The following is a 144179-nucleotide window of genomic DNA, read 5'->3' as shown; positions in this document are numbered from 1 at the left end:
GCCATTGTGGAGGATTATCTGATCGTTGTGTTTCGTGCCTGCTTTACTGACTTTGACCTTTTGTGTGCTGATTTTTCCCCGCTTTGAAACTAAACCAGAGCAAAGTGTGTTTCACTTTGTGAAAGAAGAAGGACTGTGAATTGCCTCACAGCTGCAAGCTAAGTATCACAGAACTGATAAGGGACTTGTACAAATTACCAGTTTGTTTGGAGACGAGTGCTCTTGGCTATACCAAAAGAGGGCTTAGTTTATTTGAATTTTCATTATAAAGAACATTGTTTTGAATTTTCAAACGTGTGTGTGTGTCTGAAATTTGTACCTGTGAATTTTCGGGAGGAGTCTACCAGAGAGCCCGACAGAACAGTAGGTAGGTAGGTAGGTAGGTAAGTAGGTAGGTAGGTAGGCAGGCAGGCAGGCAGGCAGGCAGGCAGGCAGACAGACAGACAGACAGACAGATAAATAGATATGGATGGATAGACAGATAGAGATAGGTAGATAGATAAGCAGGAAGGCGAGCAGACAAACAGACATATGGATAGCCTCACCCAGAATTTTAGGATTGAATGGATAGGTGGTAAAAATGCCAAATCTGGTCTGAACCTCTGGATGACAAACCATAAAAATGAATGAATTTTGGGGGGCTTCCCTTCGCTCCCTCCCCTTTCCAAGTTCCCCGCTCATTTCTGAGTTCCCGTTTTCCCCGTGGAGATATTTGCTTTTAATTAAGGGACACGGCGTGAATTTCTTTCCCAGGAACTCAATCTGGAGCCCAGGTGAAAAGGCTTTATAAACCAGAGTTCTGAAGGGAAGATCCTGGCTTGTGATAACATTGATTTGCTCGGTAATGATTTATAGCCCGGTAATCAGAGACGAGGAGGTCATTTCTTTCTTCTTATGTCCGTGGTCACAAGGCTGAGCAAAACCACTCTGTTCCCATCAGAGCGGGCTTTATTAATTGACCTGACTCGAGTAGTTTCTTTGGCCAAGTGGGATTAGACACACAAGGCATCGGTCTCCGGGACAGAAGGCAGCCTGTTCCCCAACCTATTTAATCTGATTATTATATGTGCCCCTTCTCTGGCTTCCCATAAACTCTGTCCAGTTTACCGAACAGTAAACTCACCAAACTCAAATTAGGTTCCCAGTGAGCTCATCCATAGGTACAAAAAAGGATGAAAAAAAGGATGTACAATTGGGTCAAAAATTACTTAACCAATGTCTCACTTAGCACCAAAAATGTTGGGCTAAATTAAGAACTATCCATATGTTTGTCTGTCTGTCCATCTGTCCATCCATATCTACCTACCTATCTACCTATCTATCTATCTATCCATCTCCACCCACCCACCCACCCACCACCCACCTACCTATCATCCATCCATCTCTCTGTCTCTGTCTCTCTCTCTCTCTCTCTATCTATCCATCCATCTCCCTACCTACCTATCTCTGTCTGACTGTCCATCTGTCCGTCTGTCTGTCTGTCCATCTGTCCATCCGTCCATCCATCCATATCTACCTACCTAACTATCTACCTATCTCTATCTGTCTGTCCGTCTGTCCATCTGTCTCTGTCCGTCCATTCATTCATATCTACCTACCTACCTATCTACCTACCTATCTTTCTTTATCTGTTTGTCTGTTATCTGTCCATCCATCCGTCTGTCTGTCCGTCCATACACTCATACCTACCTACCTACCTACCTACTTACCTATCTCTCTATCTGTCCATCTGTCCGTCTGTCCATCCATCCATCCATATCTACCTACCTATCTCTATCTGTCTGTCTGCCTGCCTGCCTGCCTGTCTGTCTTTCTTTCTTTCATTTTTCCCTCCCTATCTAATCTTATCTCCTCCCCCCCAATAGAATCTTTCTTTCTTTCTTTCTTTCTTTTTCTTTCTTTCTTTCATCTCTCTTTCTCTCTCTCTCTCTCCCCCTACATCTATCTCAATCTATGTCTCTTTTCACCTCTCTGCCTGTCTCTCTCTCTTTCATTTTTCCCTCCCTATCTAATCTTATCTCCTCCCCCCCCCCCCAATAGAATCTTGAAAATTATGTGTAAACAGTGGCAATTACATATCAGTATGAGAAATTTTATTCAAAGCCGATTAGGGAAATGAAACCCAGTTTGCCTAAAAACAAAGACTTTAGAAAATATAATTAATTAGAGGATGACGTTTATGAGAGGCTGCCAATGACACCAGTAACAATATTCTTATTTTTTTTTCTTAAAATCCATTAAAAAATGCCCTGCACCCCCGGGTGCAGAGAGTAAATCTGCCATTTGATTAGTGCCTCCAGCTACGGAGATGCGGAATGCCTTCCTGAAAGTGGCCCCAGATAGCCTCGGCCTCGTTCCTGGCAAAGCATCAAAGGAAGGCGATCCTGCTTCAAAGGAAATGACCTTGAGCTCCGTCCTTTGAAAGTATGCAGGTCATCAGCTCTTAGGGGGAGCCAGTGTGGCTTGGGATCCTTAGCCTCGTTTCTGGAAGAAGAGGGTGTGGGAAAGGAAAGGGAAAATAGAAGAAGGAGTGAGGAAGAAGGGAGGGAGACAAGGGAAGGGAAGGAGGGAGAGAGGCTAGAAGGAAGGAGAGAGGAAGGATAGAGGGAAGGAAGGAGAGAGGAAGGAAGGAAGGAAGGAGAAGGGAGGGCGGGAGAAATGCAGAGAGGGAGAAAGGAAAGAAGAAGAGGAAGGAGAAACAGAAATAGGGAGGAGAAGGGAGAAAGGAGGGAGCCAAAGGAAGGGAAGGAGGGAGAGAGGCTAGAAGGAAGGAGAGAGGGAGAGAGGAAGGAAGGAAGGAAGGAGAAGGGAGGGCGGGAGAAATGCAGAGAGGGAGGAAGGAAAGAAGAAGAGGAAGGAGAAAAGGAAATAGGGAGGAGAAGGGAGAAGGGAGGGAGCCAAGGGAAGGGAAGGAGGGAGAGAGGCTAGAAGGAAGGAGAGAGGGAGAGAGGGAAGGGAGAGGAAGGAAGGAAGGAAGGAAGGAGGGAGGAAGGAAGGAAGGAGAAGGGAGGACGGGAGAAATGCAGAGAGGGAGGAAGGAAAGAAGAAGAAGAGGGAAGGAGGGAGGAGAAAAGGAAATAGGGAGGAGGAGAAGGAAGAAGGGAGGGAGGGTGGAAGGGGGAAGGGAGGGGGAATGAAGGAGGAAAGAGAGGCAGGAAAGGAGAGAGGTGAAGAAAAGAAAGAAGAAGGAAAGGAAAGGAGGGGAGGGGGAAGGGAGCGAAGGGAGCGAAGGAAAGGGAAGGAAGGAAGGGGAGGGGAAAGGTAGGGAGGAAAGGAAAGGATGGGGGAGGGAAAGGAAAGGAGAGAGGAGAGGAGAGCACAGGAGGGGCAGGGAAAAGAAGGGAGAAAAGGAAAGGAGGGGAGGGGAAGAGAAAGGAAGGGAGGAAAGGAAAGGATGGGGGAGGGAAAGGAGAGGAGGGGAGGAGAGGAGAGGGGAAGGGAAGGGAAGGGAAAGGAAAGATGGATTGAAAGGAAAGGAAAGTAGAAGCAGTGTGGATTTCCCCCCCTTCCTTCATCCCCCCCCCCCAAGAGAAAGAGGGGAGGGCATTTTTCTGTTCTATTTGGGACTGGCATTTGAGGACTTCAAGAGAAGGATTAGCAGGGAACCATAGCAGGCCCAACCTCTATCTAGAGATAAAACGTTCTCTCTGCATCTAATTTTAAACAGCCTTTTTACCCAACCCTCAGAATGAAGAGGATTATATTTGGGGTGGGGAGGGGTGGAAGGGAAGGAGAGACGGAGGGGATGCCAGGCAACCCTCGGTCAGAAATGCCCGAGCAACGGGTTGGACTAGAAGACCTCCAAGGTCCCTTCCAATTCAATTATTCTAAACTGCATCTCTCCAGAAGTTGTGGGTGCTCCAACACCAGATGTTTTCAAGTAGAAATTAGACAACCATTTGTCTGAAAGGCTATAGGGCCGTGATGGCACGTGGACCCATATCTGGGGGTAGGTAAAGCTCAGCTCCAGCACACATATACGTGCCAGCCAGCTGATTTTCGGGCCTTCTGGGCCCACTGGGAGTTGGGAAACAAGCTATTTCCAGGTCTCCAGAGAGAGTGGAGAAGGCCCGTTTTTGGCTCTCCGCAAGCTCCAGAGCCTTTCCAGGGGCCTGGGGAGGGTGAAAATGGCCTCCCCTATCCGGAGACACTCCGGGGTCTGGAAACGTTCCATTTGCCAACTTCTGGTTGGACCGGAAGTCCCATTTGTTTGCTCTCCCCAGGCTTCAGAGCCTTTCTAGGAGCCTGGGGAGGGCATAAATGGCCCTTGCTCCCCCCCCAGAGGACCTCCGGAGGCCAGAAATGGCCTGTTTCCCAAGTTGAAATTTTAGCGGAAATTTTGAGTAGTTCAGAGAGCCAGTAGAAATTTTGAGTAGTTTGGAGAGCCGAAAGTGGAAATTTTGAGTAGTTTGGAGAGCCGAAAGTGGAAATTTTGAGTAGTTCAGAGAGCCAGTAGAAATTTTGAGTAGTTTGGAGAGCCGAAAGTGGAAATTTTGAGTAGTTTGGAGAGCCGAAAGTGGAAATTTTGAGTAGTTTGGAGAGCCGAAAGTATATATTTTGAGTAGTTTGGAGAGCCGAAAGTGGAAATTTTGAGTAGTTTGGAGAGCCGAAAGTGGAAATTTTGAGTAGTTTGGAGAGCCGAAAGTGGAAATTTTGAGTAGTTTGGAGAGCCGAAAGTGGAAATTTTGAGTAGTTTGGAGAGCCGAAAGTGGAAATTTTGAGTAGTTTGGAGAGCTGAAAGTGGAAATTTTGAGTAGTTTGGACAGTTGATAATGGAAATTTTGAGTAGTTTGGAGAGCCAATAGTAGAATTTTGAGTAGTTCAGAGAGCCAATAATGGAAATTTTGAGTAATTTGGAGAGCTTGTAGAGGAAATTTTGAGTAATTCAGAGAGCTGGCAGCAGAAATTTTGAATAGTTCGGAGAACTGGCAAATACCATCTCTAGATGGCCCCAGAGTGGGAATTGAGATTTTTGCAATATCCTTCTCCCTCCAGGAGGGGAGAAGGAATGGGGATTTTGCAGTATCCTTCCCCTGCCATACCCACCAAGCCATGCCCACAAAATCAGTAGTAAAAGAATAGTATGGTATGGTATGGTATGGTATGGTATGGTATGGTATGGTATGGTATCGTATCGTATCGTATGGTATGGTATCGTATGGAATCGAATCGAATCGAATGGAATTGAATCGAATCGAATCGAATCGAATGGAATAGAATTTATTTATTTATTTATTTATTTATTTATTTATTACTTAGATTTGTATGCCGCCCCTCTCCGAAGAATGGAATCGAATCGAATGGAATCGAATCAAATTGAATTGAATCGAATCGAATCGAATGGAATCGAATTGAATCGAATTGAATGGAATAGAATCAAATGGAATCGAATCGAATCGAATGGAATCGAATGGAATCAAATTGAATGGAATAGAATCAAATGCAATGGAATGGAATGGAATCGAATGGAATCGAATGGAATCGAATGGAATAGAATGGAATAGAATAGAATAGAATAGAATGGAATGGAATGGAATAGAATCAAATGGAATGGAATGGAATCGAATGGAATCGAATGGAATCGAATGGAATCGAATGGAATAGAATAGAATAGAATGGAATTGATTTTTTTATTGTCCAAGTGTGATTGGACACACAAGGAATATGTCTTGGTGCAGATGCTCTCAGCGTACATAAAAGAAAAATACACATTTGTCAAGAATCATGTGGTACAACACTTAATGATTGTCACAGGGGTCAAATAAGCAATGAAGAAACAATCAATATTAATAAAAATCTTAGGATACAATCAACAAGTTACAGCCATACAGTCCTAAGTGGGAGGAAATGGGTGAAAGGAATGATGAGAAAAACTAATAGAAATAGAAGTGCAGATTTAGTAGAAAGTCTGACAGTGTTGAGGGAAATATTTGTTTAGCAGAGTGATGGCGTTCGGGAAAAACTGTTCTTGCGTCTAGTTGTCTTGGTGTGCAGTGCTCTGTAGTGATGTTTTGATGGTAGGAGTTGAAACAGTTTGTGTCCAGGATGCGAGGGGTCAGTCAATATTTTCCCCACCCAAATTATTTGGGTTTCATCACCACTGGTTGGAAGTCAATACTCGATAAATCATTGTAAGACAAGAATTACTTGCAAAGTATATCATCCCTTGCCACCACTGTATTCAGGGTGAAAATATGTATACAACAGCCATGTGGAACTGGGACAGTAGGGCAAAATTCGACTCTTCATTTCACTCCAGGGGAAGGAATTTGATAGGGTTAGGGGTATCTTGTCTACCGGGTTTTCAAAATTCAAATTCCATTAAGAATCTAGGAGAAGCGTACAGGGAGATAAATAAGTTCAACAGGGCCCTGTAGTAGGATCCTCGGTGAAATTCTCTCACCTTCCAACTCCCAAAAGGTCAGATTAGAGAAACCTAACTAACAGGCCCTTTTCACCTTAAAAAAAAAAATGCCGTCCTATTTAGAGAACACTCTGGGAGTTTTTAGATCCACTTGGAAACCTCTTCATCCAACGGGTTTTTTGCCACCTTGCCGATAAACCTAGATTTGTAAAGGTGTTTGGACAGTAGGTGATAGAAAAAGGAGGTCAAAGTTACTTTTCACTCCTCTAGCAGATGATAACATGGAAAAATGAAAATTTCTAAATCCTTCTGATGTGCTGCGTCAAAGAGCCACCAGAGGGCAACAAAATGTAAGCATTTGGTATCTCTAGGGTGCCCCCTAATGGTGCTGTGGAATTTTGCAATTGAGTTATTTTAGTTCTTTCAGGATTCATGTCTTTTGCCTGGTTTGAAAAATGTCCCCTTTGTCATCAACTCGATTGAATAGATTGACAATGAAAATTAAAGACAAGAAGGGCTCGGAATTTTATAAAATTTGGGTGAAATTTTATGAATGGTTATGAACGCTCCAAACTTGACTGTAAAAAATATGATTTCAACAATTGAGTTATCGAAGCGTGGAACTCATTGCCGGACTCAATTGTGTCAACCCCTAACCCCCAACATTTCTCCCTTAGACTCTCCACAATTGATCTCTCCAGGTTCCTAAGAGGCCAGTAAGGGGCGTACATAAGTGCACTGGTGTGCCTTTCGTCCCCTGTCCAGTTGTCTTTCCTTTCTCTCACTTATCATATATATTTTCTTTCTTTTATATATCCTCTCCTCTAAGTTCACTTTACCCCTATATATATCACTACATGTCTATTTTTCTTCCTATGTATTTGTGTATTGGATAAATAAATAAATAAATAAATAAATAAATAAATAATTTTTTGACTAAAGGAGAATGGGTATGGTGCCACTAAATTGATTGACGTTTGCTCTCTGGAGTAGGGTGATAAGCCCAAGTTTCATCTCCTGTCACTACACAGTTGAGAAAAATATCGCCTTCAATCTCAAAATGGTCAAGAAATTCTTGGACGGCAATGACTCTGTCGATGTTGTGCGCTTCAGTCAACATCTTGGGTCCCTATCGCAGCAGCATTCATGCCCTTAGTATTCATGTAGCACATTACAGCGCGCACTTCGCCCTTGGAGGGAAACGGAATGAGGACGCTCATCTGTAACCTTCACCACAACGCCAGTCGATGATCTACTGACCACTGGCACTGCCCGTTCTCTTCCACTGGCTTCCCGGTACACGATATTATTATTATTATTATTATTATTATTATTATTATTATTATTATTATTTATTAGATTTGTATGCCGCCCCTCTCCGCAGACTCAGGGCAGCTCATAGCAATGATAAAAACAATATACAGTAATAAATCTAATATTAAAGTTTAAAATAACAATTTTACATTAAAAACCCTAAAAACCCCAGTATATAAAAAAGCATACACACAAACATATCATACATACAGCTAAATAGGCAAGGGGGGATGTCTCAGTTCCCCCATGCCTGACGGCAGAGGTGGGTTTTAAGAAGTTTACAAAAGGCAAGGAGGGTGGGGGCAGTCCTGATCTCCGGGGGGAGCTGGTTCCAGAGGGTCGGGGCCGCCACAGAGAAGGCTCTTCCCCTGGGTCCCGCCAGACGACATTGTTTAGTCAACAGGACCCAGAGAAGGCCAACTCTGTGGAACCTAACCGGCCGCTGGGTTTCGTGCGGAAGAAGGAAATGTTGTAGTAATACCAACATTTCCTGTGAGAGCTACGTGCCTTGTAACCTTATTTTCCAGCTAACCCTCATAGAAACTAACATTTGGAATGTAATTTAGGTTACTGTATTATTGCTTTTAAGAGATAATATATACACATTGGTCTCTATTGAAGGTATACACAGTGCTCAAAAAAATTAAAGGGAACACTCAAAGAACACATCCTAGATCTGAATGAATGAAATATTCTCATTGAATACTTTGTTCTGTACAAAGTTGAATGTGCTGACAACATGTGAAATTGACTGTCAATCAGTGTTGCTTCCTAAGTGGACAGTTTGATTTCACAGAAGTTTGATTTACTTGGAGTTATATTGTGTTGTTTAAGTGTTCCCTTTATTTTTTTTGAGCAGTATAGAATATAGAATTCCTTATTGGCCCAGTGTGATTGAACACACAAGGAATTTGTCTTACATTTGTCTTTTATGCTCTCAGTGTACATAAAAGAAAAGATATAGATCTGTCGTCAGGCGTGGGGAAATTGATTCTCCTGGGCCGTTTCCGTTTTATGTATGGTTTGTATGAGATGTATGAGGGTTTTAAATTGTTTTAATAATTGGATTTGTACTGTTTTGTTGTTGTGAGCCGCTCCGAGTCTGCGGAGAGGGGCGGCATACAAATCTAATAAATAATAATAATATTTGTCAAGAATCATGAGGTAAAAAAAACACTTAATGATTGACATAGGGGTCAAATAAGCAATCAGGGAACAATCAATATTAAATAAAAACCTTTAAGGATATAAGCAACCAATTACAATTATACAGTCATAAGTGGGAGGAGATGGGTGATAGGAATGATGAGGGGGAAATCCTAGTAGTAATAGTATTTATTTGCTTGTTTGTTTGTTTGTTTGTTTAGTTAGTTAGTTAGTTAGTTAGTTAGTTAGTTAGTTAGTTAGTTAGTTAGTTAGTTAGTTAGTCCAATATACAATGAGGGTGTTAGTGGGCATATATCTATATACACATAGTAAAATACATGATGAAGGTTATAGAGGAGATACTCATAGTAAAATATATCTAAGAAAGAATAGAAAAGAAGATATAGTAATAGAACATATCAATGAAAGAATAGAAGAAGAGATATAGGAATGGAAGAAAGGTATAGGAGATATAGGAGAGCAATAGGACAGGGGACGGAAGGCACTCTAGTGCACTTGTACTCGCCCCTAACTGACCTCTTAGGAATCTGGACAGGTCAACTGTGAATAATCCAAGGGTAAAGTGTTGGGGGTTTGGGGATCACACTATGGAGTCCAGTAATAAGTTCCACGCTTCGACAACTGAAGTCATATTTTTTACAGTCAAGTTTGGAGCGGTTAATATTAAGTTTAAATCTGTTGTGTGCTCTTGTGTTGTTGTGGTTGAATTTGAAGTAGTCGCCGACAGGCAGGACGTTGCAGCATATGATCTTGTGGGCAATACTTAGATCTTGTTTAAGGCGTCTTAGTTCTAAGCTTTCTAGACCCAGGGTTGAAAGTCTAGTCTCATAGGGAATTCTGTTTTGAGTGGAGGAGTGAAGGGCTCTTCTGGTGAAGTATCTTTGGACATTTTCAAGGGTGTTGATGTCTGAGATGCGATATGGGTTCCAAACAGATGAGCTGTATTCGAGGATGGGTCTGGCAAACGTTTTGTAGTGCAGACTTAGTAAATATGTGACGTTATGTATGTTTTTAATGAGGAGAATTTTTTTTTAAAAAAATATCGGTTTTAATTTAAAATTTATAAATCAATCCAGGGCAAAATTGTTTGGCCCTGGCTCTCCAAAGCGAAGGAGGGTGGTGGTGCCATCTTAATGCTTCCCAGAACACGTGAAGGCTGTGAGGTTTTCCACATTTCTCCGGAAGCGAATTGAAAACAAATGTTTCACGGCCGAATTTCATCTCCCGTGACTCAAATTACCAGTTTTAGCAAATGTTTTTCTGCAACATTAATTGCATATTTCCAACTCCCCCCCCCCTCCCACTCGCTCCCGGCGCAACGGTTCTGCTCCATTTCGTTCTTTTTCGATGAGTGCGGATGAGATTCTTTGTCCGATTAAAGACTCGTTCAGTCGTCTCCTCCGTTGCTTCTAAATGTCTGTTTTTGTTCCGTCCGCTGGTGGAGGGAGCTTGTGATTATTGAGGCGCTCTCATTCCCCTCCACCCTTTTTTTCCATTCGTTTTGCTGAAATGGTGTAATAAAGTGTTTCCCAACCTTGGCAACTTGAAGATATTTGGACTTCAACTCCCAGAATTCCCCAGCCAGCGAATGTTGGCTGGGGAATTCTGGGAGTTTATTTTTTTTTTTTTAATTAGATTTGTATGCCGCCCCTTTCCGTAGACTCGGGGCGGCTCACAACACAATAAAACAGTTCATGACAAATCTAACAATTTACAATTTAAAATATTTAAAAAAAACATTATTTAAGCAAACATACATACAAGCATACCATACATAAATTGAATTGAATAGGCCCGGGGGATATATCTCAGTTCCCCCATGCCTGACGACAAAGGTGGGTTTTAAGGAGTTTACGAAAGGCAAGGAGGGTAGGGGCAGTTCTAATCTCTGGGGGGAGCTGGTTCCAGAGAGTCGGGGCTGCCACAGAGAAGGCGGGACCCGGAGAAGGCCCACTCTGTGGGACCTAATTGGTCGCTGGGATTCGTCCCGCAGAAGGCGGTCTCGGAGATATTCTGGTCAGATGCCATGAAGGGCTTTAAAGGTCATAACCAACACTTTGAATTGTGACCGGAAATTGATCAGCAACCAATGCAGACTGCAGAGTGTTGGAGTGATATGGGCATACCTGGGGAAGCCCATGACTGCTCTCGCAGCTGCATTCTGCACGATCTGAAGTTTCCGAACACTTTTCAAAGGTAGCCCCATGTAGAGAGTTGAAGTCCAGATATCTTCAAGTGGCCAAGGTTGGGAAACACTGGTGTAATAGAGACCCAGTTTGGGCCTCGCTACCGTGTTTCCCCGAAAATAAGACGTACCCCAAAAGTAAGGCATGTCAGAGGTTTTGCAGAATTTGCTAATATAAGGCAAAACATGCAGTGTTCCCTCGATTTTCGCGGGGGTTGCATTCCGAGACCGCGAAATAGAGATGCTTCCTTTCTTCCTCCCCCCCTCCCTCCTCCATTCCTGGTTTTACTTAACCCCAAAACTGAGCTGCTGGTGGCTCACAGGACCTCTGCCGCCGCAGATCTTGCCACCGTGTCTTCTGTTGGCCGCCGCGGGGGCAGGAGGTGCAATATGGGCAGCGGCGGCCAAGGCTCAGCCCCCTCGCCAGACCCGTCTTTTTTCGGCACCGGCGTCACTTGGGGAGGAGCCCTCGGTGGCCATGGGCGTGCCTCCGGATCTGGAGGCAGAAGACAGCCCGACAGATGGGCGGCTACCCGCCTGCAGCAGCAAAGGGGGCCGACGGTTTGGGCTGGTCAGCGTCGGGAGCTGCTCCTCCGCTTTCGGGATACCACCGCTGATTTCACTCAGCTGTTTGGCGGCCCACATGTCTTCTGTCGGTCGCGGCGGCACAGCGGTGGCCGACAGAAGACATGTGGGCCGCCAAACAGCTGAGGGGCCCGGCAGCGGCAAAATCGGTGGCAGCAAAATTGGCGGCAGAGGAGGCAGTAAGGCTCTTCAAGTGGAGCATACCAATGCTCCAAGAATTAAAGGGGAAGGATCGGAATATAAGGCACCCCCCGAAAATAAGACGTAGCACAACTTTTGGAGCAAAAATTAATGTAAGACAGTGTCTTATTTTCGGGGAAACACGGTAGGAATTAAGGCATCAAGGCCAGAAAGTGGGAGATTGCAGGTTCAAGTCATGAAAATCAGCTGGGTGACTTTTGGGCCAATCACCAGGAGATGGTGAGTTCTTTCTTTATTATTTTCATTACTTTCTTTATTTGCTTCACATTATAGGTGTTGTTTAAAGAAATACAGTAGTACCTCTAGATACGAGCTGCTCCACATGTGAGTATTCCAAGATACGAGCCACGAGGGGAGAGAAATTTCTTTTCGAGATCCGAGCTCAAATTCGTGATACGAGCCGAGCGTCCACTAGGTGGCACAGGAATCCTTGCTTCTGGTTATCTCGGAGGGGAAAAACAAAGTCTAAAGCCATTTGTTCCAGATACGAGTTGTTCGACATACGAGCTCCCTTCTGGAACGAATTAAACTCGTATCTAGAGGTACTACTGTATAACTGTTTTTCTTTGACTTTTTGATATCCTTCAAACTATGTAAAATGTATGATTTTTCTTTTTTTATTGTGTATCCTCACTCCCTTTCTTTTCCCCTTCCCTCCTTTTTTTCTTTAATGTTCAATAAACTATTTTTATACAGTGATCCTTCTATTATCGCGAGGGTTCCGTTCCAAGACCCCTCGCGATAATCGATTTTTCGGGATGTAGTGGTGCGGAAGTAAAAACACCATCTGCACATGCACGCCCCTTTTTCCATGGCCGCGCATGCGCAGATGGTGTTTTTACTTCTGCACCTGGGAAGACCCAGCAGCTGAGGAGCCGCCTGCCTGCCCGCTTGTCTGCCGCTTTTCCGCTTGTCCGCCGCTTGTCCACTTGTCCGTCCGCCGCTTTTCTTGTCCGCCCGCCGCTTGTCCGCCGCTTGTCCGTCCGCCGCTTGTCCGCCGCTCTGGGAGTTGAAGACCCAGGGAAGGTTCCTTCGGCCGCCCAGCAGCTGATCTGCTCGGCAGCGCAGTAGCAGCGAGGAGCCAAAGATGGGGTTTCTCCGTTGCCCACGCAAAGGGGAAACCCCATCTTCGGCTCCTCGCTGCTACTGCGCTGCCGAGCAGATCAGCTGCTGGGCGGCCGAAGGAACCTTCCCTGGGTGCCGCCCGCCGCTCGAGAGCAAGAGGGGGAGAGATAGAGAAAGAGAGAGAAGGAAAGAAAGAGATGAGAGAGGGAGGAAGAGAGTGTGAGAGAGGAAGAAGCAAGATAGAGAAAGAGAGAGAGAAAGAAAGATGAGAAAGGAAGGGAGTGACGTCATCGGGTGAAAAAATCGCGATATAGCGTTTCGCAAAGATCGAGATCGCGAAACTCGAGGGATCACTGTATATAAAAAATATTGACTGACCCCTCACATCCTGGACACAAACTGTTTCAACACCTACCCTCAAAACGTCACCACAGAGCACCGCACACCAAGACAACTGGACACAAGAACAGTTTTTCCCTGCACGCCCTCACTCTGCTAAACAAATAATTCCCTCAACACTCAAACTGGCTGCTAAGTCTGCACTACTATTACTACCAGTTTTTACCCTCATCATTCCTATCACCTATTTCCTTCCACATAGAACTGTATGACTGTAACTTGTTGCTTGTATCCTTAAGATTTTTATTAATATTGATTGTTTCCTCGTTATTTGACCCCTATGACCATCATTAAGTGTCATACCTCAGGATTCTTGACAAATGTCTGTTTTCTTTTATGCACGCAGAGAGCATCTGCACCAAAGACAAATTCCTTGTGTGTCCAATCACACTTGGCCAATAAAGAATAAAGAATTCTATTCTATTCTATTCTCTACTCCTCTCTTCTCTACTATGCTCTACTCTGTACTCTCTTCTCTTCTCTACCCTACACTCTACTCTCTTCTTTTCTCTCTTCTTTTCTCTTCTTTTCTCTTCTCTACTCTAGACTCTACTCTATATACACTCTACTCTACTCTCTTCTCTTCTCTCTACTGTACTCTACACTCTACTCTATTCTCTACTCTATTCTCTACTATGCTCTACTCTACTCTCTACTCTCTACTCTATTCTCCTCTCTTCTCTACTCTACACTCTACTTTTTTCTTTTCTTTTCTCTACTCTACACTCTACTCTCTTCCCTTCTCTCTTCTTTTCTCTTCTCTACTCTACTCTAGACTCTACTCTATATACACTCTACTCTACTCTCTTCTCTTCTCTCTACTGTACTCTACACTCTACTCTACTCTATTCTCTACTCTCTTCTCTACTATGCTCTGCTCTACTCTCTACTCTCTACTTTCTTCTCCTCTCTTCTCTTCTCTACACTCTACTTTTTTCTTTTCTTTTCTCTACTCTACACTCTACTATCTTCCCTTCTCTCTTCTTTTCTCTTCTCTTCTTTATTCTAAACTCTACTCTCTATATACACTCTCTTCTTTCTTCTCTACTCTACACTCTACTCTCTTCTCTTCTCTCTACTGTACTCTACACTCTATTCTATTATCTACTCTCTTCTCTACTATGCTCTACTCTACTCTCTACTCTCTTCCCCTCTCTTCTCTACACTATTTTTTTCTTTTCTCTACTCTACACTCTACTCTCTTCTCTTCTCTCTTCTTTTCTGTTCTCTATTTTAAACTCTACTCTATATACACTCTACTCTACTCTCTTCTCTCTTCTCTTCTCTACTCTACACTCTACTCTCTTCTCTCTACTGTACTCTACACTCTATTCTATTCTCTACTCTACTCTCTTTTCTACTCTCTACTTTTTTCTTTTCTTTACTCTATACTCTACTCTCTTCCCTTCTCTCTTCTTTTCTCTTCTCTACTCTATTCTAAACTCTACTCTATATACACTCTACTCTACTCTCTTCTCTTCTCTACTCTACACTCTACTATCTTCTCTCTACTGTACTCTACACTCTATTCTATTCTCTACTCTCTTCTCTTCTCCAATATGCTCTACTCTCTTCCCTTCTCTCTTCTTTTCTCTTCTCTTCTTTACTCTATTCTAAACTCTACTCTATATACACTCTACTCTCTTCTTTCTTCTCTACTCTACTCTACTCTCTTCTCTCTACTGTACTCTACACTCTATTCTATTCTCTACTCTCTTCTACTATGCTCTACTCTACTCTCTACTCTCTTCCCCTCTCTTCTCTACACTTTTTTTTCTCTACTCTACACTCTACTCTCTTCCCTTCTCTCTTCTTTTCTCTTCTCTACTCTACTCTAGACTCTACTCTATATACACTCTACTCTACTCTCTTCTCTTCTCTCTACTGTACTCTACACTCTACTCTACTCTATTCTCTACTCTCTTCTCTACTATGCTCTACTCTACTCTCTACTCTCTTTTCCTCTCTTCTCTTCTCTACACTCTACTTTTTTCTTTTCTTTTCTCTACTCTACACTCTACTCTCTTCCCTTCTCTCTTCTTTTCTCTTCTCTTCTTTATTCTAAACTCTACTCTATATACACTCTACTCTCTTCTTTCTTCTCTACTCTACACTCTACTCTCTTCTCTTCTCTCTACTGTACTCTACACTCTATTCTATTATCTACTCTCTTCTCTACTATGCTCTACTCTACTCTCTACTCTCTTCCCCTCTCTTCTCTACACTATTTTTTTCTTTTCTCTACTCTACACTCTACTCTCTTCTCTTCTCTCTTCTTTTCTCTTCTCTATTTTAAACTCTACTCTATATACACTCTACTCTACTCTCTTCTCTCTTCTCTTCTCTACACTCTACTCTCTTCTCTCTACTGTACTCTACACTCTATTCTATTCTCTACTCTCTTATCTACTATGCTCTACTCTACTCTCTCTTCCCCTCTCTTCTCTTCTCTACACTCTACTTTTTTCTTTTCTCTACTCTACACTTTACTCTCTTCTCTTCTCTTCTCTTTTCTCTTCTCTTCTCTATTCTAAACTCTACTCTATATACACTCTCCTCTACTCTCTTCTCTTCTCTCTACTGTACTCTATTCTATTCTCTACTCTCTTCTCTACTATGCTCTACTCTACTCTCTACTCCTCTCTTCTCTTCTCTTCTCTACACTCTACTTTTTTCTTTTCTTTACTCTATACTCTACTCTCTTCCCTTCTCTCTTCTTTTCTCTTCTCTACTCTATTCTAAACTCTACTCTATATACACTGCACTCTACTCTACTCTCTTCTCTCTTCTCTTCTCTACTCTACACTCTACTATCTTCTCTCTACTGTACTCTACACTCTATTCTATTCTATTCTCTACTCTCTTCTCTTCTCCAATATGCTCTACTCTCTTCCCTTCTCTCTTCTTTTCTTTTCTCTTCTCTTCTTTACTCTATTCTAAACTCTACTCTATATAAACTCTACTATCTTCTTTCTTCTCTACTCTACTCTACACTCTACTCTACTCTCTTCTCTCTACTGTACTCTACACTCTATTCTATTCTCTACTCTCTTCTCTACTATGCTCTACTCTACTCTCTACTCTCTTCCCCTCTCTTCTCTACACTTTTTTTTCTCTACTCTACACTCTACTCTCTTCCCTTCTCTCTTCTTTTCTCTTCTCTACTCTACTCTAGACTCTACTCTATATACACTCTACTCTACTCTCTTCTCTTCTCTCTACTGTACTCTACACTCTACTCTACTCTATTCTCTACTCTCTTCTCTACTATGCTCTACTCTACTCTCTACTCTCTTCTCCTCTCTTCTCTTCTCTACACTCTACTTTTTTCTTTTCTTTTCTCTACTCTACACTCTACTCTCTTCCCTTCTCTCTTCTTTTCTCTTCTCTTCTTTATTCTAAACTCTACTCTATATACACTCTACTCTCTTCTTTCTTCTCTACTCTACACTCTACTCTCTTCTCTTCTCTCTACTGTACTCTACACTCTATTCTATTATCTACTCTCTTCTCTACTATGCTCTACTCTACTCTCTACTCTCTTCCCCTCTCTTCTCTACACTATTTTTTTCTTTTCTCTACTCTACACTCTACTCTCTTCTCTTCTCTCTTCTTTTCTCTTCTCTATTTTAAACTCTACTCTATATACACTCTACTCTACTCTCTTCTCTCTTCTCTTCTCTACACTCTACTCTCTTCTCTCTACTGTACTCTACACTCTATTCTATTCTCTACGCTCTTATCTACTATGCTCTACTCTACTCTCTCTTCCCCTCTCTTCTCTTCTCTACACTCTACTTTTTTCTTTTCTCTACTCTACACTTTACTCTCTTCTCTTTTCTCTTCTCTTCTCTATTCTAAACTCTACTCTATATACACTCTCCTCTACTCTCTTCTCTTCTCTCTACTGTACTCTATTCTATTCTCTACTCTCTTCTCTACTATGCTCTACTCTACTCTCTACTCCTCTCTTCTCTTCTCTTCTCTACACTCTACTTTTTTCTTTTCTTTACTCTATACTCTACTCTCTTCCCTTCTCTCTTCTTTTTTCTTCTCTACTCTATTCTAAACTCTACTCTATATACACTGTAGTCTACTCTACTCTCTTCTCTCTTCTCTTCTCTTCTCTACTCTACACTCTACTATCTTCTCTCTACTGTACTCTACACTCTATTCTATTCTATTCTCTACTCTCTTCTCTTCTCCAATATGCTCTACTCTCTTCCCTTCTCTCTTCTTTTCTCTTCTCTTCTTTACTCTATTCTAAACTCTACTCTATATACACTCTACTCTCTTCTTTCTTCTCTACTCTACTCTACACTCTACTCTACTCTCTACTCTCTACTGTACTCTACACTCTATTCTATTCTCTACTCTCTTCTCTACTATGCTCTACTCTACTCTCTACTCTCTTCCCCTCTCTTCTCTACACTATTTTTTTCTTTTCTTTTCTCTACTCTACACTCTACTCTCTTCTCTTCTCTCTTCTTTTCTCTTCTCTATTTTAAACTCTACTCTATATACACTCTACTCTACTCTCTTCTCTCTACTGTACTCTACACTATTCTATTCTCTACTCCTCTCTCCTCTACTATGCTCTACTCTACACTACTTTTTTCTTTTCTCTACTCTACACTCTACTCTTCTCTTCTCTACTCTCTACTCTACTCTCGTCTTTCTACTGTACTCTACACTCTCCTCTCCTCTTCTATTTTATTCTATTCTATTTGAAATTTTGAGCTCAATTGCAGTCATAAGTTGAGGACTACCTGTATAGGATCTCCTGCTTGAGCAGGGAAGTTGGACTAGAAGCCCTCCAAGGTCCCTTCCGAGTCTGATTTTCTGCACTTCAACTTATTCCAACTCTCATCAAGGCAAAATACGCAAACACCCCCCCTCCCCCCCCCCCCCCACGTCCATTGTACGTACTTCTACCAGCCCCATTTCACTTGGCTCCCTACCAGGTCGAACGGCAAGACGCTCCTCCGAGGACCAGCGGACCAAATCCAAGCCGCTCCACGCTGAAGGGGAAAGCAACTACAAATCCATTCCACAACAACGCTGATTTGGCACATGGGCCGATTCTTGTCAGAATCCATGCGCGCTTGGAAGGCCCAGGGCCAGAGGGGTGAGTCCCGCTTCATTGACAAAGCACCGCCTGCCCAAAGAGGCATGCCTTTGCAATCCATTTACTCCGGGTTGGAATGTTAAGGCGGAGAAAAAGCCAAAGCACGGGTGAAAGGAGTTGGGGCCGAGAGACCTGGGATGTGGGGTGCACACACAACACAGCCTCTTCTGGAAGGCTGCGCCTCTCTCTCTTCACAAGTGTTGTGGTTAGCTCTGGCCCAGCTCCTGCCCCAAGGACTGTGGATGTGGGGGAGACACCCACATGCTGCAAGCCTGTTTTGCCCCCGGTGGAATCTGCTGATGAAGGCTCCTCTGACCAAGAAGACATGAGTGACAGGGAGGAGGAGAGTGGGCCAGACAGTTCAGAAGGAGATCAATTATCTGGCTCCTCCTTGGATTCGGAACAAGAGTTCATGATACAGCCACGCATGCAGAGAGCGATGCATAGGCAGCAACAACTGAGAGATTATTATCAAAGAAAATGAGGCCACCTGTGGTTGGATGGGGCTGTGGTCATTAGTGAGGCTGCTATAAAGAGCAGCCTGTGGGTTTGGCCATTGTGGAGGATTATCTGATCGTTGTGTTTCGTGCCTGCCTTGCTGACTTCAACCTTGGTGTGCTGATTTTTCCCCGCTTTGAAACTAAACCAGAGCCAAGTGTGTTTCACTTTGTGAAAGAAGAAGGACTGTGAATTGCCTCACAGCTGCAAGCTAAGTGTCACAGAACTGATAAGGGACTTGTACAAATTACCAGTTTGTTTGGAGACGAGGGCTCTTTGCTATACCAAAAAAAGGCTTAGTTTAAGTGAATTTTCAGTATAAAGAACATTGTTTTGGATTTTCAAACGTGTGTGTGTCTGAAATTTGTACCTGTGCATTTTTGGGAGGATTCTACCAGGTAATCTGGTCCAATGCCATGTAGGGCTTTAAAGGTCATGACCAACACTTTGAATTGTGACCAGTAGTTCTCGAACTCACAAGGGAATTCAAGATTTCTAGGGCGGAGTGAGATGGTGGTTAAGTGAGCTTTGCCCAGTTTTTCTTACCACGGTTGTTAAGTGAATCACTATCAGTTGTTAAGTAAAGGGACCCTGTTGTTAAGTGAATCTGGTTTGACTTTGCAAACCAAAAGTTCGCCAAATGGTGATCAGATGACTTTGGGACATGGCAACCCTCATAAATACATGCTTGGAGAGCACCAAGGACTTTACAGTTGTCTTCTTCTTCCTTCTCCTCCTCTTCCTCCTCACAAACCCTACCTTCGTCTAGCACTGATGTTGTCCCCTAGTTGGGTCCTGAAATGTCTGCAAGAAAACCAGCAAGCTCAGAGAACACTAAAGGCCCCAGTTCTCCTCCTCCACCACCACCACCACCACCACCACCATTCCACAATATCCTTCCTTCTAGTAATGATGATGTTCCCTAGTTGGGTAATGAAATGTCTTCAAGAAAGCAACCAAGCTCAGAGAGCACCAAACATCCGTCAATCCTCCTCCTCCTCTTCCCAATCATCATCCCTACTGGCACGTTCTTTTTCTTCTTCTTCCTCTTCTTCCTCTTCTTCTTCTTCTTTTCTTCTCCTCCTCCTCTTCTTCTGCTTTTCTTCTTCTTCTTTTCTTCTTCTTTTCTTCTTCTTTTCTTCTTCTTTTCTTCTCTTCTTCTTTTCTTCTTCTTTTTTTCTTCTTCTTCTTCTTCTTCTTCTTCTTCTTCTTATTATTATTATTATTATTATTATTATTATTTCCTTCTTCCTTCCACTCCTCCTGCTCCTCTTCTTCTTCCTACTTTTCCTTTTCTTCTCCTCCTCCTCCTTCCACTCCTCCTCTTCCTCCTCCTCCTCCTCCTCCTCCTCCTCCTCCTTGCAATCTTCACCCCCTTCCAACACTGATGATGTTACCTATTTGGGTAATGAAACCTCTGCAAGAAAGCAAACAAGCTCGGAGAGCACCAAGGACCCCTCCAGTTCAACCCTGAGCTACAAAAAATATATACATCCTGTCAGAATTATGGGGTTTACTTAGCAACCACAGCAAGGGTGGAGAAGGGCGGCATACAAATCTGATTAATAATAATAATAATAATAATAATAATAATAATAGTAGTAGTAATAGTAATAAAAATAATAGTAATAGTAATAATAGTAATACTACTACTACTACTACTACTAATAATAATAATAATAATAATAATAATAATAATAATAGTAATGATGATGGTGGTGGTGGTTGTAAAACCAGGCGGGACTTGCTTAATGACCGCATCGCTTAGCAACAGAGGTTCCAGTCCCAATTCTGGCCGTAAATCAAGGACCAGCTGGCAGGATGGATTTGGGGAGGCTGGCTTGCTAATCCCTGAGGTCAAAGGCTGGATTGCTCCGTGTGCTGGAATGGTGCTGAGCTCCATGAAAAGTTGGATTGGCTTCGGCTACTGACCGGTGCAGCTTTCCAGTTCTTTGGCAGAAAAAGTGAGCAGTTCAAATCCTCTGTCCAGATCAGGGGGAGTTGTCCATGAAAATCCTCCCAGGCGATGGCCAGAAAATTTAAGTTTTTCTTTCACCCAGATGCTCGCCAATTCCAAAGGCTGCTAAAATGTGAGCTTTCACACCCAACAGAAAAAATAAATTATTCTGGCTGATGTTGCTCTTGTCCAATCCCTTCCAACCTCTGTGTTCTCCCATCTGGTTTGTTCACATGTTTATAATTCACGTATAATGGAGTTGGAAGGGACCTTGTAGGCAGTAATGGGCAGCCAAAAGTTTTACTGCCACGGTGGGTGTGGCTTATTTTGTGGGTGTGGCTTAATGGTCATGTGACTGGGTAGGAGTGGCTTGCCAGCCATGTGATCATCATTCAAGTGAACTGTTAAGTCCTCGACTTACAACCTTACCAGTGTCGCTCGCTGGGCTGACAATTTGCTTTGCGTTTCCCGCGCTCTCCTTCCTGGGTCGACCCCCTGACCTCAGGCTGGGTAGCTAGGCGAATGGGGGCTGCCAGAATAATAATAATAATAATAATAATAATAATAATAATAATAATAAGAATAAGAATAAGAATAAGAATAAGAATAAGAATAAGAATAAGAATAAGAATAAGAATAAGAATAAGAATAAGAATAAGAATAAGAATAAGAATAAGAATAAGAATAAGAATAAGAATAAGAATAAGAATAAGAATAAGAATAAGAATAAGAATAAGAATAAGAATAAGAATAAGAATAAGAATAACTGACCGACTGAATTCTGAAGCATAACACACCAGACATAGTGATCGTGGAGAAAAAGAAAGTATGGATCATCGACATCGCAATCCCAGGAGACAGCAGAATTGAGGAGAAGCAGCTAGAGAAATTAAGTGAAATACGAAGATCTAAAAATCAAGCTGCAACGACTCTGGCATAAGCCCTTGAAAGTGGTCCCAGTGGTACTTGGCACACTGGGCGCAGGGCCAAAGGATCTCAGCGGACATTTGAAAACCATCGGAATTGACAAAATCTCCATCTGTCAATTGCAAAAGGCCGCTTTACTGGGATCGGCAAACATAATTCGCCGCTACATCACGCAGTCCTAGGTGCTTGGGAAGCGCCCGACTGGTGATGAAATACGAAATCCAGCATAGTGACCTCGTTTGCTGTGTTGTACTGACATAATAATAATAATAATAATAATAATAATAATAATAATAATAATAATAATAATAATGTCTCCCCTGCTCCTTCTTTTCATTAAACTAGCCATGCCCAGTTCCTGCAACCGTTCTTCCTATGTCTTAGCCTCCAGTCCCTTAATCCTCTTTGTTGCTCTTCTCTGCACTTTTTTAAAGAGTCTCAACATCCTTTTTGCATCGTGGCGACCAAAACTGGATGCAGGATTCCAAGCGTGGCCTTACCAAGGCCTCGTAAAGTGGTATTAACACTTCACGTGATCTTGATTCCATCTCTCTGTTGATGCAGCCTAGAACTGTGTTGGCTTTTTGGGCAGCTGCTGCACACGGCTGGCTCACATTTAAATGGACTCCAAGATCCCTCTCACAGTTGCTACTGTTGAGCAAAGAACCACATAGACTGTACCTGTGCATTTTGTTTTTCTGGCCTAAATGTAGTATCTTACTTTTCATTTATTTATTTATTTATTTATTTATTTATTTATTTATTTATTTATTTATTTATTTAATTAGATTTGTATGCCGCCCCTCTCCGTAGACTCGGGGCAGCTCACAATACAATAAAAACAGATCATGACAAATCTAATAATTTACAATTTAAAAATATTTTTTTTAAAAAACCCATTATTAAGCAGACATACATACAAACATACCACATATAAATTGTATAGGCCTGGGGGAGATATCTCAGTTCCCCCATGCCTGACGACAAATGTGGGTTTTGAGGAGTTTACGAAAGGCAAGGAGGGTGGGGGCAGTTCTAATCTCTGGGGAGAGTTGGTTCCAGAGAGTCGGGGCCGCCACAGAGAAGGCTCTTCCCCTGGGGCCCGCCAACCGACATTGTTTAGTTGACGGGACCTGGCGAAGACCCACTCTGTGGGACCTAATCGGTCGCTGGGATTCGTGCGGCAGAAGGTGGTCTCGGAGATATTCTGGTCCGATGCCATGAAGGGCTTTATAGGTCATAACCAACATTTCATTTTGTTAGATAACGCCCATTGTTCAAGTTTGTCAAGATCTTAAAAGACTGACACTTTTGTAAATATTAAATCATTGTATTAGTTATTTCTGGTGTGCATCTGATTACTGAATGCCCGGATCTTTTGGGGATGCAAAACCTCCTGCTGATTTAGAGAAGAAAGAAGAAAGGGAGGTGGGTTGTCTCCCTCCACACAACCACACACAACCAGACATACAAAACCATTGAAAGCCAAGTGTTTGGAGATAACTCCCTCCATACCCAGATGGGATTCACAGAGCGAGCAAGCCAGAAGTTTAACATTACACTGAGAATGCTTCTTAAATCCCAACAGCCCAGCTCGATCCATAAATTTTACCTCTACCGACCCTCAATTTCCAGTTTGCTTTCAGGCACTTTCCTTTTAAAACAAAATCAACTTTAAAAAAATACAACCCAAGCCCCCTCCACCTCCCTCAACATCTGGGAGAAATCTAGGGCCGGGCTTCCAGCTGTTGCATTGTGATCCAAAATGCCGATTGTTTGTCATCCCATGTGCCGAATTGGGTTTTGGGTGTGTGTGTGTCGGGGGGGCAGTTGTGCAAACCCTAAGAATGAGAATTAGAGTCCAGAAGGGTCTTTAGACGTCATCCAGAACCGCCTTCTACCGCACGAATCCCAGTGGCCGATAAGGTCCCAGAAAGTTGGCCTTCTCCGGGTCCCGTCAACCAAACAATGTCGTTTGGCGGGCCCCAGGGGAAGAGCCTTCTCTGTGGCGGCCCCGGCCCTCTGGAATCAACTCCCCCCAGAGATTAGAACGGCCCCCACCCTCCTTGTCTTTCGCAAATTACTCAAGACCCACCTTTATCGCCAGGCATGGGGGAATTAAGATATTCCTTCCCCCTAGGCCATTACAAGTTATGCATGGTATGTTTGTGTGTATGATTGATTTTATAATAAGGGTTTTTAGTTGTTTTATTAATTGGATTGTTACATGGCACTGGACCAGAATATCTCCGAGACCGCCTGCTGCAGCACGAATCCCAGCGACCGATTAGGTCCCACAGAGTGGGCCTTCTCCGGGTCCCGTCAACTAAACAATGTCAGTTGGCGGGCCCCAGGGGAAGAGCCTTCTCTGTGGCGGCCCCGACTCTCTGGAACCAACTCCCCCCAGAGATTAGGACTGCCCCTACTCTCCCTGCCTTCCGTAAACTCCTTAAAACCCTCCTTTGCCGTCAGGCATGGGGGAACTGAAGCACCTCCCCCGGGCATGTTCAATTCATACATGGTATGTTTGTGTGTGTGTTTGCTAGTAAATGGGATTCCTTTTAAATATTTCTAAATGTTTTTAAAGCTATTTGGATTTGTTATGATGCGCTGTATTTTGTTGTGAGCCGCCCCGAGTCTGCGGAGAGGGGCGGCATACAAATCTAAATAATAAATAAATAAAATGTTGTTTTTTTATCATTGTTGTTAGCCGCCCCGAGTCTGCAGAGAGGGGCGGCATACAAATCCAATAAATAATAATAATAATAATAATAATAATAATAATAATAATAATAATAATAATAATGATGATAATGGGGTTCGAACAACCATTTCAGAGGGGTCGCCTAAGATCCTGGGAAAAGACAAATCCCCTCTTCTTTATAGCAGCCCCTCAAATATTGGAAAACTGCTATCATATCGCTTCTCGTCCTTCTTTCCATTAAACTAGACTTACCCAATTCCTGCAACCGTCCTTCATATGTTTTATCCTCCAGTCTCCTAATCATATTGATATGGATAAAATTGAACAGGTCCAAAGACGGGCTACAAAAACAGTGGAAAGTCTTAAGCCTAAAACTGATCAGGAAAGACTTCATGAAGTCCATCTGTATAGTCTGGAGGACAGAAGGAAAAGGGGGCACAATCTGAAGTTAGTTGAGGGAAAGATTAGAAGCAATGGGAAAAAATATTATTTTTTCTTGCTTAGAACAAACTTCCAGCAGACGTGGTTCACAGTCACTGAATTTAAACATGCCTGGGATAAACATAGATCCATCCTAAGATAAACTACAGGAAATAGCGTAAGGGCAGACTAGATGGACCATGAGGTCTTTTTCTGCCGTCAGTCTTCTATGTTTCTAAATATTATTTTACTGAAAGAGTAGTAGATGCTTGGAACAAACTTCCAGCAGACAGTAACTGAATTTAAACACACCTGGGATAAACATAGATCTCTTGTTCTTGTGTTCACTTTCCTATTAAAAGCCCTTCCCACCTGAACCTTATTTAACCCTTTCACATATTTAAATGTTTCAATCATGTCCTCCCTTTCCCTTCTAATTATAATAATCTGAATCCTCTTTCCCTTCTGTTGTGATTCAGCCTGAGGCTCCTCAGGGACCGGCTGGAGCTCTGCCGGATCCATGCCCAGAGGAGGAGGACAGTGACCAGGAGGGGGAGGACCAGGCAGACGGGGGAGAGGAACATCAGGAAGAGGGAGAGCAGCCTGAGACCCCCGGGGGAGGCATCTCCCCAGCTAGTAGCCTGGATTCATTGGATGAAGACGCACAGGCTATAATAGACATGAGGCAGAGACGTGCGGCTCAAAGACGGGGCCAATTAGAAAGGTATTTCCATCCCTGAATTGGCAACAGCTGGGTTTGGGTGTGGTTCTCCTCAGCAGGATTGAAAAGGCAGGCCCGCCCTTACAGTCTTGTGGAGAGTTATCAATTGGGAGTCCTGTGACCTTGCTTCGATTCTCGGCGTCTCTGATCTTGGCTTGTGGCCTGGAAGTCTGGAAGACTTGGGGGAGGCGTGGGTTTTATGATCTCCAGCATTGTTTTTGCCAGCAAGAATCCTGTTTTATTGCCTGGCCTTCGTGAAACCTCTGTGAAGTTTCATCGTGTTCCTGTCTGTAAGAACAGTTTTTGTTACCTGTGTTTGCTTTGAATTATATAAACTGCCTTTGCTTTTTACCAGTGTGTCTGGCTACTCTTTTTGGTTGGTGTTGGCGTCTGGGGGGACCCAGACAGAACACCTTCTAATTTCCTTTGTCCTTCCTCCAGGGACAAAATATTCTACAAAGTAGCATCTTCTTATGAAGATCTTTCTGCACAACCCATGATATCCTTTTTTTAAAAAAAATTCTAAATTCTGATTTTCTCCTAGGATGGAAATGTTTCTCTCTCCTGCAAACCTTAAAACTTCACCATTCCACCAGTGTCATTGTTGGCCACTCTCAATAGGTGTGCGATTCGCACCCTTGGATTGAAAGTCTCGTTTCCTTGTTCTCCATTTGTAGACATGGGGGTGGATTTTGCCAGGTTTTGGATGCTAGAATTCCTATCATGCGAAACCGGAGCTTTGGACAACACTCTGGAATTGACAGAGGAATTCTTTTTATTATTATTATAGCCAGGCTACAATACAATGACTTGGCCAGCAAAATAAGACTCCGAAATGCCCTCTACACATCACCCGTGAACTTCATGGATGTACTCCATATAGAACATCACCCAACCATGCTTCCATAACATTTCACTCTTCTGGTTGCGTCAACATCGGTCCGTAATATCATCCGGTCCCATCTGGATTCAAAACGTTCAGCATCCAACAGCCATACCAGAGAGAAAGAAAAGTTGTTATCCACTAAGGAGAGATTTCCTGGCCATGAGAACAATTAACCAGTGGAACAGCTTGCCTCCAGAATGTCGATATACAAATCAATGGTGAGACCACACTTGGAGCACTGTGTACAGTTCTGGTCACTGCACCTCAAGAAGGATAGAATGGAACTGGAAAAGGTGCCAAAAAGGGCAACAAGAATGATGAAGGAAATGGAGCCCCTCCCTTATGAAACCAGGTTGCAAGGCCTTGGTCTCTCCAGCCTTGAAAGACGGCGTTTAAGGGGTGACTTGATCGAAGGGTATAAAATCATGCATGGGATATCACACAATACTGGGACGAGGGGGCACTCCCTAAAGAAAGTGGGGACAAATCAAGGGAAATATTTCTTCAACCAGAGGGTCCTTGATTGATGGAATTCACTTCCAGAAGAGGTCGTGAGAGCTGTCAGCCTGGAGAACTTCAAGGCAGGATTGGACAGATTCATGGATGCCAAGTGTATCGGTGGTTATTGAAACGGATGTCCATGTGCCGCCTCTATATTGGTTGAGGCAGGCAGGGTTCCCTTGGGTCCCATTTGTTGGAGGGTCAAAGGAAAGGGAGGGTTTTGCCTTCTCTTTCTGCGCAAGATCCCCATGGACAATTGGTGGGCCACTGTGTGACACAGAATGCTGGACTTGATGGGCTTTGGCCCGATTCAGCCTGGATCTTCTTAGGTTCTTACGTTCAGCAGTTGTTCTCCATCAAGAAGGCTTCAAGAGTTGTAAACCTAATCCTACGTAGCTTCTGCTCTGGCAATCTCACACTACTTACCAGAGCTTACAAAACCTTCGCCAGACCCATCCTCGAATACAGCTCATCCGTTTGGAACACACACAAGAGAATTGACGCTGCATGCACAGAGCATCATTCACTACTGGTGCGCCCACCTCTAACGTACCGGTAGCAACCCACTACTGGATGGCTCATACCAAGGGACCAAGATTGTAGCTTCTGCATCATGTGGAAGTTATTGGGTGCTTTCAAAAGTTCACCCAATACTGGAAAAAATTCCCATTGGTGAATTCTAACCTGTTTCCAATGCAAATTCCAGATACCGTATTTTTCAGAGTATGAAACACACCTTTTTCCTCCCTAAAAGAGGCTGATAATTTGGGTGCCTCTTATACTCTGAACATAGCTTCCCCCCCACAGCCCTAACCAGGTTCTAAGGATGTTCCCAGCTCTTACCCTCATGCAAGCTCTTTCATTGTTACTCTCTGCAAGGAATGTTTTCCAAGCCCTAAGTCTTTGTAGTTTTTTTTAAATATATTGCTTTACTTGCTCCAAATGTTTCCTTCCAGCCTTAACCAGGTGCTAACTATGTTCCCAGCTCTTACCGGCTTGCAAGCTCTTTCATTGTTACTCTCTGCAAAGAATGTTTTCCAAGTCCTATGACTTTGCAGGGGTTTTTTCCATTGCTCTACTTGCTCCAAATGTTTCTTTCCAGGTGCTAATAACGTTCCCAGCTCTTACTGGCTTGCAAGCTCTTTCATTGTTACTCTCTCCAAATAAAGTTTTTTTAAAGCCCTAACCAGGGGATATGATACTTAATTTTTATAATGTTTTTAGTTCATTATTTATATTAATTGGATCCGATTGTAAATTGCATATTGTTTTTTGGACATGCTGTGAGCCACCCCGAGTCCACAGAGACGGGCAGCATACAAATCCAATCAATCAATCAATCAATCAATCAAATAAAATAAAATAAAATAAAATAATGTGCTGGCTAAGGATGCTAACCAGATGAAATTTCAATTTCAATTTCAATTTATTAGATTTGTGTGCCGCCCCTCTCCGAAGACTTGGGGCGGCTCACAACAACGATAAAAACAATATTATAATGGCACAAATCTAATATTAAAAATAATTAAAAACCCTATCAGAATTAAAAAACCAAACAGCACATACATACCAAACAAATTATAATGAGCCTGGGGGAAGATGTTTCAAATCCCCCATGCCTGGCGGTATAGGTGGGTCTTAAGTAGTTTACAAAAGGCAAGGAGGGTGGGGGCAATTCTAATCTCCGGGGGGAGTTGGTTCCAGAGGTCCGGGGCCGCCACAGAGAAGGCTCTTCCCCTGGGGCCCTCTAGACGACATTGTTTAGTCGACGGGACCCGGAGAAGGCCAACTCTGTGGGACCTTATCGACCGCTGGGATTCGTGTGGTAGCAGGCGGTTCCGGAGGTACTCTGGTCCAATGCCTGGTAAGTAGATTCCTTTCCCTATTTTCCTCTCCAAAAATTAAGGTGTCTTATACTCTGAAAAATACAGTAGGTGGCCTACAGCTCCCAGAATTCCATAGCCACAAGACCAGTGCTGAGAATTCTGGGAGATCAGACCCACACATTTAGAAATCACTGGCACCCATGAAGCTGCTTAGAAAACTGGGTATTAAAGGCTTTGCAGATGTTGTGGGATGGCAACATACGGCATCCCACAACGGTGTGGCATCCCAGCGTCTGGTGTGGCAATCCTCACACCAGAGGCTGGGCCTGGCTGGAATTTTAATACTTTCAATATAATTGTTCAATTGATCCAAAGGTTCCACCACCTTTTTGTTTTCCAAAAGGCCGCAGAGAAAAGTTCATGCAGTCCCATTTCTCAACACGTCTTAAATCACTTGTTTTATTAACTGTGGCCATTTTTAAGAGAGGGTGGACTTCAACTCCCAGAATTCCCCAGCCAGCCATGTTGGCTGGGGAATTCTGGGAGTTGAAGTCCATACCTCAGTGGTTAAGATTGAGCGATTGTGACCGAGAAATTAAAAATTCAAATGTAATCACGATTAAAATCCCAGGAGGAATAAAAAGGACTGAGCAAAGGAGGTTCTTTGGGATATTTGGTTGTGTCCTCCATCAACGGAGACTTTTGAAAGAGGACGTTTGTACATTTGAGGGGTGGGCTAAGTGACCTTGCTGGTCTTTTTCAACTCCACCAACCTATATTTATTTATTTATTTATATTTATTTATCAGATTTGTATGCCGCCCCTCTCCGCAGACTCGGGGCAGCTAACAGCAATAATAATACAATGTAAACAAATCTAATATTTAAGTTAATTTTAAAAACCCCAATTTAGAAACCAGTCATACATACTAACATACCATGCATAAATCTTTATAACCCTAGGGGGAGGGAAAGTCTCAATTCCTCCATGTCTGACGACAGAGGTGGGTTTTAAGGAGCTTACGAAAGGCAAGGAGGGTGGGGGCAACTCTGATATCTGGGGGGAGTTGGTTCCAAAGGGTCGGGGCTGCCACAGAGAAGGCTCTTCCCCTGGGTCCCGCCAAACGACACTGTTTAGTTGACGGGACCTGGAGAAGGCCAACTCTGTGGGGCCTAACTGGTCGCTGGGATTCGTGCGGCAGAAGGCGGTCCCGGAGATATTCTGGTCCACTGCCATGAAGGGCTTTATAGGTCATGACCAACACTTTGAATTGTGACCGGAAACTGATCGGCAACCAATGCAGACTGCGGAGTGTTGGTGTCGTGCGGAGTGTTGGTGTGACATGGGCGTATTTAGGAAAGCCCATGATAGCTCTCGCAGCAGCATAATTATATAATTCAATCATAAGATAGATGTTGCAACAACTAATATAAAAGAAGGGTTGTGGACATGACCTATTCCTTGAGGTAACAACAGATGGTTTTTAAGCTAAAATCCCCATGAAAGTTTTATATTCTGAGGTGAGTTGGGGAAAGGATCAGAAGCAACGTGAGAAAGTATTATTTGACTGAAAGAGTAGTAGATGCTTGGAACAAACTTCCAGAAGACGTGCTTGGTAAATCCACAGGAAATGAATTTAAACATGCCTGAGATAAATATATCTCCATCCTAAGATAAAATATAGGAAATAGTATAAGGGCAGACTAGATGGAACGTGGATCTGCCGTCAATCTTCTATGTTTCTATATCTTTCTTGGATCTTTCCAAGAAAGTAGATCCATTTTATTTTACTCGCTTGGAATTCCTTCCTGTTGCTATGCAATGTCCCCCAAATATAGGGAATGTAGTGAAAAGAAACCTAGAAGAGGTGGAGAAAGGGGGGGAAGAATTTATTTAAAACTGAATTTTAAAAATGAGAAATTTACAAATTCTGCTTCAGAGATGGGACTCTGGCGCCATCTAGTGGTTCATTTGATAAAATCAGAATAACAAGAGTTAAAAGGGACTTCTAGTCCAGTGTTTCCCAATCTTGGCAACTTGGAGATATCTGGACTTCAATTCCCAAAATTCCCCAGGCTGGGGAATTCTGGGAGTTGAAGTCCAAATATCTTCAAATTGCCAAGGTTGGAAAACACTGTTCTAGTCCAACCTTCTGGACCTCAAGGCTCACTAAATTCGTGATTTTAAAATCCTGCACACCATTAATGTGATCTGCTTAATGATCCGCTTGGTGGGCGTGGTCAGGTAGTCATGTGACTGGGTGGGCGTAGCCAACTCGACGTCACTCGTGTCAAGAGGTGCCTCTTGGGCCTCTACTCACCCCTCCCCTCCCAGCCACCCCTCGCCTGCCCACCTGGGCCTCTACAGAAAGCAGCCCTTGGAGCAAAGCGACCACCAAGAGTTGGCGAAACAGCCGGCTCGGTTCAAATGGCATCATGACCAAGGAGGCTAAGCAGAAGCACCTCACTGAGGACTAGCAGCATAGGGTTTCCAAGTAGAGGGAAGACCTACGGGAGTGCAAGGCAAGGTACCGACGCCTCGAGGCTCAGTGGGCTGAGATGGTCAACCAGTCCAGGCCATGGTGCAGTCCCACTGGAACGAGGCCGCCCGGCTCTTTGCCACCATTCTTTGCACTTTCCTCCAGCCTTCACCCAAATCCCCACACCAGGACACTAAAGCAGACATAGAAACATAGAAGACTGACGGCAGAAAAAGACCTCCTGGTCCATCTAGTCTGCCCTTATACTATTTCCTGTATTTTATCCTAGGATGGATCTATGTTTATCCCAGGCATGTTTACATTCAGTTACTTTGGATTTATCAACCACGTCTGCTGGAAGTTTGTTCCAATCATCCACTACTCTTTCAGTAAAATATTTTCTCACATTGCTTCTGATCTTTCCCCCAACTAACCTCAGATTGTGCTCCCTTGTTCTTGTGTTCGCTTTCGTAGAAACGTAGAAACACAGAAGATTGACAGCAGAAAAAGACCTCCTGGTCCATCTAGTCTGCCCTTATACTATTTCCTATATTTTATCTTACGATGGATATGTTTATCCCAGGCATGTTTAAATTCAGTGACTGTGGATTGACCAACCACATCTTCTGGAATTTTGTTCCAAGCATCTACTACTCTTTCAGTCAAATATTTTCTCCCGTTTCTTCTGATTTCCCCCCCAACTGAGCTCAGATTGTGTCCCCTTGTTCTTGTGTTCATTTTCCTATTAAAAACACTTCCCTCCTGAACCTTATTTAACCCTTTGACATATTTAAATGTTTTGATCATGTCCCCCCTTTTCCTTCTGTCCTCCAGACTCTACAGATTGAGTTCATGAAGTCTTTCCTGATACGTTTTATGCTTAAGACCTTCCACCATTCTTGTAGCCCGTCTTTGGACCCGTTCAATTTTGTCAATATCTTTTTGTAGGTGAGGTCTCCAGAACTGAACCCAATTTCTGACCCTGTCTGACCCGCACGAAAAGACCCCAAAGGGGGAGGCCGCTCTGCAGCAACAAACATTCCTTGCATGTTATCTAAGGGACCCTAGTTTGAGAATTCCCGATTTAGTGCAATGCAAAACAATGCAAATATTTTTTTCTGCAGAACACGAAAATTTTCTCGTGCACCTCCGGTGGTCCACGGACCACCAGCTGATGACCCCTGTTCTAGTCCAGGGGGGGATTCCAATCATTGTATCTTTTAAGACTTGTGGACTTCAACTCCCAGAATTCTTCAACCAAGCTGCCAACCTTGGCAGCTTGGCTGGGGAATTCTGGGAGTTGAAGTCCACAAGTCTTAAAAGTTGCAAAGATTGGAGACCCCTGTTCTGGTCCCCAACCCAGATGTGAAGTTCTGTGGCTGAACCACCACACACACATCTATCAGATAACCATCTTTTGGTGAGCAGCTTAATAAGATCATAAGAACCTAAGAAGAGCCCTGCTGAATCAGGCCAAAGCCCATTGAGTCCAGCATTCTGAGGCCCACCAATTGTCCATGGGGATCTTGAGCAGAAAGAGAAGGCAAAACCCTCCCTTTCCCTTGACCCCCAACAAATGGGACTCAATGGAAACCCTGCCTGCCTAAAGCAACATAGAAGTGGCATATGGACTTCCGTTTCAATAACCACTGATACACTTGGCATCCATGAATCTGTCTAATCTTACCTTGAGGCTCTCCAGGCTGACAGCTGTCACGACCTCTTCTGGAAGTGAATCCCATAAACCAAGGACCCTCTGGGTGTAGAAATATTTCCATTTATTTGTCCTCACTTTCTTACCTGTGAGCTTTAGGGAGGGCCCCCTCGTCCTAGTATTGTGTGATAGAGAAAATATTTTTTCTCTATCCACCTTTTCTATCCCATGCATGATTTTATACACTTCGATCAAGTCACCCCTTAAACGCCGCCTTTCAAGGCTGAAGAGACCAAGGCGTTGCAACCTGGTTTCATAAGGGAGGGGCTCCATTTCCTTGATCATTCTTGTTGCCCTTTTTTGCACCTTTTCCAGTTCCATTCTATCCTGATTGAGGTGCGGTGACCAGAACTGTACACAGGACTCCAAGTGTGGCCTCACCATCGATTTGTACAGAGAAAATACAACACTTTTCGATTCCCTTCCTAATCATGCCAAGCATGGAATTTGCTTTTTTTACTACTGCTTATTTTTTACTAATAAATGACCAACAGTTTATGACTACATTCTGGACTCCATAATGGTCGTATGTCGAGGATTATCGAAGTGAGGAAATTTTGCTTCCGAGATAAACCACGGTCTCCCATCCAGGTGTTAAAACCAGCCACACCCTGGTTTAGTTTCCTAGCCCAATTAGAAAGACAGTAAATCTTTTACCGCTAGAACCAACTGCTCAGACCCAAATAGCAAATTCGCATTTTATTTCTGCATGGAAAGAAACTGTACCAAAAAAAATTCATCCCCCCCACCTTGTTAAAATGAAAAATTCATCCCCCCCCCCTTTTTTTTTGTTTCAGCCAAAAATATTTCCGAAAAGTTTTTGTAGCAATTCTACATTTTTTAAAAAAAAAAAAGTCAATGGTAATTCATCAGAACATAAACTTTAAACCTAGCTGGCCATCCATTTTAGCAGTTTGCAAAGAGAACTTCATTCATTTATGGATAGGGGAAATAAACCCCACGCCACCGTCTTCTGCATGGGTCCAAATCGGTTGGAAAAGGGACTGAGAACAAGGAGTCAACCAAATCTCGATTAATAAAAGTAGGTGCAATTCTGAAAAACAGTCCCAGATTCACAAAGTTTCATTCTTTTTTAAAAATAACGTTAGAAGCCTTGTAGAAATGATAGCCTAGTTCAGCTAACTGGGTCAGTCCCCGAGGTTAAAAATCCTTAGTGTCTACCCTTAAAGTTGCTTTAAGACTTGTGGACTTCAACTCCTAGAATCCCTCAGCTCTGGCTGGCTGGAGAATTCTGGGAGTTGAAGTCCACAAGTCTTAAAAGTGGCCAAGTTTAAAGGCTTCTGGTCTAGACCCTTAGAAGAATCTCAGACATTTTTCCACCTCCTAGTAAAGGGTTTAAGAGAGAAGTCTTTAAACTTGGCCACTTTTAAGATTTGTGAACTTCAACTCCCAGAATTCACAACTGTCTTCAAACTTGGCTACTTGTTAAGACTAGTGGACTTCAACTCCCAGAATTCACAACTGGCTGGAGAATTCTGGGAGTTGAAGTCTTAAAAGTGGCCAAGTTTAAAGACTTCTGGTCTAGACCCTTAGAAGAATCTCAGACATTTTTCCATCTCCTGGTAAAGGGTTTAAGACAGAGGTCTTCAAACTTGGTTACTTTAAGAGTTGTGGACTTCAACTCCCAGAATTCACAACTGGCTGGAGAATTTTGGGAGTTGAAGTCCACAACTCTTAAAGTGGCCAAGTTTGAAGACTTCTGGTCTAGACCCTTAGAAGAATCTCAGACATTTTTCCACCTCCTGGTAAAGGGTTTAAGACAGAGGTCTTCAAACTTGGTTACTTTAAGATTTGTGAACTTCAACTCCCAGAATTCACAACTGGCTGGAGAATTCTGGGAGTTGAAGTCTACAAATCCCAAATTTGAAGGTTTAAGAGATGGAAAAATACATCTCCAACAGCATAGCTTCGGTCATAATTACATTCTTCTTTCTTGAGCTTGGAATTTGCGGACAGAGGAAAGAAATTTAACCATCAATACACACATTTTTTTTTCTTTTATGAACTGGCGTTTCTTGGCAAGGAAAAACGTTGAGTGCTTTATGCTCGGGGAACAAGATCTCAGCTGCAAAAACAGTGCTGGATTAATGATCTGCGGCTCCTTTCAAACTCCTTTACAACCTAAGGGGTTCTACTCTGATGTTTTACTTCAATTGGGGGTGCTGAATGGACCCTAATTATTATTATTTTTTACAAGGCCAAATGATGCATCTACTTTCACTTCCCTCGTCCGGTTAAGTCTCTTGGGCCTCTTCGGAATTGCGAGAAGGAACAAACTCCTCTTGAAACTCAGCTTTCTCCGGATAGAGTTTTATGTACGTGTCCACCATTAAGTCCAAGTCGTGTTTGATGTCCAGGTTTATGTTCAACAGGGCAAGGTTGCCGGCGCGTTGCTCCGTCACTGTGTTTTTGAGGTAGGCCTTCAGACGCCGCCGGCCGACCTCGAACTTCTCGCTCTCCACTTTTATGACGGGCAGGATGCAAAGGACCTTCAGCAAGGAGTAGACGTTGGGGAAAAACTTGATGTCGGGCAGGTGGAGGGTCTCGTAGATGGTGGTAGGCAGCTCGATGTCCTTCCCGCGGTGTTTCCACTTGATCCGCCAGCAGTGGAGCTCCGCGGAGAGCGTATCCGGGTTCGTGAGGTCGTTCTTGTACATATCGGCGTGGTGTTCCTCGGAGGTGTTGAATTTGAGCTGCCCCATGACGGAAGGCACTAGAGACAAGCACTTGAGGGCCTTCAGGTGCTGTTCTGAGAAGATATCCTTCAACTCCTGGATGACGTGTTCCACTGTTGGGATGCTGAGGGCTTCTTTGTAGTAACTCTCCGGAGTAATCTCAGAATCCATATTTCCTTGTTGGGCTCGGCAAAACTTTCCGGGCAATTTAATAGGGAGGTCTAGTTTGGTGGCCAAATTGGTGGCTTCCTCAAACCAGAACTCGTGATACACCTCAATGTTCTCCATCACCTCGTTGAGGGAATGCAGGACGGCAGTCAAGCTACTGGCCGCGAAGAAAACGTCGGACGTTTGGCCCTGGAGATTCTTCCCGAAAGCTCTGGTGAACGAGAGGACGTTCTTAACGATGACCACCGTGACCACGAAGTCGAAGTTCGCCAGGGCCATGGAGAGGATGTTGGCCTGTCCCACCAGGGAGCTGTTCCATGCCGCCGAAGCGTCGCTGACGCTGTCCAAGAAAAGTACCACAGCTTGAAGTAGGTCAACCACGATCTCAAAGCTGTCGTGGCGTCCCGTCCAGTGAGAACGGACTATCTCCTTCAGCAAATTCTCTTTCTCCTCACTGTTGTGAAAAAGGAGGGAGAGGACGTTGTCCAGTCCAGCCGACATCTGAGGGGACTGAAGGAAGAACAAACACACCTCCTCCATGGTGCCCAGCGCCACCGAAATGCCCACAACGGGAACCGATTTGGCCAGCCACAGATTCAAGGCACACGAAGACGACAACGTATAAATGGCCTGAGGATACTTTTCCAAAATCCTCGTGGCCACGGTCTTCATTTTAGAAGCGAACCCGCTGGAGACGACGTAGGCCTGACCCCGACAGTACTCCATGTTTAGGCCCCATTTTTCAGTAATGGTGGTGTGGAACTTCACCGCTAAGATCTCCGGGTCGGCTTCGTAAGATAAGAAGCCGACGAACTCTTCTCGCAAGTTGTGAGCGTCGTCCACGAATCTCACCAGGATGGGCAAGTGTTCCTCGCCGGCTAGATCCACCACTTCGTCGGTGACGATGGAGAAAAACTGAGAGTCCCTCACCTCCCTCAACATTTCTTCCCTCACGCAATTCTCACAAATCTCCAGCATTTGCTTCTGTTGGGTTTTGGAGCAATAGGCCAGGTTGACGGCCGTGGTCTCGAACTGTTTCCTCAGAACTTCGTCTCCGGAGTTGATCCGGAATTCCAAGAGGGCTTGGAAATTATCCGGGGTGAAAATTCCTTCGGGAAGCTCGTCGGCGTTGTGGCCGTCCAGAGGGATGTTCTGTTTGCCCATGAGGATTAAAATCTCAAATAATGATTTGAGGTAATCCTTGTTATCCCGCTCTTCTTGGGTTAACTGGACGTAGCAGTTGTCTTCTTCTGAGGCTGGGTTCTGGACGTCGTTCTTGGATTCGGAGTTGGCCTTTTCTTGTTCTAAAGTTTCATCAACTAGGGGAATGGGAAGAAAAAGTTTATTCAATACCGACCCGCTAGAAATACCAAAACATTGTCTTCAAATGACTGAGACGTTAAAACACTTCAGTTTTGTTATTTATTTGATTTTGATGAACGACTTGATGGATGAATGTGTCTAATTTTGGGGGTTTACTAATTGTACATTGTTTCCATTGTTGTATGCCACCCTGAGTCCATTTTGGAGAAGGGCCGCTTATAAATCTAATAAATTAAATTAAATTCTTAAATTAAATTAAATTCTTAAATTTTACCCCACCTTAGTGACATAGGGGCAAGTTTGGTAGGGAAGGTTTGCCTATTTGCCGATGACTCTAAAGTGTGCAATACGGTTGATATTCCTGGAGGCGTCTGTAATATGGCAAATGATTTAGCTTTACTAGATAAGTGGTCAAAGAAATGGAAACTGCAGTTTAATGTTTCCAAATGTAAAATAATGCACTTGGGGAAAGGGAATCCTCAGAATACAGCCATACCTCGTCTTACGAACCTAATTGGTTCCAGGGGGAGGTTCGTAAGACGAAAGGTTCGTAAGACGAAACATTGTTTCCCATAGGAAACAATGTAAAGTCAATTAATCCGCGCAACCAAAAAAAAAAACCCAGAAAAAACCGCTGCCGCCCGGCTGTCTCCTTTTAAAACAGCCTGGGGGCTTCTCAGCGACCTCCCGAACGCCAAACCCGAACTTCCACGTTTGGGAGGCCACCGAGAAGCCCCCAGGCTGTTTTAAAATGTGACAGACGGGCAGCGGGGCTTCCCAGCAGCCACCGAATGCCGAACGCGGAAGTTCGGGTTTGGCGTTCGGCGTTCGGAGGCTGCTGGGAAGCCGCCCGGCTGTTTTAAAAGGTGACAGCCAGGCTGGGGGGCTTCCCAGCAGCCTCCCGAACCCTGAACCCGGAAGTTCGGCAAATGTTCGGGGTTCGGGAGGCTGCTGGGAAGCCCCCCAGCCCGGCTGCGACCTTTTAAAACAGCCGGGCGGCTTCCCAGCAGCCTCCCAAAGCCGAACGCCAAACCCGAACTTCCGCGTTCGGCGACTGCTGGGAAGCCCCCCGGCTGTTTTAAAAGGTTTGCCTCTTCTTACGAACTTTTTTCATGTTACGCACGCCAAACCCGAACTTCCGGGTTCGGCGTTCGGAGGCTGCTGGGAAGCCCTGCCGCCCGGCTGTCACCTTTTAAAACAGCCGGGGGGCTTCCCAGCAGCCTCCCGAACGCCGAACCCGGAAGTTCGGGTTTGGCGTTCGTAACTCGAAAAAAGTTCGTAAGAAGAGGCAATTTTTTTCTGAACCCCGGGTTCATATCTCGAGTTGTTCGTAAGACGAGGGGTTCGTATCTTGAGGTACCACTGTATTAATATTGGTAGTTCTGTGCTAGCAGAAATTTCAGAAGAGAAGGATTTAGGGGTAGTGATTTCTGACAGTCTCAAAATGGGTGAACAGTGCGGTCAGGTGGTAGGGAAAGCAAGTAGGATGCTTGGCTGCATAGCTGCTCCAAGTCTCCAGAGAGGGGCGGCATACCAATCTAATAAATTATTATTAATTATAATTATTATTACTAAGATTGTTGAACGAGCAGGTACAAAAACAGCCAGGGAAGTGATTGAAACTGGGAAACAGGTTCAAAAGCTCAGAAGACTAAACTTCTAGTTCCGGTAACTGACACTGATTGGATCCAAAAACCATTTCACTGCACATTGTTACTGATATACTATCCAATTCTTGAAAGATAAATAGTTCAACTTACTCCTTTGCTGTTTTAATGTTCTTATTTCCTCTTCACTCTGGGGGAACAAAGCGGTTTTTAAATTTACGCATTTGAGAAGCATTTGAAACACGATTGAAAGAAATTTTGCCTGCACTTTCTGGACACTTTGAATCTTTCCAGGGTTATAAACTCAGAGCCATCTACTAAACTGAGTAAAGGCTGGGTAACTTTACAAGAAATGTTAGAACAAGAGTATCGAGAACATAATGATTCAGAATAACCACATTTTTCACTTGCGATAATAACATTGCATCATAATATATCAAATTATGGCTTATCTATCGAACCATTGATGTGACATGAGAGACAGCTGTGGTTTCAGGGCAAGAAAGGAAGGAGGAGAAATAGAAGGAAAATATATGGGAAGAAAGGAGGGAGAGAGAAAGGGAGTAAGGGAAGGAAGGAAAATATATGTATATATGTATGGGAGGGAGAGAGAGAGGGAGGGAGGGCGGGAGGAGAAAGGAAGGAAAGAGAAAGAAAGAAAGAGAGAGAGGGGGGAGGGAGGGAGAAAGGAGAAAGGAAGAAAAGAGCAAGAAAGGAAGGAAGAGAAAGAAAGAAAGAAAGAAAAAGAAAAAAGAAGGAAATAAGGAAGGAAGGAAAAGAGAGAGGGAGAGAGGGAGGAAGGAAGGAAGGAAGGAAAGGAGGAAGGAGAAATGGAAGGAAAATATAGATATGTGAAGGAGGGAGGGAGGAGAAAGCGATGTACAGGAAGGAAGGAAGGAAGGAAGGAAGGATGGAAGGAAGGAAGGAAGGAAGGAAGGAAGGAAGGAAGGAAGGAAGGAAGGTTGCCGATCAGTTTCCGGTCACAATTCAAAGTGTTGGTAATGACCTATAAAGCCCTCCATGGCATCGGACCAGAATATCTCCGGGACCGCCTTCTGCCGCACGAAGGTCCCACAGAGTTGGCCTTCTCCGGGTCCCGTCGACTAAACAATGTTTTTTGGCAGGACCCAGGGGAAGAGCCTTCTCTGTGGCGGCCCCGACCCTCTGGAGCCAGCTCCCCCCTGAGATCAGAATTGCCCCCACCCTCCTCGCCTTTCATAAGCTTCTTAAAACCCACCTCTGTCGTCAGGCATGGGGGACCTGAGATATTCCCTTCCCCCTAGGTCTATACAATTTATGCATGGTATGTTTGTGTGTATGTTCGTTTTTTTAAATAAGGGTCTTTTGATTATTTTAAATATTAGATTTGTTATATGTTGTTTCATTATTGTTGTTAGCCGCCCCGAGTCTATCGAGAGGGGCGGCATACAAATCTAATAAGTAAGTAAGTAAGTAAGTAAGTAAGTAAGTAAGTAAGTAAGTAAGTAAGTAAGTAAGTAAGTAAGTAAGTAAGGAAGGAAGGAAGGAAGGAAGGAAGGAAGGAAGGAAGGAAGGAAGGAAGGAAGGAAGGAAGGAAGGAAGGAAGGACTGATTCTACGAGACCTTTTTGTTAGAATGAACAGCTCAACTCTGGGAGTTAAAATCCACACATTGTTTAAAAACCCACGTTGGAGGTGTGTGCGCGGAGAAACGGATTTAGGAGATTAGACGTCACTTTGAATTTATCGTCCGCGATCAATGTAGCCTGAGCAAAACCTACCAGCTCTTTAATCCTTTTGCGGTGCCTGCTGTGTGGATTGTTCAAATGGCTCGTCAAATCAAAGATGGTGGGCACGGCATTGTCTCGTAAAACTGTCCTGTAGGGGCTCTGGAAAAGAAAAGAAAGAAAAAAGGAGGAGAGAAGAAGAGAGGGAAGGAATAATTAAGGGAAGAGAGGGAATAGAAGGAGGGGAAAAGAAGGGAAAGGAGAAAGAGAAGAGAGGTTTGATAATCTATTATTACTTTTTTACAAAAAAATATTTTATTATAAACATACATAAACACACTGTAAATAAAACATTTATAAAGCATTGGACGATGTGTGGCAGTCCTGTTTCTTGTTTTCTATAATGATAATAAATAAGATTATTTATTATCTATAATGATAATATCTATAATGATAATATCTTTCATTTAATATTTCTAATACGTAGAAAAAAATATGATCTCTGCAGAAATGGACAAATTAACAATGGAAATAAAAGATAAAGATGAGTCGGATGTTCTACTGATGGCACTTATCACCTCTAAGAATATCAAAGATATACCCGAACTCATCACCCAAATGCTGGAAGTGTAAAAAAAGAAAACGGTACATTTTATCATCAATGGTGGACATGTTCTAAGGTAAAGAAGTACTGGAATACGATAGCAAAATGGTTAAAAGTAATAATTAAAAACATTTTTTTTAAAAAAACCCAACAACAGATTTAAACTTAATATTAACTGCTCCAAATTTGACTGTAAAAAATATGACTTCAGTAACTGAGTTGTCGAAGCGTGGAACTCATTACCGGACTCCGTAGTGTCATCCCCAAACCCCCAACACTTTACCCTTAGATTATCCACGGTTGACCTATCCAGATTCCTAAGAGGTCAGTAAGGGGCGAGTACAAGTGCACTAGAGTGCCTTCTGTCCCCTGTCCTATTGCTCTCCTATATCTCCTATACCTTTCTTCTATTCCTATACCTCTTCTTCTATTCTTTCATTGATATGTTCTATTACTATATCTTCTTTTCTATTCTTTCTTAGATATATTTCACTATGAGTATCTCCTCTATAACCTTCATCATGTATTTTACTATGTGTATATAGACATATACCCACTAAAACCCTCATTGTGTATTGGACAAAATAAATAAATAAAATAAAAATAAATATTCTTATTAGGTATTTTTACCAAGAACTATAAAAAAGAGACCCAATATTTAATTATTCATATTCTGACAGCTGCAAGAATAGCCCTTGCACAACACTGGAAAAATGAAGAAACCCCTAAAAAGGGAACGATAATTTTAAAAAAATCGCTGACTGCGCAGAGATGGATATGTTAACAAGGCGGTTAAAAAGGAATCAGGAATCAGAGTACTATATTATAAACATGGGACAAATTCTATTTCTGCTCAAAAATAAGAAAGGGAACATTTAAACAATACTATATAACTCCAAGTATTTCAAACTTCTGTGAAATCAAACTGTCCACTTAGGAAGCAACAGTGATTGACAATCAATTTCACCTGTTCTTGTGTTCATTCAACTTTGTACAGAACAAAGTATTCAATGGGAATATTTCATTCATTCAGATCTAGGATGGGTTCTTTGAGGGTTTCCTTTGTTTGTGTGAGCGGTATATTTTGTAAACTGTCCCGAGTCCTCAGAGAGGGGCCGCATATAAATCCAATAAATAAATAATAAATAAATAAATTCTAGAAGAGAAAAAACTGTAAACTTGAGTTATAGAGATAATGCAAAGTAATGAAAAGATGTTACAAGAATGGTGGGCTACAAGAATGGTGGAAGGTCTTAAGCATCAGGAAAGACTTCATGAACTTAATCTGCAGAATCTGGAGGACAGAAGGGAAAGGGAGGACATGATCCAAACATTTAAATATGTTAAAGGGTTCAATAAGGTTCAGGAGGGAAGTGTTTTTAATAGGAAAGTGGACACAAGAACAATGGGGCAGAATCTGAGCTTATCTGAAAGATCAGAAGTAACGGGAGAAAATATTATTTGATTGAAAGAGTAGTAAATGCTTGGAACAAACTTCCAGCAGACGTGGTTGATCAATCCACAGGAACTGAATTTAAACATGCCTGGGATAAACATATATCAGACTAGATGGACCATGAGGTCTTTTTCTGCTGTCAATCTTCTATGTAGTAACTGTATGTATAGCCAAAGGAAGGGCAATTACAGTAACAATAAATAAAAGTAAAAATGTAAAAAATTTAGATGACTATTTCTCCAATAACTCCGATAATGACTTCTGAAGAAAAATGAGGTTGTAATTAAATAACCTAAATAATTGTTATGGGTTTTTTTGTCTTTTGTGTGTGTATTCAATAAAAAAATTAAAAAATATATAAAGATGATTGGGAATACTATCAAAGCTGGAATAAATTTTACCTTTGGTTAGAAAGTCAGGAAAAATGAAAAAATAAAATAAAGGCAACCAATGAAACAATCAACTAACTTAAAAACCAGGGAAAGAAAAGAAATCAGAAGGGGAAAACAATATTCTTGATAAAATCTATAGATGGACAAAATGACCATGGAAATTAAGGGAACGGATGACAAAGAATTTGACAAGATATATAATATATAATTGGTCATTGGAAATAATTGGAAATAAGCTAGAATGATATAATGTGTTAGCGTAGATAAAAATAGACATACGTAGACCACTGATAGTAATAATATTCAAAAGAACACAAAAAGAGAACAATAAGCTATCTATACGTGCACCTACTTCCTTACTTGCTAGGTTTATAGAAATCTTTACAGTAATCCTTCGCTACTTCGCGGTTCATCTATTGCGGATTCACTACTTCACGGTTTCCAAAGAGGGCTTAAATCCATTAAATCCATTGAAAATTTTAAATCCATTAAAAATTCATAAAATTCCTCTACAGTACTACTGTACTCTATTAAAGAAACTGGTAGGATATCACATGTAGTTCTAGCTGAGAAATATTATAGAATGACTGTTTAATGCAAAGAGTGGGTTTTAAAAGTCCAAATACTCATTAAATACATAAAAAACTATCTTTCCTCTACTCTACTTCACAGAAATTCACGTTTTTCATGGGTGATCTTGGAACGCATCCCCCACAAAAAACAAGGGATTACTGTATATGTTTATAAATGCAATATTTGCTATATATCTGTTTTTGTTTTTTTTTCTTTATTTTTTTATTTTTAAAAAAATAATGAACAAACAAAACAAGACATATAGACAAACTTTCATATATATATATATATATATATATATATGTGTGTGTGTGTGTGTGTGTGTGTGTGTGTGTGTGTGTATATATATATATGGATTTAAACTGGGTCATTTTTATTAACATAAATTAGCATAATTTATTCAACTAAATTAGCATAAATTAACATACCTAACTATGACCCCACAATGGACCTGCAGGGTCAAACAATTGCTTCCGGGGCGGAAAATGACATCAGATAAACTTCCTGGGCAACTTATGGGCGTAGCTCCATGCTAGTCCAGGTGAGGGACCCCTCCCTCACCTGAGACCCTGCCATGCACTTGCATGAGGGGCGTCCCGACGGCTAACCCCTAACAGGGGACTTAAAGGTGCGTGACCCAAAGACAGGTCTTTGATATATTTGATATATGACGGTCTTGGTATATTCAGGTTTCTTCCCGTGTAGGATTTAGAAATTTCTGGCGACAAAGTCGCAACGCTACACGGGAAGAAACCCGAATATACCAAGACCATCATATATATATATATACATAATGTCACATGTTTTTTTGCTGAATTTGAAAATTAAGGGAGACTAGGATAGATCTATTTCGGCCTTATTTTGGCCTCATCAGCTAGCCATACCCACTGGGACTTGAACCTGCAACCTTTGCCTTGTAAGGCAGAGAATTATCCTCTAGGCTACAGTATCCAATCCCTTCAGCTCTGCACCAGGGAAGGGTTACATATTTTTGTGTCGAATCACCCTGGTGTATTGAAGGAACATCACAGCTCCTTATTTGCCTCTCGGCCCAACCCAGGGCCATTTCAAAGACAGGTATATATACATACATACTGTATAAACACAAAATGAATTAGCTTAATACTTTACAATTCTGTTTCCATTGATTCATTCTTTTTCTTAAACGTTAGTTCAATTCTTCTTTCTTTTCTATCCAACTACAGTGATCCCCCGATCATTGCGAGGGTTCCGTTCCAGGACCCCCCGCAACGAGCGGGTTTTCGCGAAGTAGCGCTGCGGAAGTAAAAACACCATCTGCGCATGCGCAGATGGTGTTTTTACTTCCGCGGCGCTAGCGAGGAGCCGAAGATTGGGGTTCCTGGGAAGGGGACTCATTGGAAAGCCGCGCGGTTGTTTTAAAACGTCGCCGCCGGCATGGGCGGCTTGCCAGCACCCCCCGGACCCCCAACCCGGGTTTGGGGGCTGCTAGGAAGCCGCCCATGCCGGCGGCGACGTTTTAAAACAGCCGCGCGGCTTTCCAATGAGTCCCGAAGACAAACGCGGAAGTTTGACGTTTGTCTTCGGGACTCATTGGAAAGCCGCGCGGCTGTTTTAAAACGTCGCCGCCGGCATGGGCGGCTTGCCAGCACCCCCCCGAACCCGGGTGGCCGGGTGAACGGCGAAGGGCGGGCGAGCGGGTGCTGGGGAGGGCTTCTCGCCCTCCCGCCAGCAAGAGGGGGAGCGAACGGCGTGGGCGGGCGAGCGGCAGCGAGGAGTTTGCGTGGGCGGTGGGGAAACTCCTCGCTGATGCCCGCCGCTCGCCCTCCCGCCAGCAAGAGGGGGAAGACCCAGGGAAGCCGCCCAGCAGCTGATCTGCCCGGCGCCATCTACGCATGCGTGCCCATAGAAAAAAGGGCACGCATGCGCAGATGGTGTTTTGACTTCCGGGTTGAAAAATCGCAAATTAGCCTGTTCGCAATGGTCGGGAACGCAATAACCGGGGGATCACTGTATATAATTTCCCCCAAACTGTGTAGTAGTCTTTATTTTGTTTATTCTGCAATTTATATGTTAATTTGCTTAATTTAGCACAATCTAGCATTTTCCTAATCACCATTTCTTCATTTGGTATATTTTCCTTTTTCCAAGTTTGTGCAAACACCAACCTTGCTGATGTTAATATATGTTTTATAAATGCAATACTATATGTCTGTTTTATTTACTATTTGTATCCTACTCTTTTGAATTGAATACATTGCATATAGAATAGAAACATAGAAACATAGAAGTCTGACGGCAGAAAAAGACCTCATGGTCCATCTAGTCTGCCCTTACACTATTTCCTGTATTTTACCTTAGGATGGATCTATGTTTATCCCAGGCATGTTTAAATTCAGTTACTGTGGATTTACCAACCACGTCTGCTGGAAGTTTGTTCCAAGGATCTACTACTCTTTCAGTGAAATAATATTTTCTCACGTTGCTTTTGATCTTTCCCCCAACTAACTTCAGATTGTGTCCCCTTGTTCTTGTGTTCACTTTCCTATTAAAAACACTTCCCTCCTGAATAACAATGAAACGGGTTATGACCTGTAAAGGACCAGTGAGATGTATATTATTATTATTATTATTTTTTAACTCTGTAAAAATTAAATAAATAAACTTTTTTTAAAAAGAAATGAGGATCGGTTGAATATAGGAGTAAAAGAGAGGCTGATGTAAGACCTAGGTAAGATAATCTGTTATTTTTATTTGCTCATTCGAGTTTATACCGTGCACAGCTTCCTCCCACTTACGCTCCGACATATCATGGAGGTCTCGAAATGCTCGGCGCACAGTCTATAATGTTTGTTCAGCTGATCGGGCGTCTTATCTTCCAGGTCGACTCTTCGACAGTTCTCAACCCATCGCTGACATCTGCAAAGAGAAAAAGATAATTCACATAAATAAAAATTAAGATTTTACAAGCTCTTTGGAGGTTTTGCAGACCAACAGATCCTAAATTTTAATAATAATAATAATAATAATAATAATGATTTAGTTTTACTAGATAAATGGTCAAAGCAATGGAAACTGCAGTTTAATGTTTCCAAATGTAAAATAATGCACTTGGGGAAAAGGAATCCTCAATCTGAGTATTGCATTGGCAGTTCTGTGTTAGCAAAAACTTCAGAAGAGAAGGATTTAGGGGTAGTGATTTCTGACAGTCTCAAAATGGGTGAGCAGTGCGGTCGGGTGGTAGGGAAAGCAAGTAGGATGCTTGGCTGCATAGCTAGAGGTATAACAAGCAGGAAGAGGGAGATTATGATCCCCTTATATAGAGCGCTGGTGAGACCACATTTGGAGTACTGTGTTCAGTTCTGGAGACCTCACCTACAAAAAGATATTGACAAAATGGAACGGGTCCAAAGACGGGCTACAAGAATGGTGGAAGGTCTTAAGCATAAAACGTATCAGGAAAGACTTCATGGACTCCATCTGTCTAGTCTGGAGGACAGAAGGAAAAGGGGGGGCAAAAGGGTTAAATAAGGTCAAAGGGTTAAATAAGGTCCAGGAGGGAAGTGTTTTTAATAGGAAAGTGAACACAAGAACAAGGGGACACAATCTGAAGTTAGTTGGGGGAAAGATCAAAAGCAACATGAGAAAATATTATTTTACTGAAAGAGTAGTAGATCCTTGGAACAAACTTCAAGCAGACGTGGTTGGTCAATCCACAGTCACTGAATTGAAACATGCCTGGGATAAACATATATCCATCCTAAGATAAAATACAGAAAATAGTATAAGGGCAGACTAGATGGACCATGAGGTCTTTTTCTGCCGTCAGACTTCTATGTTTCTATGTTAAAATTGCCGAAATTTTGCTTCCGGCCTATGCGCAGAAGTTAAATCTCGTGTCAACGCGCACACACCTGCCCGCCAGTCGCCGGGAGCGTTCAAAGTTGCAACAGCACTGAAAAAAGTGACTCACGGCCGTTTTGCCGCCCAAGTTACAACCGTTGTTAGCATCCCCGTGTTCGCGCGATCAAAAGTCAGACCCTCGTCAATTGACTCGCGGCGTCCCAGGTCATGTGATTTCCCCTTTCGCGAGCTTCCGACCAGCCAATTCAATGGGGAAGTCCGCTTTAGAATGAGCGGCATATAAATACAATAAATAAATTCACTTAACGACCGTGTTTACACATTTACAAAGTGCCATGATTCGCTGATGTAAAAGGGGGCAGAACTCACTTAACAAACTCTCCGTTTGCCACGCAGTGTTCCCTCACCACTTTGCGGTTCACCTTTCCTGGACTCGGTGCACCGCGGGTTTTTATAAAATATTAATGGAAAAAATATATCATGGATTTTCACTACTTCGCGGGTTTTCTGCCCACCTGAGATGCTACAGCGGCCGATTAGGTCCCACAGAGTTGGCCTTCTCCGGGTCCTGTCGACTAAGCAATGTCGTCTGGCTGGACCCAGGGGAAGAGCCTTCTCTGTGGCAGCCCCGGCCCTCTGGAATCATGTCCCCCCGGGAGATTCGAATTGCCCCCACCCTCCCCGTCTTCCACAAGATGTTAAAGACCCACTTATGTCACCAGGCATGGGGGGACTGATCCCCCCCCTCTACTGACTATAGCATTTGAGAATGGTATGATTGTGTAATATTGATTGTTTTTAATATTAAGGGGTGTTAATTCTAGCTTTTACTAATATTAGTTTTGTACCACTGTTTATTGTGTTTTATTATTGTTGGGAGCCACCCCGAGTCCTCGGAGAGGGGCGGCACACAAATCTAATAAATAATAATAATAATAATAATAATAATAGTAATTAATAATAATAATAATTATTATTATTATTATTTATTAGATTTGTATGCTGCCCCTCTCCGAGGACTCAGAGTGGCTCCCAACATAATAATAATAATAATAATAATTATTATTATTATTATTATTATTATTACTTGCCTACATGAGATTGTAAACAACATACGATTGGTTGATTGATGGAGAAGGGACCAACCAGAGAGTGCTGCTTTGTATCCCAGAGTCTGATAGGCTCAGTACAGTAGCGCATCCTTTGTTAAGGGAATGGGAAAGGTTTATGTAGCGTAAAAGTATTGGGGAGGGTTTATAAAGCCTTAAAATAGTGTATAAATACTTAAATAAATATAGCGTCCCTAATTCACGGATTTTCGTTTATTGCGGGCGGTCCTGGAACTTAGCACCCACAGAGTTGGCCTTCTCCGGCTCCCGTCGACTAAGCAATGTCGTTTGGCGGGTCCAAGGGGAAGAGCCTTCTCTGTGGCGGCCCCAACTCTCTGGAACCAGCTCCCCCCGGAGATTAGAACTGCCCCCACCCTCCTTGCCTTCCGTAAACTCCTTAAAACCCACCTTTGCCGCCAGGCAGGGGGGAATTGAGATATCTCCCCCGGGGCCTATACAATTTATGTATGGTATGTTTGTATGTATGTATTATTAATAATGGGGTTTTTAAAAATGTTTTTAAATTATTAGATTTGTTATGAATTGTTCTATTGCTGTTGTGAGCCGCTCCGAGTCTACGGAGAGGGGCGGCATACAAATATAATAATAATAATAATAATAATAATAATAATAATAATAATAATAATAATAATCAACAGACGATCCAAAGTGCAGACTCTGTAAAGAAACAGATGTAAGTGGATGATTCCCTGTATCTACCTGGTAAATAATAATAATAATAATAATAATAATAATAATAATAATAATAATATAGTGACGTTGACAGGCTATATTTACCAAGGAAAATAGGCGGCAGAGGACTTTTGCAAGTGAAGCAGGCAGTGGAAGAAGAGAAGCATGCATTAGCTGACTATGTGAAGGGGAGCAAAGAGTCAGCGTTGATGGAGGTCAACAATAGGAAGCTTCTCAAGGTGAAGCAAACTAAGGACCAGTACAGAAAAAATGTAACTCAATGTCGTATGGATAGTTGGCGGAACAAAGCATTGCATGGACAGTTCTTGGAGAAGACTGAAGGCAAAGTGGATAAAGAAAAGACCTGGTCATGGCTTACAAGTGGAACACTCAAAAAGGAGACAGAGGGACTAATACTGGTGGCACAAGAACAGGCCATTAGAACAAATGCTGTCAAAGCCAGAATTGAAAAATCAACAGACGATCCAAAGTGCAGACTCTGTAAAGAAACAGATGAAACAATCGATCACATACTCAGCTGCTGCAAAAAGATCACACAGACTGACTACAAGCATAGACATGATGCTGTGGCACAGATGATCCACTGGAACTTGTGCTGGAACTACCATTTACCAGTGGTAAAGAACTGGTGGGATCATGAGCCCGAAAAAGTGGTTGAAAATGAGCAAGCAAAACTACTGTGGGACTTGCGACTTCAGACTGACCGAATTCTGAAGCATAACACACCAGACATTGTGATCATGGAGAAAAAGAAAGTATGGATCATCGACATCGCAATCCCAGGGGACAGCAGAATTGAGGAGAAGCAGCTAGAGAAATTAGTGAAATATGAAGATCTAAAAATCGAGCTGCAACGACTGTGGCATACGCGAGTGAAAGTGGTCGTAGTTGTACTTGGCACGCTGGGCGCAGGGCCAAAGGATCTCAGCGGACATTTGAAAACCATTGGAATTGACAAAATCTCCATCTGTCAATTGCAAAAGGCCGCTTTACTGGGATCGGCAAACATAATTTGCCGCTACATCACGCAGTCCTAGGTGCTTGGGAAGCGCCCGACTGGTGATGAAATACGAAATCCAGCATAGTGATCTCGTTTGCTGTGTTGTACTGACATAATAATAATAATAATAATAATAATAATAATAATAATAATAATAATAATAATAATAATAAATAAATAAATAAATAAATAAACGAGGGATCACTGTATAAACTTTGGGCTCGATTGTGGTCGTAAGTCGAGGAATTACCCGTTAACGGGAGCTCTCATCCCATCTTGGAGCATGCGGGACTCGAACCTGGGCTGTCAGCTTTCCAGCTGATACAAACTCAACGTCTTTAACCGCTAAGCCATCTTGCTCTCTTTGGTATTCAGCGATGTATAAAATAAAAATAATCATTCAAAATAATAAATACCTCCATTAAAAAGAGACAAAACTCAACAGAGCTGAGCCGTGGACCACTAGAATTTTTTCTAATGCAACGTTTCTGTGTTGGACTACAATACCAATTCCCAGCCTGGCGATTTGCACCTGTGCACGCCATAGCTACGGCCCTCTTTTTCGGGGATTGCCCCCCTTACAAACGCCCCTGATTTGAACCCAATGCTCATTTCTCTTAGTCCCTATCCTGGCAATCGCTGGATTGTGGACTACAATGCCCATTCTCCAGCCTGGGGCCATGACCCACGCCGTTCTGGGTGGGAAACAGATCTGGGGATCTTTCAGGAAGTGGGCACTGTAATTCTGGAGAAAAAAATAGGATAAGGCACAGGGAGGATGGATTATGTAGTCCAACAGCTCCGGGAAATACGAATGGGCAATGTAGTCCAGCAGATTTGGAAATCTTCAAAGTGGAAAATGGGCATTGTAGTCTGATAGGTGTAATAGTTGGGGTAAGCAACAGCAGTGTATTCTGAAAGTTCGGGAAGTCTGCAGAGTGGGGGAAAGGAGGAATGGACTTTGTAGTCCAACAGATGTGGGGAAGGAGAATGGGCACTGTAGACCAGCAGATTTGGAAATCTTCAAAGTGGAAAATGGACATTGTAGTCTGATATGTACAAAGTTCTGGAAATCTGCAGGGTGGGAAACAGGAGGAATGGACTATGTAGTCCAACAGATGTGGGAAACGAGAATGGGCACTGTAGTCCTGACAGATCTGGAATAAAAGAAGCCAGGGAATCCAAGCGGGGAGGGCACGTGCAAAGGGGAGGGCAACCCTATGCAAAAAAATGACGGGTCCGCAGCCCCATGGGCTTTGTAGTCCAACCGTTTTAGCCCCGAGCCACTTGACAGGCAGGGAAATGGCCCCATATCTGGAAATTACAAAGCGGTGAGACATGGGCACTGTAGTTAGCCTATGCTGGAAATCCTCAGGGCGAGGAATAGGAAGGGATGGACTTTGTAGTGCAACACGTCTGGGAACGGACACGGGCACTATAGTCCCGACAGATCTGGAATGAAACAAGGCTGGGAGTCCAAGCTGGGGGGCAACCCTTTGCAAAAAAAAAAAAAGTGACGAATCCGGGCGCTCCGCAGCACGATGGGCTTTGTAGTCCAACCGTTTTAGCCAACAGCAAACCCCCCCCCCCCCGCTCCTACCCTTCGGGGGACCGATCCCCGGCCGGAAAGAGCCCCGCCTCCCCCAACCCGCGCTCGGGCTGCTTCCCCGCGATGCACGCGTGTGGCAGGAGCGCGGACCCGGGTGAGAACTCCCCCCCTTCCTTCCTTCCTCCACGCCCCCCCACCTCCCGCACAGACAAACCCGAACCCGCGTGTTGCAGCACCCACCGGACGGGGTCCCGCGGGAAACGGAAGAAAGCCAAGTCGCTCTGGGTGCTCTTGCGGGTGCAATTCGGGGCGGCGCAGAAGTTCGGCATCCTCGGGCGCGGCGGCGGCGGAGGCGGCGGCCCCTTTAAGAGCCCGCGCGGCAGCGGTGGCGGCAGCAGCAGCGGCGGCGGCGGCAGGAGGATTCGCCGCCGCCACCGCCTCCTTCCCGTCAGGCACCGCTCCTCGGCCACTCCGCCCACCCACCATCGAGGCGGAGGCACGCATGCGCCCCGGGCTCGCTCCGTCGTCCGTCCCCAAGAGGGCGCCTGCGGGCGCCTTTTTTTCTACCACAGGCGGTTCTGGATATTATTATTATTGTTGTTGTTGTTGTTATTGCTATTATTATTATTACTACTACTACTACTACTACTACTACTACTACTAATAATAATAATAATAATAATAATAATAATAATAATAATAATAATAAATCACAGTCCTAGATGCTTGGGAAGTGTTTGACTTGTGATATTGTGATACAAAATCCAGCATATCAATCTCGTTTGCTGTGTATTACTGTTTTTTTGTGAATAAATTATTATTATTATTATTATTATTATTTTATAATTCTTTATTGGCCACGTGTGATCGATAAGATGGGTGGATGGGTGGATGGATGGGCAGGTAGATGAATGGATGGATGGGAGAAAGAGATAGGGATAGAGATAAAAGGAGAGTTAGAGATAGAACAGAACAGAATAGAATTCTTTATTAGCCAAGTGTGATTGATGAGATGGATGGGTGGATAGATAGATAGATAGATAGATAGAGAACAGAATAGAATAGAATAAAATTAAAATAGAATTAAATAAATAAAATAGAACAAAATAGAATAAAATAAAAGAGCATTCCGAGTCCTCAGAGACGGGTGGCATAGAAATCCAATTAATAAAATTCTTTATTGGCCAAGTGTGATTAGACACACAAGCCTTCCAATCTTGAGTTTAGGCAACCCATCACGTTTTGAGTGCATATCCCCTAAAAAACCACAAAATAGGGGGGAAATTCCACGTGCATTCCTTGCCTTCCTCCCCTGCCTAGCAACCTGCAGAAGCAGAAGTTTGCAAAGGCAAATTATTATTATTTTTTGCACGAGGGGGGGGGAACTCGGAGGCAATTGGGCGCAGCAGCTGTCAAAGCTTGCGCACGCGCACTTACCCCTACGATCGGAAAGAATGAAAGGCGGGGCTACTTATCGCCTCTCACTGGGCCTGCGGGCAGTGAGAGTATGGCGTGCGCGTGCGCCTGCGCCTTCGGAGATCGCCGAGGCGGGAACGAGCTGCGCGTGCGCAAAGCTGATCGGGCGCGTTTAAACGAGCCACGCGGGAATTCTGGGAGTTTAAATCCACACATCAACACTACCCGACTTGGTAGTGTTAATGTGTGGACTCCATTTCTCAGAATTCCAGTGTTTCTCAGACTTGATGGGTGGACTTCATCTCCCAGAATTAAAATGTTTCTCAGATTTGCTAGTGTTGAGGTGTGGACTTCAACTCCCATAATTCCAGTGTCTCTCAGACTTGATAACTTTAAGATGTGTAGAGTTTAACTCTCAGAATTCCCCAAATAAAATTACCAAGTTTAGAAACACTGGAATTCTGGGAGTTGAAGTCCACACATCTTAGAAGCTGCCCAGAATTGTTTATTGATTTATTGATTGATTTTGTCTATTACACAATGAGGGTTATATTGGGTATACAAATTTCACTCATTTATTTTCTCCTCTTTTCTCCCTTTAATACATTCTACCTGATTATATCCTCTATAACCCTCATTGTGTATTGTTGTGTATTCGACAAAACAAACAAACAAATAAATAAATAAATACATAATGAAGGTTATAGAGGATATACTCATAGAAAAATATATTTTTAAAAAATAGAAGAGAAGAAATAGGAATAAAGGAATAAAAGAATAGAATAAATATAGGAAGTTAAGATTAGTTAAGATGGACAGCAAATAAAGTGAATAGTAAATTTAATTTTTTTTAAAAAATGCTGCAATTGAGAAGCACTGATTTAGTGGACAGAATAGAATAAGAGTAGAATGGAATAGAATATAGAATAGAATATAGAATAAGTATAATTAATTAATTAATCAATCATTCCATTCCCCCCCCCTCAATTCAGTCGGACCTGAAGGAATAACAAACAAGCCTAGTTGCGTCTTGAAAAAGCACCTTGGGGACAAATGTTAAAAGTTCCAAGTTTGGGGAGGAAATTCTAGTTTTGGCACCTAGCAGAAAATCCCGATTTATTTAGGGCTGTTGGCTCTGGCCTTCAATACGCCGCACGGCCACTAGATGGCAGGAAAGACTTGCATTTTCCCCGTCGCCAGCCCACAATCTAATTTGGCTTCTACACGTGTTTTCTCTTCGGATTGGAACAAAGAAATCCTTTCTGTTCATCAAATCTTCTGTTTTCTGCTGGGAATTTTTGCATTCTTTTTTTAATTATTTCTTTCTTCCTCTCCTCCTCCTCTTTTTCGTTAAAACAGTGGCCAGAAAATATATATAAGACAAATATTTCTAGTTAAATCATCTCAATTCTTTGCAGCAATTAGCTTGCAGGAAAGATTTCGGGGGAAATGTGGGGGGGTTTCCCTTTAAAAATTAAGCAAAGCGCGTGCATTGCAAGGAACAAAGAGCTGAGGTTGCACAATACGCGTTTCATCGATTTTTGTTTTTAGGTGATTACTGTACTTTTAAAAACTGCATTTTTTTTTTCAAAAAAGCAAAAAAAAAAAAATCCCTACAAACTAGTTTAATACCACGAGGTTTATTTATGACATAAAAGCAAACGGATCTCCCAAGGGGCTGGAATTCCATCCAATGCTTTCCTTGCTCCTTTGTCTTTTGAAAGCGCCTCTTTAAATCCCTGGGAGCCAGAATTCCAAACGCGAAGAGAAGCCTCATGTCCCGCTCGGCTAGCCGTATGTCGCTTTTTTTTTCCAACCAATCTGATTCCAAGGGGTAACGTTTTGCACATTTCGCCCTTGACTTCCGGTAGCGGAGTTTTTTCCTACCTGCAGCAGATGCCCAGCCAGTGGAGCAAATGAGGAGACCAAACCTGTGTTGCTTTAAACGTGGCTTGACGGCCCAACTGCATATTATTCATAGAATCATTAAAGTCATAGGATCAGAGAAAGCTCACAGCTGAATAACCCATTGAGGGGGGCTATTTGGTTTTGCAAAACCCCCTTTTCCTTCGTTTTTCACGTTTGGCTAAAGCCACTCAGCCCGGATGAGGATTCACTAGTCCTTTCAACTTGCCTGAAATCTAAGCTGCGGATTTCATTCGGTGGTACACCCTTCCTTCCTGCCCCGCAAGCTAGCGCTGCGATGGGGAACCGGAAGTGTCGTATGTTTCATTCAGTGTGAGTCGGTATACACAGACACTCCCGCCGCCCTGCTTTGGAGGCGAGACTCCTCCCTCTGCCACCTAAAGAAGGACCACCGAGGGCGGGACTACATCCCCCGGCATGCCCCGGGCGTCGCCGCGCAGGCGTATTGGGCGCGCTCCCCTGCCATCTTGGCTGCTTCCGCGGGAGCCGCCAAACAAACGCGAAGGTGCCCGAAAAGCCCATCGGCCGCCGCGGGGCGGAGGGGTCGATGGTGGCGTCGGGGAGGGCTGGCAGGTAGGTCCTCGGGGGACAGGGCGGGCGGAGGGATGGTGGTGGTGATGATGATGATGATGATGGTTGTTGTGGTGCTAGCGGTGCAAAGGAGGACTGCAAAGCCCATCATCCCCAACCGGGGAGTGGGGGGGGGCATGCCTCTCTCCCTCAGCCTCGCCGCCGCTCTCATTCCCAGCAGCCACCCACCTCCTCTTCTTGCATACTGCACGCACTCTTCTATTTGCATCCCGAAGGGTGGACCACCAGCCCCATCATCCCCAGCCAAACCCTTCTGCCCCCCCCCATCATCCCCTACCGCTGGCTGGGACCCGCCCGTGGGGGGAAGGAGGAGTGGGGGAAGGGGAATGCCATGCAAAGTGTGTGTATGTATGTGTGTGTTTGCAGGGAAGGGGTGACTACAACTCCCATCCTCCACAGCCAGCAAGTGCTGCTGAGACCCAGGGTGGGAGAAGCTGCCTGGATCAGAGATGAATAACATGGGTGTGTGTGGGGGGGGGGGAGGTCCTTCTTTTGGATGAGATTGGGGGGGGGCATTTTGAATGGAGGAAAAATAGGAAAGGGGGATGCCCCCCTCTTTTTTTTGGTGCATTCTCCCTCTAATTTTCCACTCCTCCTTTTTCCCCATCCCAATTCCCCTTTTTCTTTTTGTATAGCTTCCTCTATTTTCTCCCTTTATCCTGTTGGTTTCCCCTCCCTCCTTTTTTTGCATCCATTCCTTTCATTTTCCCTTCCCTCCTTTTTTCCTTCTAATTCGCTCTTCCCCCTTTTTTTGCATCTCCTAGTTTTCCTCCAGCTTTTTCTGAACAGTTTCTCCTTCCTTCTAGTTTCTCCTTCCCCCTTTTATCCCATTGCTTTCCCCTCCCTCCTTATTTTGTATCCATTCCTTTCATTTTCCCTTCTCCCCCTTTTTCCTTCTAATTCGCTCTTCCCCCTTTTTTGTATCTCTCCTTCTAGTTTTCCTCCCCCCTTTTTCCTTCCAATTTCTCCATCCTCCCTTTTATCCTTCTAGCTCCCCCTTCTTCCTTCCTTCTAGTTTCTCCTTCCCCCTTTTATCCCATTGCTTTCCCCTCCCTCCTTATATTGCATCCATTCCTTTCCTTTTCCCTTCCCTCCTTTTTTCCTTCTAGTTTGCTCTTCCCCCTTTTTTTGCATCGCTCCCTCTAGTTTTCCTCCCCCTTTTTTCTTCCAGTTGCTCCTTCCTTTCCTCTTTTTGTACTTCCCTTCTCTAGTTTTCCTTCCCCCTTTTTCTTTCCAGTTTCTCCTTCCTCTCTTTTATCCCTCTAGCTTTTCCTCCTTTCTTCCTTCCAGTTTCCCCTTCCCCCCTTTTCTTTTCCAATTTCCCCCCTTCCTTTTTTTTCCCCCTTCCATTTCTCATTCATCCCTTTTATCCACCCGGCTTCTCCTTCTCTCTTTGTCCCGCAAAAAAATTCAATTTTTTTCTCCATCACCATACATAAATCAATGTACCTTATAATATTACAGTATTAATATGAAGTACATAGTTATACATTTTGATCATCCCAAATGTAAGTTCTTTATTATGTAACACTTTATTCCAGGCATATTTTATTTATTAAAATAGTATTGTTTATATACTATTTTAATAAATAAAATATGCCTGGAATAAAGTGTTATATAATAAAGAACTTACATTTGGGATGATCAAAATGTATAACTATGTACAGTACTTTTGTCTTCTGGGATCTCCACTAATTAATTTGGGGGGGGGGGATTATTTTTCCCAAATTGAGCGCTAATAGCTTAATTGATCAAAGTAGTTATTTTTCTCTCGCCTTTTTAATTCTAAGCCATATTGCTTACGCCTTATTCTTGATCTTTTTGTTCATCCTTTGTTTTCCTTATCCCCTATTTTATCATAACTGAATGCCCCATAAAAATCACAACTCGTTTATCTAATTTTCTTAAGTTCTCATAATACTTTTCATATCAATCATCATTATTTTCTATACCTTATTCCAAGTTGTTTACTTTTTCTTGTCTCCGCCTAGTACATTTTTCAACTTCACTTCCTTCCTCCCTTTTTGTTTCCCCTCCCTCCTTTTCCCTTCTAATTTCTCCTTCCTCCTTTTTTCTTTTCCAATTTCCCTTTCCTGCCTTCTTTTTTCCTTCCAGTTTCTCCTTCCTCCTTTTAATCCCTCTAGATTTCCCTTCTTCCTTCCTTCCTTCTAGTTCCCCCTCCCTCCTTTTTCCTTCCAGTATCTCCTTCCTCCTTTTAATCCCTCTACTTCCCTTTCTCCTTTTTTCCTTCTAGTTTCCCCTTCCTCGTTTTCTTTTCCAATTTCCCCTTCCTTCCTTCCTTCCTTCCTTCCTTCTTTCTTCCTTCTAGTTTCTCCTTCCTCCTTTTAATCCCTCTACTTCCCTTTCTCCTTTCTCCCTTCTAGTTTTCCTTTTCTTCCTTTTTTCCTTCTAGTTTCCCCTTCCTCGTTTTCTTTTCCAATTTCCCCTTCCTTCCTTCCTTCCTTCCTTCTAGTTTCTCCTTCCTCCTTTTAATCCCTCTACTTCCCTTTCTCCTTTCTTCTAGTTTTCCTTTCCTTCCTTTTTTCCTTCCAATTTCCCCTTCCTTCTTTTTTCCTTCCAGTTTCTCCTTCCTCCTTTTAATCCCTCTACTTCCCTTTATCCTTTCTTCCTTCTAGTTCCCCCTCCCTCCTTTCCCCTTCCAGTTTCTCCTTCCCTCTTTTTCTTTCCAATTTCTCTTTTCTTCCTTCCTTTCTTCCTTCCATTTTCCCCTTCCTCCCTTTTCATCCCTCTACCTTCCCCTTCTTTGTTTTTCTAGTTCCCTCTTATTTTTAGCCTATCTTTCTCTGGTTTCCCCCTTGTGGGTGGTAGGGAGGCAGAAAACCATCCTGGACCCATCTCTGCGGGTCCTTTTTGTAATGCTTGCTTTTCTTTGCGAATGAATCTTTCTTCCTCTACTCTGGGCTTCTCCCATTCCCTCCATTTTAAAGGGCAGGAAAGTAAAATTCAGCTTCTTGTTTCTGAACTTCCTTCTTACTGAGATTTGGGGGGAGGGGCTCTCTTGCCAGCCCACATTCCCCCTTCTTTGGGTGTCTTTGCCTTTGTTGGGGTTAATGGGGGGAAAGATCAGAAGCAACATGAGAAAATATTATTTGACTGGAAGAGTAGTAGATGCTTGGAACAAACTTCCAGCAGATGTGGTTGCTAAATCCACAGTAACTGAATTTAAACATGCCTGGCATAAACATAGATCCATGCTAAGATAAAATACAGGAAATAGTATAAGGGCAGACTAGGTGGACCAGGAGGTTTTTTTCTGCCATCAATCTTCTGTGTTTCTATGTTTCTATGAAAGTGAACACAAGAACAAGTGGGCACAATCTGAGGTTAGTTGAGGGAAAGATCAGAAGCAACGTGAGAAAATATTTTACTGAAAGAGTAGTGGATGCTTGGAACAAACTTCCAGGAGACGTGGTTGATAAATCCAAAGTAACTGAATGTAAACATGCCTGGGATAAACATAGATCCATCCTAGGATAAAATACAGGAAATAGTATAAGGGAAGACTAGGTGGACCATGAGGTCTTTTTCTGCCGTCAATCTTCTATGTTTCTATGTATTTTATGTGTATGGTTTAACTTTTAAATGACGGTCGCATTTCTGCTCTTCTTATTATTGTTAGTCTGTGACTGTAAGTCAAGATTTCATTGGAATTTGAGAAGGTTTGAAAGCCCAGTCCTTCTCAAACCAATTTGGTTCTTGGGATGTGTAGATTTTAATAGGGATTGATGCAAACCAATGCCATCTTCATCTTGTTCTGGACAATTGCCCATTGTCCGTTGTTTTGTAATGCCCTTAATTCTTGCCACGTCTAGCCTGGGGCAATTCAACCTCCCCAGAAGTCTTCTAAGGAACTTGGTTAGGAAGCTGTGGTTGATGTGTCCTTGGATGACCCAGCCTTGTGAATGTAGGCCCAGCTTCTCTGTGTGTAATTACCAGTTACTAAGCCTTTGCACTGTGGGTGCCTCCACTCTGAACTTCCCTTGCTCCTGTCTGTCTGTCTGCCTTTGTGTATTTTAGGAGAACCTCAACTGTTCATCTGGACCACCTGAACCTTTTTAAGGTCCACTGTCTGTTGACTGATCATAATTTTGGCCCAGTCTGTTTACTTATCTATTGGAAGAATTGTGTGTCTGATGGGTATTGAATTCCCTGCCTAAGCAGAGGGTTGGACTAGAAGACCTCCAAGGTCCCTTCCAACTCTGCTATTCTGTTCCGTTCCATTCTATTCTATTCTGATTTCTTATTCTATTCCATTCCATTCTCTATCTATATTCTCTTTTATTCTATACTATTCTGATTTCTTATTCTATTCCATTCCATTCGAAGAGAAGGATTTAGGGGTCGTGATTTCTGACAGTCTCAAAATGGGTGAGCAGTGTGGTCGGGTGGTAGCCGGTAGGAAAAGCAAGTAGGATGCTTGGCTGCATAGCTAGAGGTATAACAAGCAGGAAGAGGGAGATTATGATCCCCTTATATAGAGCGCTGGTGAGACCACATTTGGAATAATACTGTGTCCAGTTCTGGAGACCTCACCTACAAAAAGATATTGACAAAATTGAACGGTTCCAAAGACGGGCTACAAGAATGGTGGAAGGTCTTAAGCATAAAACGTATCAGAAAAGACTTAATGAACTCAATCTGTCTAGTCTGGAGCAGTGTTTTTCAACCAGTGTGCCGCGGCACACTAGTGTGCCGCGAGACATGGTCAGGTGTGCCGCGAAGGTCAGAGAGAAAGAAAGCAAGAGAGAGAGAAAGAAAGAGAAAGAAAGCAAGAGAGAGAGAGAAAGAAAGTAAGAGAGAGAAAGAAAGCAAGAGAGAGAAAGAAAGCAAGACAGAGAAAGAAAGCAAGAGAGAGGGAGGGAGGGAAGGAGAGAGAGAGAAAGACATGGAGGGAGGGAGAGAGAAAGAGCAAAAAAGAGAGGAAGGAAGAGAAAGAGGGATGGAGAGAGAGAAAGAAAGAGGAAAGAAGGGAGAGAAACAGGGAGAGAGAAATAGAGTGACAGGGAGGAAGAGAGAGAGAGATTTTTTTTGTCCAAACTTTTTTTAGCCCCACCCCACCCCGCTCAATGTGCCCCAGGGTTTCGTAAATGTAAAAAATGTGCCGTGGCTCAAAAACGGTTGAAAATCACTGGTCTGGAGGACAGGAGGGAAAGGGGGACATGATCGAAACATTTAAATATGTTAAAGGGTTAAATAAGGTCCAGGAGGGAAGTGTTTTTAATAGGAAAGTGAACACAAGGACAAGGGGACACAATCTGAAGTTAGTTGGGGAAAAGATCAAAAGCAACGTGAGAAAATATTATTTGACTGAAAGAGTAGTAGATCCTTGGAACAAACTTCCAGCAGACGTGGTGGGTAAATCCACAGGAACTGAATTTAAACATGCCTGGGACAAACATATATCCATTGTAAGATAAAATACAGGAAATAGTATAAGGGCAGACTAGATGGACCAGGAGGCCTTTTTCTGCCGTCAGTCTTCTATGTTTCTAAATTCTATTCTATTCTGATTTCTTATTCTATTCTATTCTTATTCCATTCCATTCCATTCTCTATCTCTGTTCTATTCTATTCTTTTCTGTTCTCTTCTATCCATTCTCCATTCTATTCCATTCCATTCTCTATTGATATTCTATTCTATTTTTCTATTGTGTTCCATTCCATTCCCATTCTATTTTCTCTTCTATTTCCTATTTTATAAGTCCAGCTTTGATCTGCTAGAAGATCTAAATGAGGATTTAGGGGGATTCCCAAAGGATTCTTGGAACGAAATGGTCAGATAAACCAGGATTTGTCTATTGGCCGATCATAAATTTTGCCCAAGTCTATGTAGTTACCCGTTGGAGCAGGACTGTGCATGATGGTTATTAAATGCAACCACGGGCGACCTTACCGATGTTCATGAGAATTTAGGGGATTCCCAAAGGATTCTGGGACTGAAATTTCCAGAGAAACCCGAATCCATCTGTATTGGTTGACTGATCATAATTTTAGCCAAGTCGAGTCTGGTTACCCATTGGAGCAGGCTGTGCGTGATGGGTATCGAATGTAACCTCGGCTGGTCTAATAGATCTTGATGAATACCTCTACCGAACTTAATTCGTTCCATGACCAGGTTCTTAAGTAGAAAAGTTTGTAAGAAGAAGCAATTTTCCCCATAAAAAAAGATAAAATAAAGGAAATAGTATAAGGGCAGACTAGATGGACCATGAGGTCTTTTTCTGCCGTCAATCTTCTATGTTTTTATTTTTCTATTCCTGGGTGGTCCGCTAATTTAAGTAGATTTTCCAGAACAGGAAGTGGTTTGTGGTTTAGTGCTGAATAACAGCCACAACACCCCTGTAAATGCTGGATTGACATTCCTTCTCTGGAGCGTCGCTGAAGCTCGACACTCAACCATGTATGATAGAGTTGAAAGAGGCCAGAAGGGTCATCTAAGCCAGGGGTCTCCAATCTTGGCCGCTTTAAGACTTGTGGACTTCAACTCCCAGAATTCCTCAACCAGCCAGGAATGATATAGTTGGAAGAGGCCAGAAGGGTGGTCTAAGTCCTCAGGGGTCTCCAACCTTGCAAGGGAGGCATTTATTTATCTGTATCCATTTATTTATTTGTAATCCTGCCTTTATTATTTTTGCAAAGAACTCAGGGCAGGAACAAACTTCCAGCAGACGTGGTTGGTAAATCCACAGTAACTAAATTCAAACATGCCTGGGATAAACTGCAGTTTAATGTTTCCAAATGTAAAATAATGCACTTGGGGAAAAGGAATCCTCAATCGGAGTATTGTATTGGCAGTTCTCTGTTAGCAAAAACTTCAGAAGAGAAGGATTTAGGGGTCGTGATTTCTGACAGTCTCAAAATGGGTGAGCAGTGTCGTCGGGCAGTAGGAAAAGCAAGTAGGATGCTTGGCTGCATAGCTAGAGGTATAACAAGCAGGAAGAGGGAGATTGTGATCCCCTTATATAGAGCGCTGGTGAGACCACATTTGGAATACTGTGTTCAGTTCTGGAGACCTCACCTACAAAAAGATATTAACAAAATTGAACGGGTCCAACAACGGACTACAAGAATGGTGGAAGGTCTTAAGCATAAAACGTATCAGGAAAGACTTAATGAACTCAATCTGTAGAGTCTGGAGGACAGAAGGGAAAGGGGGACATGATCGAAACATTTAAATATGTTAAAGGGTTAAATAAGGTCCAGGAGGGAAGTGTTTTTAATAGGAAAGTGAACACAAGAACAAGGGGACACAATCTGAAGTTAGTTGGGGGAAAGATCAAAAGCAACATGAGAAAATATTATTTTACTGAAAGAGTAGTAGATCCTTGGAACAAACTTCCAGCAGACGTGGTAGATAAATCCACAGTAACTGAATGTAAACATGCCTGGGATAAACATAGATCCATTGTAAGATAAAATACAAGAAATAGTATAAGGGCAGATTAGATGGACCATGAGGTCTTTTTCTGCCGTCAATCTTCTCTGTTTCTATTTCCTTCATTGCTTGAAAAGGTCTTTGGCTCTTTCCCACGTGTCAAAAAGTCGCCTCTGGAAACGGGCGAGATGTGTCTTGTAGTTGCCGCTCTGGATTGCCTAAAACAACAAGAACAATAACCTTTTTTGGGTTGTTTTTTGTGGGTTTCCAAGCTCTCTCGTTTCCTGCAATTTCCTTCCTCTCCTTATTCTCCATACCCTGGAGGGTGGGATTGTGTATGCGCAACTGTGGGATTGCCCTGCCCTTGTAGGACGCAACCCAGATTGACTCACACTTTTGGGCTCTCCGGAGGTGTGCCTGGGTGCCTTTTGGCGCTGGGAGGGCTGGAATTGACAGTTGCCGGTAATTGCGGTAAATTTAAACTGGCAGCTTTTTTTCTTTGTTTTACTTCAAAAGAATTTTCATTGCTGGGTTACAAAACGAAACAGCTGAACTGCAAAATTGCAGGTGGCTTTTAGGATGGGGGGTTTCCAAACCTGGTAACTTTAAGACTTGTGGACTTCATATTTAAAACTAATTCTAATATGAAAAGTTTTAAATATGAAAAATTATAATGAGAAGTTTAACAAATTATTTCTTAACATTTACAATAATGAATTGTATTTAAATATGTACTGTATTCTTTTTTCTGTATTCAAATTTATACTTTTGAGATAAGCGGGGAAAATACAACCCCACTTTTATGTTAAATGTATGTCTGTCTGTTCGTCTATTTTATGAAAATTAATAAAAATAATGGAGGGGAAAAAAAGACTTGTGGACTTCAACTCCCAGAATTCCTCAGTCATCCAAACTCTTTTGCAATGCAAGAAAAAGGTTTGCCATCCCTGGTATAGGATCTCCTCCTTGAGCAGCGGGTTAGACTAGAACAAGGCTCTCCAACTTTGGCCACTTTAAGGCTTGTGGACTTCAACTTCCAGGATACAGTGGTGCCTCTACTTAAGAACTTAATTTGTTCCGTGACCAGGCTCTTAAGTAGAAACGTTCGTAAGTAGAAGCAATGTTTCCCATAGGAATCAATGTAAGAGCAAATAATGTGTGCAAACCCCTTAGGAAAAAAATAAAAGCTCGGAATTTGGGTGGGAGGAGGAGGAGGACGAAGAGGAGGGGGACAGTCGCTGCCGAAGGAAGAAGGTGAGGGGAGGGGAATCAAGAAAATCCAAAAGTTTAAGAGGGAAATTGAGGCGGCGAGGAGGAGCACGCACTTCCAATACACCCGGTGCGAGGCTGCCTCCCATACACTGGCTGCTGCTGCTGCTACCTGCTTCCTTTTCCTTCCCATGCTGAAGGGCTGCCCTCTCCTCTCGTTCGCTCGCTTTGTAGCCGGCGCCTTTCCTTTGCTATGGTGACCCCTCAGCTGCCCAGAGCGAAGGGAGCATTTCTTTTCTCAGGGCGCTGGCAGAGGTTTATTCCCTCTCCAAAGGCCCAGAGAAAGGAAAATGCTTCGTTCGCTCTGGAGTGCCAAAGCCTCCTTAAGCGCCACTGAAAGGCTCCTCTGGCAGCCCAGAAAAGCCCGAGGTGGCCAGGATTAAATGAGGAATGGCAGGAAACTGGCAAGGCCTTCGTGCTGCTCTCAAATTTGCTGGGAAATTTTTCCGGGCTCGGGTTCTTAAGTAGAAAATGGTTCTTAAGTAGAGGCAAAAAAATCTTGAACACATAGTTCTTATCTAGAAAAGTTCTGAAGTAGAGGTGTTCTGAAGTAGAGGTACCACTGTATTTCAGTTTTTGTCATTCACATTTCATTTGGTCCCTCCTTTGACATCCTTTCTTTAAGGATTCTATGAATAGCGTAATTCTTGAATAGTTGAATTGTCCTACAACTAGTTGGCCATAGAAACATAGAAATATAGAAGTCTGACGGCAGAAAAAGACCTCATGGTCCATCTAGTCTGCCCTTATACTATTTTCTGTATTTTATCTTAGGATGGATATATGTTTATCCCAGGCATGTTTAAATTCAGTTACTGTGGATTTATCTACCACGTCTGCTGGAAGTTTGTTCCAAGGATCTACTACTCTTTCAGTAAAATAATATTTTCTCATGTTGCTTTTGATCTTTCCCCCAACTAACTTCAGATTGTGTCCCCTTGTTCTTGTGTTCACTTTCCTATTAAAAACAGTTCCCTCCTGGACCTTATTTAACCCTTTAATATATTGAAATGTTTCAATCATGTCCCCCCTTTTCCTTCTGTCCTCCAGACTACATTGAGTTCATTAAGTCTTTCCTGGTACGTTTTATGCTTAAGACCTTCCACCATTCCTGTAGCCCGTCTTTGGACCCATTCAATTTTGTCAATATCTTTTTGTAGGTGAGGTCTCCAGAACTGAACACAGGATTCCAAATGGGGTCTCACCAGCGCTCTATACATGACAAGTTCACCATGGAGAGTTGACCATGGTGAACTGGTAATGGAGAGTTGGCCATGAGTTGACCCTGGAGAGTTGGCTATGGCAAGCTAAGCATGGAGTCTTCGGAGAGGGGCGGCATACAAATCTAAGTAATAAATAAATAAATAAAATAAATGGAGAGTTGGCCATAGCAAGTTGACCATGAAGAGTTGGCCATGAGTTGACTCTGGAGAGTTGGCCATGGCAAGCTGATCATGGAGAGTTAGCCATGGCAAGTTGACCAAAGCAGGTTGGCCATGGTGAATTGGCAATGGAAAGTTGGCCCTGAGTTGGCCATGGAGAGTTGGCCCTGAGTTGGCCATGGAGAGTTGACCATGATGAATTGCCAATGGAAAGTTGGCCCTGATTTGGCCATGGAGAGTTGGCTATGGCAAGCTGATCGTGAAGATGGCCATAGCAAGCTTTGCTTCTAATTAACTCTGGGAGTTGAAGTCTACAAGTCTTAAAGTTGTCAAGGTTGGAGACCCCTGGACTAGAAGACCCCTGGACTAGAAGTCTTTCCCACCATGTTTTCCTGTGTTTTTTTGTGGCGGGAGGTCTTGTTCTGCCTCCGGGCAGGGGGGGGGGGGGACAGCATGGCAGATCCTAAGGTTGTTCAGGGAGCCGTTCTTCCCCTAACCCGCTCTGTGTCTTCGCAGGGAGGCTGAGCTCTGCAGGAGCCGACTGACGGAGTTACGATGCCGGTGGTGTGGCCAACCCTTCTGGACCTCAGCAGGGATGAATGCAAAAGGGTGCTCCGTAAATTGGGTAAGGGAAGGACAAGATCCTAGACCTCAAGGTGGAAAGTAGGCACAAAGTAGGTACAAAGCAACCCAGGCTGAAGTACCAAGGGGGGAAAGTATGGGAGAACTTAATTGGTGAAGGTCGGAGGGACCCCTTCCACTCCCAAAACTGGCATAAAATCCAAACAATTGCAAAGAAAGAGAAAGAAAGAATGAAAGAAAGAAAGAGAAAGAAAGAAAGAAAAAGAAAGAGAGAGGGAAAGAAAAGAAAAGAAAGATATGTTAAAATCTTTCTGGAATCGGAGACTGGATCATCTGATAAGAAAGAAAGGAAAGAAAGAAAAAGAGAGAGAGAAAGAAAGATATGTTAAAATCTTTCTTTCTGGAATCGGAGACTGGATCATCTGTTAAGAAAGAAAGAAAGAGAGAAAGAAAGAAAAGAAAGATATGTTAAAATCTTTTTTTCTGGAATCGGAGAATGGATCATCTGATAGAAAGAAAGAAAGAAAGAAAGAAAAAGAGAGAAAGAAAGAAAAGAAAGAAAGATATGTTAAAATCTTTCTGAAATCGTAGACTGGATCATCTGATAAGAAAGAAAGAAAGAAAGAAAGAAAGAAAGAAAGAAAAGAAAGATATGTTAAAATCTTTCTGGAATCGGAGACTGGATCATCTGAAAAGAAAGAAAGAAAGAAAGAAAAAGAGAGAGAGAAAGAAAGAAAGATATGTTAAAATCTTTCTGGAATCGGAGACTGGATCATCTGAAAAGAAAGAAAGAAAGAAAGAAAAAGAGAGAGAGAAAGAAAGAAAAGAAAGATATGTTAAAATCTTTCTGGAATCGGAGACTGGATCATCTGAAAAGAAAGAAAGAAAGAGAGAGAGAGAAAGAAATGAAAGATATGTTAAAATCTTTCTTTCTGGAATCGGAGACTGGATCATCTGATAAGAAAGAAAGAAAGAAAGAAAGAAAGAAAGAAAGAAAGAAAGAAAGAAAGAAAGAAAAAAAGATTTTAACATATCTTTCTTTTTTTGCTTTCTTTCTCTCTTTCTCTTTCTTTCTTTCTCTCTCCCTTCCTTCCTTCCTTCCTTTCATATCTGTTGATCTAGTTTCCGATTTCAGAGATTTTATGAAATTCTAACGCGGTTTCAAACCCAGGAACCCAATGGTGCTCGACTGTCTCTCTTTTTCCCTTGCCCAGAAACATCCCCAAGATCTTTCCTTGCGGTATTCTTCAAGGGAGGGAGGTGACGAGACGTCCCACCTGCGTCCCTTTTTATCGTTTCCCGCAACTTCCCGCGAATCTCATCCTCGCATTCCTTCCTCTTTCCCCTGTTTTTTCCCCCCTCCTGTGTAGAACTGGAAGCCTATGCCGGAGTGATCAGTGCCTTGAGGGCCCAGGGAGATTTGACCAAGGAGAAGCGGGACCTTCTGGGAGAACTTTCCAGAGTGCTGAGGTAAATCCTGGTGTGGTTTTTTCTCTGAGGTAGATGCAAATATTAATAATAAATGTAACAAATGGATGATTAGAGCAGGGTTCACCAAGCTTTCAGACCTCAGAGAATACTAAACTCCTAATTTTAAATCCTGTGGAACACTAATAATTTTTTAAAAAGATAAATAGTATTTAGTGGCGAGATCTTCAAACCTGGCAACTTTAAGACTTGTAGACTTCAACTTCCTGATTTAGTGCAATATAAAAATGCAAATAAGTTTTGGGCGGACCACCAAGATTTTCTCATGGACCACCAGTGGTCCACGGAACACTAGTCGGTGACCACTCAGTTAGAGGGAGGAGAAATCCTTTCCTTATCAGAAGAAAGTTCTACCTTTAGAGGATTGTAGGTGGTCCTGGAGTTACATCCATCCGTTTAATGACCAAAGTTACAACAGTACAGCGGTACCTCTACTTATGAATTTAATTCATTCCGTGACCAGGTTCTTAAGTAGACACGTTTGTAAGAAGGCACCACAGAGGCTTCTCCCCGTCTTTTTCAGCCCTGTTTCCTCCCAGGAGATTCCTAGAGAGGCCCCACGGAGGCTTCTCCCCAACTTTTCCAGTTACAGTTTCGGAGGTTCAGGTTTGTAAGTAGAAAATGGTTCTTGAGAAAAGGCAAAAAAATCTTGAACACCCGGTTCTTATCTAGAAAGGTTCGTAAGTAGAGGCGTTCGTAGGTAGAGGTACCACTGTACTGAAAAAAAGGGGCTCGCAGCAGGTCCTCGCACTTACGGCCATCACAGTGTAGAACATGGGTGTCAAACTCCTGGGTGCTTAGATCTGGCCCATGGGGCCATTCTGGAAACCCCCAAGGCTGGCCCGTAGTGCCTCTGCCAGTGAAAATGGAGTTCAGGAAGGACGTAGGCAGCCCTCATGAGCCCCATTTTGGGCCGCGACGGCCTCCTGCAGCCATCTGTCAGCGAAAATTGAGCTCCTGCACGGCCTCCAGAGCTCCTTTTTCACTGGCAGAGGGCCGCAGGAGGCCGTCGTGGTTGAAAATTACCCCCCTTCCCGACACGTCGAGATGGCCATGCTTACCTTGGCCATGCCCCCCCCCCCTTCGGCCTCCTCTGAGGTAAAACCCAACCCTGAATGAAATCGAGTTTGACCCCCCTGCATATAAACCAAACGTGCCTGCAACTGGTTCATTTTTCTCCTCGCTGACCTCTGGAGAGAAAACTGGGGAAGCGTCCGAGGGAATCATTATTACAAAAGCTGACGTTTAAATCCATGTTTTTCCACAGCATTTCAACGGAAAGACACCGGGCAGAAGTTCGGAGGGCGGTCAACGATGAACGCCTGACAACCATCGCACATAAGTAAGAGGGCAGCCTTGCAAACATTTTCTTGTTTTTTTAAAAACATTTTTAATTTTTTAAAAAATATTTTATTTACACAAAATCTTGACACGACATGACATACAAGCATATAGTCTTAGAAATCCCACTTCTGTTGCGTGTTGCAATAATCTAATCATAAGGTGATAAGGACATGAGTGACTGAATGACTGAATGTTTGAAGGTTTAAATAGGTCTTATTGATTGTTTTTATATTTCATTTCGATACTGTAATTTTTATAATTGTTTTTTACATGTTTTTAGCTGCCCATAGTCCATTGGATTTGGGTGACATATAATTCTTGTTAGACAATTAAACAATTCCTATCTTGCTTTAAACTAAAGATCATTATAAAATTTCATATATCTGTACTGTAAATATTTACATTTCTAATTCATTTCGGTATCCACTTCTTCCATATATTTTTTTCCATATATTTGTCGTTATAAGTTATATTATTTACTAAATCCTTACTTCTATCATAATTTATTTAACCATTCTCTCTATTATATTATATAATAGTATAATAATATGATATTGAATTAAATATTACTCAATATTTAGCCTCCTTTATTATTATATCACGACGTAGAATATTCTAATTTCTAATTAGCTTTGTGTTTTATTTCATTCATTCATTCATTCATTCATTCATTCATTCATTCAATTTCTATGCTGCCCACTTCCTAGGGACATGTATTTTAGCTGTCTTCTGTTTTTAACATAGGTATTTGTTAGGACTCTGTCCAAACAGTTGGGTTGGCAATATATAAACCAACGATGTATGTAATGTAGATTTAATTACAGTAGTACCTTTAGATACGAGCTGCTCCACATGCGAGTATTCCAAGTTACGAGCCACGAGGGGAGAGAAATTTCTGTTCCAGACCCGAGCTCAAATTCAGGATACGAGCCGAGCGTCCACTAGGTGGCGCAAGAATCCTTGCTTCTGGTTATCTCGGAGGGGAAAAACAAAGTCTAAAGCCATTTGTTCCAGATACGAGTTGTTCGACATACAAGCTCCCTTCTGGAACGAATTAAACTCGTATCTAGAGGTACTACTGTATATGCTATGTTTGATTGGCTGATGGTGTGGCAATTTGCCATAAGAGGGAGCTAGAGATCACAGTTCTTTCTCTCTGATCATAGCTTGCGCTCTTTGATATTCTCTCTGACATGTTTTGGTTAGAACTTCTGGTCTTTGTTGTAGATAAACTGTGTTTAAGCTTGATTGATATCTTTCTTTACTGTTCTTGACAAAGGCAACTGGTAAGAAGACTTTGCAATTTGATATTCTTTGGAATGTTATTCGGACTATTAAGTGTTTGACCTGGACTGTTTATTGGATTGTGCTATTTCTTAAAGTAAACTTCAACTTACGTTAGTGTGACTGAGTATTTATTCATAACTACTGTCATATACCTTTCTGTGTGTATATCCTTCTTACTCAAGGATTACTTTGCACATACATTAATAGTATTTACAGAGTAAGAGAGTTCTTAAAAACCTCCAATGATGGGTTAAACAAGCAAGAGGAATCAGAATTTTATGTGATTTGGAATAAAGTGTATATATGGATAAATAATAAGAATTAGAAGTAGTAGTAGTGCTATGGATTAAACTTTTTGTGTCTTATCTGGTTTATATATGAAGGTTTTTCTTATATAAGGTTAAACAAAATTTCTTCTTTTCATTTAAATTAATAGGTTGATTTAAGGTATTAATATTGTATTTTTCTTTCGGTATGGAAATTTGACTTCTATGATAAGAGGGGGAATTGCAACCCCAATTCTATGTTAAATGTGTGTTTGTATGTTAGTTTTTATGAAAATTAATAAAGTCTATTTTAAAAAAAAACACCTCCAATGATGGAGCACCTACACAACTTCTGGAGGCAAGTTGTGATTAGTGTAAGTGAACAGGCTGTTTCTAAACTTGCGGGTTTCCCCTTCAGCATGTCTGGGCCTAACAGCTCTTCAGAGTGGTCCATCGAAGGCCGCCGGCTGGTCCCTCTGATGCCCCGGTTGGTCCCTCAAACAGCCTTCACCGTCACGGCCAACGCGGTAGCCAACGCTGCTCTCCAGCACAACACGTCTCTCCCTTCCCCTGCGGAAACGGGAAGCAAAGAAGGTGAGGGTAGGTGGCCTTTTCCTTCTTTACAACGTGGGGCTTGGGAAGAAGGGAGTTACGTCTGGGGGGTGGCATTCTCTGCCATCTAGGTCAGGATGGACGAGCAGCGAAACATCTTATTTTGTTTATTTATTTATTTATTATTTATTTATTTATATATACAGTGGTACCTTAAGATACGAACCCCTCGTCTTACGAACAACTCGTGATACGAACCCGGGGTTCAGAAAAATTTTGCCTCTTCTTACGAACTTTTTTCGAGTTACGAACCTGCGTTCGGAGACTGCTGGGAAGCCCCGCGGCTGTTTTAAAAGGTAACAGCCGGGCGGCGGGGCTTCCCAGAAGCCTCCCGAACGCCGAGGCAAAATTTTGCTGAACCCCAGGTTCGGTTCGGGAGGTTGCTGGGAAGCCCCCCAGGCAGACTGCGACCTTTTAAAACACCCGCGCCGCTTCGCAGCTGTCTCCCGGAGCCGAACAGCAAAGCCTGAAGCTGAACAGCAAAGCCGAACTTCCGCATTCGGCTCCAGGAGACACATGGGAAGCGGCGCGGGTGTTTTAAAAGGTCGCAGCTGGCCTGGGGGGCTTGCCAGCAACCCCCGCACCCCGAACCCGGGTGTGGGGGGGTGCTGGCAAGCCCCCCAGGCCGGCTGCGACCTTTTAAAACACCCACGCTCTTCCCTCACCCCCGCCCCCGCAAGGCATCGCAGCGACAAGCAGGTTTTTCCAACGCGGGTCTTATGCGCCCGAGCCGCGTTTCCCCCCACGTCCGGGCCCACGCACCTGTTCCAGTGGGCTATTTTCCGCCGGTAGTAACGCAGCGCCTCCTGCCCGTTGAGCAGCTTCTCGGCCGGTCTCTCGGGGGTGCTGTAGAGCGGGTGCGCGAATAGCCTCCTCAGCTTGGAGTGGGGGGGCCTGGCTGCTCAGGTTGGCGGGCGGCCGAGTCCGGAGCTTTGGACCGGCGGCGACGGCGGCTTCTTCGGCGGGGCAGGAGCAGCGGGGCTCAGCCGTCTCCGTGGCCGGACCGAGGCGCCGCCTCATTTGGGGCCAGAGGTGGAAGTAGAAATCGGCGCTGAGCAGCGCCCCGAGAAGCAGCAGAATGAGCAGCCGGTCGCGCCGGGTCCCCAGCATGGTCAGCGCCGGCGGCTGGGCGAGAAGCAGGCCGGGCGCGAAGGCAGCGGCGCACGGGCGATGCCGGGCCGTGGGTGGGAAAGGAAGGCGAGCCACGCGCCTGTTTGGCCGCGAGAGCCCGGGCGAGTCCCGGCAGGGCCTCTGCCCCGCTGCCGCCGCAGGAGCAGGTGGGGGAAGCCGAGGCAAGGGAAGCAGCAGGCAGCGCCCCGCTTGTGGCCGAGAGGCGACCGGCTGCATCTTTGCCCGGTGGCCTCTCCCGAGTAGGCAGACCGTGCCGCCTCTGGAAGGATGGACGCGTTGGGCGTTTGTTTGCATCACGTGATTGACCGGGTGAAATAAAAGATCTAAAAATCCCTTGTTTCCCCAACCCGGATTTTTAGATCTTTTATTTCACCCGGTCAATCACGAGATGCAAACAAACGGCCAACGTGTCCGAAAGCCAGAGACTTTGGCTAGAGGTCTCTCCGACGAGCTCCGGTTCTCGTCGGAGAGACCGCTTGCCAAAGTCTCTGGCTTTCGGACACGTTGGCCGTTTGTTTGCATCTCGTGATTGACTGGGTGAAATAAAAGATCTAAAAATCCCTTGTCTCCCCAACCCGTATTCAATCCGGGTTGGGGAGACAAGGGATTTTTAGATCTTTTATTTCACCCAGTCAATCACGAGATGCAAACAAACGCCCAACGCGTCCATCCTTCCAGAGGCGGCACGGTCTGCCTACTCGGGAGAGGCCACCGGGCAAAGATGCAGCCGGTCGCCTCTCGGCCACAAGCGGGGCGCTGCCTGCTGCTTCCCTTGCCTCGGCTTCCCCCACCTGCTCCTGCGGCGGCAGCGGGGCAGAGGCCCTGCCGGGACTCGCCCGGGCTCTCGCGGCCAAACAGGCGCGTGGCTCGCCTTCCTTTCCCACCCACGGCCCGGCATCGCCCGTGCGCCGCTGCCTTCGCGCCCGGCCTGCTTCTCGCCCAGCCGCCGGCGCTGACCATGCTGGGGACCCGGCGCGACCGGTTGCTCATTCTGCTGCTTCTCGGGGCGCTGCTCAGCGCCGATTTCTACTTCCACCTCTGGCCCCAAATGAGGCGGCGCCTCGGTCCGGCCACGGAGACGGCTGAGCGCCACTGCTCCTGCCCCGCCGAAGAAGCCGCCGTCGCCGCCGGTCCAAAGCTCCGGACTCGGCCACCCACCAACCTGAGCAGCCAGGCCCCCCCACTCCAAGCTGAGGAGGCTATTCGCGCACCCGCTCTACAGCACCCCCGAGAGGCCGGCCAAGAAGCTGCTCAACGGGCAGGAGGCGCTGCGTTACTACCGGCGGAAAATAGCCCGCTGGAACAGGTGCGTGGGCCCGGACGTGGGGGGAAACGCGGCTCGGGCGCATAAGACCCGCGTTGGAAAAACCTGCTTGTCGCTGCGATGCCTTGCGGGGGCGGGGGTGAGGGAAGAGCGTGGGTGTTTTAAAAGGTCGCAGCCGGCCTGGGGGGCTTGCCAGCACCCCCCGCACCCCGAACCCGGGTGCAGGGGGTGCTGGCAAGCCCCCCAGGCCGGCTGCGACCTTTTAAAACAGCCGGAAAGCCGGTTTTTTGGGGGGGTTTTTTTGGTTGCACGGATTAATTGACTTTACATTGTTTCCTATGGGAAACAATGTTTCGTCTTACGAACCTCCTCCTTGCACCAATTAAGTTCGTATCATGAGGTATTACTGTATTTATAGATTGATTGATTGGATTGATTGGATTGATTGGATTTGTATGCCGCCCCTCTCCGCAGACTCGGGGCGGCTAACAACAGTGGTAAAACAACATGAACAATCCAATTAATAGAAACAACTAAAAAAACCCTTATTATAAAAAACCAAACATACCATGCATAACTTGTAGTAGCCTAGGGGGAAAGGATAACTTACCTCCCCCGTGCCTGGCGACAAAGGTGGGTCTTAAGTAATTTGCGAAAGACAAGGAGGGTGGGGGCCGTTCTAATCTCTGGGGGGAGTTGGTTCTTCCAAGAAAAACAAAGTCCGTTTGCCCTCTTCACCTCAAGGTTCAACTACTGCAACGCTCTCTACATGGGGCGACCTTTGAAAAGTGTTCAGAAACTTCAGATCGTGCAGAATGCGGCCGCGAGAGCCATCGTGGGGCTTCCTAGATTCGCCCACGTTTCTCCAACACTCCGTGGCTTGCATTGGCTATCGATCAGTTTCCGGTCACAATTCAAAGTGTTGGTAATGACCTATAAAGCCCTACATGGCATCGGACCAGAATACCTCCAGGACCGTCTTCTGTTGCACGAATCCCAGCGGCCGATTAGGTCCCACAGAGTTGGCCTTCTCCGGGTCTCATCAACTAAACAGTGCCATCTGGTGGGACCCAGGAGAAGAGCCTTCTCTGTGGCGGCCTCGGCCCTCTGGAATCAACTCCCCCCAGAGATCAGAACTGCCCCCACCCTCCTTGTCTTTGTAAATTGCTTAAGACCCACCTATATTGCCAGGCATGGGGGAATTGAGACATCTCCCCTAGGCTTATAGAGTTTTATGTATGGTATGCTTGTGTTGTTTGATTTTTTTAAATGACGGGTTTTTAGATGCTTTCTTTTAATTATTAGATTTGTTACATTGCACATTGTTTTTATTATTGTTTATTTTATTTTATTTTATTTATTGGATTTGTATGCCTCCCCTCTCTGGAGACTCGGGGCGGCTAACAGCAATAATAAGACAGCGTATAACAGTAATCCAATACTAAAAACAATTAAAACCCATTATAATAAAAAACCAAACATACATACAGACATACCATGCATAAAATTGTAAAGGTCTAGGGCAGATTTAGGAAACGTTGGCTCTTCTATGACTTGTGGACTCCAACTCCCAGAATTCCTGAGCCAATCATGCTAGCTCAGGAATTCTGGGAGTTGAAGTCCACAAGTTATCGAAGAGCCAATGTTCCCTACCCCTGGTCTAGGGGGAAAGGGTATCTCAATTCCCCCATGCCTGATGGCAGAGGTGGGTTTTAAGAAGCTTACGAAAGGCAAGGAGGGTGGGGGCAATTCTAATCTCTGGGGGGAGTTGGTTCCAGAGGGTCGGGGCCGCCACAGAGAAGGCTCTTCCCCTGGGTCCTGCCAAATGACATTGTTTAGTTGACGGGACCCGGAGAAGGCCAACTCTGTGGGACCTAACTGGTCGCTGGGATTCGTACAGCAGAAGGCGGTCCCTGAGATAATCTGGCCCGGTGCCATGAAGGGCTTTATAGGTCATTACCAACACTTGTTGTGAGCCGCCCTGAGTCTGCATAGAGGGGCGGCATACAAATCTAATAAATTATTATTATTATTATTATTATTATTATTATTATTATTTGAAAAAGCAGGACTAGAATAAAGAGAGTTTTCACATTCTGTAAGAACAAACCTTGTATCGGGCGTTAGTACATTTCGAAGGTCTGGAGGTGGTCTTGTGTCACTTGGTGAAGCCCCAAAATAATAATAATAATAATAATAATAATAATAATAATAATAATAATAATTTATTAGATTCGTATGCTGCCCCTCTCCGAAGACTCGATTCAAGCAAAAATGATTCAAGCAAGCAGAATTTATGTTGAAAGCCTAACTAAAACTTGTGTTTTGACTTCCTCTTCAGTAGTGGTTTGTTACTCCTACACAACTACCACCTCTACGCCGACGTCCACCCCCGTCCCGAGCGGTAGTGTCGCAACGGTTAAGTCTCCCAGACCCGCCAGCCCAGCTTCCAACGTTGTGGTTCTCCCGAGTGGAAGTGCTGTTTACGTTAAAAGTAAGTGCGTTGTCAGCCAAGATGGAAGATCTGGATTTGAAACATTTAGAAATGATCTAAAGATCTAAGTATATTGCAGTCAGATATCAAAATGTTAAACAACCTGTATAATCAGGAGAAATTAAATTATGTTATATTGAGTGAATGTAATATTGCAGATGTGTTTACAAAACCTCTGTTAGATTAGATTTATTGATTAGATTTATTGGATTTATATGCTGCCCCTCTCCGCAGACTCGGGGCGGCTCACAACAATGACAAAACAGTATATACTAACAAATCCAATACCCACCAATCCAATTACAATTTTAAGCTAAAAAAATCATTAAAAACAACTCCAGAATATTAAAAAACAAGCACACAATCAATCCACCAAAACAACATGGGCAAGGGGGAGATGTTTCAGTTCTCCCATGCCTGACGGCAGAGGTGGGTTTTAAGTAGCTTACGAAAGGCAAGGAGGGTGGGGGCAATCCTAATCTCAGGGGGGAGTTGGTTCCAGAGGGTCGGAGCCGCCACAGAGAAGGCTCTTCCCCTGGGTCCCGCCAGACGACATTGTTTAGTCGACAGGACCCGAAGAAGGCCAACTCTGTGGGATATAAAACATAAGGCAATGAGTCTGCGTAGAAAGGCGGCGTAGACACCCAAGTGAATGAATGAATGCCAACCATACATCGTCTTATAGAAATTGTCTTTTAATTTATAGTTTGAATGTAAATTTTAAACCTTGATTCCACATATTCTCCCACATTGTTCAAGCATTAACATTACAGTGGCACCTCTACTTAAGAACTTAATTCGTTCTGTAACCAGGTTCTTAAGTAGAAAAGTTAGAGCGCTGTATAGAGCGCTGGTGAGACCACATTTGGAATACTGTGTTCAGTTCTGGAGACCTCACCTACAAAAAGATATTGACAAAATTGAACGGGTCCAAAGACGGGCTACAAGAATGGTGGAAGGTCTTAAGCATAAAACGTATCAGGAAAGACTTCATGAACTCCATCTGTAGAGTCTGGAGGACAGAAGGAAAAGGGGGGACATGATCGAAACATTTAAATATGTTAAAGGGTTAAATAGGGTTCAGGAGGGAAGTGTTTTTAATAGGAAAGTGAACACAAGAACAAGGGGACACAATCTGAAGTTAGTTAGGGGAAAGATCAAAAGCAACATGAGAAAGTATTATTTTACTGAAAGAGTAGTAGATCCTTGGAACAAACTTCCAGCAGACGTGGTTGGTAAATCCACAGTAACCGAATTTAAACATGCCTGGGAGAAACATATATCCATCGTAAGATAAAATACAGAAAATAGTAAAAGGGCAGACTAGATGGACCATGAGGTCTTTTTCTGCCGTCAGTCTTCTATGTTTCTATGTAAGTAGAAGCCATTTTTCCCATAGGAATCAATGTAAAAGCAAATAAGGCGTGCAAGCCCATTAAGAAAGAAATAAAAGCTCGGAATATGGGTGGGGGGAGGAGGAGGAAGAAGAGGAGGAGGAGGACAATCGCTGCTGAAGGATGAAGGTGACCCGGGGGGGGGGGGTAAAAAAAAATCCAAAACTTTAAGGATTTTTTTAAAAAAAGGGACTTTGAGGCAGCGAGGAGGAGCACGTGCCTCCCATACACTGGGCGTGAGGCTGCCTCCCATATGCTGCGCCAGAGAGAGAAACTCAGGCAGGCGAGAGGGGGAAACCTCCTGCTCCTTTGACCGGAAGGCGGCGGCTGCTGCTACCTGCTTCCTCTTCCTTCCCATGCTGAAGGGCTCCCCTCTCGCTCGCTCGCTTTGTAGCCGGCGCCTTTCCTTCACTGTGGTGACTCCTCGGTTTGGCTGAAGCCGAGTTGATCCGGCCGGGGTGAAGCGCCCCCTTTTGCCTTTCCGCGCCCAGGCGCTCTGGGAGGCAACCTCGCACCGGGTGTACGGGAAGGCAGCGCGAGGGAGTCACCACAGCGAAGTGCTTTATTCCCTCTGCAAGTGCCCAGAGAAAGGAAAATGCTTCGTTCGCTCTGGACTGCCAAAGCCTCCTTAAGCGCCACCGAAAGGCTCCTCTGACAGCTCAGAAAAGCCCGAGATGGCCGGGATTAAAGGGGGAATGGCAGGAAACTGGCCGGATCTTCGTGCCGCTCTCAAATTTCCTGGGAACTTTTTCCAAGCTTGGGTTCTTATGTAGAAAATGGTTCTTAAGAATGTTCTGTCGAACTCTCTGGCAGAATCCTCCCAAAAATTCACAGGTACAAATTTCAGACACACACACGTTTGAAAATTCAAAACAATGTTCTTTATAATGACAATTCACTTAAACCAAGCCCTCTTTTGGTATAGCAAAGAGCCCTCGTCTCCAAACAAACTGGTAATTTATACAAGTCCCTTATCAGTCCTGTGATACTTAGCTTGCAGCTGTGAGGTAATTCACAGTCCTTCTTCTTCCACAAAGTGAAACACACTTTGCTCTGGTTTAGTTTCAAAGCTGGGAAAAATCAGCACACAAAAGGTCAAAGTCAGCAAAGCAGTCACGAAACACAATAATCAGATAATCCTCCACAATGGCCAAACCCACAGGCTGCTCTTTATAGCAGCCTCACTAATGACCACAGCCCCACCCAACCACAGGTGGCCTCATTTTCTTTGACAATAATCTCTCAGTTGTTGCTGCCTATGCATCGCTCTCCGCATGCGTGGCTGTATCATTAACTCTTGTTCCGAATCCAAGGAGGAGCTAGATAATTGATCTCCTTCTGAGCTGTCTGCCCCACTCTCCTCCTCCCTGTCACTCATGTCTTCTTGGTCAGAGGAGCCTTCATCATCAGATTCCACCGGGGGGCAAAACAGGCCTGCAGCATGTGGATGTCTCCCCCACATCCACAGTCCTTGGGGCAGGAGCTGGGCCAGAGCTAACCACAACAAAGAAGAGGCAAAAAAATCTTGAACCACCCCGTTCTTATCTAGAAAAGTTCGTAAGTAGAGGCGTTCTTAGGTAGAGGCTGTATATCCCAAGTTCCTTGCCTTCCGAATTGTACAATGAATGCTTCAGTTGCTCATTTTTCCAGATTTAAATCCAGGAACACTTTGTAGACTTTGGCAATCATACGTTCATCCCTAACCGCACACAATAAAATTTTCTGATTCGTTCAACGGAACGTGAAGCCCCCTAAACCTGTGCTCTTCGTTGCAGGCGTGAGTTGTTCGGATGAGGACGAGAAGCCCCGCAAGAGGCGGCGTACCAACTCCTCCAGCTCCTCCCCGGTGCTCCTGAAAGAGGTCCCCAAAGCCACCCCTCCAGTCACCAAGACCATCACGGTGCCCGTTGGGGGCAGCCCGAAGATGAGCAGCATCATGCAAAGCATCGCCAACTCCCTGCCGCCCCACATGTCTCCCGTGAAGATCACCTTCACCAAGCCCTCCTCCACGCAGACCACCAACACCAACACCCAGAAGGTCCGAGGTGGCATCGGGATGGTTTGGGCCACAGGGGTAGGCGAAGTTGGTTCTTCTATGACTTGTGGACTTCAACTCCCAGAATTCCTTAGCCAATCATGCTAGCTCAGGAATTCTGGGAGTTGAAGTCCTTAGGTCATAGAAGAGCCAACTTGTGGACTTCAACTCCCAGAATTCCTGAGCCAATCATGCTAGCTCAGGAATTCTGGGAGTTGAAGTCCACAGGTCATAGAAGAGCCAACTTGTGGACTTCAACTCCCAGAATTCCTGAGCCAATCATGCTAGCTCAGGAATTCTGGGAGTTGAAGTCCACAGGTCATAGAAGAGCCAACTTGTGGACTTCAACTCCCAGAATTCCTGAGCCAATCATGCTAGCTCAGGAATTCTGGGAGTTGAAGTCCACAGGTCATAGAAGAGCCAACTTGTGGACTTCAACTCACAGAATCCCTGATCCAATCATGCTAGCTCAGGAATTCTGGGAGTTGAAGTCCACAGGTCATAGAAGAGCCAACTTGTGGACTTCAACTCACAGAATCCCTGATCCAATCATGCTAGCTCAGGAATTCTGGGAGTTGAAGTCCACAGGTCATAGAAGAGCCAACTTGTGGACCTCAACTCACAGAATCCCTGATCCAATCATGCTAGCTCAGGAATTCTGGGAGTTGAAGTCCACAGGTCATAGAAGAGCCAACTTGTGGACCTCAACTCACAGAATCCCTGATCCAATCATGCTAGCTCAGGAATTCTGGGAGTTGAAGTCCACAGGTCATAGAAGAGCCAACTTGTGGACTTCAACTCACAGAATCCCTGATCCAATCATGCTAGCTCAGGAATTCTGGGAGTTGAAGTCCACAGGTCATAGAAGAGCCAACTTGTGGACTTCAACTCACAGAATCCCTGATCCAATCATGCTAGCTCAGGAATTCTGTGAGTTGAAGTCCACAGGTCATAGAAGAGCCAACTTGTGGACCTCAACTCACAGAATCCCTGATCCAATCATGCTAGCTCAGGAATTCTGGGAGTTGAAGTCCACAGGTCATAGAAGAGCCAACTTGTGGACTTCAACTCACAGAATCCCTGATCCAATCATGCTAGCTCAGGAATTCTGGGAGTTGAAGTCCACAGGTCATAGAAGAGCCAACTTGTGGACTTCAACTCACAGAATCCCTGATCCAATCATGCTAGCTCAGGAATTCTGGGAGTTGAAGTCCACAGGTCATAGAAGAGCCAACTTGTGGACTTCAACTCACAGAATCCCTGATCCAATCATGCTAGCTCAGGAATTCTGGGAGTTGAAGTCCACAGGTCATAGAAGAGCCAACTTGTGGACTTCAACTCACAGAATCCCTGATCCAATCATGCTAGCTCAGGAATTCTGGGAGTTGAAGTCCACAGGTCATAGAAGAGCCAACTTTGCCTACTCCTGGCTTGTATTTTTTCCCCTCTCCGAGGGGGCCCTGCACTTGCCTCGCATCCAAAACGGGCCACATGGAGACTCATGGGAGGAGCGGGGTGGAGTGGAAGGAGCCAACCAGGGGTGGGATGGGGAGGTTCTCCGAACTCGCTGTATCGTTAGCTATGGGTTCCTGACGAACTCGTAGCCACCCACCCCTGCCTGTATTCAGTCCTGCCCTTTTTCTGAGCACCGTCATGGAAAATGACCGTATTGTCCTATCATTGTCTCTCCTTGTTTCTCTTCCAGGTAATCATCGTCACCACCTCCCCCAGCTCCACGTTCGTCCCCAACATCCTCTCCAAATCCCACAACTATGCTGCCGTCACCAAACTCGTCCCGACGTCGGTGATCGCCTCCACCACCCAGAAGCAGCCCGTGGTCATCACGGCCTCCCAGTCCTCCCTGCTTAACAACAGCACCACGACCACCGCCGCCAGCCTCACCACCGGGAGCTGTTCCACGCCTTCTTGCGCCCCCAGCACCGTTGCGGTGACCACCGTCGTCTCTTCCACGCCGTCAGTGGTCATGTCGACCGTGGCGCAGGGTAAGAGGCCGACCGATTTGAGGAAGAAGGGAAGGTCCTTTTTTAAAAAAGAAAAAAAAAGAAAATATAATCTTTATTGAAGATAAACAGGGGAGGGGACACATGAAGCAAAAGGACTATGGGAATATTGGTACAAATGTATATGAATTTAGGGTATGTAGTTATAAATCAAAATACACGCTTATATATACAGTGGTACCTCTACCCAAGAACGCCTCTACTTACAAACTTTTCCAGATAGGAAAAGATTTTCCACTTGAGCCTCTGAAACTGTAACCGGAAAAGGCAGGGAGAAGCCTCCGTGGGGCCTCTCTAGGAATCTCCTGGGAGGAAACAGGGCCGGAAAAGGCGGGGAGTAGCCTCCGTGGGGCCTCTCTAGGAATCTCCTGGGAGGAAAAAGAGCCAGATAAGGCGGGGAGAAGCCTCTGTGGGGCCTCTCTAGGAATCTTCTGGGAGGAAACTGGGCCGGAAAAGGCGGGGAGAAGCCTCCGTGGGGCCTCTCTAGGAATCTCCTGGGAGGAAACAGGGCCGGAAAAGGCGGGGAGTAGCCTCCGTGGGGCCTCTCTAGGAATCTCCTGGGAGGAAAAAGAGCCAGATAAGGCGGGGAGAAGCCTCTGTGGGGCCTCTCTAGGAATCTTCTGGGAGGAAACTGGGCCGGAAAAGGCGGGGAGAAGCCTCCGTGGGGCCTATCTAGGAATTTCCTGGGAGGAAACAGGGGCAGAAAAGTCAGGGAGAAGCCTCCATGTGGCCTCTCTAGAAATCTTCAGGGAGGAAACAGGGATAGAAAAGGCCGGCAGAAGCCTCCGTGGGGCCTCTAGGAATCTCCTGGGAGGAAACAGGGATAGAAAAGGCGGGGAGAAGCCTCCGTGAATCTCTCTAGGAATCTCCTGGGAGGAAACAGGGCCGGAAAAGGCAGGGAGAAGCCTCCGTGGGGCCTCTCTAGGAATCTCCTGGGAGGAAACAGGACCTCCACCCTCCCTGGGGTTTCTATTCTATTCTAAATAAACGTGAGCTTTCTTAGCTGCTGAAATCGAGAAAGGCGCCAATCTTGCCCTCCTCCCTTGCAGGTGTCTGCACGTCGGCGATCAAAGTGGCCGCTGCCCGTCTCCCGTCTCCGAAAAGCCTGGTGGGGACGCCCAGCCAGATCCTCGCCCAGTTCCCCAAGCAGCAGCTGACTTCGGCCTCACCAGCCGCCCTGCCTCCGTCCCAGCCTCCGCCAGCCCCCCAGCAGTCTCCTCTGCCCACCAACATTAAGCCCACCATCCAAATCAAGCAAGAATCAGGTATTGTAGCAACAGGGGATGTGTCATCCCAGCGATGCAGGGTGGGTGGGGAGGAGAGAGGTAGTCCTCGACTTCAGATCGTGCAGAATTTGTTTGTTTGTTTATTTCTTTATTTCTTTATTTCTTTATTGGATTTGTATGCCGCCCCTCTCCAGAGACTCGGGGCAGCTAACAGCAACAATAAAGCAGTGTACAATAGTAGTCTGATGTTAGAAACAATTAAAAACCCATTAATATAAAAACCAATCATACATACATACATACCATGCATAGAATTGTAAAGGCCTAGGGGGAAAGAGGATCTCAATTCCCCCATGCCTGGCGGCAGAGGTGGGTTTTAAGCAGCTTACGAAAGGCAAGGAGGGTGGGGGCAATTCTAATCTTTGGGGGGAGTTGGTTCCAGAGGGCCGGGGCCGGCACAGAGAAGGCTCTTCCCCTCCGGAAATTCAAACTGCCCCCACCCTCCTCATCTTCCGCAAGACTCTGAAGCCCCATCTATGTCGCCAGGCATAGGGTAATTGATGTATCCCCTTTTTGGCTAGTAAGATTTATGCGTGGTTATGATTGGGTAGTATTGACTGTTTTTAAATGATAGTGGGCTTTTTAAGCTATAGTTTTAATTATTGGATTTGTACTGCATTGTTTATTGTTGTTGTGAGCCGCCCCAAGTCTTCGGAGTGGGGCAGCATACAAATCTAATAAATTATTATTATTAATTATTATTATGGCAATGCTTGAGCTCCAAATCTCCATTGCTTAAGCTACTGCTTCTCAATTATTTTCTATTATGCCCCGCCAGGCAGAAGTAAATATTTCCCACCCAGCCCCCAACTCTCTGATTTGAGCCACAATGGAATTTTAGTGTTAATATTTATTATTTCACTTATTCTAAGTCGCAAGCCAATTTTGGGAACTTTGAATGTTCATTAAACAAAGGGCTGTATTTTGAGGACTTAACATATATTTTCGGAGTGTAAGAAGCACCTTTCTCCCGCCCCAAAAGAGGTTGAAAATGTCGGTGGGTATTATTATTATTATTATTATTATTATTATTATTATTATTAATTAGATTTGTATGCCACCCCTCTCCAGAGACTCGGGGCGGCTTATACACCGAAGACAGCGATTTTTGGCCTCCCAAAGCCGCACCCCCATGCTCCATTTTTGCAAAACAAATGGGCCCTTTTTCCCAAAAATCGGATGGGCAAAGGGTTTGGGAGGCCTGCAGAGTTCTTCTGGGGGCCAAAAAGACCAACCAAACCCCCTCCCCTTTGCAAAAAACAGACCCTTTTTTGCAAAAAAACAGGGACATTTTTGCCTTTCTGCCAGCCCTCAGGAGAACTTTGCAGGCCTTCCAAACCCTCTACCCACAAAAGTGGGTGAAAAACATTTTTGCTGGGGAGGGTTTGGGAGGCTTGCAGAAGACTTCCGGGAGGACAAAAACCATTTATTCTTTATTTATCTCTTTTAAATCTTGATGCACCGGTAGCATCTTATGGTCCGAAAAATGTGGTATCTGTATGTTAACTTTTTGTCAACCTGCTGTAGAATGCTAGCTATGTTCTTAAATTTCTCTTAATTTTTTGTCCTCTCCCCTCCCTCCCTCCATTCTTCCTTCCTTTCTCCATCCCACCTTCTCTTTCCTTCCTTCCTCCCTCTGTCCTTCTGTTTTCCTCCTCCCCTTCCTTCCCTCTCTTTCCTTCCTTCCTTTCTTCCTCCCTCCATTCTTCTTTCCTTTCTCCCTCCTTCCCCCACTCCTTCCTCGTCTTTCCTCCCTCCTTCCTTCCTTCCTTCCTTCTTCACGCATTCTCCTTCCTTCCTTTCTCCCTCCCTCCATTCTTTCTTCCTTTCTCACTCATTCCCCCACTCCTTCCTCTTCCTTCCTCCCTCCTTCCTTCCTTCCTTCATTCATTCATTCATTCCTTCCTTCTTCACTCATTCTCCTTCCTTTCTCCCTCCCTCCATTCTTTCTTCCTTTCTCACTCCCTCCCCTTACTTCCTCCCTCTCTCCCTCCTTCCTTCTTTCCTTCCTTCCTTTCTCCCTCCCTCTCCTTCTTTCCTTCCTTCCTTTCTCACTCCTTCCCCCACTCCCTTCCTTCCTTCTTCACTCATTCTCCTTCCTTTCTTCCTCCCTCTCCTTCTTCACTCCCTCCCTCCCTCTATTTGCCGCCCCATTCTCCATCTCCTCCCCAGGTGTCAAAATCATCACCCAGCAGGTGCAGCCCAGCAAAATCCTCCCCAAACCTGTCACGGCGACCCTGCCCAGCAGCAGCAATTCCCCCATTATGGTGGTCAGCAGCAACGGGACCATCATGACCACCAAGCTGGTCACAGCTCCTGCCGGTGAGTCCCTCTGTCCATCCCGGCCTTGCCAACTCACGAACTGGTCTTCAAGGGGCAGAACAAGCGATATGTTTCTACGTCTTTATTTTTTCTTAAAAGAACAGGCTAGTTTGCAATCCTTGATTTATGGCCACAATTGGGACCACAATTTCCATGGCTAAGCAAGGCAGCTGTTAAGGGGACCGTGCCCAATCAGCTTTGATGCCTAAGGCGGGACTAGAACTCACCGTCTCCTGGTGATTGGCCCAAAGTCACCCATTCGGCTTTGATGCCTAAGGCGGGACTAGAACTCAGAGTCACCTGTTGATTGGCCCAAAATCATCCAGCTGGCTTTCTTGCTTAAGGCGGGACTACAACTCACCGTCTCCTGGTGATTGGCCCAAAGTCACCCAGCTGGCTTTCTTGCTTAAGGTGGGACTAGAACTCACCGTCTCCTGGTGATTGGCCCAAAGTCACCCAGCTGGCTTTCTTGCTTAAGGCAGGACTAGAACTCACAGTCACCTGGTGATTGGCCCTAAGTCACTCAGCCGGCTTTCATTGCTAAGGCGGGACTAGAACTCACCGTCACCTGGTGATTGGCCCTAAGTCACTTAACCATCTTTCCTGCCTAAGGCGGGACTAGAACTCACCGTCTCCTGGTGATTGGCCCAAAGTTACCCAATCAGCCGGCTTTCATGCCTAAGGCGGGACTAGAACTCACCCCTCTCCCAGTATCTAGCGTGGTGCCTTGGTTAGGTTGGAAAGCAAATAGATCATTTGCAAGTTTTAGCCCCTCCGTTCTCCTCTTCATCTTCCTCCCTGACCTGCAAACCAGACCATTAATGGATAGCTTGCTCCGTTTTTCCTCTCTCTCCCCCCCTTACCCCCAAACCAGGGACTCAAGCAACATACACCCGTCCGACTGTGAGCCCTTCCATAGGGGCGCGAGTGACAGGCACGCCTGGTGGAGCCACCTACGTGAAGACCACCAGCGGTAGCATCATCACAGTCGTCCCCAAATCACTTGCCACGCTGGGAGGCAAAATTATCAGCAGCAATCTTGTTTCTGGTAGGTAGTTGCATGTCATTGTTAATTGGTGACCCGTCAGGGTAAATTAAAAAAGACCTCTGAAATTTAGAGGGAGACGTGGGTTCATGCGGCCCCCCTTAGTTTTTTTCAGCCATAATAGACACCCCCCCCAAAAAAAAAACACCAGTGGGTGCTGTAATGACCAAGGACTGGGACTAGGACGAAGGAATAGAAGGGAGAACTCACTAAATTTGTCAGAGTTTAGGCAGCGTGATTAGTACAGTAGTACCTCTAGATACGAGCTGCTCCACATGCGAGTATTCCAAGTTACGAGCTGAGACGCGAGCAAAATTTTTGTTCAACACCCAAGCTCAAATTCGGGATACGAGCCGAGCGTCCAGTAGGTGGCGCAAGAATTCCATTTTTTTCCAGTTATCTCGGTGCGAAAAGCCAAATCTAAATGCATTCGTTCAAGATACGAATTGATCGACGTACGAGGTCGGCTCTGGCAGGAATTAAACTCGTATGTCGAGGTACCACTGTATTATGAGATAGTAATAAAGATACAGGTAGTCCCCGACTTACGACAGGGATCCGTTCCCACGGCCCGTCGTAAGCCGAGTTTGGTGTAAGACGGAATATTCCGATTTACATGAATATTCCGACTTACACGGCGGCGGCGGCAGCTTCTTCAAGGAACCAACAGCAGGTCCTTCTTGGCGCTGCGTTGCTGTAGCCTCTGAGGCCGGCCACCACAGAGATCCCCTCATCCGAACGGAGGCAGCGGCGGCAACGTTGGAGGCTGCAGCAACACAGCCCCAAAAAGGTCCCTTGAAGCCACCGCTGCCTCCGTACAGGCGAGGGGATCTCCGCGGTGGGCGGCCTCGGAGGCTACAGCAACACAGCGCCGAGAAGGACCGGCGATAGTTTTTTATGTATTTAACGAGTTTTTGGACTTTTAAAACCCACTGTTTCCATTAAACAGTCATTCTATAAGGTTTCTCAGCTGGAACTACATGTGATATCCTACCAGTTTCTTTAATAGAGTAGAGTAGTACTGTAGAAGAATATTGTGAAGTTTTAATGGTTTTAAAATTTTCAATGGATTTAATGGATTTAAGCCTCCTTTGAAAACCCGTGAAGTAGCGAATCCACAAAAGATGAACCGCGAAGTAGTGAGGGATTACTGTATAATATAATAATAATAATGATGATGATGATGATAAAGAAACATTGGTGAGACCACATTTGGAATACTGTGTTCAGTTCTGGAGACCTCACCTACAAAAAGATATTGACAAAATTGAACGGGTCCAAAGACGGGCTACAAGAATGGTGGAAGGTCTTAAGCATAAAACGTATCAGGAAAGACTTCATGAACTCCAACTGTAGAGTCTGGAGGACAGAAGGAAAAGGGGGGACATGATCGAAACATTTAAATATGTTAAAGGGTTAAATAAGGTTCAGGAGGGAAGTGTTTTTAATAGGAAAGTGAACACAAGAACAAGGGGACACAATCTGAAGTTAGTTGCGGGAAAGTGTTTTTGTGATGCTGCGATTTCGCTGGGAAACCCCACCTCCGGACTTCCGTTGCCAGCGAAGCGCCCGTTTTTGCGCTGCTGGGATTCCCCTGCAGCATCGCAAAAACACGGAAGTCTGGAGGTGGGGTTTCCCATGGAGGGGAGTCTCAGGGGAATCCCAGCAGCGCAAAAACGGGCGCTTTGCTGGCAACAGAAGTCCGGAGGCGGGGCATCCCAGTGGCGGTGGCTTGGGTTTGTAAGGTGAAAATAGTTTGGAAGAAGAGGCAAAAAAATCTTAAACCCCGGGTTTGTATCTCGAAAAGTTTGTATGACGAGGGGTTTGTAAGACGAGGTATCACTGTATTTGGTTTCATGTGAGAGGGATCTCGGGAGTCCTAGTGGAAAACCATTTCAATAGGAGCCAGCCGTGTGCAGCAGCTGCCAAAAAAGCCAACACAGTTCTAGGCTGCATTAACAGATGGATAGAATCAAGGTCACGTGAAGTGTTAATACCTCTTTATAAGGCCTTGGTAAGGTCACACTTGGAATCTTGCATTCAGTTTTGGTTGCCACAAGAGAAAAAAATAGGTTGAGACTCTAGAACAAGGGTGACAAACACAATTTCTTTCTTTTGTTAAAGTTTCTTTATTGATTTTAAAAAGAATATTTCTCATATGGTTTCTTTTGTACAGGTCTTAATCCGTATCTATTACATTTTAAATATATCATTCATTTCTCTATAATCTGTTAAATTATGTACATTCAAATATAAATATCGTAAGTAAAGCATAATATTAGAAAGGGGGAAAATGAAATATCAATAAGCATAAATTCTTTCAGTTTCTATAATAAAGTGATTATCAGTCCCATGTTTTTATTTCATTTATATTATTATTATGAAATATTTATTTTTATTTCTATATCTACTGATATTTTGTATTGTTAATTTTCAGTTTTTATTTTGAATCCATTCGTGCCATAATTCTTTAGTTTCTTTATGTTGCCAAACACAATTTCATTGAGTGGGCAATTGCAGTCGTAAATTGAGGACTCTCCATGTCCTGAAAATGTTTGTTTATTGATTGATTGATTGATTGATTGATTGGATTTGTATGCCGCCCCTCTCCGTAATGTTGCAATGAGGGTTCAACAGCCTCGCGGAAATGTTCCACCCTACGTTTCCTGAGTAAATGACACTGTCTGTCGATCAACCTATTTTTATTTTTGCTTTTCTTTAAGGTAACTCCCTGATGAAGACCTACTTTCAGCAAAAAGGTACCCAGCGATGCTCTAGTCCAGGGGTCTCCAACCTTGACAAACTTTACGACTTGTGGACTTCAACTCCCAGAATTCCTCAGCCAGTATACACTGGCTGAGGAATTCTGGGACTTGAAGTCCACAAAGTTGTAAAAGTTCGTCAAGGTTACAGACCCCTGCTCTATAATTTGTCTGATTTCTTTCCAAGGGTCTTGATAACGCCAGGGGCGTTTTCATCTTGTCAGTACAGATGGTCCTTGACTTATAGCATATTCCTGGAGGGGTCTGTAATATGGTAAATGATTTAGCTTTACTAGATAAATGGTCAAAGCAATGGAAACTGCAGTTTAATGTTTCCAAATGTAAAATAATGCACTTGGGGAAAAGGAATCCTCAATCTGAGTATTGCATTGGCAGTTCTGTGTTAGCAAAAACTTCAGAAGAAGGATTTAGGGGTCGTGATTTCTGACAGTCTCAAAATGGGTGAGCAGTGTGGTCGGGCGGTAGGAAAAGCAAGTAGGATGCTTGGCTGCATAGCTAGAGGTATAACAAGCAGAAAGAGGGAGATTGTGATCCCCTTATATAGAGCGCTGGTGAGACCACATTTGGAATACTGTGTTCAGTTCTGGAGACCTCACCTACAAAAAGATATTGACAAAATTGAACGGGTCCAAAGACGGGCTACAAGAATGGTGGAAGGTCTTAAGCATAAAACGTATCAGGAAAGACTTCATGAACTCAATCTGTAAGTCTGGAGGACAGAAGGAAAAGGGGGACATGATCGAAACATTTAAATATGTTAAAGGGTTAAATAAGGTTCAGGAGGGAAGTGTTTTTAATAGGAAAGTGAACACAAGAACAAGGGGACACAATCTGAAGTTAGTTGGGGGAAAGATCAAAGGCAACATGAGAAAATATTATTTTACTGAAAGAGTAGTAGATCCTTGGAACAAACTTCCAGCAGACGTGGTAGATAAATCCACAGTAACTGAATTTAAACATGCCTGGGATAAACCTAGATCCTTTGTAAGATAAAATACAGGAAATAGTATAAGGGCAGACTAGATGGACCATGAGGTCTTTTTCTGCCGTCAGTCTTCTATGTTTCTATGTTGTAACCCTCCCTGTGGTTGCGTGATCAGAATTCAAACAGTTTGGTTACTGACTCATATTTACGATGGTGGAAGTGTCCTGGGGGTGGGTCACTTCATCCCCCTTTGGTGATCTTCTGACAAGCAAAGTCGACGGACGGATGTCCGATTCATTTAATGACCGTATTTATTTATTTTATTTATTTATTTATGTATTAGATTTGTATGCCGCCCCTCCCCGAAGACTCGGGGCGGCTAACAACAGTATAAAAAGACAATGTAAACAAATCTAATATTAAAAATAATCTAAAAAACCCCAATTTAAAGAACCACTCATACATACAAGCATACCATGTATAAATTCTATAAGCCTAGGGGGAAGGGAAATTTCAATTCCCCCATGCCTGACGACAGAGGTGGGTTTTAAGGAGCTTGCGAAAGGCAAGGAGGGTGGGGGCAACTCTGATATCTGGGGGGAGCTGGTTACAGAGGGCCGGGGCCGCCACAGAGAAGGCTCTTCTGGGTGCCGCCAAACGACATTGCTTAGTCGACGGGACCCGGAGAAGGCCAACTCTGTGGGACCTAACCGGTCACTGGGATTCGTGCGGCAGAAGGCGGTCCCAGAGATATTCTGGTCCAATGCTATGAAGGGCTTTATAGGTCATAATAATATTACCAATAATATTACCAATTGGACAAGGGCGCTCAACCGTGAATGTGGCAGGGGTTGTAAAAACGGGGCAAAATTCGCTTAACAAAAGGTTTCACTTATTCACAGAAAGCTTGGGTTCACTTGTGGACGTAAGGCGAGGACCACCTGTATTATTATTTATTAATTTTACTAGCATACCCAGTAATATGTTTAATTTAATAAGCAATACTTAGGAGGCAAACCCCACGGCTTGTAGCCAAAACTATTTTTAAAGTAATTTTCAAAGCAATTGGTGATGCATTTTCAGAGATTTTAGATCATGAACAAACAGACACTTACATTTTTATTTATACAAAATAAAAGATATTGACAAAATTGAACGGGTCCAAGGACGGGCTACAAGAATGGTGGAAGGTCTTAAGCATAAAACGTATCAGGAAAGACTTAATGAACTCAATCTGTATAGTCTGGGGGACAGAAGGAAAAGGGGGGACACGATCGAAACATTTAAATATGTTAAAGGGTTAAACAAGGTCCAGGAGGGAAGTGTTTTTAATAGGAAAGTGAACACAAGAACAAGGGGACACAATCTGAGGTCAGTTGGGGGAAAGATCAAAATCAACGTGAGAAACTATTATTTTACTGAAAGAGTAGTAGATCCTTGGAACAAACTTCCAGCAGACGTGGTTGGTAAATCCACAGTAACTGAATTTAAACATGCCTGGGATAAACATACATCCATCTTAAGATAAAATACAGAAAATAGTATAAGGGCAGACTAGATGGACCATGAGGTCTTTTTCTGCCCTCAGTCTTCTAGGTTTCTTTGTTTCTCTATAGTTTGCAACAACTCCGTCAAATCCGTGACCTTTGCTTGTTTTCCTTCCTCTCAAGGAACGACTACCAAGATCACCACGATCCCGGTGACGTCAAAGCCCAACGTCATCGTCGTGCAGAAAACCGCGGGAAAGGGCACCACGATTCAAGGACTTCCTGCCAAAAACGTGGTCACCACATTGTTGAACGCGGGGGTAAGTTCACATCCCCCCCCCCCCACCAGAACCTGAATCTGCAGGGGAAGATGAGATGGAGATCGAGGGGGCCCCGAGTCTTCGGAGAGGGTTGGCATACAAATTTAATAAATTATTATTATTAGAAACATAGAAACATAGAAGACTGACGGCAGAAAAAGACCTCATGGTCCATCTAGTCTGCCCTTATACTATTTCCTGTATTTTATCTTAGGATGGATCTATGTTTATCCCAGGCATGTTTAAATTCAGTTCCTGTGGATTTACCAACCACGTCTGCTGGAAGTTGGTTCCAAGGATCTACTACTCTTTCAGTAAAATAATATTTCCTCACGTTGCTTTTGATCTTTCCCCAACTAACTTCAGATTGTGCCCCCTTGTTCTTGTGTTCACTTTCTATTAAAAACACTTCCCTCCTGAACCTTATTTAACCCTTTAACATATTTAAATGTTTCGATCATGTCCCCCCTTTTCCTTCTGTCCTCCAGACTATACAGATGGAGTTCATTAAGTCTTTCCTGATATGTTTTATGCTTAAGACCTTCCACCATTCTTGTAGCCCGTCTTTGGACCCGTTCAATTTTGTCAATATCTTTTTGTAGGTGAGGTCTCCAGAACTGAACACAGTATTCCAAATGTGGTCTCACCAGTGCTCTATATAAGGGGATCACAATCTCCCTCTTCCTGCTTGTTATACTTCTAGCTATGAAGCCAAGCATCCTACTTGCTTTCCCTACCGCCTGACTGCACTGTTCACCCATTTTGAGACTGTCAGAAATCACTACCCCTAAATCCTTTTCTTCTGAAGTATTTGCTAACACAGAACTGCCAATATTATTATTATTATTAATTATTGATTGATTGATTGATTGGATTATTTATCCTCTCCGGGGACTCGGGGCGGCTTACAACATATAAAAAACAGTAACAATATCCTAAATCCAATATTAATATTTATTAATATTTATTAACTAGTCTAAAGATTAAGATTTATTAAATTTGTATGCCGCCCCTCTCCGTAGACTCAGGGCGGCTCACAACAACAACAATACAATACTGCATTTTGGGTCATCAGCTCATTTTTATTTATTATTATTATTATTATTATTATCATCATCACTAGCATCCTTATCATTTTTATTATTATCATCATCGATTATTATCCACCCTGATTCCCTAATTCTGGAGTTTTGCAGAACAAACGCCCTTGGGCATTAAATTGTTGTTATTGTTCTTTCCAGGGAGAGAAAACGCTCCAAGCCGTTCCAGCCGGTGCCAAACCAGCCATTATCACTGCCACCCGGCCCATTACCAAAATGATCGTCACTCAGCCGAAAGGACTTGGCTCCAGCGTCCAGCCGGCAACTAAAATTATCCCCACCAAAATTGTCTATGGACAGCAGGGGAAAACTCAGGTAAGGCTCTCTTTTTTTTTTATTTAAAAGTCCTTGGATGGGGGGAAAAAGTCAATATCAATTAATTTTCCCAAGAGGTCGCGTGAGAAATAAGAAGAACGGTTGCAGGAATTGGATATGTCTACTTTAATTATAAGAAGGACCAGGGGAGATGTGACAGTAATCTTCCAAGGGTTGCCACAAAGAAGAGGGAGTCAAGCTATTCTCCAAAGCACCTGAGGGTGGAACAAGAAGCAATGGGTGGAAACTAAACAAGGAGAGAAGCAACTTAGAACTTTCTTGACAGTTAGGACACTTAATCCGTGGAACAGCTTGCCTCCAGAAGTTGTGAAGGCTCCAACACTGGAAGTTTTTAAGAAGATATTGGATTATCATTTGTCTGAAGTGATGCAAGGTTTCCTGCCTAAGCAGGGGGTTGGACTAGAAGACCTCCGAGGTCCCTTCCAACTCTGTTATTCTATTCTATTTCTTATTTTTATTCTATTCCTTCTCATATTCTACTCTCTATTCTCTATTATTAGAAACATAGAAACATAGAAGTCTGATGGCAGAAAAAGACCTCATGGTCCATCTAGTCTGCCCTTATACTATTTCCTGTATTTTATCTTAGGATGGATCTATATTTATCCCAGGCATGTTTAAATTCAGTTCCTGTGGATTTACCAACCACGTCTGCTGGAAGTTGGTTCCAAGCATCTACTACTCTTTCAGTAAAGTAATATTTTCTCATGTTGCTTTTGATCTTTCCCCCAACTAACTTCAGATTGTGTCCCCTTGTTCTTGTGTTCACTTTCTTATTAAAAACACTTCCCTCCTGAACCTTATTTAACCCTTTGACATATTTAAATGTTTCGATCATGTCCCCCCTTTCCCTTCTGTCCTCCAGACTATACAGATGGAGTTCATGAAGTCTTTCCTGATACGTTTTATTCTATTTCTTATTCTATTCCTTCTCACATTCTATTCTCTATTCTATTATTATTCTATTCTGTTCTATTATTCTGTTGTATTCTATTATATTCTTATTCTATTCTATTCCGTCTCTCATTCTATTCTCTATTATTCTATTCCATTCCATATTCTAGAAGAATGGGATGGGATGAGGTAGATTAGAATAGAATGTAGAGTGGAGTAGAATACAGAATGAAATAGAGTAGAATGGAATAACAGAGTTGGAAGGGACCTTGGAGGTCTTCTAGTCCAACCCCCTACTTAGGCAGGAAACCCTACACCACTTCAGACAAATGGTTATCCAACATCTTCTTTAAAACCTCCAGTGTTGGAGCATTCACAACTTCTGGAGGCAGATTGTTCCACTGGTTAATTGTTATTGCTGCCAAGAAATTCCTCCTTAGTTCAAAGTTGCTTCTCTCCTTGATTAGTTTCCACCCGTTGCTTCTTGTTCTACCCTCAGGTGCTTTGGAGAATGGCTTGACTCCCCCTTCTTGGTGGCAGCCCCTGCTGTAACTAGGAAGCCTTTTCTCCCACCCCACTACTTCCTCCCCACCGGCTGTTGGAAAGATGCCCGTGTGGACCCTGACCCCTGAAGCCAGAACCCTTTGCTTTCCTTGTAGGTCCTCATCAAACCCAAGCCGGTGACCTTCCAAGCCACGGTGGTCAGCGAGCAGGCGAGGCAGCTGGTGACGGAGACCCTTCAACAGGCCTCTCGCGTGGTGGAAACCAGCAACGCTTTCCTGCCAGAGGTGAAGGAGGAACCCCTGGTGTACACCGACAGCAGTTCCTCTTCGGTGGAGTCCATTCAAAGTTCCCAAGGTGAGCGGGGTAGAGCTTTGACTCATGGGATCCACTGGGGTTGGTGTTTGCTGGGGAAGGCCTTTTAGGTCCCCTTGGAGAACCATAAAAAGAGAAGAATAGAATGGGGTGGAATGAGAAAAAAGAATAGAATAGAATAGAATAAGAGAGGAGAGGAGAAAAAAAGAGGAGAAGAGAAGAGAAATTGACTATGGAACTGAAAGAGAAAGAAGATTCGGAATATTATAAAACATGGAATTTGTTGTATTGAGTGGCTTGACAGAAGGAAATAAAATAATATATTAAACATTAGGATATTAGTATTAAGATTGTAAGGACAAATGAACATAATACTGTGTTATATCAAAACTTAGAAATGCATATTATTATTATTATTATTATTATTATTTATTAGATTTGTATGCCGCCCCTCTCCGCAGTAATGATGTTATAATTAAGATCCTTAGTGATATATAAAGTACAATGACAGTAGAAATAGACAAAGATAGTAAATAAGCGTAAAATACTAATCATTTATTTATTATTTAAATTTTATTAATGAGATTTGTATGCCGCCCCTCTCCGCAGACTCGGGGCGGCTAACAACAATAAAAAGACAATGTAAACAAATCTAATATTAAAAATAATCTTAAAAAATCCCAATTTAAAGAACCAATCATACATACAAACATACCATGTATAAATCATGTACCATACGGTACCATATGTGTACCGTAAAATAACCTTAAAGGTATAAATTTATGTATATATGTTTCAGTTTTGTCTTGGGTTCGTATTGTATAATGTCTTGCTTCTATGTTTTTTATTTTATGTATTTTTTAAAGTTTATAAATGAATAAAAAAAATTTTTATAGAATAGAATAAAAAAGAAGAATGGAAGGGAAGGGACGGGAAGAGAGAAGAGAAGAGAGAATAGAATAGAATATAGAGTAGAGTAAAGAAGAATAGAATAGAATAGGAGAAGAAGAGCAGAGCAGGATCTCTACTGGAGTAGCATTCTTGATGCTAGCCACAAGCATAACAGAAGGACATGGCTGTGGATACGCCATAAAGGACCTTCTTGTGTTGAGAGAAGCCAACTTAGCTCCATCTCTTTCTTTGTCTCAGATTCCCAGCCTGTGGTCCACGTCATTGCTTCCCGCAGCCAGGATTGGTCGGAACACGAAATCTCTGTGGACTCCAGCCCCACCATCATCTATCAAGACGTCTCTGGCGAAGCTCAGTCGGCGACCTCGACCATTAAGGCTTTGTTGGAGCTCCAGCAGACGACAGGTGAATATCCCAAAACTTCAAGCGTTCCTCCAGTCGCCTTGTTGGAAATTTCTTTGGGGATTTTGTTCTTTCTGTGCCATTTCTAAGAGCCGAAAGTTCTCAGGCAGACCTGGTTTGATTCAGGGTGGCCATTTCCCATTATTTTCTTGTTAGAATTTCAGGCGAGCCAATGAGCTTCAGTGTTAACTCCAAAGGTTGGGCAGATGCCTTCAAGTTAACCAGTTTGCATGGGAACAATGGCAGGACAAGGAGATATCTCCAACCCTCCATTTAGAAGAGTTGGAGATATCTCCTTTTCTTAGAAGCAACCTAGAAGCATCAGGTTGGCTACTAGTAACCCAAGAACTGGACTAAGATGAGCTTCAAGAGGCTAGTCTTATATTCCTAGGGCCTCAAACCTCTCAGGAATTTTCTGAACTGGTTCTCTGAACTGGTCGTTGGCTGTCGAGTTGGGTTGGAGGACTTCTTCCAGCCAGGTGGTGTGAAAAATCCTGGATACATAATAAGACAGGAAGTATCCTTATTGTGTTTAAACTTCAATATTTTTGTGTGTATGTTTGGTTTTATAATAAGGATTTTTAGTTGTTTTATTATTGGATTGTCACATGCTGTTTTTATCATTGTTGTTAGCTGCCCCGAGTCTACGGAGAGGGGCAGCATACAAATCTAATAAATTATTATTATTATTATTATTATTATTATTATTATTGTTGTTGTTGTTGTTGTTGTACGTTAAAGTCAAAAGAATATACCTATTAGAAAGTATTTTTTTTCCTGGCTATTAAATTTTCTTTATTTTTCTTCCAACATACCATAAAACAACGTGAGCAATAAAAAACACAGAATCAATGCTTAAAATAATAATTAATGATATTTCTTTGGTACGTTAAACATTCAGAGAAAAAGAAAATGCTAGTAATGCTTTTAATATATACCTTTTATCCTCTTCTTTGCTTAGTTAATTAAAATTAACTTCTCGTGAGATATATTTAATCTACAAATAATATTATGAAATCTAGTCTTTTTCTATTTATAATAAAACATAAACATCTTAACATCTTAACTCAATATCTAATTTGATCTTTTCATCTTTGTTGCTGCCACCAATCCTTATTTCGTCTTTAATAGATTAAAATTAAATCGTCATGTATTTCTTCAAAAGTAATTTAACAAAATACTTCTCCATTATTTTTAGTTTCCAACCATTCATAAAACTTTCCCCAGGTCTATTTGAAAGTATTGATTTTTTAAAGAATGCTTTTTTAAAAAAAGAAATGTAGTACTTTGAAGGAAAAGGAGGGTGAAAGAAAAGTAAGCCCAGAGAATGTGAAAACACGCAACAAATTTTGCAACTAAAAATGGGTGACCGTTTGCAAAGATGAGTGGGTGCAAATGGAAAGACACGTTTATTTCCATAGCATGGAAAGTTAAACCCAGGAATGAAATTAAAAGCAATTACAGTGATCCCTCGATTATCGCGAGGGTTCCGTTCCAAGACCCATCGCGATAATCGATTTTTCGCGTTATAGTGGTGCGGAAGTAAAAACACCATCTGCGCAAGCGCGCCCTTTTTTTCCATGGCCGTGCATGCGCAGATGGTGTTTTTACTTACGCACCTGGGAAGACCCAGGGAAGGTTCCTTCCGCCGCCCAGCAGCTGATCTGCTCGGCAGCGCCGCAGCAGCAGCGAGGAGCCGAAGATCGGGGTTTCCCCTTTGCGTGGGTGGCGGGGAAGACACAGGGAAGGTTCCTTCGGCCGCCCAGCAGCTGATCTGCTTGGCAGCGCCGCAGCAGCGAGGAGCCGAAGATCGGGGTTTCCCCGCCGCCCACGCAAAGGGGAAACCCGGATCTTTGGCTCCTCGCTGCTGCGGCGCTGCCGAGCAGATCAGCTGCTGGGCGGCCGAAGGAACCTTCCCTGGGTCTTCCCCGCCGCCCACGCGCCGCTCGAGAGCAAGAGGGGGAGAGATAGAGAAAGAGAGAGAAGGAAAGAAAGAGATGAGAGAGGGAGGAAGAGAGTGTGAGAGAGGAAGAAGCAAGATAGAGAAAGAGAGAGAGAAAGAAAGATGAGAAAGGAAGAGAGTGACGTCATCGGGTGGGAAAATATTTTTAATTAATATTTTTTGAAAAATCGCGATATAGCGTTTCGCGAAGTTCGAGATCGCGAAAATCGAGGGATCACTGTACTTTATTTCAAGAGGAAACTGTGTTCTTATTTGGAGATCCCTTGTGCAATTGCTGCTTGTGGAGATGAAAAAAATGAAACTTTGACTTTTGGTTGTTTGCTGATTAGGAAGATTTGGCCTGATAGAAATGGCTGGCTAGTTATCTATGAAGGTGTAAAAGAAAAAAGTGGAGGTTGGAGTGTGTTTATCTTGAAAGAGTTGGAAGTCAAAGCCACCTTTACTTCCTTTTCCTCTTCCCGCCTTGTATCCTTTGTGTCCTTTTCCCTTTCCCTCCCTTAATTTTCTTTTTTTTTCTTTTTTAGTATTTTATATAATAAAATAAAAATGATAAATGCTGGGGGGGGAAGGCAGGGAATGGGTGTCAAACTCTATTTCGTTGAGGGTCACATCAGGGTTGTGTTTGAATTTGGGGGGCCAGGGTGAGCGTGGTCAACTCAACGTCTCTTGTGTGTTGGGGACGCCTGTTGTCGCCTGAGCCCTCGGCCGGTGAAAACGAGCACCAGAGCTCTGTTTTTGGCTGCGACGGCCTCCTGCAATCCTCTGCCGACGAAAATGGAGCTTGGGAGGGCCACGTGCAGCTCCATTTTTTTTAAAGAAAATATAATCTTTTTGAAGATAAATACGAGAGGGGATACATAAAGCAAAAGGACTATGCGAATATTGGCATACAAATCCAATAAATAAATTAATAATAATAATAATAATAATAATAATAATAATAATAATAATTTATTAGATTTGTAAACAGCCGGGGGGCTTCCCAGCAGCCGCTGAACGCCGAACCCAAACTTCCGTGTTCAGCTTCAGGAGGCTGCTGGGAAGCCGCCCGGCTGTTTTAAAAGGTGACAGCCGGGCTGGGGGGCTTCCCAGCAGCCTCCCAAACCTGGAAGTTCAGCAAAAGTTTGGGTTTGGCGTTTGGCGTGTCGCTGAGAAGCCCCAGGCTGTTTTAAAAGGTGACAGCCGGGCTGCAGCGTTTTTTTTGCGGGGTTTTTTTTTGGTTGCACGGATTAATTGACTTTACATTGTTTCCTATGGGAAACAATGTTTCATCTTACGAACCTTTCGTCTTACGAACCTCCCCCTGGAACCAATTAGGTTCGTAAGACGAGGTATGACTGTATTAGATTTGTTATACATTGTTTTTATCATTGCTGTAAGCCGCCCCGAGTCTACGGAGAGGGGCGGCATACAAATCTAATTAATAATAATAATAATAATAATAATAATAATAATAATAATAATAATAATAATAATAATAGAAACATAGAAGACTGACGGCAGAAAAAGACCTCATGGTCCATCTAGTCTGCCCTAATACTATTTTCTGTATTTTATCTTACAATGGATATATGTTTATCCCAGGCATGTTTAAATTCGGTTACTGTGGATTTACCAACCACGTCTGCTGGAAGTTTGTTCCAAGGATCTACTACTCTTTCAGTAAAATAATATTTTCTCATGTTGCCTTTGATCTTTCCCCCAACTAACTTCAGATTGTTAAAAACACTTCCCTCCTGATGATGATGATAATAATAATAATAATAATAATAATAATAATAATAATAATAATTAATAAAACATAATAAATATCATAAAATCATAACTACGCACTTCTACACAGTCAACCCAATTAATCATATTACAGAGGTCAGAAAAAAACAACAAAGGCAGGAGGTAATAATCCCCACGCCTGGCGACAGAGGTGAGTCTGCAACATTTTACGGAAGGCGAGGAGAGTGGGGGCTGTTTGAATCTCTGGAGAGAGTTGATTCCAGAGGGCCGGGGCCACCACAGAGAAGGCTCTTCCCCTGGGCCCTGCCAACCGACATTGTTTAGTCAACGGGACCCGGAGAAGGCCAACTCTGTGGGACTGAAAATCATGTATATGAATTTAGAGTACAGTGGAACCCCGACATAAGAGCTGCTCTACTTAAGAGCAACTCGAGATAAGAGCTGGGAGGGGAGAGATATTTTTGTTCTACTTACAAGCCCAAATTCGAGATACAAGCGCCAAGGAGCTGTCTCCTGAAGCCAAACGCTAACTTCCGCGTTCGGCTTCAGGAGACAGCTGCGAAGCGGCGCGCGTGTTTTAAAAGGTTGCAGCCGGCCTGGGGGGCTCGGGGGGGTGCTTGCAGCTTTCTTTCTTGCTCTTTTTCTTTCTCTCTTTTACCTTCCCTTCCTCTATTTCTTCTTTTCTTTCTCCTTCCCACCTTCTTCCCTCCCTCCCTCCCTTCACTCATTCCTCTCTTACTCTCCCCTTTCATAAGTTTCCTTGCTTCCTTCCTCTGTTCCTGTCCCTTCCCCCTTTCTTTCTTTCTTTCTTTCTTTCTTTCTTGCTCTTTTTCTTTCTCTCTTTTACCTTCCCTTCCTCTATTTCTTCTTTTCTTTCTCCTTCCCACCTTCTTCCCTCCCTCCCTTCACTCATTCCTCTCTTACTCTCCCCTTTCATAAGTTTCCTTGCTTCCTTCCTCTGTTCCTGTCCCTTCCCCCTTTCTTTCTTTCTTTCTTTCTTTCTTTCTTTCTTTCTTTCTTGCTCTTTTTCTTTCTCTCTTTTACCTTCCATTCCTCTATTTCTTCTTTTCTTTCTCCTTCCCACCTTCTTCCCTCCCTCCCTCCCTTCACTCATTCCTCTCTTACTCTCCCCTTTCATAAGTTTCCTTGCTTCCTTCCTCTGTTCCTGTCCCTTCCCCCTTTCTTTCTTTCTTTCTTTCTTTCTTTCTTTCTTTCTTTCTTTCTTTCTTTCTTGCTTGCTTGCTTGCTTGCTTGCTTGCTTGCTCTTTTTCTTTCTCTCTTTTACCTTCCCTTCCTCTATTTCTTCTTTTCTTTCTCCTTCCCACCTTCTTCCCTCCCTCCCTCCCTTCACTCATTCCTCTCTTACTCTCCCCTTTCATAAGTTTCCTTGCTTCCTTCCTCTGTTCCTGTCCCTTCCCTCTTTCCTTCCTTCCTTCCCACCCTCCGTCCATTCATTCACCCATTCCTCTCTTGATCGCTTAAAGCCGGTCCCTGGTGCAAAAAGGGTTGGGGACCTCTGTCCTACAGGATTGGGTGGCAGAGAAGTTGAACATATGTAAATTTAAAAGTTTAAGAAAGTTTACAAGTTAAGTGAAAGAAACTTCATTATTCATTTATATGTACATGTACATTTCTTCATTAAAAACATGTCTTTCTGCATAATTTAGACTAACTTTGTGAGTTTTTTGAGGGCTGGAACCAATTAAAATTATTTACATTAATTCCTATGGGGAAAAGTCGTTCGAGATAAGAGCTGCTCGACTTAAGAGCCCAGGTCCGGAACGAATTAAACTCGTATCTCGAGGTACCACTGTATACAGTTTTGTTTTGTTTTTAATATATATTTTTATTGATTTTTTTAAATGTGGTTACATAAAGACAAACATAAAACAGTGCACAGTGCATGTGCCCATCACCTAACCGACAAAAAAAACCCATCACCACCACCACCCATTACAAGGGGTTCAGAATTTACTAGTTTATATATATATATATTTCCTTGGCTCTACTTTGCATTTGTTATTACTAGAAGAGTGATTGCAGTTTATTTTTCACATTTACATCACAGATTCTACTCAACATATAACCTTTCACCTTATTCCATCGTGCCGTCAGCTTTTCCAGTTTGTTTTCATCAAAGTTGTTTAATCTTATTTCCATAATTTCAAAATGTATGTGATCCACCATGTACCAGTACCAATTCTGTAATGTCCATTTTATAGACTCTTTCCAACCCAATACCACTACTGCTTGAGCACTTTCCAATGCTGCGGTTTTTATTTCTTTAAAATCTCCTAGTTCTCTTTGTTTAATTAAAATCGCTATTTCTTTTGTAATTATCCAATTAATATTTAACATAATTTAGAGTATACAGTTATAAATCAAAAAACACGCTTACATATATAAGAGTAAATAAAGCTAAAGAGAGAGGAAGAGAAGGAAGGAAAAAAGAAAGGAAAGAGAAGAGGAAAAATTAAGAATAAAAGACAGAAGAAGAAATGAAGAAGAGATAAATTCATATCTATAAATTTATCAGAAGTCGTAAGTAGGGTCAACTTATCCGTTGACCCGATTACTCTACAACTTTTAAGTTCTTTACTATCAGTATAGATGAAGGTTTTGAGTTTCTAAACTTGAGCTAGAGTTTAAATTTTGTCATTTTGAATTTGTTAATCCTTTTATCAATGATTCATAATGTTATTTTATAAGTTCGTGGGATAGTTGTTTGGATGAAGGGTAGGAGCATCACGATGGAGTTGTGTGTTGTCTTTTCTCCAGCCAAATGTACTAATGTAATAATAATTATAATAATTTATTAGATTTGTACAAATCTAATAAATTATTATAATTTATTAGATTTGTACGCCTCCCCGAGTCCTCGGAGAGGGGCAGCATACAAATCTAATAAATTACAGTGGTACCTCGTCTTACAAATGCCTCATCATACAAACTTTTCGAGATACAAACCCGGGGTTTAAATTTTTTTTGCCTCTTCTTACAAACTATTTTCACCTTACAAACCCACCGCCGCCGCTGGGATGCCCCGCCTCCGGACTTCTGTTGCCAGCGAAGCACCCATTTTTGCACTGCTGGGATTTCCCTGAGGCTCCCCTCCATGGGAAACCCCACCTCTGGACTTCCGTGTATTTGTGATGCTGCAGGGGAATCCCAGCAGCGCAAAAATGGGCACTTCACTGGCAACGGAAATCCGGAGGTGGGGTTTCCCAGTGAGGGGAGCCTCAGTGAAATCACAGCATCACAAAAACACAGAGGTCCGTAGGTGGGGTTTCGAGGACTTCCTGTTTTTGCGATTCTGCGGTTTCACTGATGCTCCCTCCGGACCTCTGTTGCCAGCGAAGCACTCGTTTTTGCAATGCTGGAATTGCCCTGCTGGGATTCCCCCGCAGCATCGCAAAAACACAGAAGTCAGGAGGTGGGGTTTCCCATGGAGGGGAACCTCAGAGGAATCCCAGCAGTGCAAAAACGGGCGCTTCGGCTGGCAAAAGGGGTGAATTTTGGGCTTGCACGAATTAATCGCTATTCCATTGATTCCTATGGGAAACATTGTTTCGTCTTACAAACTTTTCACCTTAAGAACCTCGTCCCGGAACCAATTAAGTTTGTAAGACAAGGTATCACTATATTATAATTATTATTACAATTATTTATTCCATACTTTGTAAAACTCTTTATTTGTAGAACAGCTCCGTTTTTGCCGGCAGAGGCACTTCGGGCCGATCATTCACTGTTTCCAGGGCAGCCCTGTGGGCCTGATCTAAACACCCCCCGTGGCCGGATCCGGCCTCCGGGCCTCGAGTTTGACATCCGTGCCGTAGGGCATGGTGTCAAAAAACCAGAAATCAAAATGGCCGACGGCACAACGCTTTGCCCGTCTTTTAGCCTCCATCTTGGCTCTCTGAAGCGCACCTCGGGGACGACCCCTGTAGTACAGTCAACCCCCCCAGCTCCCAAGACCGGTTACTTCACACACACCCTTGGTTTTTGCCGCCACAGTCAAAGAGAAGTTGGAAACCAAGCCTCGGCAGGCCACCATCGACCTCAGCCGAATGGCCGTACCGATCCAGATGACCCAGGAGAAGCAGCATTCTCCCGAAAGCCCGTCAATTGCCGTGGTTGAGTCCGAGCTTGTGGCGGAATACATCACCACCGGTGAGTCCCTGTGGGAGAACTGGCGGATGAGAAGACCCCCCCTCAGGGGGAAAAGAAAGAGATCTACTTACCTCGATCTACTTCAAAGGCGGTATTCAGCTGTTTTAGGCAAACTGATAGAGATGGCATTTAGACTTACCGTATATACCGCTTCATAGTGCTTTTATAGCCCTTTCAAGTCACCCTCTTGCCCCCAACAATCTGGGTCCTCATTTGACCCACGAAGGAAGGAAGGAAGGAAGGAAGGAAGGAAGGAAGGACAATAGCATTTAGACTTATATACCGCTTCATCGTTCTTTTACAGCCCTTTCTAATCAGTTTACAGAGTCATCCTCTTGCCCCCAACTATCTGGGTCCTCATTTGACCCACCTCGGAAGGAAGGAAGGAAGGAAGGACAATAGCACTTAGACTTATATACTGCTTCATAATGCTTTTCCAGCCCTTTCTAAGCGGTTTACAGAATCAGCCTCTTGCCCCCAACAATTTGGGTCCTCATTTGACCCACCTCGGAAGGATGGATAGCTGAGTCAACCTTGTTGATTGATTGATTGATTGATCGATCGATCGATTGATTGGACTTTTATGCCGCCCTTCTCCGAAGACTCAGGGCGGCTTACAACATATAATAAAACAATGTATAACATCTAAATCCAATGAATTAAATATAAAATTTAAAAGACCCCCAAACCATAAGAAGCATTCGATCAACTTTCTCTCAACCTTGAGCCGCTGGTGAGATTTGAACTGCTGAACTACAGCTAACGGTTAGTTGAAGTAGCCCGCAGTGCTGCACTCTAACCACTGCGCCACCCCCGGCTATAGTAGCGACCTGCAGGTGGGCCTGCCCAAACACCGGTGCTAAGCTGTCCTATTTAGGCACATTTTGAAGCTGCGCACTCTCACATTTGCAAACCAGTAGGGAAAATTTCTGAATACATAGAAACATAGAAGACTGACGGCAGAAAAAGACCTCATGGTCCATCTCGTCTGCCCTTATACTATTTCCTGTATTTTATCTTAGGATGGATATATGTTTATCCCAGGCATGTTTAAATTCAGTTACTGTGGATTTACCCTCCTCTGATCTACTTACCTATCCATCTCCCAGTATCTGAATATCGGGGATTTGGAGATGGAGAAGGAGTTCCACCTGGAATAAAGCTTTCGGATATTTTGATTAGGGTCTAAGGCAGGGGTCCCCAAACTTTTTACATAGGGGGCCAGTTCACTGTCCCTCGGACTGTTGGAGGGCCGGACTATAAAAAAAACTGTGAACAGATACAGGTATGCTCACTGCACATACCTTATTTCTTTCTCTCTCCCTCTCGCTTTCTTTCTCTCTCCCTCTCGCTTTCTTTCTCTCTCTCTCTCTCTCTTGCTCTCTCTCTTGTTTTCTTTCTGTCTCTTGCTCTGTCTTTCTCACTCTCTCTTGCTATCTCTCTTCCTCCCTCTCTCCCTCTCTTTCTCCCCCTTCCTTCCCTCCCCTCCCTCCTTCCTTCCTCTCCACTTCTTTCCCTCGCTCTTTTCCCCTTCTCTTTCCCTTTTCTTTCTTTCTCTCCACTTCTCTCTCTCTCTCTTTTCCCTCTTTCACCCTCCCTCTTCTCTCCCCGCGGAGGACTCGCCCGACAAGCCTCCACCCTCCGAACCCGGACTCCCATTCAATCCCCATTCAGAAAACGGGAGCTAGCAACTCAAAGAGGAGGAGGAGGCGGGGGTGTGCGTGTATGTGTGTGTGTTGTGCCCAGCTCGGCTTTCGGCAAGCCTTACTTTACCTCGGGTGAGATGAGATTGAGGGGGACGTTCTCACTGCTTTTCCAGTGCGGCCTTGGAAAACACCCGCGGGCCAGATAAATGGCCTCAGCGGGCCGCATGTGGCCCGCGGGCCGTAGTTTGGGGGCCGCTGGTCTGAGGTATGACGAAATACAAAAGCAAATAAGAGGACAGAGGGTGGGGGAAAGGAAAACGGGGGAAGGAAAGGGAGGAAGGAAGGGAAGGGAAAGGAAAAAGAAACCTTGACTTCCGACTCTTCATATGTGTTGCAGTAGAATAAGGAGTAAACAACAAATCACAACTTTTTGTTTTACCATAATAGTATAAACCAATCTTTTCAACAAAAAATATTTATCAGTCAATCGGTGGAAACCCAGAATCAAAGTTTCATTCTTTTCAGCCGCGTCAAGCATGAAGTTCAGAAATGGTTTCCATGTGGAAGCAAAAGTACAGTGATACCTTGTCTTACGAACTTAATTGGTTCCACGACGAGGTTCATAAGTGTTGTGGTTCTCTCTGGCCCAGCTCCTGCCCCAAGGACTGTGGATGTGGGGGAGACATCCACATGCTGCAGGCCTCTTTTGCCCCCGGTGGAATCTGCTGATGAAGGCTCCTCTGACCAAGAAGACAGGAGTGACAGGGAAGAGGAGAGTGGGGCAGACAGCTCAGAAGGAGATCAATTCTCTAGCTCCTCCTTGGATTCAGAACAAGAGTTAATGATACAGCCACGCATGCGGAGAGCGATGCATAGGCAGCAACAACTGAGAGATTATTATCAAAGAAAATGAGGCCACCTGTGGTTGGGTGGGGCTGTGGTCATTAGTGAGGCTGCTATAAAGAGCAGCCTGTGGGTTTGGCCATTGTGGAGGATTATCTGATCGTTGTGTTTCGTGACTGCTTTACTGACTTTGACTTTTTGTGTGCTGATTTTTCCCCGCTTTGAAACTAAACCAGAGCAAAGTGTGTTTCACTTTGTGAAAGAAGAAGGACTGTGAATTGCCTCACAGCTGCAAGCTAAGTATCTCAGAACTGATAAGGGACTTGTACAAATTACCAGTTTGTTTGGAGACGAGTGCTCTTTGCTATACCAAAAGAGGGCTTGGTTTAAGTGAATTTTCATTATAAAGAACATTGTTTTGAATTTTCAAACGTGTGTGTGTCTGAAATTTGTACCTGTGAATTTTTGGGAGGAGTCTACCAGAGAGCCCGACAGAACAATAAGGTGAAAAGTTCGTAAAATGAAACAATGCTTCCCATAGGAATCAATGGAAAAGCAAATAATGTGTGCAAGCCCAAAACTCACCCCTTTTGCCTTACGCTGCTGGGAATCCCCGCCTCTGGACTTCCGTTGCCAGCCGAAGCGCCCGTTTTTTGCACTGCTGGGATTCCCCTGAGGTTCCCCTCCCTCTCTTAATTCTAATCCTTTTGTCAATCTGCAGACTCTGGAAGGCTTCACTGTGTTCCTTCGCATTCAGAGGAGTATCTTCAGAACCATATTGGTTAGATATTTTATTTTTATGGTACAGACAAGAGGGATTAAGGGAGGATGAGGGGGGTTGGGTTGTTTTCGGTTGTAGTAGGTTGAATGAGGGTTGGGTTGGGTTTGATTGAGTTAAGCTGGGTTGGATTGGGTTTGAGTGAAGTTGGGTTGGGTTGACTTAAATTGTTGGGTTGGATTAAATTAGGTTGGGCTGGGCTGGGTGGGGTTGGTTTGATTTATGTTGGCTTGAATTGGGTTGGGTTGGTAGAGTTAACTTGAGTTATGTTGAATTGGATTGAGTTGAGTTAAGTTGGCTGGGCTTGGCTTGGCTTACCAACTTGGCTTCAGTCGGATTGATTGAGTTAAGTTAGATTGGATTGAGTTGGGTTGGGTTGGTTGATGTGGGTTGGATTAGATTGGGTTGGGTTGGCATTGGGTTGGATTAGAATGGGTTGGGTTGGCATTGGGTTGGGTTGGCATTAGATTGGGTTGGATTGGCATTAGATTGGGTTGGGTTGGATTAGATTGGGTTGGGTTGGGTTGGTAGAGTTAACTTGAGTTAGGTTGAAATTAATTGGATTGAGTTGAGTTAAGTTGCTGGGCTTGGCTTGGCTTACCAACTTGGCTTCAGTTGGATTGGTTGAGTTAAGTTGGATTGGGTTGGGTTGGGTTGGTTGATGTGGGTTGGATTAGATTGGGTTGGATTAGATTGGGTTGGGTTGGATTAGATTAGATTGGGTTGGCATTGGGTTGGGTTGGCATTAGATTGGGTTGGGTTGGATTAAATTGGGTTGGATTGGCATAAGATTGTGTTGTGTTGTGTTGGATTAGATTGGGTTGAGTTGGGTTGGATTAGATTGGGTTGGGCTGGGTTGGGCTGGGGTGGCAAAAATGCTAATATTGACAACTCAGGACGGCAAAGTCATTCATGCATTGTGTGAAAGATGGTCTTCCCTAAATCAATGCCTTTCATTCTCTTCTTCTTCTTCCAGTGAGCCACCGGTCCCAGTCCCACCAACCATCCTCCGAGCCCCACCGGACTTTGCTTCAACACGTGGCCCAGTCCCAGACAGCGACACAAACCTCAGTCGTGGTGAAATCCATCCCCACCGCTTCTGCAGGCGCCATCACTCACATCATGCAGCAGGTGGGCTGTGTTCCATTGAAGGGTGAAGGACTTGGTCAGCAGTGTCTGGGTCACTTACCATGTGGAATTGGTTGTTTCCTTGTAGACATTTCTTTTTTTAAAAAAAGTAATTTTTATTAGATGTATATACATTTAAAAACCCTACAGAAAAGCATAAAGCAAAACAACAACATACACAACAAAAAGGAAAAAAACAAAATACAAATCAAACAACACAAAACAAAGCTGTCTATGCAGACAGTTAGACACACCAACAACTACACTAAATAACCTCTGGGGTTATCTTACAGTTCTTAATATCGACGGGAGGTATATATTATATATAGTGGTCATAATTCTATGATCTTTCTTCAGTAATATGTTAGTGTATTAATAGTAACATCACATGTAGACATTCCTATAGCTAATACATTTTAAGTTGACTATGTACAACTTTCTTTTATTTTCTCTTTTCTAATCAATCATAAAATGCATTCCGGATTTCATAAAATTCTGAGTCCTTGCAGACATTTCATTACCAAACTAGGTGATACCATCAGCGCTAGAAGGAGGTGGGATTTGCTCTCTTCATTACTGAACTGGGTAACATCGCCAGGGCTACAGTAGAAGGGACTGGGGTTTAATCCTCTACAACAGTGGTTCTCAACCCAGGGATCGGGACCCCTTTGGGGGTTGAATAACCATTTCACAGGGGTCACCTAGATCAGGGGAAAAGACAAATTTTCCATGGTGGTACCTCTACCTAAGAACACCTCTACTTACGAACTTTTCTAGATAAAGAACCGGGTGTTCAAGAATTTTTTGTGTCTTCTCAAGAACCATTTTCCACTTACAAACCCGAGCCTCCAAAACTGTAACTGGAAAAGGCAGGGAGAAGGCTCCCTGGGGCCTCTCTAGGAATCTCCTGGGAGGAAACAGGGCCGGAAAAGGCAGGGAGAAGTCTCCGTGGGGCCTCTAGGAATCTCCTGGGAGGAAACAGGGCTGGAAAAGGCAGGGAGAAGGCTCCCTGGGGCCTCTCTAGGAATCTCCTGGAAGGAAACAGGGCCGGAAAAGGCAGGGAGAAGGCTCCCTGGGGCCTCTCTAGGAATCTCCTGGGAGGAAACAGGGCCGGAAAAGGCAGGGAGAAGGCTCCGTGGGGCCTCTCCAGGAATCTCCTGGGAGGAAGCAGGGCTGCAAAAGGCAGGGAGAAGTCCGTGGGGCCTGTCTAGGAATCTCCTGGGAGGAAACAGGGCCAGAAAAGGCAGGGAGAAGCCTCTGTGGGGCCTCTCTAGGAATCTCCTGGGAGGAAACAGGCCGGAAAAGGCAGGGAGAAGCCTCCGTGGGGCCTCTCTAGGAATCTCCTGGGAGGAAACAGGGCCGGAAAAGGCAGGGAGAAGCCTCCGTGGGGCCTCTCTAGGAATCTCCTGGGAGGAAACAGGGCCGGAAAAGGCAGGGAGAAGCCTCCGTGGGGCCTCTCTAGGAATCTCCTGGGAGGAAACAGGGCCAGAAAAGGCAGGGAGAAGCCTCCGTGGGGCCTCTCTAGGAATCTCCTGGGAGGAAACAGGACCGGAAAAGGCAGGGAGAAGCCTCCGTGGGGCCTCTCTAGAAATCTCCTGGGAGGAAACAGGGCATCCACCCTCCCATTATTTGCTTTTATATTGATTCCTATGGGAAAAAATGCTTCTTCTTACAAACTACTTATGAACCTGGTCACGGAACGAATTACGTTCGCAAGTAGAGGTACCACTGTGTATATGTACATGGCAAGTAAAATGAATCTTAGCACGTAGGCGCTTACAAGCGGCATCCTTAATAACAGGAAGCGAGCTTTCTATAATCTCCACTGTCCTTACCACTCTCTGTAGGGGCTTTCTATCTGAGGTGCTGCAGCCACCGAACCAGGACGGGTTCCAAGCCTATCTTTTTACCTCTGGCATCTTCTCTCTCTCTCTCTCTCTCTCCTGCCGTCCAGGCCTTGAGCAGCCACACGGCGTTCACCAAACACAGCGAGCACCTGGGCACCGAGGAAGGGGAAGTCGAAGACACCCTGGACCCCCAGACGGGGCTCTTCTACCGCTCGGCCCTGACCCAAGTGCAGAAGCAGCAGAAGCTCAGCCAAGCCCAACTGGAGCAAACCCAACTTCAGGTCAAGACCTTGCAGTGCTTCCAAGCCAAGCAGAAGCAAACCATCCACCTCCAGGCGGAGCAGCTGGCCGCCAAGCTGCCCCAGCTGCCCCAGCTCTCCATCCGACACCAGAAGCTCGCTCCCCTCCATCAAGATCCGGGCGCGGCCAAGATGGACTCGCAACAGGCGGGCACCCCTTCCATCATCACCCGGGAGAGGCAGCTGCCCACCTTGGTCGCCCAGCCCCAACAGACTGTGGTGCAGGTGCTGGCGGTCAAAACCACCCAGCAGCTGCCCAAGCTTCAGCAGGCCCCCACGGCGCAGAAGATCTACGTCCAGCCCCAAAGCCAGCTGCAGCTCTCGGCTGCGTCAGAGAAGCAGCCCACAGGCCAGGTGAGACCGATAGACATACAGGTACAGGCACTAGTGGGTTCCTACCGGAATGATAGAGGGCGGCACACACCGGTAGTAGAGGTTGAGCTGCACACGCACGTGATTTTGGCGGTTTTTGGCTTCCGCGCATGCAAAGCAAAATAATAGCCGAAATCTCTCTTGTGCAAAGATCCCCTTGCGCGGTTTTGCGTGCACAGAAGAGACAGGAATGGTGATTGATTGATTGATTGATTTGATTTGATTTGCACGAATCCCAGCGACCGATAAGGTCCCACAGAGTTGGCCTTCTCCGGGTCCCGTCGACTAAACAATGTCGTTTGGCGGGACCCAGGGGAGGAGCCTTCTCTGTGGTGGCCCCGGCTCTCTGGAATCCACTCCCCCCGGAGATTAGAACTGCCCCCACCCTTCTTGTCTTTCGTAAATTACTCAAGACCCATCTATACCTCCAGGCATGAGGGAGTTGAGACACCTTTCCCCCAGGCTTTTTTATATTTATGTTTGGATATGTATGTGCTGTTTTAAATATGATAGGGTTTTTATGTGCTTTTTAATATTAGATTTGTTTTCGCTAGAATATTGTTTTTATTGTTGTTGTGAGCCGCCCCGAGTCTTCGGAGAGGGGCGGCATACAAATCTAATTAATTGAATTGAATTTGATTTGATTTGTATGCCGCCTCTCTCCGGAGACTCGGAGCCGCTCACAACAAAAAACACAGTACAAATCCCATAGTTAAAAAGCAATTTAAAACCCTTAATATAAAAAACAGTCATATATCCCAGACAAAAACCATACATGAAACAGGAACGGCCCCGGGGGAATCAATTTCCCTAGGCGAGGAGGGTGGGGGCGGTCATAATCTCCGGGGGGGGGGGAGTTGATTCCAGAGGGCCGGGGCCGCCACAGAGAAGGCTCTTCCCCTGGGTCGCTCCAGCCGACATTATTTCGTCGATGGGACCCGGAGAAGGCCAACTCTGTGGGACCTAACCGGTCACTGGGATTCGTGCAGCAGAAGTTGGTTACTCCAGAGGAGGGAGCTCTACTCGAGAGTAAGGCTGGGCGCTAATTGGCCACTACCCTGGTCTTCTTAAGGACATCAGTGGCAGCTAACATGCTGCAGAGAACAATGTTTTTTGGGGGAAATACCCCATCTGATCATAGTGCGTTCCGTGTCTGAAAGACTTCTGTTTGTTTTCTCTGCTGCCAGTTTCAGGTATCAAGAACTGATTCTAGGCGTTTTGCCAACTCTCTGAAGCTACATCAGATAATCAAGACCTCATTGCTCTTCTTGGCTTTAAGACTCTTCAAAACGATACCAGCTATTAATGAGGATTAATTAGTAGCTGGTTGTTTGCCAAAAATAAGACCACTGAATAATTAATAACAATAATAATTTATTAGATTTGTATGCCGCCCCTCTCCAATGACTTCGGAGCAGCTCACAACAATAAATACAAATCCAATATAAACTATATTTTAAAAAACCCATTATTATTAAAAACTAGCAATTCTAAAACAATCACACCAATCTCATATGTTGAATCAGGAAAGGTGAGGGGAGATGTTAATCCCCCCCCCCCATGCCTGCTGGTATAGATGGGTTTTCAACAATGGGGGCAATTTGAACCTCGGGGGAGTTGATTCCAGAGGATCGGGGCCGCCACAGAGAAGGCTCTTCCCCTGGGTCCCACCAGACGACATTGTTTCGTTGACGGGACCCAGAGAAGGCTGACTCTGTGGGACCGAACCGGTCGCTGGGATTCGTGTGGCAGAAGGCGGTCTCGGAGGTATTCTGGTCTGATGCCATGTAGGGCTTTATAGATCATCACCAACACTTTGAATTGTGACCGGAAACTGATCGGCAACCAATGCAGACTGCGGTGTTGATGTAACATGGGCATATTTGGGGAAGTCCATGATTGCTCTCGTAGCTGCATTCTGCACGATCTGAAGTTTCCGAACATTCTTCAAAGGTCGCCCCCATGTAGAGAGCGTTGCAGTAGTCGAGCCTCGAGGTGATGAGGGCATGAGTGACTGTGAGCAGTGAGTCCCGGTCCAAGTAGGGCCGCAACTGGTGCAACAGGCGAACCTGGGCAAACGCCCCCCTCGCCACAGCCGAAACATGGTTCTCTAATGCAAGCTGTGGATCGAGGAGGATGCCCAAGTTGCGGACCCTCTCTGAGAGGGTCAGTAATTCCGCTCCCCCCAGGGTGATGGGCGGACAGATGGAATTGTCCTTGGGAGGCAAAACCCACAGCCACTCCGTCTTATCAGGGTTGTCTACAGTGCCGCCTATAACAGTGTGCCCTATCTCCCCCCCCCCCTTCTTTGATTTTCAGGTGCACCAGCCCATCATCACCCAAGGGTCTTCTGTTACAAAGATCACCTTCGAAGGGCATCAGCCCCCCACAGTCTCCAAGGTGAACCCTCCCCTCCCGACCCTGTTTCCCGGCCAGCTGGCTGCCAAGACAGCCGTGGCGGACATTTTGAAGATGTCCATGTTGGAGGCTCAGATTGAGCCCAGCGCCGCAGGCGATGCCGCGCGTAAGGCCTGCGCCCCCGTCCACACTCTGGGCGAGGCGGAGTCGACCCACACCTCTGTGCTGAAGGCGGTTCCGTTAGGAGCGATGGGAACGGCTTCCGTCTTGCAGCAGGTGAAAATCTTAGACTCGAATTCGAGCCCTGGCATGGGGCTGACTCTCCAGGAAAGGAAGCTGAACCCCACGGCTGCCCCCACCGCCAGCCAGTTCATCCGTATCCAGAACGTCACGGCCCCCAAAGCCGAGGAGCTGGCGGCCGAAATCCTGATCCAGGTAAGGCAGGAAGGAGGCCCTTTCACTCCGGAGGGTTCAGCGGATTTGATGCTCTTTCATTCAGATGTGAAAAATTCAATCAGCTTCAGGGGGCGGAGTCTCAAGATACAATAATATGTTTGTGAGTGACATAGGGGAAGGTTTGGTAGGGAAGGCTTGCCTATTTGCCGATGACTCTAAAGCAGCGGTCCCCAAACTACGGCCCGCGGGCCGGATGCGGCCCGCTGAGGCGATTTATCCGGCCCGCAGGGAGCACACGAGATTTTATCGATAGATATAATAAGCTCTCGAATCTCCCGTCCATTCACCGCGGAGGATGAGGTGAGGAGGAGACGGTGCAGAGGCAAGGGGTGGGGAGGAAAGCGGGCCTGCAATTGGCCCCTTGCAAGCCCACTTTCGTCCCCCCCCTTGCCTCTGCACCGTCTCCTCCTCACCTCATCCTCCGCGGTGAATGGACGGGAGATTCAGGAACCCCCCTGAATTTGCCCGAATGGAGGCAGCAGCGGCTTCAAGGGACCTGGTCCTTCTCGGCGCTGCGTTGCTGCAGCGTCCGAGCTCCGCTGTTGTCCCCGGGCACTGTTACCTCAGCTGCGCTGAGAGAGAAAGAGAGAGAGCGTGGAGGGCGGCTTGCCGGTCCACAGCCCCCTGGATGAGCGGCCCCGCATGGCCCCAGCACCGGACTTCGCCATCGCCTCTGCCCCCGTCCGGTCCTCCTCCGGGTAGCGCACCCGAGCTCTTCCTGCAGGAACGGGTGGTGGGGTGGAAGTGGTTGGACTTATCTACACGCGCGCCTGCTGATTGGGAAGAGGGGGAAAAAAAATCTGCGCCTCCAAAGAGGGGAGGGGGGGGGGAGAAGGAAAAAAAGAGTTCCAACTTGGCGGAAGGCGGAGGGGAGAACCGAGCGTGCTGCATCAAGTTTGCTTGGCTTTCTGGGGCTTTTTTTTCTCCCCTTCCACCACCCCTGTCTGAATGTCGTTTGCCGCTTAGGAGTGACCCTCTCTCGGGCTTGTTGTGGATGCGGCGTGGATGAGGGGGAAAGCCGTAAGCGCGAATTAGCAAAACCAGTTCAACCTCTTCTTCGCCTCCTTACCGACTACTGAAGAAAAAAGAAGCTTCGTTGGGATTCTGGCTCTCCACAGAGACTTTCCAAATGTGCTTTTCGGGGCAGCCGGGCTTTTCCCCTCATCCACGCCACATCCACAACAAGCCCGAGAGAGGGTCACTCCTAAGCGGCAAATGACATTCAGACAGGGGTGGTGGAAGGGGAGGAAAAAAAGCCCCAGAAAGCCAAGCAAACTTGCTGCAGCACGCTCGGTTCTCCCCTCCGCCTTCCGCCAAGTTGGAACTCTTTTTTTCTTTCTCCCCCCCCCTCCCCTCTTTGGAGGCGCAGATTTTTTTCCCCCTCTTCCCAATCAGCAGGCGCGCGTGTAGATAAGTCCAACCACTTCCACCCCACCACCCGTTCCTGCAGGAAGAGCTCGGGCGCGCAGCGCTACCCAGAGGCGGAGGCGGTGTGGGGCTGGGCACCGTGGAGGGCGAAGGGGTGGACGTGATTGCTGCCTCTTAGCTAGAGAGCCGGGCGGGGGCGGAGGTGACGGTGAAGTCCGGTACTCTCCGCTCTCGCTCTCTCTCTCAGCGCAGCTTAGAAGTAACAATGCCCAAGGACAGCAGCGGAGTTTGGAGGCTTTAGCAACGCAGCACCATGAAGGACCGTATGTTGGTCCTTTGAAACCACCGCCGCCTCCGTTCGGGTGAATTCAGGGGGTTAGCTGGAGAGCCGGACGGGGGCGGAGGCGACGGCGAAGTCCAGTGCTGGGGCCATGCAGAACTGCTCATTCAGGGGGCCGTGGACTGGCAAGCTGCCCTCCGCTCTCTCTTTCTCTCTCTGTTGCCAGCGTGGTGTATGAGAAAGAGAAAGCAAGAGAGAGAGAGAAAGAGGGAGAGATAGAGAGTGAGAGAGAAAGGATAGAAATATAGTGAGAAAGAAAGAGGGAGAGATAGAGAGGGAGAGATAGAAATAGAGTGAGAGAGAAAGAAAGGGAGAGGGAGGGAGGGAGAGAGAGATAGAAATAGAATGAGAAAGAAAGCAAGAGAAAGAGGGCGGAAGAGGGAGAGATACAAAGAGGGAGAGAGAAAGAGTGAGTGAAAGAGACAGAGAAAGAGAAGAGAGAGAGAAAGAGGGACAGAGAGAAAGAGGGAGAGATAGAGAGGAAGACAGAAAGGGGGATAGATGGAAAGAGTGAGAGAGAGAGAGAAAGAGAAAATGAGGGAGAGGAAAATGAAACGAGAGAGAAGGAAGAAAAGAGAGGGAAGAGAGAAGTAGAGAGGAAGGAGGGAAGGAAGGAAGGAGAAATGGAGGGAGTTTCTTGATTTAAGTTTAAATTTACTTGTTAATAAAAATGTATAAATTACTTTATTACTCAATTACTTCTTATTTTAAATATTGTTTTTGTTCCCATTTTGTTTTTTACTTTAAATAAGATATGTGCAGTGTGCATAGGGATTTGTTCATAGGGGTTTTTTTATAGTCCGGCCCTCCAACAGTCTGAGGGACAGTAAACTGGCCCCCTGTGTAAAAAGTTTGGGGACCCCTGCTCTAAAGTGTGCAATAGGGTTGATAATCCTGGAGGCGTCTGTAATATGGCAAATGATTTAGCTGTACTAGATAAATGGTCAAAGCAATGGAAACTGCAGTTTAATGTTTTCAAATGTAAAATAATGCACTTGGGGAAAAGGAATCCTAAATCTGAGTGTTGCATTGGCAGTTCTGTGTTAGCAAAAACTTCAGAAGAGAAAGATTTAGGGGTAGTGATTTCTGACAGTCTCAAAATGGGTGAGCAGTGTGGTCGGGCGGTAGGAAAAGCAAGTAGGATGCTTGGCTGCATAGCTAGAGGTATAACAAGCAGGAAGAGGGAGATTGTGATCCTGCTGTATAGAGCGCTGGTGAGACCACATTTGGAATAATACTGTGTCCAGTTCTGGAGACCTCACCTACAAAAAGATATTGATAAAATTGAACGGGTCCAAAGACGGGCTACAAGAATGGTGGAAGGTCTTAAGCATCAAACTTATAAGAAAAGATTTCATGAATTCAATTGTATAGTCTGGAGGACAGAAGGGAAAGGGGGGACATGATTGAAACATTTAAATATGTTAAAGGGTTAAATAAGGTTCAGGAGGGAAGTGTTTTTAATAGGACAATGAACACAAGAACAAGGGGGCACAATCTGAAGTTTAGTTGTTCTAGAGGGTCCTTTGCCCAAAGGCTTTCTTTTCTTTTCTTTTTTTAAAATTTAAAATAGACATACAAAAACACACAAACATAAAAGAAAAATACACATATCCGGTTTTATTTACATCCCGATTTTCGTCAGAAGCACATACGGAGTTGTATATGTTTTTACATCAAGTTGAAAACATTTTAGACTATCTTCACTGTAAATACTGTACATTTTATGAAAGAAAAAAGAAAAGAAACATTTTAGAGAAGAACTTGAAAGAGAATAGGGGGAAAAAAGACTTCATAAAAGAGAGAAAATCTAGTTTCCAATTTTGGAAAAAGAGGTAAACATATCGATTATTAATCTTTTAAACCTGACCGCACTGCTCACCCATTTTGAGACTGTCAGAAATCACGACCCCTAAATCCTTCTCTTCTGAAGTATTTGCTAACACAGAACTGCCAATGCAATACTCAGATTGAGGATTCCTTTTCCCCAAGTGCATTATTTTACATTTGGAAACATTAAACTGCAGTTTCCATTGCTTTGACCATTTATCTAGTAAAGCTAAATCATTTGCCATATTACAGACGCCTCCAGGATTATTTCACTTATTTGACAAAGGCTTTCTAACCTGTTTATCGCCCCCCCCCCCCCCAATCTTCCAGACAATCCCGCAGTATTCGGTGGCCTGCCATTCCACCTCCAATGTGGTGGTGGAGCCCAGTGGTCTCCTGGAGATGAACAACTTCACCAGTCAACGTCTTGACGAAGAAGACACGGTCATGGAGCAGGACATGGACAGCAGCAACGAAGACGGGACGGAGGCCAGCCCCATGCAGATCTCGGAACAGACCTAGCGGGTTTCGGAGGCTGCGATGCACTTTAAGGCAACCCGCCGGAAGACCCCTCCCTGCCTGCCTGCTAGTATCCGGAAAGCTCTTATCTCAGTTGTCAGAAGCACTTTTGTCTATCCGAGTTCTTCGATGAGAGACCGACATCGGGCCTTGTTCACGGCGACAGTATTGGCGAGACCAGGATCGCAAAACGGTTTGGCCGAGCGGAAGCTTCACGTTCCGGTCTGGGGCAACCCGACGACAGTCGAATGTATTTCCATTGAAGGCAAAAAAAAGCAAAAAGGACACACAGTGATTTTTTTTAATTATTATTATTATTATTTCCCATTATGGTATATTGAAGTTTTGTTTGCTGAGACATTTTGGATTTTCTATTGAAATATTGTGGTTTTTTATTTTTTTAAAAAAAACAGCAACAGCCCCCAAACTAACGTTCCCTATTTTCTCTCCAAGCCACGAATTGGAGTTTGCTGGTGAACGCATTTTCATCACAAAGAGTGGTTTTGTTTTAAAGTTCTAGCTTGTTTCTCTTTAAAATGTTTTCAGGGGACGTTCAGACGTGCTGTTTTTACACATGTTTTGTTTTTTGAAGTCAATTTCAAAATATTAGCCTTGAAAACAAAACAGAAGTCAATTTCAAAATGTTACCCTTTGAAAACAAAACACACGTTCCCCCAAATCTCAAATTTTGGATTACACAATGCTGCTCTTTAATTTTAAGAACTTACTATTATTATTATTATTTCTCTGTTTATGAACCACAGAGGTAACTTTTCACAAAGCCTGGTATTAAACCTTGTTTTTTATTTACTCGAGAATATTTCAATTCCCCACTCCTGGTCTGTGAAACACAGCCAGGACCAGTTCAATACTTTTTCATATTTTAACTGTAAAATGAGAATTGGCCTAAGGTGGAGGATATCGGACGTCCGAGATTAGAATTCGGGCGCAAGTGTAAATATTCGGACTCGCCTAATCCTTCCTTAAAGGTTTTTTTAAAAAAAAAAAAGAAAGAAAGAGAAAGAAAGAAAAACAACCACACAAATTTTCGTACGATTATGTGGGAGACTTTGAAAATGTGCATTTTGGCCTTTTTAATAATTTTGTTCGGATTGTATTTAAAGGGATCCTTCTCCGAATGAATAGTTTTTAGTTTGCACAGGAAATACATTGGGGGTTTTAACGGGACTCAAAAGTCCAGATTAACAAGGGCGGGGGGACTAATCTTAATAATGAAAACACCGTTTTTATACAGGTGTGTGTGTGTTTTTGTGTGTGTGTGTGTGTGTGTGCGAAAGAGAGAGAGAGAGAATGTGTATGTGTATCCACACACAATAACTGTACATAGGAAGTTTTTATCGCTTTTGTATAGATTTCGTTATAAATAAGCATTTTACGAATTTTGGAAGTAATCTTGTATATACAATGGCCCTTCGCTAAACTGCTGTTTGTTTTTTCGGTTCGGTTCTCGTTCTGATTTTTATTTTTTTCCGTTTGGGTTTTTATTTTTTTGTTCGTTTTGTTTGTCTGTTTTTCGGTGCTGAAGTACTACTTTAAGTAGGCGCTCGTCGAAAGCTCTAATACGATTTTGTGTCGATATTTTTATATATTGTGATTTTAGTGTTTTGTATAATTAAACCACCAGTAGACAGAATTCGCCACTGGCTGAAGTTTGAAACCCAAAACGAAAAAAGTCTTGTTTGAAGTGTCATGTCTTGCTCCTTGCTGCAGAGGGCGCCCTTGGATGGGCTTCGCTACCCGTCTCTCTGATGTGAATTCTGATATAAAACCTTGAAATAGATAGATAGATAGATAGATAGATAGATAGATAGATAGATAGATAGATAGATAGATAGATAGATAGATAGACAGACAGACAGACAGACAGACAGACAGACAGACAGACAGACAGACAGACAGACAGACAGACAGACAGACAGACAGAAGACGTACCTCTACTTCTGAACTTAATTCGTTCCGTGACCAGGTTCTTAAGTAGAAACATTTGTAAGAAGAAGCAATTTTTCCCATAGGAATCAATGTAAAAGCAAATAATGTGTGTGATTGGGGAAACCACAGGGAGGGTGGAGGCCCCGTTTCCTCCCAGGAGATTCCTAGAGAGGCCCCACGGAGGCTTCTCCCTGCCTTTTCCAGCCCTGTTTCCTCCCAGGAGATTCCTAAAGAGGTCCCACAGAGGCTTCTCTCCACCTTTTCCGGCCCTGTTTCCTCCCAGGAGATTCCTAGAGAGGCCCCACGGAGGCTTCTCCACGCCTTTTCCAGCCCTGTTTCCTCCCAGGACATTCCTAGAGAAGCCCCACCAAGGCTTCTCCCTGCCTTTTCTGGTTATAGTTTCGGGGGCTCGGGTTCATAAGTGGAAAATGGTTCTTGAGAAGAGGCAAAAAAAATCTTGAACACCCGGATATTATCTAGAAAAGTTCGTAAGTAGAGGCATTCTTAGGAAGAGGTACCACTGTATGTATGAATACACACACACTATTTCTATCACGCTGCTTGAAGAGCAGATTAATTCGTGTCCGTTACATATAACCAAGGTGCCTGTGTTGGTTGCTAAATTACTTCTGACTGCAATTCAAGGTCATGAAAGCCATTCATGGTACAGAACCAGGTTTGTTTATTTATTTATTTATTTAAGAAAAATTATGCGGTGTGCCACAAGGGTCTGTTCTGGGTCCTATTCTTTTTAATATGTTTGTGAGTGACATAGGGGAAGGTTTGGTAGGGAAGGTTTGCCTATTTGCCGATGACTCTAAAGTGTGCAATAGGGTTGATATTCCTGGAGGCGTCTGTAATATGGTAAATGATTTAGCTTTACTAGATAAATGGTCAAAGCAATGGAAACTGCAGTTTAATGTTTCCAAATATAAAATAATGCACTTGGGGAAAAGGAATCCTCAATCTGAGTATTGCATTGGCAGTTCTGTGTTAGCAAAAACTTCAGAAGAGAAGGATTTAGGGGTAGTGATTTCTGTCAGTCTCAAAATGGGTGAGCAGTGTGGTCGGGCAGTAGGAAAAGCAAGTAGGATGCTTGGCTGCATAGCTAGAGGTATAACAAGCAGGAAGAGGGAGATTGTGATCCCCTTATATAGAGCGCTGGTGAGACCACATTTGGAATACTGTGTTCAGTTCTGGAGACCTCACCTACAAAAAGATATTGACAAAATTGAATGGGTCCAAAGACGGGCTACAAGAATGGTGGAAGGTCTTAAGCATAAAACGTATCAGGAAAGACTTAATGAACTCAATCTGTAGAGTCTGGAGAACAGAAGGAAAAGGGGGGACATGATCGAAACATTTAAATATGTTAAAGGGTTAAATAAGGTTCAGGAGGGAAGTGTTTTTAATAGGAAAGTGAACACAAGAACAAGGGGACACAATCTGAAGTTAGTTGGGGGAAAGATCAAAAGCAACATGAGGAAATATTATTTCACTGAAAGAGTAGTAGATCCTTGGAACAAACTTCCAGCAGACGTGGTTGGTAAATCCACAGTAACTGAATTTAAACATGCCTGGGATAAACATATATCCATTGTAAGATAAAATACAGGAAATAGTATAAGGGCAGAATAGATGGACCATGAGGTCTTTTTCTGCCGTCAGACTTCTATGTTTCTATACAGGCCGCAATTGAGCCCAGAGTTTTTGTTGCTAAACGAGACCGTCATAGGTTTCGGCGTGCCATAGGTTTGCCATCACTGCTCTATAATTTTGAACAACCACGAAACGAACTGTTGTCACTCAAGAACTGCCTGTCATCCACTCTGACAAAAGCTGATGTTGTTTTGAGGTGTAGAACAGGGGTCTCTTTAAGACGTGTACTTCAACTCCCAGAATTCCTCAGCCAGGAAAGCTGGCTGAGGAATTCTGGGAGTTGAAGTCCACAAGCAAAGCTGGCTGAGGAATTCTGGGCGTTGAAGTCCACAAGCGGCTGAGGAATTCTGGGCATTGAAGTCCACAAGCAGCTGAGGAATTCTGGGAATTGAAGTCCACAAGTTGGCTGAGGAATTCTGGGAGTTGAAGTCCAAAAGTCTTAAAAATTGCCAAGGTCGGAGACCCCTGGCATAGAATACAGACAGGGAGATTGTTCGGTCATGGACAGCAGCTGGCAACAACATATTTATAAAATGCAAAAAAACATAAAAACTGGGGCCCAACAGCTGGCTGAGTCCTACAAACACGTCTTCTGTCTGGAAGCTGATTTGGGTTTAAGATGAAGCACAAACTGGCACAAGACCAGATTAGTAGTTTGGTAACTTCACGGTTAAGCCAAAAAACCTGGAAGTAAATCCACACACATCTGTAGTTTTCAGATAGTGTCCAAAAGGCTTCCTTTCCCCGCTCCAAAATGTAGGACTTTTTTTCTTCCCAGCCAGATGTTCGGTGAATGATCAGTTGCGAAAGAATGTAGAACCTATAATCGTAGGGTGGAAAGGGACATTGGAGTCCAATCTTTGTGCCAGGTTTCCAAATAGCATCCAAAACTAACTCAGAGTCCAAGGCATAGCGTTCCTCAAAGTTCCATGTTGGCACATCTGGGAGAAACCCGAATCCAAAGCCCTGTGGGTTTCTCCACCCTGTTTAAAATCCATTCCCTTGTTCCCACACCCACAGGTTCATCATGTGGCCCAGTCTGGTTCTGCCAACATGTCCGGTCCTCCCATCAACTTCCAGGCAGGTGCCAAACGAAGGATGACCTTGAGAATCTAGAAAGGATTTGTTATGGCTACATTCTCTACAACCCTCACGCAACCCCCATAACCCTGGGGGGGGGAACTACTGACCCCCACAGAGAGGGTCCGCAACTTGGGCGTCCTCGATCCACAGCTCACATTACAGAAACATCTTTCAGCTGTGGCAAGGGAGGCGTTTGCCCAGGTTCGCCTGGTGCACCAGTTGCAGCCCTACCTGGACCGGGACTCACTGCTCACAGTCACTCATGCCCTCATCACCTCGAGGTTCGACTACTGTAACGCTCTCTACATGGGGCTACCTTTGAAAAGTGTCCGGAAACTTCAGATCGTGCAGAATGCAGCTGCAAGAGCAATCATGGGCTTTCCCAAATATGCCCATGTTACTCCAACACTCAGCAGTCTGCATTGGTTGCCGATCAGTTTCCAGTCACAATTCAAAGTGTTGGTAATAACATATAAAGCCCTTCATGGCATCGGACCAGAATATCTCCGGGACCGCCTTCTGCTGCACGAATCCCAGCGACCGGTTAGGTCCCACAGAGTTGGCCTTCTCCAGGTCCCATCGACTAAGCAACGTCGTTTGGTGGGACCCAGGAGAAGAGCCTTCTCTGTGGCGGCCCCGACCCTCTTGAACCAGCTCCCCCCAGATATCAGAGTTGCCCCCACCCTCCTTGCCTTTCGCAAGCTCCTTAAAACCCACCTCTGTCGTCAGGCAGGGGGGAATTGAAATTTCCCTTCCCCCTAGGCTTATAGAATGTATACATGGTATGCTTGTATGTATGAGTGGTTCTTTAAATTGGGGTTTTTTAGATTGTTTTTAATATTAGATTTGTTTTCATTGTCTTTTCATTGTTGGGAGCCGCCCCGAGTCTTCGGAGAGTGGTGGCATACAAATCTAATAGATAGATAGATAGATAGATAGATAGATAGATAGATAGATAGATAGATAGATAGATAGATAGATAGATAGATAGATAGATAGATAAAAATAATAATAATAAAATAACATAATAAAATAACATAAAATAAAATAAACAGGCCATCCCAAATTGCCACAGCACTAATAAGATGCTAGGAGGATTATCCGGAAAGTAAAATTACAAGGCCTGTAGTTCTCGCGGGGAAATTGGTATTACGGTTGTATAGCGGGAAGCCAGCGGAAGAGAACGAATAGTACCAGTGATGAGTAGGTCATCGACTGGCATTTTGGGGAAGGTGAGAGATGAGCATCCTCATTCCGTTTTCCTCCAAGTGCGAGATGCGCGCTTTAATATACTACCTGAATGCAAAGAGCATGAACACTGGTGCGATGGGTGCCCGAGATGCTTACCGAAGCGCACAAAATCGACAGAATCAATGCCACCGGGAGAATTTCTTGACCGTTTCAAGATTGAAGGTGAGGCTTTTCTCAACTGTAGAGTGACAAGAGAGGAAACTTGGGCTTACAAAAAGAGATGGATCAAATTGAACGGGGCCAAAGACAGGCTACAAGAATGGTGGAAGGTCTTAAGCATAAAACCTCTAGCAAGCGAGACCACATTTGGAATACTGTGTTCAGTTCTGGAGAGCCCACCTACAAAAAGGTATTGACAAAATTGAACGGGTCCAAAGACGGGCTACAAGAATGGTGGAAGGTCTTAAGCATAAAACGTATCAGGAAAGACTTCATGAACTCAATCTGTAGAGTCTGGAGGACAGAAGGGAAAGGGGGGACATGATCGAAACATTTAAATATGTGAAAGGGTTAAATAAGGTTCAGGAGGGAAGTGTTTTTAGTAGGGAAGTGAACACAAGAACAAGGGGGGGGGGCACAATCTGAAGTTAGTTGGGGGAAAGATCAGAAGCCACATGAGAAAATGTGATTTGACTGAAAGAGTAGTAGAGGCTTGGAACAAACTTCCAGCAGACGTGGTTGGTAGATCCACAGAAACTGAATCTAAACATGCCGGGGATAAACATATCCATCCTGAGAAAATACAGGAAATAGTATAAGGGCAGACAAGATGGACCATGAAGTCTTTTTCTGCCATCAATCTTCTGTGTTACTTTTGAGACCTGACCTCTTGAAACGCCAAACATTTGGACACTTTCTGTGACACTAGCCCCTGCTATTTGAGCACCAACCATTGGGCCTCTTTGAAAGTCCGAGAGGTTTGCCCATTTCTAGAAGGTTATAACCCATTTCCTTAAATTTGTGTTTTAAAAAGGTAGCTTAAAAAAACATATCAAATAACAGAATAAAAAAAACATTAAAATATGTCACGTTTTGATTGATTTGAACATGTTCAAACATTAGGAAGCCAAAAAGTCAAGTGTTTCCATTTTTTGTCCATTCCCCTGTATATTCTATTCTATATACAGTATTCTCTATTCTAGTCATTCTGTATTCTATGTTCTATTTATTCTGTACTCTAGTCTAATCTATTCATTCTGTATTCTATTCAATTCATTCTCTATTCTATTTCTATTCTCTATTATATTATATTCTATATATTCTCTATTCTAGTAATTCTGTGTTCTATTCATTCTGTACTTTAGTCTAATCTATTCATTCTGTATTCTATTCTATTCATTCTCTATTCTATTTTCTATTCTCTATTCTATTCTATACTATATTCTAGTAATTCTGTGTTCTATATTCTATTCTGTACTCTAGTCTAAGCTATTCATTCTGTATTCTATTCAATTCATTCTCCATTCTATTTTCTATTCTCTATTCCAGTGTTTCCCAACCTTTTTTGAGCAGCAGCACATTATTCATATTTACAAAATCCTGGGGAACATTGGGGGGGGGGGGGGGTAAAAAAAGTTTGGACAAAAAAATCTCTCTTCCTCCCTTTCGCTCTATTTCTCTGTCTCTCCCTCTCTCTCTCTTCCTTCCTTCCTCTTTCTTTCCCTTTCTCTCCATCCCTGTTTCTCCCTTCCTTCATCTTTTTTTTTGCTCTCTTTCTCTCTCCCTCCTTCCCTCCTCTTTCTCTCTCTTGCTTTCTCTCTCTCTCTCTCTTGCTGTCTTTCTCTCTCTCTTTCTTGCTATTTCTCTCTTTCTTTCTCTCTCTTTTGCTTTCTCTCTCCCCCCTCCCTCTTTCTTTCTCTCTCTCCCTCTCTTGCTATCTCTTTCTTTCTCTCTCTTTCTCTCTCCTCCCTCTCTCTCCCTCTCTTTCTCTCTCTCCCCCTCTTGCTATCTCTCTCTTTCTCTCTCTCTTTCTCGTACACTGAGCTTCCTTCTTCGCGGCACACCTGACCATGTCTCGCAGCACACTGGTGTGCCACAGCACACTTGTTGGGAAACACTGCTCTATTCTATTCTACTCCATTCTCTTTCTCACTCTTAAATCAAAGATCCATCTTACTCTGCAAGATGGACCCACAAAGCTGCTGCGCTGCTGTGTTTTTGATTATCCTGATTGATAGTTGTGTTTCCCCCTCCCCCACAAGCCATTCATTGTAAATGAGAAACATCAGAAGAACAAAGCCAAACTCCAGCTGTCCCCCATTTATGTAATTTTAAGGCATAATTTAAAAGGGGACTGAAGTCACATAAGGAAAAATTGGAACCACCAGCCAAGCACCAGATCATCAAAGGAGAAGCAGATGAAAGAATCATGATTACATACGTGGAAATGACACTTATGTACATAGAATAACAGAGTAGAAAGGGACCTTGGAGGTCTTCTAGTCCAGCCCCCTGCTCAGGCAGGAAGCCCTGTACCATTTCAGATAAACTGTTGTCCAATATCTTCTTTAAAACTTCCACAACTTCTGGTGGCAAGTCGTTCCACTGATTAATTGTTCTCACTGTCAGGAAATTTCTCCTCCATTCTAGGTTGCTTCTCTCCTTGATTAGTAATTAATTTTCTGTATCAAGGTCAATCTATTCATTTGTGCACAATCCAATATTTTCTTAATTAGTTCTCCCTCCCTAGGGATTTTCTCTGCTTTCCATCTTTGTGTAAGTACTATCCTTGCTGCTGTAACTACATGTACAATCAATCATATCTTTTCCTAACTGAATTTCTCTTTCATTCTTATCCTGCTGTATGTGGCTGTGGAGAATGGAACAGAACAACAGAGTTGGAAGGGACCTTGGAGGTCTTCTAGACCAACCACCACCTCCTCTTCCTTCCTCCTCTCTGCCTCCTCCTCTTCCTCCTCCTCTTCCTCCTCCTCTTCTCTTCCTCCTCCTCCTATCCTCTTCTTCTCCTCCACCTCCTCTTATTCCTTTTCTTCAGTAGGAAAAGCAAGTAGGATGCTTGGCTGCATAGCTAGAGGTATAACAAGCAGGAAGAGGGAGATTGTGATCCCCTTATATAGAGTGCTGGTGAGACCCCATTTGGAATAATACTGTGTTCAGTTCTGGAGACCTCACCTACAAAAAGATATTGACAAAATTGAACCGGTCCAAAGAAGGGCGACAAGAATGGTGGAAGGTGGCAGTTCTGTGTTAGCAAATACTTCAAAAGAAAAGGATTTAGGGGTAATGATTTCTGACAGTCTCAAAATGGGTGAACAGTGCAGTCAGGCGGTAGGGAAACCAAGTAGGATGCTTGGCTGCATAACTAGAGGTATAACAAGCAGGAAGAGGGAGATTATGATCCCGCTATATAGAGCGCTGGTGAGACCCCATTTGGAATACTGTGTTCAGTTCTGGAGACCTCACCTACAAAAAGATATTGACAAAATTGAACAGGTCCAAAGACGGGCTACAAGAATGGTGGAAGGTCTTAAGCATAAAATGTATCAGGAAAGACTTAATGAACTCAATCTGTATAGTCTGGAGGACAGAAGGAAAAGGGGGGACATGATCGAAACATTTAAATATGTTAAAGGGTTAAATAAGGTCCAGGAGGGAAGTGTTTTTAATAGGAAAGTGAACCCAAGAACAAGGGGACACAATCTGAAGTTAGTTGGGGGAAAGATCGAAAGCAACCTGAGAAAATATTATTTCACTGAAAGAGTAGTAGATCCTTGGAACAAACTTCCAGCATACGCGATTGGTAAATCCACAGTAACTGAATTTAAACATGCCTGGGATAAACATATATCCATCCTAAGAGAAAATACAGGAAATAGTATAAGGGCAGACTAGATGGACCATGAGGTCTTTTTCTGCCGTCAGTCTTCCATGTTTCTATGTTTCCTCTTCCTCTTCTTCTCCTCTTGTCCTATATTCTTCTCCTCCTCTCCTCATCCTCTTCCTCCTCTTCTCTTCCTCTTCCTCCTTCTCCTCTTCCTCTCCTCTTCTTCTTCCTCCTCTTCCTCTTCTCCTCTTCTCTTCCTCCTCCTCTTGCTCTTCTTCTCCTCTTCCTCTCTTCTTCCTCTTCCTCTTCTCTTCCTCCTCCTCTTCCTCACCTCCTTCTCCACCTCTTCCTCTCCTTCTCTTCTTCCTCCTCCCTCTTCTTCTCTTCCTCTTCCTTCCTCTTCCTCCTCCTCCTCTTCTCCTCTTTCTCTTCACCTCCGCCTCTTCTTTCTTTTCTTCCTCTTTCTTTTCTCCTCTTCTTCCTCTTCTTTGCCTTTTTCTTCTTCTCCTCTTCCTCCTCTTCTCCTCTTCTTCCTCCTCTTCTCCTCCTCTTCTTCCTCCTCCTGCTCATCTCCTCCTTTTCTTCCTCTTCCCTTCCTCTTTTTCTTTTTTCTCCTTCTGTTCTTCCTTCACTCTTTCTCCTCCTCCTCTTCCCTCTTCCTCTGTTCTTCTCTCCCCCTCCTCCTCTTCTTCTTCCTCCTCTTCCTCCCCTTCCTTTCTTCCTTTCCCCTCCTCCTCCTTTTCTTTTTCTCCTCCTTCTACACTTTTATTCATTAAACATGAAACACACTCAACTGAACATTGAAAAATGCATCGCAAATCTCCTCTTCCTCCTCCTTTTTCTCAGGGAAACCAGCACAATTTTTTGCACCATCTGGATGGGAAGAATTCCTGCTTCTCTTTAATCAGTTGCTTGCAACAACTCCACCCCCACCGTTGTCATTTTGAAAATCTCTTCCAAGCCAACTTAGAATAACAATCAATTCCTTTCTGGGGATTGTTTAGACTGGATATAAATTGAAACCAGGCATGTTTCAGGCATGTGATTCCTCTTTTTTTTTTTGCCTCTCATCACCCCCCCCCCCTCTTCAAACCAGCTCCAATATTTAACACCGATTTATTGGAGCATGTGGGAAGTTTGTGCAAATATCTGTGAAGACTCGTGATCTCAAATAATAAAAAACAAAACAAAACCCAGCCCCCAGATGCATTTATGTGCTGTTCCTTTTTATCTGGGTTTTTAAAAAGAGAAGAAGAAAAATAAAAAAAGAAATAGGATCTAAGTTACTTTCTCCAAACTTCAAGAGCCTCTTGGAAAAGACGCCCAGATGTGAAAAGTTTTGCAAGCAAGCCACAAAAAGACTCCTCCGGCCACAGGCCCAAACATAGGAGGTCTACATTGGCTTGCAAAATTAAACGGTCAAAAAGCGCAATCAAAGGGAGGGTTCGTTTTCCTTCCCCGGAATAAAATCGGCTGAAACTGCAGAACAGCGGGGGGGGGGGGGTTGGGGGGGGGATGGTGCATGTATCCGTCCCACAGGGGCCGTAGTTTGAGGGCTCCTGATTTAGTGCTATAAAAACCGATGCAAATAATTTTTCTGCAGACCACCAACATTGTCTCACGAACCACCAGTGGTCCACAGATCACCAGTTGGTGACCGCTGGACTAGAAGACCACCAAGGTCCCTTCCAACTCTGTTCTGTTCTGTTCTGTTCTGTTCTAGTCTAGTCTTTCTTTCTTTCTTTCTTTCTTTCTTTCTATTCTGTTCTTTTTAAAAAAATATTTTTTATTTTACAAAACAAAACATACAGACACACGTTCTGTTCTGTTCTGTTCTATACTACTCTACTATACACTACTCTTTCTGTTCTATACTATTCTACTCTACCCTAATCTACCTGTTCTGTTCTATACTATTCTACTCTATTCTACTCTTTCTTTCATTCTGTTGTGTTCTACTCTACTCTTTCATTCATTTATTTCTTTCATTCTATTCTGTTCTATTCTATTCTACTCTACTTTACTCTTTCTTTCTTTCATTCTGTTCTGTTCTGTTCTATACTATTCTACTCTACTCTTTCATTCATTTATTTCTTTCATTCTATTCTGTTCTGTTCTATACTACTCTACTCTATTCTACTTTTTCTTTCATTCTGTTGTGTTCTACTCTACTCTTTCATTCATTTATTTCTTTCATTCTATTCTGTTCTATTCTATTCTACTCTACTCTTCTTACTGTACTCTCCCATCCCATCCTATTTCCTATTCTGTTCTGTCTATTCTATTCTCTATTCTCCTCTACTCTTTCATTTGCTCTGTTCCGTTCTATACTACTCTACCCTACCCTACCCTACTCTATTCTCCCAACACTTCCCACCCCATCCTATTTTCTATTCCATTCCATTCTATTTTCAATTTAATTTTCTATTCTATTCTCACATTCCATATTCCATTCTGCAATGGTGGTAAAACACTCATAAAATCAGGCCAAATTTGCTTAACTGCCTTGGGCTCAGTTGTGATCGTAAGTCGAGTCCACCAAGCTCACTGCTGCTCTGACTGGGGAGGGAACTTCCCATCCTCTTATGCAAGTCCAACCTTCCTTCGTGCCTCGGGGTCAGAGGCCAATGCTTCCGTTAGGAAGTTGGATTCCTCTCCGCCCTCCTGTTTCCCAGGCTGGCTGTGTTTATTTTGTTTTTCTCAGATGTTGCATTTGGGAAACATCTCTCTTGGCCACTCCTTTTAACACATGCAAGCCATAAGTTCCCCCTCGCTTCTAAATAATAATAATAATAATAATAATAATAATAAGAAGAAGAAGAAGAAGAAGAAGAAGAAGAACAACAACAACAACAACAACAACAACAACAACAACAGAGTTGGAAGGGACCTTGGGAGTCTTCTAGTCCAACCCCCCCTGTTTAGGCAGGAAACCCTATACTACTTCAGACAGATGGTTATCCAACATCTGCTTAAAAACCTCTAGTTTTGGGGCATTCCCAACTTCTGGAGGCCAGCTGTTCCACTGATTAATTGTTCTAACTATCAGGAAATTCCTCCTTAGTTCTAGGTTGCTTCTCTCCTTGTTTAGTTTCCACCCATTGGTTCTTGTTCTACCCTCAGGTGCTTTGGAGAATAGTTCGACTCCTTCTTCTTTGTGGCAACCTCTGAGATATTGGAAGGCTGCTATCATGTCTACCCTGCTACTCCTTTTCATTTGGTTTGGTTTTATAATATGGGTTTTAGTTGTTTTTTATTATTGGATTGTACATGTTGTTTCTATTATTGTTGTTAGCCGCCCCGAGTCTACGGAGAGGGGTGGCATACAAATCCAATAAATTATTATTATTATTATTATTATTATTATTATTATTATTATTAAACTAGCCCTGCGTAGTTCCTGCAAATACTTTTAATTCTTCAGAATAACAAGAGTTGGAAGTCACTTTGGAGGTCTTCTAGTCTAACCCCACTGCTCAGGAAACCCCATGCTCAGGGCACCGGCTGTCCCACTGCTCAGAAGACCCTCTACCATTTGAGACAAATGGTCACCCAGTCTCTTCTTAACAACGTCCAGTGTTGGAGCAACCATAACATCTAGTAGCAAGCTGTTCCACTGGTTAATTGTTCTCACTGTCAGGAAATTTCTCCTTAATTCTAACTTGGTTCTCTCTTTGTTTAGTTTCCACCCATTGCTTCTTGTTCTGCCTTCAGGTGCTTTGGAGAATAGCTTGACTGCCTCTTCTTTGTGGCAACCACTCAAATATTGGAAGACTATTATCATGTCCCCCACCCCACAGTTCTTCTTTTCATTAAACTTTTCATTAAACAAGTGTGGCCTTGGTAAGGCCACATATGGAATACTGCATCCAATTTTGGTCACAGCGATGCGCAAAAAGGATGTTGAGACTCTAGAAAGAGTGCGGAGAAGAGCAACAAAGAGGATCAGGGGACTGGAGGTTAAAACATATGAAGAACAGTTGCAGGAACTGGGCATGGCTAGTTGAATGAAAAGAAGCTCCAGGGGAGACATGATAGCAGTCTTCCAATATCTCAGGGGTTGCCACAAAGAAGAAGGAGTCAACCTATTCTCCAAAGCACCTGAGAGTAGAACTAGAAGCAACAGGGGGAAGCTAAACAAGGAGAGACACAACCTAGAAGTTAAGGAGAAATTTCCTGACAGTTGAGAACAATTCACCAGCGGAACTACTTGCCACCAGACATTGTGGTGGCTCCAAAACTGGAAATTGATCATTTTAAATGCAACACGGGTAGTATTTCCACTTACCAACCTTTCCACGGCTAAGCAAAACAGTTGTTAAGGGGATTTTGGGGATCTATCTACCTACCTACCTACCTACCTATCCATCCATCCATCCATCCATCCATCCATCTATCTATTTATTTAGACTTCTATGCCGCCCAATCATGAAGGACTCAGTTATTACATCTGTTATTACCTCTCTTGTTCCTGTTGAATCACTGCAGATAATAACAATAATAATAATAATAATAATAATAATAATAATAATAATAATAATAATAATAATTTATTAGATTTGTTTGCCATCCCTCTCCGTGGACTCGGAGCAGCTCACAACAAAATAACACCGTATAACAAATCTAATATTAAAAAACATTTTAAACCCCAACATTAAAACCATGCTACACAATCATTCCATGCATAAACTATATATGCCTGGAGATATCTTAATTCCCCCATGCCTGGTGACATAGGTGGGTCTTTACGAAAGGCAAGGAGGGTGGGGGCGGTTCTAATCTCTGGGGGGAGTTGATTCCAAAGGGCCGGAGCTGCCACAGAGAAGGCTCTCCCCCTGGGGCCCGCTAACCGACATTGTTAGTTGAAGGGACCTGGAGAAGGCCAACTCTGTGGGACCTAATTGGTCGCTGGGATTCGTGCGGTAGAAGATGGTCCTGTAGGTATTTTGGTCCGATGCCATGAAGGGCTTAATAGGTCATTACCAACACTTTGAATTGTGACCGGAAACTGATCAGCAACCAATGCAGAGTGCGGAGTGTTGGTGTAACATGGGCATACCTAGGGAAGCCCATGATTGCTCTCGCAGCTGCATTCTGCATGATCTGAAGTTTCCGAACACTCTTCAAAGGTAGCCCCATGTAGAGAGCATTACAGTAGTCGAATAGTAGATGATAACTCGGTAGCAATGTTGTTGAGTGAATCTGGCTTCCCCCATTGACTTGGCTGTTTGCAAAAGGGGATCACGTGATCCCAGAGTACTACGATGATCATAAATATGGACCACTCACCAAGCTGGCCTGAACTGGGATCTCACAACCACACGGGGATGCTACAAAAAAAAACAGGCGTAAGTCATTTTTTTTCAGGGCCCTTGTAACTTTGACTGTCAGTCTATGAATCAACTCTTTTGCAGAACCCGCCGGCCAAAACCATTATTAGTTCTTCTCTGTCACAGAATGACAAACCACAAAAATAACCCCATGACACGGCCGTGAAGCCGGGTTTGGTTTCTGTGAAACGCTGCTCACTTATGGATCATAGCGGGCGTTCGTTATTTTCCACGCGCCCTTTGGTGAGGTCAGCTTCCTGAATACAATCCAGATGGAATTGAGGGGGAATTCCCCTGCATTTTTTATTTTTTTATTTTTGCAAGCGTGTGATTTACAACAACGTGGTGCAAAAATGAATGCTGGTGTCTAAGCGGAAACCCCGAGGAAGCCACGATGCCAGGGTAGCAAATTTACGCGATTTGAGTGTCAAACACAGAGGGCATATAGTCAATCAATCAGAATAGCCCTGGAAGGGACCTTGGGGGTCTTCAAATCACACACAAACACACACACAGACAAACACTGCTCAAGCAGGAGATCCTATGTCCTTCCAGACAAGTGGCTGTCCAACCATTTCTGGTGGCAAGATGTTCTCCTTAATTGCATTTATTTATTTATTTATTTATTTATTTATCTATCTATCTATCTATCTATCTATCTATCTATCTATCTATCTATCTATTTATCTATTTATCTATTTATCTATTTATCTATCTATCTATTTATCTATCTATCTATTTATCTATCTATCTATCTATCTATTTATCTCTCTCTCTCTATCTATCTATCTATTTATCTCTCTATCTATTTATCTATCTATCTCTCTATCTATTTATCTATCTATCTATCTATCTATCTATCTATTTATCTATCTATCTATTTATCTATCTATCTATCTCTATCTATCTATCTCTCTATCTACTTATTTATTTATTTTGTCCAATACATAATACACATTGAAGAGAATAGATATGTAATAATATAAATAAAGAAAAAAATAGAAGAAAAGATATAATAGTACAGGTGAACATATTTGAAAGGAAGAAAAGATAAAGGAGATAAGGAGAGACAATTGGACAGGGGACGGAAGGCACACTGGTGCACTTATGCAAGCTCCTTACTGACCTCTAAGGAACCTGGAGAGGTCAATCGTGGATAGTAAGGGAAACATGTTGGGGGTTAGGGGTTGACATTACTGAGTCAGGTAATGAGTTCCACGCTTTGACAACTTGGTTGCTGAAGTCATATTTTTTACAGTCAAGTTTGGAGCAGTTAATATTAAGTTTGAATCTGTTGTGTGCTCTTGTGTTTTTGGGGTTGAAGCTGAAGTAGTCATTGACAGGTAGAACGTTGCAGCTTATGATCTTGTGGGCAATATTTAGATCATGTTTTAGGGGATGTAGTTCTAAGCTTTCTAGACCCAGGATAGTGAGTGTATTTTCGTAGGGTATTCTGTTTCGAGTGGAGAAGTGAAGGGCTCTTCTGGTGAAATATCTTTGGACATTTTCAAGGGTGTTGATGTCCAAGATGTGGTATGGGTTACAGACAGATGAACTGTAATAATTTGACTCCCTCTTCTTTGTGGCAACCCCTGAGATATCAGAAAGCTGCTCTCATGTCTCCCCTGGTCCTTCTTTTCATCAAACTAGCCATGCCCAGTTCCTGCAACCGTTCTTCATATGATTGATTGATTGATTGATTGATTGATTGATTGATTGATTCATTCATTCATTCATTCATTCATTCATTCATTCATTCATTCATTCAGTCAATTTTTATGCCACCCTTCTCCTTAGACTCAGGGCGGCTTACAACATGCTACCAATAGCACTTTTTAACAGAGCCAGCCTCTTGCCCCCACAATCCGGGTCCTCATTTTTCCCACCTCGGAAGGATGGAAGGCTGAGTCAACCTTGAGCCGGTGATGAGATTTGAACCGCTGACCTTCAGATCTACAGTCAGCTTCAGTGGCCTGCAGTACAGCATTTACCTGCTGCACCACCCCGGCTCTCCAAGGTTTAGCCTCCAGTCCCCTAGTCCTATTTGTGGCTCTTCTCTGCACTCTTTCTAGAGCCTCAACATCCTTTTTGCATCATGGCGACCAAAATTGGATGCAGTATTCCAAATGTGGCCTTATTAAGGCCTTATAAAGTTGTATGATGGTCACAGCATCCTGGAGTCCTTTTTCAGAACTGTTATAACTTTGAATGGTAGCCATGTTGTGAGTTACGGACTAGCTGTATATAAATTTGGGACAGAAAGTGAACACTAATTGAATCTATTTATCAGACTAATTAAAGGAAATCATCCTGAGTGCAACCTCGATACTCAACATCTCACACTAAACCAGCCCCTAACCTCACTTAGAAACATAGAAACATAGAAGATTGACATCAGAAAAAGACCTCCTGGTCCACTTAGTCTGCCCTTATATTATTTCCAGTATTTTATCTTAGGATGGATCTATGTTTATCCCAGGCATGTTTAAATTCAGTTACTGTGGATTGACCAACCACGTCTGCTGGAAGTTTGTTCCAAACATCTGCTACTCTTTCGGTCAAATAATATTTTCTCCCGTTGCTTCTGATCTTTCCCCCAACTAACCTCAGATTGTGCCCCCTTGTTCTTGGGTTCACTTTCCTATTAAAAACACTTCCCTCCTGGACCTTATTTAACCCTTTGACATATGTATATATTTCCATCATGTCCCCCCTTTCCCTTCTGTCCTCCAGACTATACAGATAGAGTTCATGAAGTGTTTCCTAATATGTTTTATGCTGAAGACCTTCCACCAATCTTGTAGCCTGTCTTTGGACCCATTCAATTTTGTTAAGTCTGTATATAACCAATGTAAAACTCTGTAAAAGAAAAGACCTTGTAAATACTGTTTAAACTATGAATAAACCTTGGCCGCGTCTGATTGGCTAAGACGCACGGCCGTTTCTTTTAGGCGCGAGCCTTAAACGTATAAAAAGGGCTGTTCTGACACTGACAGCTCAGATGCGTTCCTTGCTGAAGTCACTTTCGAGAGAGCTGAATAAACGGAACCATCTTGTACTCCTGTCTGAGTCTCATTCATTTCACTGGCGACGAGAGAACGAAGAATCCACGAGTCAAGCATGAATCACCTCCAGATCGGCCGGGCTCCCGACTACTTCGACCCCGAGAAGTCGTCTTGGGACGCCTACATGGCGAAATTTGAAATCTTCCTAGAAGCGGCAGGAATGGGAGAAGCTGAAGACGACAGGAAGCGGGCGATCTTCTTGAACTATTGCGGGACTGAGATTTTTGACCTCGTCCAAACGCTCACCGACCCGCTTCCAGCTAAATCCGTTCCGTGGGACGACCTCCAAGCAAGACTGGCAAACCACTTCAAACCAACGAAGCCTGCCGTAGTCTACAGACATCAATTTTCCAGGATGACCCAGCGTGAGTCTGAGACAATCAATCAATTCGCCACGAGACTTCGCACGGTGCTGTCAAAGTGCAAATTTGACAGCCCAGAAGCTCGCCTCACAGACGCTCTGATCTTTGGGATGAAGAATGCGACCGTCCGGAACAAAATCCTAACAGAGGACGACCCAACGCTTCAGTCAGTCATCAAGCTGGCTCAAACAGCCGAAGTAGCTGACGCGGCCGCCAAAGAACTCAAGGAACACGAAAAGAAAAACACCGTCTCCAAAATCTCCGTTGCTGTTTCCCGCGCCGAAACCACAGATGACCTCAGCCCAGCTGCCACGGACGACGACACCTGTCTCCTGCTGCCTTCCGAGCAAGCCAGACAACCCAGATACCAACGCCCCTCCAACCCATGCCCCGGTTGCCGAGGAAATCACCCACGACAGCGTTGCCCCTTCAGGGACGCCATTTGCCGCCGCTGCAATCGACGCGGGCACATCGCCGAGGCTTGCAGAGCGCCCCTTCCAGAGGAGTCCTTCTCTACACCCCGCCAACAACGTTTCAACAACCAGGCACAACAACCGCGAGACAACAAATTTTCCAGAGGCTTCAATCGCAGAAACGACTCTACCGCTAACCGTGACTACGCACGAGGTAAAGCACAAACTTACGTAAATTGCGCAACTGCTAAAGGAGGGAACAAGATTATCATCTCACTACTTTTAAATAACAAACCTTGTAACCTAGAATTAGACACAGGCTCTAAGCATTCTATTATGCCTTGGGACAAATTCAAAATGTATATGCCAAATTTTCTTAAAACTGATTTTGTTAACTCAACTTTAATAATAAGGGATTTTCAAGGTAATGTCATACCTGTTTTGGGGAAAGTAGATGTGCCTGTGAAATTTAAAAATTGTGAATATTTTCTTCCTCTGATTGTGGTTGAGGGAGCCAAACACTCCCTCCTGGGGTTAACATGGATGTCTCCTTTGGGTATTGAAATACTGGGTCTTTGTCATGTAAATGCTGAACCTGATATTCCTAACTTTATCCAAGAATTTCCTGAGGTTTTCAGCCCTACTTTGGGCACCTATAATGGGGCCCCTATCTCCTTCTCTCTAGATCCCAAGGTACCCCCAGTCAGACTTAAGCCTCGCAGGGTACCCCTACCACTATTGCCTAAACTAGACATCCAATTGGACAAATTGATTGCCCAGGGCATCTTAGTCCCTGTAGAACAAGCGCCATGGGAAACCCCCATTGTCACCCCAGTTAAACCTGATGGCTCCTTAAGGGTCTGTGCAGACTACAAAGCCACTATCAATAAGGCCCTTCAACACCATCCATACCCGATCCCAGTGGTCCAACAATTGCTTCATTCTTTGGGGGAAGGGAGAGTATTTTCGAAAATCGACCTGGCACAGGCATACCAACAGCTTCCGGTCGATGAGGCCACATCCCTGGCCCAGACCATAGTGACCCATAGGGGTGCTTTTAGGTGCACCCGCCTGCAATTCGGGGTCAGTACCGCCCCAGGTATTTTCCAAAGTTTCATGGAACGATTATTGGCAGGTATAAAAGGAACCTCCCCATATTTTGACGATATATTTATATCAGGAAAAAACCAAGCAGAATTAAACATGCGCATCAGAGAAGTATTGGCTAGACTGCAAGCTAAGGGGTTAAAAGTAAAACCAGACAAATGTGTGTGGGGAGCAAGTAGCATAGAATTTCTGGGCTATAGAATAGACAGTGAGGGAATACACCCCACAGCAGACAAACTAGAGGCCATAACCAAAGCACCCGAGCCAAATAATAAGACAGAACTCCAAGCATTTCTGGGCCTCCTTAATTTTTATTCTGTCTTCCTTAAACAGAAGGCAACGGCAGCAGAACCACTACACCGACTGCTGCAGAAGGGAGTTCCCTGGACCTGGGGCACAATGGAGCGCAATATAATTTTGTAGGTGAGATCTCCAGAACTGGACGCAGTATTCCAAATGGGGTCTCACCAGTGGTCTATACAGCGGGGTTACAATCTCCCTCTTCCTGCTTGTTATACCTCTAGCTATGCAGACTGCATTAAACCACCCTCGTCGCCCATCGGCTACTTTAAGCCCCCAAAGATAGCTTCAGATCCTCCGTCAAAAAACTAGCACAAGAATGACTCACGATTCCAACAATCCAAAAGTCCTATCTTTTTCCCAAACACAACAAAGAAAATCACGTTGTAAAAAGAGATTATTTGTCCCAGAACAGAGATTTCTGGGTCTCTCTTACAACACATCCTGCCCAGTTATTATCTCCCCCACCCCCAAAAGCAGTTATCACACAAGATGATTCAGGGAGGATGAAATTTAGAACTCACCCCACCCCTTTCCGGGCAAATATGAAGTAGGCCAGAAAATCCCAACTGCAGGAATTTCAAAAGTTACAAAAACGATGCTCTTCAAAAGAAGCACGGAAGTTGAATTTGAAATTGGGAATGTTCTTGCAGTTCGCTTGATGGTTGGGTTATTTATTATTATTATTTTTATTATTTTTATTATTTTTATTTATTTTTATTTTTATTATTTATTTTTATTTTTATTTTTATTTTTATTTTTTTAGTCCAATACATAATACACATTGAAGAGAATAGATATGTAGTAATATAACAAAAGAAAAGAATAGAAGAAAATATATAAAAGTACTGTATAGGTGAACAAATTTGAAAGGAAGAAAAGATAAATGAGATAAGGAGAGACAATTGGACAGGGGACGGAAGGCACACTGGTGCACTTATGCACACCCCTTACTGACCTCTAAGGAACCTGGAGAGGTCAATCGTGGAGAGTCTAAGGGAAAAATGTTGGGGGTTAGGGGTTGACACTACTGAGTCAGGTAATGAGTTCCACGCTTCGACAACTCGGTTGCTGAAGTCATATTTTTTACAGTCAAGTTTGAAGCAATTAATATTAAGTTTGAATCTGTTGCGTGCTCTTGTGTTGCTGCGATTGAAGCTGAAGTAGTCATTGACAGGTAGAACGTTGCAGCATATGATCTTGTGGGCAATACTGCACTCAGATCGTGTTTGGACCGAACCATGATTGTGGTTTGTGTAGTTTAGCGTTAAGATACACTGTGAAGCCAGTCCCTCGGTTTAAACCGAATGGAATCGATTATGGTTGTGCAACCCGAACTAATTATGATTTTAGAACAGAATAACAGTGTTGGAAGGGACCTTAGAGGTCTTCTAGTCTAACCCCCTAGCTAGGCAAGAAACCCTACAACACTTCAGACAAATGGTTATCCAACATTTTCTTTAAAACTTCCAATATTGGAGCATTCACAACTTCTGGAGGCAAGTTGTTCCACTAATGATTGTCCATAATACACACAGTAATTCCTGAAAAACAAGTGTAAAATTGGGAAAAACCCACTCAGGTTAGTCAATTCCTTCAACAGCAGATTTTTCAAATATGAAAAAAAGAGAGAATAATCATACTTAGAGAGCTAGAAGCACAGAGGGCAATAATAATCTTTGATATTAATTTTTGACCGAAAAGGCTAATTTCTCAGTCTTTTATAAGCTATGAATCATGGGTAGATTTTTATCAAGGAAGAAAGTCTCCAGAATTATTTATCAGTGGCTTGCAACTGGCAAAATTCCCGAGAGTCATAAAACTAATCATCAGAAACTTCACATAAATTTTAGGGTCAAAGACCGGCTTTGGACTGCATTCAGCCTAGTCCAAGGAAAGTTTTTCCTAAGTCAAATTGCATCATGGAAAGGGAGGAATTTGGCTGGAGAAACTTGACAAATGGGGCTAGAAACATTAACTCTTTAATGTTTTTAAGTCATGGTTGCCCCAAAGGTGCTTTTTCAAGACGCAACTGGACTTACTAGGAATAATCGATCAGAGAATGGAGGAAAAAACATCACTATATTACACTACATATTTTAACCGCAGCAAGAATCAGTATAGATCAATACTGGAAACAAAAAGACACCCCAAGTGAACGTATGGTAATTAAGAAGATTATGGAAAGTGCAGAACTGGATGGGATGACCATGAAACTAAAAGATAAGGAGGACTCGGAATATTACGAAATCTGGAACTTGCTTTACGATTGGTTGAAAAGGAGAAAAATAAATAAATAAAGAATAGAATAGAATAGAATAGAATTCTTTATTGGCCAAGTGTGATTGGACACACAAGGAATTTGTCTTGGTGCAGATGCTCTCAGCGTACATAAAAGAAAAAGATACATTTGTCAAGAGTCATGTGGTACAACACTTAATGGTTGTCATAATAAATAAGCAGAATAAATAAACAGAATTGTAAATACTCAACTTATTAATAGAAACAGTATTTTGTATACAGTATTATTATTATTATCAATACAACACAGCAAACAAGATCACTATGCTGGATTTTGTATTTCATCATCATCATCATCACCATCACCATCACCATCACCATCACCATCATTATCATTATCATCATCATCATCATCATCATCTTCATCAACATCATCATCATCATCATTATCATTATCATTATCTGTGCTGTGGCACAGATGATCCACTGGAACTTATGCCGGAACTACCATTTACCAGTGGCAAAGAACTGGTGCGATCATAAGCCCGAAAAAGTGGTCGAAAATGAACAAGCAAAACTACTGTGGGACTTCTGACTTCAGACTGACCGAATTCTGAAGCATAACACACCAGACATTGTGATCGTGGAGAAAAAGAAAGTATGGATCATCGACATCGCAATCCCAGGAGACAGCAGAATTGAGGAGAAGCAGCTAGAGAAATTAGTGAAATACGAAGATCTAAAAATCGAGCTGCAACGACTCTGGCATAAGCCCATGAAAGTGGTCCCAGTGGTACTTGGCACGCTGGGCGCAGTGCCAAAGGATCTCAGCAGACATTTGAAAACCATTGGAATTGACAAAATCTCCATCTGTCAATTGCAAAAGGCCGCTTTACTGGGATCGGCAAACATAATTCGCACTACATCCCGCAGTCCTAGGTGCTTGGGAAGCGTCCGACTGGTGATGAAATACGAAATCCAGCATAGTGATCTTGTTTGCTGTGTTGTATTGACATCATAATAATGATGATGATGATAATGATGATGATGATAATAATAATAATAATAATAGTTGTTGGTGCGTTGTTTAATGTTTTTATCTTTTGTTTGAGTTTTTTTGCTTCTCTTTTCTTTCTTTTTTTTTGTATTGTACTTTCTTTTTTAACATAAATAACCTACTATTTTATTTTATTTTTTAAAAAAAGAGGATTATGGCTCATGGGAAACCAAGCAAAGTCCATTTATGGTCAATTGTTTGCAATGGAATGTACGTAGCTCAAGAGGGGATCTTTAGTTATCTGCAAAGATGAGACTCACGGCCCATGAAAACCTCTTTAATCTTCGTGGGGTTTCTCGAAGTTGTAATCTGCACAGGTAGTAGACCTCTGTCGAGTTTCAAGGCTGTAAAACGTCATCCTTCCATTCTTCTAAGCAAACAAAGCAAAGGGCTAATCCAGATAAAGTCATCTTTGGCCACTCTGGGTAGCAGCTGAGCAGGGTGTTTGAAGTAAACAATGTGTCAGAATAAACAAAAGTTGGAAAGGACCTTACAGGTCATCTAGTCCAACCCCCTGCTCAGGCAGGACACCCTATATTCCACATGGTCAAGAACATTGGTGACATTGTCTAGTTGATGGGACCTGGAGAAGGCCGACTCTGTGGACCTGACCAGTCACTGGGACTCACGCAGCAAATTTCAGGTTTAGAATAGAATAGAATAGAATTTTATTGGCCAAGTGTAATTGGACACACAAGGAATTTGTCTTGGTGCAGATGCTCTCAGCGTATATAAAAGAAAAAGAGACATTTGTCAAGAATCTACGGAGAGGGGCGGCATACAAATCTAATAAATAAGAATAAGAATAAGAATCATGTGGTACAACACTTAATGATTGTCATAGGGGTCAAATAAGCAATGAAAAAACAATATTAATAAAAATCTTAGGATACAAGCAACAAGTTACAGTCATACAGTCCTAAGTGGGAGGAAAAGGATGATAGGAATGATGAGAAAAACTACTAGAAATAGAAGTGCAGATTTAGTAAAAAGTCTGACAGTGTTGAGGGAATTATTTGTTTAGCAGAGAGATGGTATTCCAGAAAAAACTGTTCTTGTGTCTAGTTGTCTTGGTGTGCAGTGCTCTGTAGCGACGTTTTGAGGGTAGGAGTTGAAACAGTTTGTGTCCAGGATGCGAGGGTCAGTAAATATTTTCCTCGCCCTCTTTTTGACTTGTGCAGTCTACCGGTCCTCTATGAAAGGCAAGTTGGCAGTAATTGTTTTTTCTGCAGTTCTGATTCTCCTCTGAAGTCTGTGTCGGTCTTGCTGGGTTGCAGAACCGAACCAGACAGTTATAGAGGTGCAGATGACAGACTCAATGATTCCTCTCTAGAACTGGATCAGCAGCTCCTTGGGCAGTTTGAGCTTCCTGAGCTGGCGCACAAAGAACATTCTTTGTGGTGCTTTTTTGATGATGTTTTTGATGTTAGGTGACCATTTTAGGTCTTGAGATATGATAGAACCTAGAAATTTGAAGGTCTCTACTGTTGATGCTGTGTTGTGTAGTATTGTGAGAGGTGGAAGGGTGGGTTTCTCCTAAAGTCTACCACCATTTCTACGGTTTTGAGTGTGTTCAGTTCTAGGTTGTTCCGGTCACACCACAAGGAGAGTTGTTCAACCTCTTGTCTGTATGTGGATTCATCAGTGTCTCAAATGAGTTTAAGTTTAAGAATTTCAAGCTTAATTGGATTTGTATGCCGCCCCTCTCCGAGGACTCACAACATTTAAAAGAGAAAGTAGTAAAGAATCCAATTGATATACATAAAAACAATCCTTAAAAATTCTAATTTAAAAAAAATTCCATTAACAATTCATTCAACAAATCATACTAAGAAACACTCAGTGGTCAGGGGGAAGATCTGGGCCTGGCGACAAAGTTGAGTTTTTAAACTCTTTTGGAAGGCAAGGAGGGTGGGGGCAGTGCAAATGTCTGGGGGCAGCTGATTCCAGAGGGCTTGGGCCCCCACAGAGAAGGCTCTTCCCCTAGGTCCCACCAGCCGACATTGTTTGGTCGACGGGACCCTAAGGAGACCAACTCTGTGGGACCTCACCGGTCGCTGGGATTCGTGCGGCAGAAGGCGGTCTCGGAGATAGTCTGGTCCTGTGCCATGTAGGGTTTTATGGGTCATAAGCAACACTTTGAATTGTGTCCGGAAACCAACCAATAGCCAATGCAGTCCACGGAATGATGACAACATATGGGCATGTTTTGGAAGGCCCAAAACCGCTCGTGCGGCTGCATTTTGGACGATCTGAAGTTTCCGAATACTGTACTCTTCAAAGGTAGCCCCATGTAGAGAGCATGAGCAGGAGGTGGTCCCACAATAATCTGGTTCAATGCCATTTTCCTTCAATCCTTCCTTCCTTCCTTCCTTCCTTCCTTCCTTCCTTCATTCCTTCATTCATTCAACCTTCAACCACAACAACACAAGAGCACACAACAGATTTAAACTTAATATTAACCTCTCCAAACTTGACTGTAAAAAATATGACTTCAGTAACTGAGTTGTCGAAGCGTGGAACTCATTACCGGACTCAGTAGTGTCAACCCCTAACCCCCAACATTTTTCCCTTAGATTATCTACGGTTGACCAATCCAGATTGCTAAGAGGTCAGTAAGGGG

General features: G+C 43.8%; 2 protein-coding genes across 7 annotated transcripts; one reads left to right on the top strand and one right to left on the bottom strand.

The window, feature by feature from the left end:
* Positions 1-35042: 35042 nt before the first annotated feature.
* Positions 35043-52261, bottom strand: THAP12 (THAP domain containing 12). 2 transcript variants are annotated; one of them, XM_070749494.1, is made up of 5 exons: positions 52021-52261; positions 46343-46463; positions 40595-40702; positions 38989-39025; positions 35043-37224 (listed from the first exon to the last, which is right to left on the bottom strand). In XM_070749494.1, exons 1-5 carry the CDS (start codon positions 52107-52109, stop codon positions 35297-35299), a joined length of 2283 nt encoding a protein of 760 aa, XP_070605595.1. In that variant the 5' UTR covers positions 52110-52261; the 3' UTR covers positions 35043-35296. The 2 variants fall into 2 exon arrangements, with proteins under 2 accessions (XP_070605595.1, XP_070605596.1); XM_070749495.1 differs by having other exon boundaries at positions 35044-37224; positions 46319-46463; positions 52021-52221.
* Positions 52262-55608: 3347 nt separating this feature from the next.
* Positions 55609-119608, top strand: EMSY (EMSY transcriptional repressor, BRCA2 interacting). 5 transcript variants are annotated; one of them, XM_070749499.1, is made up of 21 exons: positions 55609-55695; positions 66277-66385; positions 67713-67812; positions 69098-69172; positions 71146-71321; positions 76079-76228; positions 79398-79660; positions 81363-81660; positions 82728-82943; positions 85137-85286; positions 86161-86334; positions 89055-89090; positions 91710-91846; positions 93088-93261; positions 94836-95034; positions 96142-96306; positions 107381-107440; positions 108414-108568; positions 110520-111065; positions 113403-113876; positions 117766-119608. In XM_070749499.1, the coding sequence occupies exons 2-21, from the start codon at positions 66316-66318 to the stop codon at positions 117955-117957; spliced, it is 3810 nt and encodes a 1269-aa protein (XP_070605600.1). In that variant the 5' UTR covers positions 55609-55695; positions 66277-66315; the 3' UTR covers positions 117958-119608. The 5 variants fall into 5 exon arrangements, with proteins under 5 accessions (XP_070605600.1, XP_070605599.1, XP_070605601.1 ...); XM_070749498.1 differs by having other exon boundaries at positions 76076-76228; XM_070749500.1 differs by lacking the exon at positions 107381-107440 and adding an exon at positions 104015-104170 and having other exon boundaries at positions 76076-76228.
* The last annotated feature ends 24571 nt before the right edge of the window (positions 119609-144179 follow it).

Source organism: Erythrolamprus reginae, chromosome 4, assembly GCF_031021105.1.
Source record: "Erythrolamprus reginae isolate rEryReg1 chromosome 4, rEryReg1.hap1, whole genome shotgun sequence".
Lineage (NCBI taxonomy): Eukaryota > Metazoa > Chordata > Lepidosauria > Squamata > Dipsadidae > Erythrolamprus > Erythrolamprus reginae.
The sequence above is the reverse complement of the archived record's forward strand: the minus strand, read 5'-3'. Positions and strand labels throughout refer to the sequence as shown.

Excerpts from the sequence above, each read along its gene's own strand:
- EMSY (XM_070749500.1), top strand. The coding sequence starts at position 66,316 with ATGCCGGTGGTGTGGCCAACCCTTCTGGACCTCAGCAGGGATGAATGC. Across the intron at positions 96,307-104,014 it reads GGAGCTCCAGCAGACGACAG|TCAAAGAGAAGTTGGAAACC; the intron begins GTGAATATCCCA and ends TTGCCGCCACAG. Across the intron at positions 111,066-113,402 it reads AGAAGCAGCCCACAGGCCAG|GTGCACCAGCCCATCATCAC; the intron begins GTGAGACCGATA and ends TTTGATTTTCAG.
- THAP12 (XM_070749495.1), bottom strand. The coding sequence starts at position 52,109 with ATGCCGAACTTCTGCGCCGCCCCGAATTGCACCCGCAAGAGCACCCAG. Across the intron at positions 39,026-40,594 it reads GCAAAAGGATTAAAGAGCTG|AGTGAAGAGGAAATAAGAAC; the intron begins GTAGGTTTTGCT and ends TTGTTCCCCCAG. Across the intron at positions 37,225-38,988 it reads AACATTAAAACAGCAAAGGA|TTGATGAAACTTTAGAACAA; the intron begins GTAAGTTGAACT and ends CCATTCCCCTAG.